The sequence below is a fragment of the Gossypium hirsutum genome, chromosome A11 (assembly GCF_007990345.1).
Source record: "Gossypium hirsutum isolate 1008001.06 chromosome A11, Gossypium_hirsutum_v2.1, whole genome shotgun sequence".
Taxonomy (NCBI): Eukaryota; Viridiplantae; Streptophyta; class Magnoliopsida; order Malvales; family Malvaceae; genus Gossypium; species Gossypium hirsutum.
Window position 1 is genome coordinate 107,368,101 of NC_053434.1, and position 144,179 is coordinate 107,512,279.

General features: G+C 32.3%; 7 protein-coding genes, 4 long non-coding RNA genes, 2 other non-coding genes and 1 pseudogene across 38 annotated transcripts in view; 10 read left to right on the forward strand and 4 right to left on the reverse strand.

The window, feature by feature from the left end:
* Positions 1–6,491: 6,491 nt before the first annotated feature.
* LOC107889462 (uncharacterized) lies at positions 6,492–18,062 on the forward strand. 6 transcript variants are annotated; one of them, XR_005904989.1, is made up of 11 exons: positions 6,492–6,746; positions 6,842–6,910; positions 7,024–7,152; positions 7,531–7,626; positions 8,220–8,281; positions 8,391–8,448; positions 8,582–8,643; positions 8,775–8,935; positions 9,037–9,149; positions 16,095–16,655; positions 17,428–18,062. It is a non-coding gene; the product is annotated as an uncharacterized lncRNA (long non-coding RNA). The 6 variants fall into 6 exon arrangements; XR_005904992.1 differs by lacking the exons at positions 16,095–16,655; positions 17,428–18,062 and adding an exon at positions 9,754–13,596 and having other exon boundaries at positions 6,493–6,910; positions 9,046–9,149; XR_005904991.1 differs by lacking the exon at positions 17,428–18,062 and having other exon boundaries at positions 6,494–6,910; positions 9,046–9,149; positions 16,095–16,151.
* Positions 18,063–18,407: 345 nt separating this feature from the next.
* LOC107889451 (uncharacterized) lies at positions 18,408–25,992 on the reverse strand. Of its 4 annotated transcripts, XR_005904987.1 has the most exons (7): positions 25,444–25,888; positions 23,912–23,981; positions 23,335–23,482; positions 23,158–23,253; positions 22,742–22,851; positions 18,709–19,075; positions 18,408–18,613 (listed from the first exon to the last, which is right to left on the reverse strand). It is a non-coding gene; the product is annotated as an uncharacterized lncRNA (long non-coding RNA). The 4 variants fall into 4 exon arrangements; XR_001681754.2 differs by lacking the exon at positions 22,742–22,851 and having other exon boundaries at positions 25,869–25,992; XR_001681751.2 differs by lacking the exon at positions 22,742–22,851.
* A 414-nt stretch (positions 25,993–26,406) lies between these two features.
* Positions 26,407–29,955, forward strand: LOC107889434 (uncharacterized). The gene is made up of 8 exons (XM_041081645.1): positions 26,407–26,583; positions 26,800–27,040; positions 27,343–27,449; positions 27,872–28,048; positions 28,295–28,876; positions 29,038–29,153; positions 29,294–29,444; positions 29,562–29,955. Exons 3-8 carry the CDS (start codon positions 27,422–27,424, stop codon positions 29,765–29,767), a joined length of 1,260 nt encoding a protein of 419 aa, XP_040937579.1. The 5' UTR covers positions 26,407–26,583; positions 26,800–27,040; positions 27,343–27,421; the 3' UTR covers positions 29,768–29,955.
* A 13,159-nt stretch (positions 29,956–43,114) lies between these two features.
* Positions 43,115–43,984, reverse strand: LOC107956102 (uncharacterized). Its single transcript, XM_016891849.1, has 2 exons — positions 43,600–43,984; positions 43,115–43,446 (listed from the first exon to the last, which is right to left on the reverse strand). The coding sequence occupies exons 1-2, from the start codon at positions 43,982–43,984 to the stop codon at positions 43,115–43,117; spliced, it is 717 nt and encodes a 238-aa protein (XP_016747338.1).
* A 19,707-nt stretch (positions 43,985–63,691) lies between these two features.
* LOC107889421 (casein kinase I homolog 1) lies at positions 63,692–65,405 on the forward strand. Of its 9 annotated transcripts, none has more exons than XR_005904996.1 (6): positions 63,719–63,949; positions 64,043–64,273; positions 64,400–64,451; positions 64,691–64,750; positions 64,857–64,920; positions 65,054–65,405. XR_005904996.1 is itself a non-coding variant. In XM_041081646.1 (5 exons), exons 2-5 carry the CDS (start codon positions 64,150–64,152, stop codon positions 65,088–65,090), a joined length of 285 nt encoding a protein of 94 aa, XP_040937580.1. In that variant the 5' UTR covers positions 63,719–63,949; positions 64,043–64,149; the 3' UTR covers positions 65,091–65,405. The 9 variants fall into 9 exon arrangements, 2 of the variants coding, with proteins under 2 accessions (XP_040937580.1, XP_040937581.1); XR_005904997.1 differs by having other exon boundaries at positions 63,720–63,949; positions 64,048–64,273; XR_005904998.1 differs by lacking the exon at positions 64,400–64,451 and having other exon boundaries at positions 63,692–63,949; positions 64,048–64,356.
* Positions 65,406–76,958: 11,553 nt separating this feature from the next.
* Positions 76,959–78,081, forward strand: LOC107956093 (uncharacterized). Its single transcript, XM_016891841.2, has 3 exons — positions 76,959–77,271; positions 77,354–77,467; positions 77,603–78,081. The coding sequence occupies exons 1-3, from the start codon at positions 76,959–76,961 to the stop codon at positions 78,079–78,081; spliced, it is 906 nt and encodes a 301-aa protein (XP_016747330.2).
* Positions 78,082–84,755: 6,674 nt separating this feature from the next.
* Positions 84,756–84,826, forward strand: TRNAG-GCC (transfer RNA glycine (anticodon GCC)). The gene has a single exon. It is a non-coding gene; the product is annotated as a tRNA-Gly (tRNA).
* An 8-nt stretch (positions 84,827–84,834) lies between these two features.
* Positions 84,835–84,919, forward strand: LOC121210275 (small nucleolar RNA snoR114). Its single transcript, XR_005905395.1, has one exon. It is a non-coding gene; the product is annotated as a small nucleolar RNA snoR114 (small nucleolar RNA).
* A 223-nt stretch (positions 84,920–85,142) lies between these two features.
* Positions 85,143–87,278, forward strand: LOC107943170 (uncharacterized). The gene is made up of 2 exons (XR_005905000.1): positions 85,143–85,672; positions 86,671–87,278. It is a non-coding gene; the product is annotated as an uncharacterized lncRNA (long non-coding RNA).
* A 9,380-nt stretch (positions 87,279–96,658) lies between these two features.
* LOC107889408 (probable WRKY transcription factor 74) lies at positions 96,659–98,825 on the forward strand. The gene is made up of 3 exons (XM_016813818.2): positions 96,659–97,831; positions 97,912–98,037; positions 98,163–98,825. Exons 1-3 carry the CDS (start codon positions 97,125–97,127, stop codon positions 98,308–98,310), a joined length of 981 nt encoding a protein of 326 aa, XP_016669307.2. The 5' UTR covers positions 96,659–97,124; the 3' UTR covers positions 98,311–98,825.
* Positions 98,826–104,549: 5,724 nt separating this feature from the next.
* LOC107889397 (chlorophyll a-b binding protein 8, chloroplastic-like) lies at positions 104,550–105,117 on the reverse strand. Its single transcript, XM_041081648.1, has one exon. It carries the CDS (start codon positions 105,077–105,079, stop codon positions 104,579–104,581), a length of 501 nt encoding a protein of 166 aa, XP_040937582.1. The 5' UTR covers positions 105,080–105,117; the 3' UTR covers positions 104,550–104,578.
* A 15,748-nt stretch (positions 105,118–120,865) lies between these two features.
* Positions 120,866–126,171, forward strand: LOC107889385 (uncharacterized). Of its 9 annotated transcripts, XR_001681734.2 has the most exons (4): positions 121,016–121,311; positions 121,625–121,775; positions 121,907–122,430; positions 125,869–126,171. It is a non-coding gene; the product is annotated as an uncharacterized lncRNA (long non-coding RNA). The 9 variants fall into 9 exon arrangements; XR_001681736.2 differs by having other exon boundaries at positions 120,996–121,775; positions 121,907–121,986; XR_005905003.1 differs by having other exon boundaries at positions 121,013–121,775.
* An 8,094-nt stretch (positions 126,172–134,265) lies between these two features.
* On the forward strand, positions 134,266–135,113 carry LOC107956084 (histone H1-like; annotated as a pseudogene).
* A 7,403-nt stretch (positions 135,114–142,516) lies between these two features.
* Positions 142,517–144,179, reverse strand: part of LOC107889378 (protein WVD2-like 2) — a 3,637-nt gene continuing 1,974 nt past the window's right edge. For both annotated transcript variants that reach the window (XM_016813783.2, XM_041081649.1), the window contains exons 3-7: positions 143,942–144,015; positions 143,654–143,747; positions 143,471–143,542; positions 143,248–143,358; positions 142,517–143,066 (exon numbers count right to left, since the gene is read on the reverse strand). In XM_016813783.2, the coding sequence (XP_016669272.1) occupies positions 142,770–143,066; positions 143,248–143,358; positions 143,471–143,542; positions 143,654–143,747; positions 143,942–144,015 (648 nt within the window). In that variant the 3' untranslated portion in view covers positions 142,517–142,769. The remainder of the gene's footprint in view (positions 143,067–143,247; positions 143,359–143,470; positions 143,543–143,653; positions 143,748–143,941; positions 144,016–144,179) is intronic.

Genomic DNA, 144,179 nt, shown 5'->3' on the forward strand with positions numbered 1-144,179 from the left:
TTTATATGTCATTTTTTATGTCACTCATTTTAAGAGGAACTTAATTTTTGTAGCATGCTAATTTAATAACGATTAGTCCATGACATTCAAGAAAGGGATTGCTATTCACAAAAATCGTTCTTTAATCTATAATGGATGGATGTAAAACAATCTCTTCTTTGTCAAACCAAATAACTACTCGATACTTCAAATAGAAATAGTAAATAACAAGATTAAAACTTCTCACTCTAATGGGGGTACCTATGACACTTAAGACTTGGTCATATTAACCAAGAAATAATCACTAGACTCATGAAAGATGGTATCTTAAGTATACTTAAGGAAGTTAGACTTTCACAATGCGAATTTTGCTTGGAAGGTAAAATGACTAAGAGGTCTTTTAATGCGAAAGGTACAAGGGTTAACCTACCCTTAGAACTTGTGCATACTGATGTATGTGGCCCCATGAGCATCAGTGCCCAAGGAGGTTATGATTATTACGTGACTTTCATCAACGACTATTCTCGATATGGTTATGTGAATCTAATGCACCACAAAAGCGAAACCTTTGATAAATTTTGAGAGTTTCGTGTGCAAGTGGAAAAACAATTAGGTTTATCCATAAAGAATCTTTGATTTGACCGATGTGAGGAATACTTGCCAGTATACTTGCCCGACGAGCTCTTAGGATCCCAGTTGACTGTATCGAGCACTCCACACAGTAGAATGACGTAGATAAGAGAAGGAATAGAACCTTTATTAACATGGTTCGTTCAATTTTAATCTATCCACAACTCCCTACTTTCTTTTAGGGATATGCGATACAGACAACTTGCTATATCATGAATGATGTGCCAACCAAGTCTAGTTGTAAGCCACAATGTGAATTGTGGCATAGAGAGAACCTGCTTTAAATCACTTTAGAATATAGGGTTGTTCGACCTAAGTTCTAGATAAGGATACAAAGAATTTGAATGCACGAAATTGTGCATGTTTGTAGGATATCTGAAAGGAACAGAGGGTGAATTATTCTACAATTTGAAAAATAATACGATTAAAGTTTCTACTCATGCTACTTCCCTTTAGGAAAGCTACATGGCTAACTTTAAGCCTCAAAGTAAAGTGGTACTCGAGGAACTTTTGGGAGTTGTAGAACAATCACCAAGTTCAATTCTCAAGAAACTTGTAAAAAGACCTATAAATAATCAATAACATAGGGGAATCCGTCATAGTCGAAGAGTTTCTAAGAAACCAGACTTCTTTCTATGATGGTAGTATTTATAATACGAAAACCAATCATGAGGATGATAATCAACTAACTTACGAGGAGGCTACGTAGGACATTGATTCCAAGCTTTGGAAATAAGCCATGGATGTTGAAATGGATTCTAGGAAATCTAATATGGTGTGGGAACTTGTAGACTTACCATTGGGATTAAACCTATAGGGTGTAAGTGGATCTAAAAAAAGAAAAGAAATGTAGAAGGTAAAGTGGAAACACATAAAGCTAAACTTGTAGGGAAAGGATACACACAGAAAGAAAGCATTAATTAATATGAGACCTTCCCTCCAATAGTCATGCTTAAGCCCATCTACATACTCTTATCCATTATTGTTGCTATCGATTACGAGATCTGGCAAATGGATGTCAAGATAACATTCTTGAATAACTATCTTGATGAGACCATTTACATGACTCAACCCACTGACTATGTTGTCAAAGGAAATGAGCAGAAAGTTTGCAAACTACTAAGATCCATTTAGGGACTTAAGTAGGCATCCCATTTATAGAATAAAAGATTTGATCAAATAATCAAGACTTATGGGTTTAAGCAAAACGTTGATGAACCTTGTGTTTATAAGCATATAAAGGACAAAAAAGTGGTCTTCCTCGTTTTGTATGTCGATGATATTCTACTTATTGGAAACGATGTAAGAGAAGTTTCATCGGTTAAACTATGGTTAACTCAACAGTTTAGCATGAAGAACTTAGTGAAGCTAGTTATATTCTTGGAATTCGAATCTTTAGGGATCGAAAGAATAAAACGATAGTTCTGTTACAAGCTTAATCCATCAACAAGGTATTGGAATAGTTTGCAATGACCGATGTGAAGCCAAACGCTTAGCCAACTGCAACGGGTTTTCATCTTTCATTGAATGACTATCTTAAGGCAATAGAAGAAAGAAGGCATACGAGTAATGTTCCATATGCTTTGCACACTTCTTAGTCATTTTACCATCCCTATTCAAATTTTCAAATCCGCCTATCTTCAAATTTTATAGTCATTTTTCACCTATCTTACCATTCCTATTCAAATTTTCAAACCTGCTATCTTTAAATTTTACATTCTTTTTCCATCTATCTTACCATCCCTAATCAAATTTTGAAATCCGCCTATCTTCAAATTTCATGGTCGTTTTCCACTTATCTTACCATTCCTATCTTCAAATTTTATAATCGTTTTCCACCTATCTTACCTTTCCTATTCTATATTTCAAAGTCCCACTTTCTCTTTTTTACCATTTTAAAAATAATTTAGTTAAATAAAAAAATCCACAAGTTCCTAAATGGCAATTTGTGGTTGGCACATTAAACAAAAAACAATTTTAGGTTGAACAAAAAATAATAATTTTGATCAATAAAAATTTTTTTGTATTATTTTAGCAAATAATTCTTTTTTATATATTTTTTTAGTCAAAAAGCTTAATTTTCATTATTATTTAAATAAAAAATATTTTATTCAAGAGAATAGCTTATATTAGGATAATCTTAAAATATATAAATTTTAATCCTCAATAATATAATGTTACAACTAGAGGTGCTCATAGACCGGGTCAAACAAATAATTTTCCTTACCATCCCTATTCAAAATTTCAAAGTTTCAAATCAAATTAATTAAAATAAATATGATATTTTTGGAAATTAATTTTTAAGTTAAACAATTGGCCCAATGGGTATTTGAACTTAAAAATTGAACCTGAGATCGAAAATTAGACCCATGAGCTCAAAACCGAGACCGAAACCCAAAAATTGGTCTGGCTATCATCAGCCCTGGACCAAACTGGCAATAGCCAAACTGGGTCGACTACTATGTGGCATGGCATACAAGTGGACTATTTTTTGGATGTCATTTCAGCAAAATTAACAAACATTAACTTTTCATTTATTTTATACTAATTTGACAAACAACACAAGTTTAAAGTACTAAAAAAGATGAAAAATTAAATTGAATGCTAAAATTGTAATGCCCTGAATTTTATTTCTCTGCTTTTGTGAAAATGTGACACAATTGTGTATTTGCTTCAGTGGTTAAGTGTTTTGGGTATGTGTGAGAGGTCTTGGGTTTAAGGCTTACCCTTGGCAAATTTTGTTATTTTTGGAATTAAGCCCTATCCTTGTTCAGTGGGCTTATGTTTAATTATCTATAATTTTATATCAGAATGAGCCTGTTGGTTCAAGTGGTGAGGGTGTTGGTGTGTTGGAGGTCTTGTGTTTGAATCTTTGCATTAGTAAAGGTGTTATTATTTTTGTTCTGTTATCTGATAGAGTTCTGGTTGAGCTAAAATTCTGAGGGAGTTATCAAGAGTGGGGTAATGGAGAGAATTAAGGGATTGTGGGGAATATCCTGGTACTTCTTTTTGTTAAAATTCCTTTTTTCTCTTTCTTCCGAAAATCCCCAAATCTCTCTAGCGTTTAATTTTCTTCTTTCTCTTCCATACTGTTTCACATTAAAGTTTTCGTTTTTCTTCTTCTGTTGCTATCATTTTGCTGACCAATTACTACTTTTACTTTTTGGGTTCTTCAATCGAGTTGGTAAGTTAAGAATTAGTTGTTAACGTTAGATATTAAGTTTTGGGCAATAGTAGAATAACCGATATTAGTGAGTAATTGATGATTCTGTGAACAGCTGTGTAGGTGGAAGTGGTGAATCTGTGGTTTTAGCATTAATTGTTTAACTTTCGTATAGCCGTGTTGCGGTGGTAAGTGTGGAACGTTGCTCAGTTTAGTGGTTAATTTTGGTAAATCGTTTGCTAATAGGACTTTCGGGATTCTATTTTTATGTGCTGGTAGTCTCGAGATTGTTTTTACATAGAAATAGTACCAAGTGTGTACCTGAAATACAAAAATCGAGGTTTTGGAAAAAGCTGAAAATGGCTACTGTCGATGCCACATGGACGTGTGGTTGCCCATGTGGTAGGCCGTGTGTGAGGACACAGCCGTGTGATCGATGAAGGCATGGCCGTGCGTAAGACACGGCCGTGTGGTGGATTGAGTGTGGCCGTATGGGTCATACGGGCTAGGCTAAATTAGACGTGTGAGCCACACAGGCAAGGCCAATCTGGGCGTGTGGGCCAACATGGGCAAGCCATACTGGCATGTGGGTCAACATAGGCAAGCCACATGGGCATGTGGGCCTATTATACTGAGATTTTTCGTAGGGTCACACAGGTCGTCCTAATCGACTGTGGGCCTACCGTAGGGTCGGTAAACGCTATCTAACCCTAAAACCAAGTGATATGTTAGACTAAAATATGTTATGAGCGTGCCTATGTTTGTATATCTGTTATCTTTTTATAAAAGCATGTTAAGTATGATTTATCTGTTAATTCTGTATGTATGTTATGTTATCTGATATTTGGGATGGGATGATATATATTGGAGGAAGTGTTCTGAAAGGCATTTTGTGCCTATTATCTGGCAGCATGACTGCATTATATCTGTTACGTGCCGCATCGGTACAACATGGTGTGTAAGGTTGGGTGGGTGTTTTAAACCCCACATGGTGTGTAGGGATGGTCGAATATGGTGTATAAAGGATAGAGGTAGGATATTTGATTCTGGTTTGCACATCTGTATCTGTAATAGGCTTAAGCCTGAATCTGTATCTGTCTGATTTAGATTTTATGTTGGGTGCATGCTTAATTCTGTTGGGTTACACACTGAGTTTACGAAAACTCACATTTGTTTGTCTGTTCTGTCAGGTAATCCACAGACTTAGGCGGATTGGTGCAGCGGAGGACTCGACGGTGACCACTGGCCTTAAACTGTTTTGTTTTGTTTATGGTTTTATTTAAATTAGTGTTAAGATTTGAGAGGTCGTATTTTCTGGGACTGTATGGACTTTTAACTGATGGTTTTGGTTTTGATGCTCAATTTATGCATGCTTTATCAAAAAGTTTTCTTTTAAAGCAATGGTATATTAAACCATGGTTTTCCAAATCACGAACTGTATTGCTAAAACATCATGATTTTTCATAAGCTTCCGCTCTAAATGATTTTGAGGCAAATGGATTAATGTTTTGATAATAAAAACAGAAACTTAAGAGTTGAATAAACGTTTTTGAATTTGTTAAAAACAAATAAGCGCTAATAAACTGAAATGATTTTATGGTGATGATTTAGTTTACAAAACCCATTTCATGTGATATCACCAGATTCAGTTATAATGTTTAGACCGGGTTTGAGGCGTTACAATTTATTTTTTCTTTTTTGTGAATTTTAAGGACCAAATAAGTTATTATATCTTTTTAATTTACCAAAATTTAAAACAATGAAAATTTTAAAATTTGAAGGCTGAGATAAAATAATGAAAAAAAAAGTAAGAAGTCCCACTTTCTCTCTTTTACCATTTTAAAAATAAATTAATTAAATAAAAAAATTCACAATTTCTTAAATGATGATTTGGTTTTGGTACATTAAAAAAATAATTTTGAGTTAAAAAAATGTAATTTTGATAAATAAAAATTGGTGTATTATTTTAATAAATAATTTTTTTTATACTATTTTAGTCCAAAAGCTTATTTTTTTTTATTTAAATAAAAAATCTTTTATTTAAATGAATAGAGAATATTAGGATAATCTTAAAATATATAAATTTTAATCTTCAATAATATAATGTTATAATTAGAGATACTCATAAACCGGGTTTGGGTTAGGTCTAAATATGTTATTAATATATTTTATACTTACTCAAGCCTGACCTGACTCACAATATTGACCTAAAATTTTGCCCAAACTCATTCATATTTGCAAAAAGACTAACCAAAATTCATTTTAAACCCGCCCATATTATTTTTAAATTTTTTAAAAATATTTATATTATATTATTTTAATATTTAATAATTTTATATATTATTTTAATGTTTACATTAGAGTGGTATTATATACTTAGTATATGTTTATTTTTTATTATGTTCTAAATTATATAATATAAAATATTATAAATTTAAAAACAGGCCCGACCAAGTAGGGCTCAAACCTTGAATGTTCAAGCTTGAGCTTGACATATTTTAAAAGGGCCTAAATTTTTTGCCTAATCTCTATTAAATTTCGGGCAGACCTTCGGGCCTAGAAAACAACCCAACCCATGAACAGGTCTAGTTACAACATCAACTTTTAAAAATATAAAAATTTTATTATATACTCCCCATATTTAATATATGCTCTAATTTAATTAAATTACTTAAACTATTAAATTTTTTGAGAAAATGAAAAACCATACCAAAACATTCAGAGTTTCAAATCTTCAATTCAAATATTCGAAGATCTTCAAATAAAATATTCGAAGTTTCAAATCTTCAATTCAAATTTTATATTCGTTCGAAAAACTCCCCCTTGTTCTTTTCTTCTTGATTTATAGCAGTTTCTAAGCCTCACTCAGTTTCTTTTTTACCCCTAAACCTCTTCAGACTGAGAGAAAGGTTGCCTCTGTATTTCCTGAGAGGAAGGCTGTGAATATGATCACCCCATGCTCATTTCATTCATGGTTCTATGTTGTTTCTTGTTGCTGAACCTTTTTTCTTAGTTTTCCTTCGCATTGATTTTGGATTTGATTCAGTTTGCACCATTTCTTTGCTTCAGCCTTCCCTGGCAGAGGCTAATATGATAAGATTAGCAAAAAGAAAGTGTAGAGTGTAGACTTCTATAGAGGTATGTTTACTTGCCCCATCCTGCGACAGATTGGTTCCCTCTGAGAAATTTAATTTTTATGATATCACTCTTACTTCGTTGTTCATTAGTATTGGTTTATGCGTGTTTAATAGGTGCTCTGTAAGTCATATCCATCTGAGTTTTTCTCTTGTGTTTTCACTACTGTCGTTCTTTGCGGTTTGAAGACAAACCCGATTATTCCTATTTGAAGAGGCTTTTCCGAGACTTGTTTATAAGAGAAGGTTAGTTATCATCATTGTGGTTATGTATTCTGTTACTCTTTCGCACACATACACACATACTCAAACCAGAGGATGTTGTTGAACTTATTTCTCCATGGAATGTCAAGTTCTTTGTTTTCTGTTCATTAGTACTGGTTTATGCGTGTTTAATATTATAAAAACGCAAAATTCATGCTTTGATTTCAATATTATTAAAACAACTATTAAAAAAGTCTCCTTCTCTTACTTTGAGTTTTTTCTTTTCCTTTTCATTATTATTTCTCCATAGAATGTCAAGTTCTCTTACTTTCAGTTAGTAAGTATAACATTCTTTTCATGATGAAGAATCAGTTCAGTTTTTTCATAATATTCTCCCTTTTCAACTTTTTTTTTTTTTAGATTAATAGAGTAGAATATACGCATTCAAGAGGTTTTCTTCACCGTGATATAAAGCCGGGCAACTTCTTGATGGGCCTAGGACGCAACACAAATCAGGTATTTAAAGTTATCGTGTCTTATATTTTTTTGGCAAACATAACATGCACATACATTACTCATTATACTGCTTGCACAGCAACTTCCAAATTTGAATTTCTGGTCACGATAAAAATATTATTTCATTTCTACGTATACGACTTTGTTACACTTGAAAAGTATGAAATATTCTGATATCAATTTTTCATAACTTTTACTACAAGTATATATCATTGACTATTGTCTTGCGAAGAAGTATAGGGATCTTCAAACTCATAAGCACATCCCATATAGGTGATTATCTTTTTGTTGACTTGTTAATACAGAAACTTGAAGATCTCAAGATTGTTTAGTTCTCACTTCTCATTGTATTGCATGACTATCAAGTCAAGATACTAGATAAGAAAGTTACTTCATGGTCTAGCCACGTTTTCCAGCTCAGTTTTTGCTTTACTTATGCAACTTATAATGCCTTGGCATTTTGTACAATTCGAGAAAAATCATATTGCCTACTTTCCTTGTATCAAGTTCCCACTTGGTAAAGATATACCTAATATTTGGTGCAACCAAATACGTTTGTTTGCAAAATGACTGATCAGATTCTTTTGCTGCAGAGAAAACAAAAACCTCACAGGCACTGCTTGTTATGCAAGTGTTAACACTCACCTTGGAATTGGTAAGTTGTTTTATTTTTCGACTCAAATAGTAGCAGTAAATCATATATCATAGATGAAAGTTTGCTTGTTACTTTGTTTTTTTTATACATTCTTTTTTTTTATCGTCAGAGCAAAGAGATGATTTGGAATCCCTTGGTTATGTGCTTATGTATTTCCTGAGAGGAAGGTTGTGTATATAATCACCCCATGCTCATTTCATTCATGGTTCTATATTATTTCTAGTTGCTGAATCTTTGTTCTTTGTTTTCCTTCGCATTGATTTTGAGTTTGATTCAGTTTGCACTATTTCTTTGCTTCAGCCTTCCCTGGCAGGGGCTAAAAGCTAGCAATTAGCGAAAAGAAAGTGTCGACTTCTATAGAGGTATGTTTACTTTCCCCATCCTTCGACAGATTGGTTCCCTTTGAGAAATTTAATTTTTATGATATCACTCATGTTTCGTTGTTCATTAATACTGGTTTAGTTGTTTTTGTCTTATGGGTCACAAATTAAAGCCCGCAATAAATGCACACAGAACTTCTCATGAAGTTCAACTAATTCAATGGGGGATCTTTGCCTGGATCAAAAAGCTACCAGATAACTGTACTGGAGTTCAAGGGTTTTTGGTGTTTCATGCTTGGGTCACTGCTTCTTGAAATGCTTTCAGTGGATTATGGTAAGAAATCAAAATTGGGTTTCACTGTTTACCCTCCCCACAGTTTTCCATATTTGTTGTAGAGCCTTAAAATAGTGTTTGGTCAACCCATTTTCTGTTAGAGCATACAGATGTTGCAGCTCTCCTTGGTAATGAAGCTATCTATGATATTTGTCGAAGATCTCTCGATATTGAGAGGCCTGCTTACACTAACCTCGACAGGCTGGTCTCTCAGGTACAATAAATGATAGTTCTTTTTAATTTGATTGTTTACATAAATGATAGTTCTTTTTAATTTGATTGTTTACATTGTATGTGTCTACTTATAATGTTTGGTAACTATGTTAATTAATTATCTTAATTACATGAACTTGTATTTTTGGTAACCATGTTTTCCACGAAATTTGGAAAACCATTTTTCATTAAACCTTTTTCTTCGTTTATGATAAAAAGTTACTATAATTTTAGGTTTATTATTTCATAAAATATATTCATTAAAAATTCTAGGCAATTGCCATTTTTGTTTCAGTTATATACTAATTAGTTTGCTACCTATTCATTGCATGTGATATGAATATTTTTAATTTAATTTGATATATAACTAATAATTTTGTTTTTTTATTATTATCGTGACCCATGCCTCAAGTCTTTAAATTTGATGAAATATAAGATATTGTTCGACAATCATAGGTTCTTGAACAAAATTGTATTACCAATTGAAGTGGGAAAGTTGGATGTGAATTGGGTTCTTTAGGATAACTTCATTTTATCTAGTGTTCATGACAGCACTGATGAGAAAGTGTAGAAGACTTTGTAGCTAATTTGTTGAATTTTATTAGACTTGTAAAGTTTGTCAGCAAAACAAGGAGAAACACTCGAGTCTTGCAGGCTTGCTGCAATTTCTAAATCAGGTTAAATTGACCTCTTCATTGATAGCTACTCAAATCTCTTGAGAAAATATCTCTTTATTTTTCCTAGTATGCTCATTTTATTACCCTCTCCTATCCTTATAATGTTGTTTCTGTGGCTTAAATTCTCTTTGATTAAATAGTTTGTTTGCATAGTTTGTTTGAATCCATGTTAGTGGCCAAGATATTATTTTTACTAATAATTTTTGGAAAGAACTCTTTCGCATTTGTAGAACAAAGTTAGCCTTTTCCTTTGCCTACCACCCCACATCGATGGTTAAATTAGAGTTAGTCAATTTTACAATTGTGATGTATTTACATTGCTTTGAAATGGGGCAACCTAAGTAGTGGGTTGACTAGGTACTTTGGGTAGAGTTTTGCTATAACACTTTCTTCCATACAGCTTCTACATATCCCCATTTCCAGTAGTTTATGGTCAAACTCCTTTAAGATTGTTCTTGTATGAATTTAGGTATTTTAAAATTGATGTTGTTGACTAATCTTTGATCGCTCGTGATTCACATTGTGAAAGACTAACTTCTTTAAGCATATTTAAGGGACTATCTTTCATGATTCTAGTGATAATATGATTAAGTCTTAAGTGCCATAGGTACCCCTTATTAGAGTGAAAAGTTTTAAACTTCTTATTTACTATTTCTGTTTGAAGCATCGAGTAATTATTTGGTTTGATAAACAAGAAATTTTTTTACATCCATCTATTACAAATTAAAAAATAATTTTTGTGAGTAGCAATCCCTTTCTTGAATGTTATAAAACAACCATTATTAAATAAACATGTTACAGAAATTAAGTTCCTCTTAAAATGAGTTACATAAGACTTTTAATATAATTTTCTTAAAATTATCAAATGTAAAATAACTTCTCCTACTACTTTAGCTCCCGTCTTCAATTCGTAACAAGAGCCTTTTATAATTCAAACTTTTCGTTTCTCTGAACCTCTGTAAAGAAACGCACATATGATAAAATGCTCTTAAAATGAGTTACATAAGACTTTTAATATAATTTTCTTAAAATTATCAAAATGTAAAATAACTTCTCCTACTACTTTAGCTCCCGTCTTCAATTCGTAACAAGAGCCTTTTATCATTCAGACTTCTTGTTTCTCTGAACCTCTGTAAAGAAACGCACATATGGTTAATGACTCTATAATCAATAACTTAGTGCTCAATTGATTCTTCCACTAAGTGAGTTTCAATCACAAAGATTTCCATACATTTGCCCTTTTTGTCTAATTTAACTTATGAATTGTACTAGACCAAATATTGTTTTTATTGTGAATAGTTTAAGTAGATATACTCGAGACTACGGATTGCTTTATTCCAGATATCCTGCTGTTTTAAAAGGATTCTCTGATGCCAGTTGGATATGTTTTTACATTGGGAGGAGTTGTGTCATGAAAATCCTCAAAACAAATGATTATATCAAGATTTACAATAGAATTTGAGTTTGTAGCTTTAGACAAATCTAGTAAAGAGGCTGAATAGCTTCCAAACTTTTCAGAGGATATTCTTGACTGGTCAAAGCCTGTACCCACAATATGCGTATATTGTGATAACCAAGCAACAATATAATGATATAAGTGTCTATTTATGGTTTACTGTTTATTATAAAAAATGTAGTTCTGAGTAAATTAAGTATTATTTGTGGCTAAGTCTGGAATTTTGTGTATGCACCGATTGGCAAAATCTATGGATTGATGGATTCTTCTGTTGAGTATACGCCACCCTAGACGTTTTGGCGAAGACGTCAAATTTGTAGTTTTATAGATTTGTTTATTATTTTTATAAGACTATTTAGTTAGTCCAATAAGAACTAGTTAGAGTGGAACTAAAATACTATAGTTGATAAGACTTAAATTATGATAAGTGCACTTATTCACGAAAATCAAAAGTGTTAAAGGAATAATTTGATCCTTCCACTAAACCTAGTCCCCGTGCTTAAGTATATAAGAATATTACTGTTTTCACCAATAAACTTATGCATTTTATTTATATTCATCTTCTTCCAAAAACCTTACTTATTGGATTTTTGATGAATGAGAGGTTGAAACAAAAGCAAAAAGATGAAAAATGGAGAAAATTTTAGGTAAATTATTTCATTAAAAAATTCAAGCATAGTTTACATGAAAAACCATGCTTAAATAAGCTAAAAATAGTAATAAAATATTACAACTTGGCTTAATTCAGTGACTAGATTTATATAACTTTCTTTTTTATTTGATGGTTTCTATCTAATCACCTGTCAAAATGTTTAATCAAAATTTATCACAGTTTCACTGCAAGTTGGCAACTTGCATAGTGAAGAGCTCGTAGTGTTGGTGAGCTAGCAATCTTGGTAAGTGCGCACATTTGGTGAGCTCGCACATTTTGGTGAGCTTACAGTTCATAGTTCGTAGGTGAGCTCGTAGTTCAGGATGGTCATTTCGCAACTCTTCCTTGACCTCCATGCTTCTAACTCCAATATCATAACGCAATTTTTCAAACTTCATCTTCCCAAAGGGTTTTGTTAGAGTATCAACAGGTTTGCATCTTTGCCTGCTCTTGAGCATGTGCTTCGATGAACTTGCATTTTATGGCCTCGCACTTTTGCAGCACACATTTTATTTAGCTTGTAGTTTACACTTTTCATAACTCGCACATCTATCAACACAAAATTTTGCTGAGTTCACAACTTGTATTTTGGTGAGCTTACAGGCTCACACTTCATCTTGCTACTTGCTTCTACATGATTGGCCAACTTTGAACACTATTTCTTGACCATTTTGCAACAAACACTAATGTTGTTTTCTTGTGAAACTTCTTCAAAAATTGTAGGCTCCCATATTGCTAAGTCACATCTGTGATAAGTTTCAACAACAGATCTGGTACCTTTAATAGGAAGATTATCAAAGCCTTTGTTTGTATCTTTACCTTCAACTTTAGTTATCTTCACAATTGCTTTTGGTTTGCACACTTAACTAAGGAACTTATTGTTCACATATCCCTGTCTTTTGTGCCAACTATATGATTTATCTACTGAACTGGTATAGGCTCTCAAGGCCATAAAATTCCAATCCAGCACAAAGTTTCTATTGTTCATTTAGACAGTCACAACTTCCTGTCCTAATGGATCAAATATATTGCAGTATTTGTGACAGCCCTAATTTGACCCTAGTCGGGAAGTGGTTTCGGGATCACAAAATTGAGTCACAAAAATAATTAAATGTTATATTCTGTGATTATTACATGTGAAAGTGCATGTGTGAAAATTTCATGCTTTGATTTTGTCATTTGTGAGTGAAATTATGAAATAGGACTTATGTGAAAATTTCTGAAAATGCTATAGGCTAATTTGTAGTGGCCAAATAAATAGTAGTACAAAATAGGAGGATTTGCATGTCAAACCTCCCATTTTATGTGTAGTGGCCGGCCAAGGTGATGGGTATTAGATAATATATGTATTTTAGCATTATAATAATTATAATGGATGATGGTCATGATGAACAACATGTGCAAATTTTTCTATTGAAGTTATGGCATAGGTATGGCACAAATTAATATATGCCATTTTGTGTCATAAAATGTTTAGGAATAAAGAATAATAAGAATAAAAAAAGGGAAGTAAAAGAAGGTTTTTGTTCATTCTTGGTTCTTCATAGCCGAAAATTGAGAGAGCAAATAGAGGAGGAAACCCTTGAATATTCGGTCACTAGGAGGAGGAAAATTGAAGTTAAGTTATTGGTACTTTGCTTCTATTTTGATGTTCATGGGTTCTTCTTGATTATACCTTAACTCATGAAGCATATTTTTGATTTTTGGTTGTGTTGTGAGCATTCGGTCATGAATTGAAATGAGGGAAATGGTTGTTGTTTCATGTTCTTTTGATGAATAATGGAAGATAGGTGAAGTTGAGCCAAGCAAATGAGCATGCATGTGCCTTAGATGCTAAGGAGGAAAATCGGCTAACATGTTGTGTGTGAACTTGGATAATATTGAGTAATGTTTGTGCTTTAAAATGATGAAATGGAGTTTATGCTTAAGTGAAATTATAGGTATGTGATGATGGATTTGTGATATGCATGTTTAAATAACATGCATGCAAGGTATGTGTGAAAGAGTGATTTGGTAATAAATCTGCTTGGGACAGCAGCAGTAACGTGATTTTGGAAAATCACCATAAATTGTGAGAGATGAGTTAGAAGCATAATAAATTATTTAATTAAAGCTTAATGAGTCCAGTTTCTTATAAAAGAAACCGTGTAAACAAAAGAATTTCCGATAATGAGATATTTGAAGTGATGTGGGACAGGGTCAGAATGACTTCTAGATCCTCTGTTCTGTTTTTATAAAATCATTATAAATTGTACAAAAATTGTCCTAAGATGAAATTTATATGCTTAGACTCCTTAATGAGTCTAGTTTCAAATGAAATAAACAAGAACATATTTTGAATTCTGTATAATGAGAAATTTGATTCATAGTGAAGAGTGGTCAGATTAGTCAAACAGTGAAACAAGGGAAACTTTAAGAAAAATCTGGTATTGATTGGCCAACCAAAAATTCTGAAAATTTTATGGATAAAAGATTTATGAGTCTACTTTCAGAAAAAAAATAACAACACTTGATTTGGAGTTTTGTAGCTCCAGTTATAAATGATTTAGTGACTGTTGCTCAGGAAGACAGCTTGCAGTGGAATTATGATTATGTTGTAAACATTGACAAAAAAAATTTGTTAATGAGTTGCTTATTGATTTCTTATAAGCTTACTACGATCAGTAGGTGTGAAAGTCGAATGTATATATATATTATATTTTGAAAGTGATGCTTGAATAGTTGAATAATGACTAGTTTAAAATCTTTGAATTTAAGCTCAAGAGCATAGAGGGGCAAATTCGGATAAGGGAAAAGAGAAAGTAATCGAATAGCCGTTGTAATCATTCGGCAACCTTCAAGGTAAGTTCTTAAGTGTTTAAGCTTGATTCCCTTTTTTATGCCTAAGAGTTAAATTAATATGGCAAGGAGAATGTAAATTTTATTTGGTTAATGTGCCGAATATGTAATGATTTAAGGCTATAAGCCGATTATGACTATTATGCTTAAGTTGAATTGGATTTGGAAATTTGATGCACTAAATGAGTGTTACAATGAATAGACTATGCCGTATATGTGCTGGTAGAGATATTACGATTTGTGATTATTAAATATCTAAAGGAAACCATGATGTGTATAAAATTATTATTATTAGTCCTTTGTGGTAGCCGAATATGGCTTGGCACTAAAGTGATTAAATGTGAACTTCGATGAGGTAAACTGTTAAGAGTGTGGTGCTATAAGACTATGGGCTAATACGATAAGTGGATTCGTTCCGTAAAGTAAATTATTCAGGTACGAACAACCTAATTAAGTACATGTAAATTAAATGAATTTGATGATTGGTGTGACTCGAAATGTAAATGATAGTGTTCATATGAAGCTTATATCCGAATGTAGCAAATGACTACTAATGTGATATGTTGAATGAGATGTGTTAATATATGATTAAATATGCATGATATTTGATGTGTATCCGGGCTTAAAGACCCGCAGGCTATATGCTGGAATTATATCCGAGTTAAATCCCGCAGGCTTCGTGCTGGTATTATATCTAGATTAAATCCCGCAGGCCTAGTGCTGGTATTATATCTGAGTTTAAAGTCTCGTAGGCTTCGTGCTGGTGTTATGTTCAGGTTTTATACCTCGCAGGCCAAGTGTTAGTGAATTTGATAAAGTATATGACTACGAGATCCTATGCTAAGATGATAAATTAAACTCGTATTACACATTAAGTGATTTTGGTATGTGATACATATATATATTATATGTGAGATTGATCTAACGGGTGAGAAGCATATGAAAAGATGTTATAAATTCATATGTATATTTGTATATGTGTGCATTCAGTTATTATGTAAAGTTATAAGATAGTTTTCGATATGCCATTTAACTATGAATGTTGAAAGTAAGTGTGGGTAAGAAGTGATACACTAGTGAAATTTGAAAAAATTAAAGTTAATCCGAAAACTTGTAAATACTATGTTTATATGAGTTTGAGTATAAACGGAGTAAAATGATATGTGTTTGTGCATAATCGGCCAAATAGTATTGTACTCAAAAAGTGTTATGTGATTTCAAACATTTGGTTTGTTTTTAAGTTCAACTGTTTAAATTGTTTAAGACTTACTAAGCTTATGAAAGCTTACTTTGAATGTTATGTTTCTCTATTTATTTTTGTAGATCGTTGACTCTTACTATTAGCTCGGGGATCGTCAGCACTTCGTCACACTATCTACTATTATAGTAATCATGTGATTTGGACTTAGCTTATGGCATGTATAGGATAGACTATAAGTAGAATGATATTTTGACTATTATATATAAACCATGCGAATATGGCATCTTATGGAAGTTTACTTTTATAAGTTTTAAATTTGATCTTTGTTTGTGTCTATTAGTTATATAAATAAATGATCTTTTATTTAAGAAAGGGTTCAAAATTTTACCGTTCTGATTCGATTCTTAATTTCTGGTAATGTCTCGTCCTATTCCGGCGACGGTTACGGGATAGGGGTGTTACATTTTTATTGGTATCAGAGCTACGATTTAGTCGATTCTAGGACTAACGTAGCATGTGTGAGTCTAGCTATGCATGCCATAAAGTGATAAAATGATAGTGTGATGATTTCTGATAGTTAAAATGTGTTTTTCGTAATATAATGAATTCTGATCCCGATCAAGCTGTAGCAGATGGTATTGAGAGGATTGAAACATGCTTATGATGTGTCAAAATTGAGAAAGGTATGAATAGAAGTATGATATATATTTAAAGTATTGAAATGCAAAGTAATTTTGCTGAAAATGTTATGAAATAAATATGGAAAAGTATATTAGGATATAGTGATGTATATTGTATGCATGAGAAGTTATATTTTGGTTCAGGATTTTATGTAAATGGGCGAAATATATACATATATATGTCATCTATTAGAGATGGAATTGCTGTGTAATTTATGCTTTGTTAATGCTATATATGATGTTATGTTTTAAATATGTGAATGAGAACTTTGAAGAGAAAATAATGTATTTGGAATGAGCCTACATGTAAATGATATCTATGATATAATGTCAAGGTGTATATGATATGTATATATTGAAATGAAGTAAGTGAATTACAAATATGATATGCTATATGAAATGTACTAAAATGTGAATAAATATGCATGAAACTCGATGATGTGTATTCGGGCCTTCGTGCCTAGCAGGCTTTGTGCCGGTGATGTGTATTTGGGTCTTCGTGCCTAGCAGGCTTAATGCCGGTGAGTCGAGCAAGGTTTAAGTGTTCATTACTATATGAATTCAAAGTTAAATGAAAGAATACGTTTAAAGTGTACATATATGATGTTTTATAGACTTGGTTAAGTCATTTCAATGTGTAATAACGAATGAATATGAGCATTTGAACAATTATGCATGTAGAACTTCCTAATTTTTGGTTGTGTTAGTGTTTCTTGCATGCATGTTTAGATTCAATGGAGTAATGATCTGATAAGTGTAATTATCCATATTTTAGCTCACGCTACTGTTGAAGGATCAAGTGACAAAGCCAAAGGTCCTACTTTATAGACTTTATTGTATTTCTGGTGAGTTCCTTTTACTTTAGAAAATAATAATATGAGCTAAATCATGGAAATGATGTTAAGGAAATATATTCATGGTGTTGCCTTCGATGGAATATACATTGAACTGGTAGATCACGATACATGAAAATGGTTGTGTAACTTTCTGATAAGGCAAAAGTATGTTGCAAACCAAATTGACAAAACACGACAAAGGATACAAGCCAAAGGAATATGTATGAACTGTATGATATGAATCTAATTATGAACAAATTTGTGTAATTATTCATATGTGCGTGTTATATACACCAAATAAAAAGTAAAACGACGTATAGACTATCTAGGTATGGTACTCACCATATGGAAAATTTGTTGAATTGTTTTTAAATCTTTGAAAAAAATCTGCTTGACGCATTATTAACTATTGATATGTTTTTCTGAAGAAGCCAATTCACACTCACCTTCCTCACTTCATTTGTTTATACAATTCTTTGAAGAACCCTTGATTATTGTACAATATCTTATATTTCTTCAAATATAATTATTTGAGGCATAAATCATGATAAACATCAAAATATATCAAATTTATAAAAATAAAATCATATCACATGCATTGCATAGGTTCCAAACTAATTATCATATAATTCAAACACAACATTAAATTACAATTACCTATGTAACACCCAAACCCGCCCTAGACATTATAGTCAAATCTGGTGATGTCATAAGGAATGGGTTTTGAAAATAGTGTTGACTTGATAAGCCATTCAATTTTTATACCACAAGTTCGTTCATGAATATACTAAAAACGTTATTTAATTAATTAGTTTGTCAAAACACTTATTACAACAGAAGTTTCACAAATTTGTTATTTTTAGAAACCCAATTTGTTATTTTTAGAAAGATCTCTTTTTGTGTAAAACCATCGAATTCGTAACACATCTTATCAAATTATGCAGATTATAAAAAATAAAAATCAACAGTTAAAACCCATAAAGTTCAGGGAGTCCCTGAAATTACTAACTCTAAAAAAAACCAAAATCATAAATAAAACAGTAAATTATTAACTTAAAGCAGTTTACGGTTGAGTGGTCACCACTGAGTCTCCGCCGCACCAATCCGCCTAAGTTTGTGAATTACCTGAACAGATTAGACATGTATAGCATTATCATATCAGAACAAAATATCAGACAAGCAGATCTACAATTTTTAGGGTTTAGTTAGCCATTACCGACCCTATAATAGTTCTACAGTCGATCAAAACGACCCGTGCAAAAATATGGCCTATATGCCTGTGTGCTTGTCTGTACAGGCCCACACGTCGAGATTGTCCTTACCTATGTGGCCCACGTAATCTGGCCTAAAATTCATACGCTCGTGTGGCCCCCACAGCCACACTCCGGCCACCATACAACCGTGTCTTGCGCACGGTCATGTCTTCATCAACCAAACGGTCGTGTCTTGCACAAGGCCTACCACACGGATGACCACACACCCGTGTGGCATCAACAGAACAAATTTTTGACTTTTGCCGAAGTTTATTTTTCTGCGTTTCAAGTAAACACTTGGTACCATTTCGATGCCTGCCGAGTTCACCAAAACCTAAAATTGATAAACCCAAGTCCAACATCAGTCATGGTATAATGATTAACTGACACCACCCAAACCAACAACAGTCCAATTCAACGTTCATTTCTTACCCCAATACCCCGAACAACTAACTACGATTCCACAAAGGAAAAGTCTCGATCCTCACGATTTGCTATTGCCAAAAACTCAAAAATCAATTAACGAACAGAAAACAACACCTAAACTAATATTAAAAGAAACTTTTAACTCACAAAACCTTACTACCGTTACTTACCAACTCATACGAAAGCAGAGAATCAGAAACGTTGCAATTGACAGAAAGATGAAGACAAAAAAAAATGATGGAAAGAAAAAAGAGGAAATTGACAGAAATCAGAAGTAAAAAGTTAGAAAAAGGAAAAAGAAGAGGTTTTTTTAGAAAAAAGAAAAGAATCGAGATAACCACTCAGAAAATCTGATATCCTATCCCTAAATTTCCTCCCACTCCCCCTTAATCCACTAATTCACAACCACTACAGAATTTTGGTTCCCTCAAATTCCTGTCAAATACTCGAAGCAAAAATTATCACCCACGCACATGCAGGGATTTGAACACAAGACCTCCAACACACTAATTCTGATATGAATTTACAGATAATTTAATACAAGCCTACTGAACAAATATGAGGCTTGGTTCTAAAAAAAATAACAAAGTTGATAGAAGTGGGACATAAACCCAAGACCTCATACACACACCTAGAACACTTAAAAACTAAAGTAGATACACAGTTGTGTTAGATTTTACAGAAACAGAAATAAATTACTCAAGGCGTTACAGGCTAAAACTTGTAATGAATATATCATTACATATAAAATAATAAACCTAAAAAAAACTTTTATTTATTGTACCTAAGAGACCAACCTGTTGATATCAGTGTAAGCATGCCTCTCAATATTAAAAGACCTTCAACAAATATCGTAACTTCATCAAGAAGAACTGCAACATCAATCTACTCTAACAGAGAATGTACTGTGTGTATATATCACAAACTTTGTTTCATGGCCCGTAATACAAGCACAACCAAACATAAGAACCAAGTTCAAATTCAACATCATAATGCCCTTTGTCATAAGTTGGTTTCCATGTATTGGTAAGCTTGGCATTAATGAGTTATTAAGCCTCATCACGAGTTATCAAGGATTAGTCCACAACATCAACTTTAAAATACCTATAATCAATACAAGAACAATCTTAAAGGAGCATGACCATAAACTATTGGAAGACATCTCTCCTGATTTCATTATGGGCTTTCCCAAGTTACACCGTTTTAACACGATTCTTGTGGCGGTAGACCGTTTACGTAAATATGCTCACTTTATTCCCTTTGCTCATCCTTTTACAACCAAGATAATTGCTGTAAATTTTTGCAAAAAAATTGTTAAACTCTTAGCTTTTCCACATTCAATTGTATCTGACCGAGATGTTATTTTTCTCAACAATTTTTGGCAAGAACTCTTCAAACTAAGCAAAATGAAACTATGGATAAGCAAAAGTTACCACCCTTAAACTGATGGCCAAACAGAAATGGTCAATCAATGTTTAAAGGCCCACATTTGTTGCTTTGCACAAAAATAACCTACTGAATGGAGTAGTTTTTTTGACATGGGTCGAATTCTCTTTTAATATTAGTTTTTACACAACAGTAAATGCTACTCCTTTCAAGATAGTTTATGGTCGTGATCCGCCACCACTTTATCCTTATGTTTTTGGCGAGACTGCAATAGCGAAATTGAAGGAACAACTAATCCAATGGGATGACATACTGAAACTTTTGAAAGGTAACCTGCTCAAAGCTCAATCTTGTATGAAATCTCAAGCTGATTCTAAGCATCAAGACTTTTCTTTCAAGGTTAGAGATTCTATTTTCCTATATCGAAAAAAAATCACTTGCCAAGAAACAGTATGAAAAGTTCTCTACATTTTTTTGGCCCTTATAAAATCTTGCGACGCATTGGTAAGGTGGCGTATAAACTAAGCTTGCCGCCTTCTTCTCAAGTCAATCCTATATTCCACGTATCACTAATTCGACCAACCACAAGCCAACTGTCGTGTTCACCACCTGCTCTTTTGCCCATTTCGACAAATTGGGAAATCATTCTTTCTATTGCCAAAAATTATGACCTAAGGACAAGTTGTCTTACGAGAGGGAAGTATTGATGCAACTCCCTACAAGTATACTCAAGGAGAATATCTAAGACATGTGGAAAAATATGGAAAAAGTCATTTAGCCAGTCAGCTAAAATCATAAAACCACTTTGGTTACACTAATCTGAAAATTAAGAACCACTTTGGCAGTTACAAATTATGTTCCTTTATTTAAGCTTATTAGTTGAGGTCATTACCTAAGGTTATTTAGGAAACTCTTTAGTAAGGGAGGAGTTTTTTTTTTTTTTTGAAAAGTATTATTTGGGTGAATAGTCCATCTCGAATCGAACTAATCTTCTTACAAGTAAATTTTCAATTCTTTAATTTCTATTTTGTCACCTCAGTATTTCTCTTTATTTTCCTATCCCTATCATTTTCATAAGTTAGTTTTCATGTATTGCTAAGCTTGGCATTGATGAGTTATGAAACCTCATCACAAGTTATCAAGGATTAACCCACAACATCAACTTTAAAATACCTAAAATCATACAAGAACAATCTTAAAGGAGCATGACAATAAACTACTGGAATTAAGGATATGTAGAAACTGTATAGAAGAAGGTGTTATAGTAAAACTCTACCTAAAGAACATAGCCAACCCACTACTTAGGTTGCCCCATTGCAAAGCAATGTAAATACATCACGATTGTATCGATGTGGGGTGGTTGGCAAATGAAAAGGCTAACTTTGTTCCACAAATACGAAAAAGTTCCTTCAAAAAATTATTAGTAAAAATAACATCTTGGTCACTAACAAATGGATTCAAACAAACTATTTAATCAAAGAGAATTCAAGCCAAGAGAGGGTAATAAAATGAGCATACTAGGAAAAATAATCAACCACCACAAAAAGATCAACCTGCTCTAACAGAGAATGTGTTGTGTGCATATATCACGAACTTTGTTCCATGGCCCATAATATAAGCACAACCAAACATAGAAACCAAGATCAAATTCAACATCATAATGCCCTTTGCCACAAGTTAGTTTTCATGTATTGCTAAGCTTGGCATTGATGATTTATGAAGCCTCATCACGAGTTATCAAGGATTAGTCCACAACTTTAAAATACCTAAAATCAAACAAGAACAATCTTAAAGGAGTTTGACCATAAACTACTGAAAATGGGGATATGTAGAAGTTGTATGGAAGAAAGTGTTGTAGCAAAACTCTACCTAGTCAACCCACTGCTTAGGTTGCTCCACTGCAAAGCAATGTAAATACAATACAATTGTAAAATTGATTAACTCCAATTTAACCATCGATGTGAGGTGGTAGGCAAAGGAAAAGGCTAACTTTGTTCCATAAATACGAAAGAGTTCTTTCCAAAAATTATTAGTAAAAATAACATTATGGTCACTAACAATAGATTCAAACAAACTATTTAATCAAAGAGAATTCAAGCCACAGAAACAACATTATAAGGATGAATGAGGGTAATAAAATGAGCATACTAGAAAAAATAATCAACCACCACAAAGAGAGATATTTTACCAAGAGATTCGGGCAGCCCATCAATAAAATGAGCATACTAGAAAAAATAATGTTGACTTGATAGTCATGCCTTATGATGAGAACTATACGATCTTGAGATCTTCAAGTTTCTGTATTAACAACTCAACAAAAAGATAATCACCTATAAGGGAGGTGCTTATGAGTTTGAAGATCGCTATACTTCTTCGCAAGACCATAGTCAATGATTTAAAATACTTGTAGTAACAGTAATGAAAAACTGATATCAGAATATTTCATACTTTTCAAGTGTGACAAAGTCCTATAGGTAGAAATGAAATAATATTTTTATCGTGACCAGAAATTCAAATTTGAAAGTTGCTGTGCAAGCAGTAATGAGTAATGTATGTGCATGTTATGTTCACCAAAAAAATATAATACACGACAACTTTAAATACCTGATTTGCCTTGCGTCCTAGGCCCATCAAGAAGTTGCCAGGCTTTATGTCAAGGTGAAGAAAACCTCTTGAATGCATATATTCTACTCTATTAATCTGAAAAAAAAAAAGTTGAAAAGGAGAATATTATGAAAAAACTGAACTGATTCTTCATCATGAAAAGAATGTCATACTTACTAACTGATAGCAAGCATCAACAGCGTCTTTAAAGAAAGTTTCCGGTTGCAGTAGTTGAACAAATCTTCCAAAATAGGTCCAAGAAGGTCAATTACCATAACATTGTAATCTGCCTCAATTCCGAACCACTTAAGGTGTGGTATACCCGCTGTATCAAGGAGAACCTCAACAAGTTATTTAAGGATAAAGATAATTGCTTTCTAAAAATTTATCCAAAAAACCTAGCAACATTATTTCAAGATAAGACATCAACCTGCTAGCTTGACCAGGAAAAAAATGAGTTAGTAATTTGTTCAACAAATTGTTTAAAGACTAAGTTGATAGTGCAATAATCATGTGAAGGAAAGAAGGCCAGCTATTCACTTTCTAAACCAACCACTACCAAGAGCAATCGTAAATTGAATGAAGACTGGTTTATGAAGATATAAATCAAAGAAATCATGGCTTCCACAGAGCTTGCATGTTTTCCTCTCTTTTTTTCCCTTTCACATAATGGCATTAATGGAACTGCAGTGGACAAGGCTACCAGAGAAGATCATAGTCAAGTTAGGAGAGTGAAGCACAAACATAGACTTACTTCCTCCTTGAAGAAGCATATACAATTTTGACTAGTAGTGAAGCTGTGGATGCTTGGTCTTTGCAGATTCCTGCAAAAAGGAAGAGAGAAACAAAGGGTCAAATTAGAAAATAAAATTAGTGTTTTGTGCCCATCACTGTTATAATGATTAGGAATAGGAAATTTTCATTCTCTTCACAATCACACCTAAAAGGACACATTCTAACATGTAAAGATCACCAGAACACTTCATTTCAAAGAGGCCAAAAAAAAATAAACTGCAGATTGGGAACACTTGTCAATTAGTATAAATTTGTGTAGAATTAGAAAACACTTTTTTCACCTTCTTAGAATGGAAATCACCAATAACAAGTTGTCTTCCCCTTTATATGCTTCAATGAAGAACCATATAAAGCTAAAACAAGGCTGGATATATGAAAACATTCTCTTGAAAAAAATAAGCTTTCCTTTTTTTTGGTCTGTCCAAAATTTAATGTATTTAAAGTCCAAAGCAAGGATATAAATACCAAAGCTAGAAGCAGGCCAACAAAAGCACTACCAAAAACACATTCTCAAGAAAAGATCACCATACCAGTTTGACAGCAACTTCCTCTTTAGTTTGCACATTTACCCCTTCAACACAAACCCCCAAAAAGAATAGGAAAAGAAAAGCACAAAGCTGACAAAGAATTAAAGAAACAATACATATTTTCCATCAATAAGAAAAGCGAAGAAAGCCATCACAGGGCTTTGGGGATACCCTACCTAAATAAAGCTCTACAAAAGAGCCACTACCAATCTTTCTTCCAAGCTTGAACTTACCACCAATCACATTATCCATTCTCAAGCCAAACAAAAACAAAATACTATCTTCAAAGCTAAGGGATTTACTAAAATGACAACTCCAAGCCTCCAACAGATCAACAAAAAAAAAGGGGGGGGCTGAGGTTTTGACCAAAAGAAGAAGAAAATGAAATCTTTTGAAGAAAAAAGCTAAAAAATCTAAGGGGAAAATTAGAGATCCATATCCAACTTCATCAACTACACAGTTTGAAATTGATACCAAAATCCCCAAAATTTTGAAACGGAAAACATAATTAAGGAGAAAAACGCAACTACATTGTCGTGAGAGGAAGCCGATGATTCAAATGGCAAATCCAAACGTCAAATTATATAGAATAACGGTTGAAAAATCAGAAATGGCTGGAAATAATAAATAAGATTTTTTTTTGCGGGGATAAAAATAAAAACCAGAAAACAGTAAAGAAATTATTTTCAGGTGTTTAACGATGAAAGTGAAAAGGAAAAGGAAAAGGAAAAACAAAAAGTAAGAGAAGGAGACTTTTTTAATAGTTTTTTTTATAATATTGAAATTAAAGCATGAATTTTGCGTTTTTATAATATTAAACACGCATAAACCAGTACTAATGAACAGAAAACAAAGAACTTGACATTCCAAGGAGAAATAAGTTCAACAACATCCTCTGGTTTGAGTATGTGTGTATGTGTGCGAAAGAGTAACAGAATACATAACCACAATGATGATAACTAACCTTCTCTTATAGACAAGTCTCGAAAAAGCCTCTTCAAATAGGAATAATCAGGTTTATCTTCAAACCGCAAAGAACGATAGTATACGAGAGAAAAACGCAGATGAAATGACTTACAGAGCACCAATTAAACACGCATAAACCAGTACTAATGAACAACGAAGCAAGAGTGATCATAAAAATTAAATTTCTCAGAGAGAACCAATCTGTCGAAGGATGGGGCAAGTAAACATATCTCTATAGAAGTCGACACTTTCTTTTCGCTAATCTTATCATATTAGCCCCTGCCAGGGAAGGCTAAAGCAAAGAAATGGTGTAAACTGGATCAAATTCAAAATCAATGCCAAGGACTAAGAACAAAGATTCAGCAACAAGAAAACAATATAGAACCATGAATGAAATGAGCATGGGGTGATCATATTCACAACCTTCCTCTCAGGAAATACAGAAGCAACCTTTCTCTCAGGCTGAAGAGGTTTAGGGTAAAGAAGAAATCGAGTGGGGCTTAGAAACTGCTATAAATCAAGAAGAAAAAAACAAGGGGGAGTTTTTCTAACGAATATAAAATTTGAATTCAAGATTTGAAACTTCGAATATTTGATTTGAAGATTTGAAACTTTGAATATTTTGGTATGGTTTTTCATTTTCTCAAAATATTTAACACTATGTTTGGTTGGGTGTATTGGCTAATCCAATACACCCCTAATCGGTGGCCCCACCCAATCCCCCCTCATTCCTATGTTTGTTCATAGTATTGCCTAATACAGGCCTATTACGTTACGCCCCTAATTCCCGAAATTCTCTGTTTTGTAATCCCTGCCTCCTCCTCAGATTACATCCGTTTTACATCTCACGCCCTGATTTGCCCTCCCAACTCAAAATCCACCTCCAGCTTCTCCCTCCCAACATCAAACAGCAGCTGCGAGCGAAGTCACCTCCACCCGACTCCACCGTCTCAGGTCTCCGGCCCCATTGTTTCGATAAGTGCTTTTTCACTGTATCTTTCCATCCTCTTGTTCTGGGGTGTTTTTACTGTATTTCCCGTTGTGGGTTGTGATGTTCATGGCTGCTTTCTTTGGGTTTTTTGGCTATGCTCTTCAATGGCTTGTTATCAAACAAATCATTTCCCTGCCTTATTTCCTGGTTAGTTCTCCATCTTTATAGACTCTTTCATGGTATTAGTAACTTTGATAGACTTAAATTGCCTGGTTTCTCTTCTTCCTGGGATTTCTAATCTGTTCTATTTTTTACTGAATTTTGCAGTTTTTTTCCTTCCATTTTCTTTAAATTATTTATTCTATTTTCAGAATTTGCTGCTTTTGTAAGTTTAATTTTTTTTATCTTCGTTTCCATGGGTAGGTTGGGGGGTTAGTGGAATAATTATATACTGAACCTCAATCCATACAAAATCAAACATTAGAACACAATGTAAAGAGATTGTAAAGGAAGAAGCGCCATCGTCCTCCTCCGGTGTCGTTCTTGCGGAAAGCCGTCCTTTTGGTAGCCTGAGAGGCGTTCAATGGCGTATCAATCTTGGGATTCTACCTCCTTCTTCTTCAATTGATGATCTTCGTAGGGTAACTGCTGATTTTCGCAGAAGGTAACCATTTCATCTTTACCTTTTCCTTTTTTTTTAAATCCTAAGAAAAATTTAGCATCAGAGTGTGAATTTTTAAATTACAGCTTCTTTTTTTATTGTACAGATTACCTAAACTTGATTTAATTTTTTTTTCTAATTTTATATCCATTTTGTTCATATTTTTATAAAGCATTTCAGCTAATTCTAGCTTAAATTTTATTTAAAATTGATAACTTTGTGTCTCTCTTAGATTGTTTCAAAGAACATTGTTTTCCTTAATTAAATTACAATTTTTTTTTTGTAAACTAACTTCGTGAATTTAGATATGCTGGTTTGAGAAGGCAACTGTTAGTGGATCCACATGTTCCCAAGGATGGAGCAACCAATTCCCTTGATCTTGTTATGGATAATCCACTTTCACAAAACCCAGGTAATTGTAATGTTTATGCTTTCTTTTTTGCTGTATTGCTTCGATTTTTAGTTCATTATTGATTAAATTAAACAATTTGCATTGTTGATCCATCAGCTTTTGTTTTAACTAGTATTGTTGTTTACTCCTTGTTATGTTATCTTGATTAATGTTGAATTCATATGGACAGTGATTATGGGTCCAATGTCTGTTTCGATTTCATAAAATGGAGAATCTCTTTTCCTGGATTTACACCTTATCATGGTTAGTTGGCTTTTTCGAGCCAGGAATTGTAACTGAACTTTGTCAATGGAAAATTAGATCGCCCTGAATGCTTGGAATATTTCTTCTATGAGCAAATTTACTATGGTTTCGACGTATTTTATGATTTTAGGTGTTTTTTGCTTGATCTATAGTTAAACCATAGTGAATTCTTCATGCAGACAGCACCTGGAGTCAATACTTTCGGAATGCTGAGCTGGAGAAAATGGTTAACCAGGATTTATCACGATTATATCCGGAGCATGAAAGCTACTTCCATACTCCTGGATGCCAGGGTATGTTGAGGCGCATACTATTGCTGTGGTGTCTTCGACACCCGGACTGTGGTTACAGACAAGGTATTTTTCTTAACTATTCTGCATGCATGTGTTATATAATTTCATGCTATCTCGCTGTAAGTTTTGGAAAGCTAAATCAGCAATGCCTTGCAATTCTAAATATTGATTGTGTTTTCACGATTTTGAATCTGAATGCTTTTAGGGTAATTGGAGTTGGTAATTCAAATTTTATTCCATAGTATGGAATGAAAAACTTGAGGCGTCAAGCTGGCACTTTATCTGTTTCCCTTACTTGTTTATTTGTAGGAATGCATGAACTCTTGGCTCCTCTTTTGTATGTTCTTCATGTTGATGTCGAGCGACTGTTGGAAGTGCGGAAGCTATATGAAGACCTCTTCATTGACAAATTCGACGGATTTTCATTTGAAGAAAATGGTGTCGCTTACAATTTTGATTTTAAGAAGTTCGCAGATTCCGTGGAAGATGAGATTGAATCTCAGGGCAATTCAAAGCAAGTTATGAGTCTTTATGAGCTTGATCCTGAGTTACAAGCGGTTGTATTGCTAAGTGATGCTTACGGAGCTGAAGGTGAACTCGGTATTGTCTTGTCTGAGAAATTTATGGAACATGATGCCTACTGTATGTTTGATGCTCTGATGACTGGGGCACATGGTTCAGATGCTTACGGGCTGGGCCTTTTAAATTTATTTTTACTCTTGCTCTTCAAAGCAAAACTTTTGTTGGGTTCTTATAAGCTACATTCTTTACAATCAAAGTTCTTATTCCTTCAACCGTGTCAGGTTGATGATGGAGTTGTGCTACCAGATGAACCTTCTCTTTACTTGACAGCAATTGAGGATACCAAGTACAAAGACGACAAGATCGAATGTGAGTATAACAGACTGCTAAATTGATATAAATCTAGGTATTCATGTTCATATGTATTTGTATAACTTTCAACGAGTTTTTCTATTGTGTTTCATTGCAATTCAACTTTTTGTATTCTTATATATACCCCATCTTTTCTACATGGCATCATCTTGCTACAGTTTGGAATAATGTTTATGGATTTGACATGAGTTGTATAAAAAAGCAAGCTATGATGGAACCTCTTGTTGACACGGTTGACCAGAAACAAATTGTAACAAATTGCCACCTTCTCAAGGTGAGAAAATACACAAGCATATTCCTGTATGTATGTATATCATTGGGTATCTATATATATGAACACTTATTGGAAATTATTTTACAAAATAATGTGTTTGGAGTACAACTGAATTATTTATTTTGGTTTTCTGGTTTCAGACAATGGATATTTCTAAGATGGTTCATGGGGATGCTTCTTTCACTGCACCTTTCAAGCTTATTGCAGAGCGTGATGATTACATCCATGCTTTCGTTGCATATTTTGATGTTTCGTTTACCAAATGCCACAAATTGATGGGTTTCTCTACAGGTTTGTATCTACATCAAAATTCTCCATCCTTTGTCCTTTCCATTTTATCTACGAATAGAAATCAGCAAGCCAGCCTAGAAGAACTTTGCCTTGGCTAATGGCAAATACAAAATGCAGGACCAAGATCGCGAGCTACCCATTGGAAGCAAACAGTCCTATATCTAGAGGATGTGTTAACCATCTGTGAAGGGGAGACAATAATTGGGAGCATGACTGTTGCACCAAACAAGAAGAATCCCCGAGACGTTGATATAATGGTTAAATATTCATTGAGCGGACGACGTTGTGTGGTTTCGAGAGTTCAATTCTATAAGATGCGCTGATTTTGTTGCAGAGTATTTCATCACCACTACTAGCTGTAGGATACCTTGTTTGCATGTTCCTCAAATGTTTCACCAACATTTTTTTAATTCCTTTTCTACTTTCTTTTTTCTCGAAAGGTTTTCCCTGAGAAAGAAAAACACATAAGATGCATGTACTTCATTAACTCAATCCAACTGTTTTCTTCTCATGTATGCTTCATATTGAGTCTTGTGTTTTGTGCTGATGTGAGGGAGCATATATACAAATGACATTGGATGTATGACATAGGACTAAATAGATTTTGAGCTTTGACAAGCTGCTTATAAGCATTGTTTCTTATAGAAGAAACATATTATTGGAGAAAGCTTTTGAATCTCCCAACTATTGGATTTGGGTTTCTTTTTGACAATTTGTTTATTGTGCTTTTGTTTAGATGATGAGAAAGGAAAGTCAAGAATTATATTTACTCGTTAAGTTAAATGAAGATATTTGTAATTTAAAAAAATAAAAATTCAATATAAATTTAAAATAAGAGTTTAACTAAAAAATAAGAGTTAGTGGCAAAAATTAATAAAATTTAAATTTTAGTGGTAAAATTCAATAACATAAAAATTAAGTTACAAATTTACTCATTTTTTAAAAAAATAACAGCAAATATAAATAAAAATAAAGTTCAGTGACAAATTTCAATATTTATCTATAGTATGATGATAAATTATATATTTTTATTAACTTATATTTAATAATAATTATGTTAAATTATATTTTATAGTATTATATATTATGATTTTAGAAAATTCATATAAGAATATTTAATATTAAGAATTTTATTAAATCATATATTTTAATTAAAATATATTTAATATTAATTATTTCAAATTATATTTTATAGTATCATATATTATGATTTGAGTAAATTCATATAAGAATATTGATTATTAAGAATTTTATTATAAATTATATATTTTAATTAAAATATATTTAATAATAATTATGTTAAAATATGATTAAATTATTTATTACTGATAATAATAATCTTATTAAAATTTAAATAACAATAACAATAATCATTTACCAAAACAATTTTATGCTAAGGGTATTCTAGTCATTTTAGTTTTTTCCATTATGCTATTACACATCTATTCCATTCAACCAAACACAAGATTACTATTACGCCTCTATTCCATTACATTCAACCAAACAGTGAATTAGCTATTACACCTCTAATCCAATACACCTCTAATCCTAATACACCTCTAATCAAATACACCTCTAATCCAATACAGCGAACCAAACGCACCCTAATAGTTTAAGTAATTTAATTAAATTAGAGAATATATTAAATTGGGGTGTATATAATAATTTTTTTATATTTTTAAAATTTGATGTTGTAACTAGATTGTTCGTAAGTTGGGTTACCTTCCAGGCCTGAAAGTTTACCCGAAATTTAAGAATTGTTGGAAAAAAAAATTAAGCCTGTTTAAAATATGTCAAAGTCAAGCTTGAACATTTAAGGCTTAAGTTTTGCTCAACTAGGCCTGTTTTTAAATTTATAATACTTTATATTATGTAATTTAAAACATATTAAAAAATAAACATATACTAAATATATAATATCACTCTAATTTAAACATTAAAATAATGTATAAAATTATTAAATATTAAAATAATATAATATAAATATTTTTTTAAAAATTAAACAATAATATAAGCTGGCCTAAAATGGGTTTTGGTTAGTTTTTTTGCAAATCTGAATGAGTTTGATAAAATTTTAAGCATATATTTTGGGTCGGGCTAGGATTGAGCCAGTATAAAATATGTTAATATCATACTTAGACTTAACTCAAACCTAGTCCATAAATACATCTAATTATAACATTATATTATTGAAGATTAAAATTTATATATTTTAAGATTATCCTAATATACTCTATTCATTTAAATAAAATTTTTTAAATAATAATAAAAAATAAACTTTTTGACTAAAATAGTATAAAAAAATTATTTACTAAAATAATACACAATTTTTATTTATCAAAATTACTTTTTTTTTCAACTCAAAATTGTTTTTTTAACGTGCCAACACCAAATCGTCATTTAAGAAATTGTGAATTTTTTATTTAACTAAATTATTTTTAAAATGGAAAAAAAAAAAAAGAAAGAAAGTGGGACTTCTTACAGTTTTTCATTATTTTATCTCACCCTTCAAATTTTAAATTTTTGATTGTTTTAAATTTTGGTAAATTAAAAAGATATAATAACTTATTTGGTCCTTAAACTTTACGAAAAAAATAATTTTAGCATTTAAATTAATTTTTTATCTCTTTTAGCACTTTAAATTTACGTTGTTTGTCAATTTACTCTAAAACAAATAAAAAGTTAATGTTTGTTAATTTTGCTGAAATGACATCCAAAAAACAGTCCACTTGTATGCCATGCCACATAGTAGTCAATTCGGTTTGGATATTGCCAGTTCAGTCTAGGCCTAATGACGGCCCAACCAATTTTTTAGTTTCAGTCTCGGTTTTGAGTTCACGGGGCTAATTTTCGACCTCAGTTTCAATTTTCAAGCTCAATTACCCATTCGGCTAATTGTTTGACTTAAAAATTAATTTTTAAAAATATTATATTTATTTTAATTAATTTGATTTGAAACTTTGAAATTTTGAATAGGGATAGTAAGGAAAATTATTTGTTTGACCCGGCCCATGAGCACCTCTGGTTGGAACATTATATTATTGAGGATTAAAATTTATATATTTTAATATTATCCTAATATAAGCTATTCTCTTGAATAAAATATTTTTATTTAAATAATAATGAAAATTAAAATTTTTGACTAAAATAATATATAAAAAAGAATTATTTACTAAAATAATACACAAACTTTTTTATTGATCAAATTATTTTTTTGTTCAACCCAAAATTATTTTTTTAATATTCCAACACCAAATTGCCATTCAGGAAGTTGTGGATTTTTTATTTAACTAAATTATTTTTAAAATGGTAAAAAATAGAATGTGGGATTTAAAACAGTTTGGGACTAATTTAAAACAATTTGAGTTTTAAATTGAGCATTTGAGGCCCTAAAAATAGTTTGGAACTAATTTAAAACAATTCATAAAATTTGGGAAAAATTTGAAAATTTTGAAAACAGGAGTCACACGGCCGAGCGACATATCATAGACCATTTGATAATCGAACAATGGGACACACGGTTGTGTCCTAGCCCGTGTCTTAAACCGTGTAAATCACTAAGTTAGATCACACGGCCGTGTCGCAGGCCATGTGCCAGACCTTGTAACTCACTAACTTGAAATAATAAGTGACACACAGCCGTGTAGCCAGGCCATATGTGTGCTTCACAATTTGACCCTAAAAACAAGCCATTTTAAGTCCAAAACTTGCCCAACCATTTATTCCATTTATGCATACATTCAATAGACCAAAACACCTCTCAAATACACATAAACTTACCAAATCAATCAACTTAGTTCTTTTAACCAATATGCCATTCAAAGGCGCCTAATTTATGCCAAAACAACTTCATCCAAAACAAGCAATATTGCCACATTTCAAGCACAAAACCTAGTTCATATAACTATCTAATAATATCAATTATAACCATTCACTTTTCGTCATAAACATACAAGAAGGACAATATATTACAAGTACTTAAAAGTGACCAAAGGACTTAAACTTACCTAAGCATTATAAGTCTAACATACAAAATATATACTCCAAGGACATATTCATGCCAAAATGTTCATTAAACTACTCAAAAACTACCATTATATGAAGTCATATACATTCCATTTATAACCTTGGCCAAAATAACTCAAAAACTACCGAAATGATTGCTGGATAGTGTGATAGATCTTCGAAAAGCTTCTAACCGATCGAGCTTTCGATAATCTATGAAACCAAAGAAAATAACTAGTAAGAAACTAGTACTTAATAAGCTCGTATAAACTCAAGCAAGAAATTACAATTCTTAAACTCAATTTATAAATTATGCATAACATCATTACCATGATCATAGACTTAGCAAAATCCTATATAAGCACCATCAAACTCGCAAATTAGTAAGATCATACATGATACATACAAGTTCAACTATATCATAAGTAGATTTCCATGTACCCATCATTCATCATATACTTATTTTGTTACATTCACATCATTTGCATTCATCAAATTTACATTTTCAATAGATTATGATCAAACATCCATTTGTATAAATACCTTGCCATTTACTTTCATTACCCGTTGAACCATCTAGAATTATATTGGATACTCGGGAATGCTCACACATAGTGTGTCTTTTTATATAATTGTAACATTTATTTTTAATAGTGCTCACACGAGCTATGGGTCAGAATGTTAGCTACACGATGCTACTTACACGAGCTGTGGAGAATCCGCAAAAAATGCAGGACCTCATCTATCTGTAGGACATTCAAGACGAGCACCCAAAACATGAAATCCCTAATTACATGTCATTCATATCCTAAGAATTCTTAAGGTTCAAACGAGATTATTTATCCGTCAATTACTCAAAACGTCGATATATTCATATAACCAAGTTAGTTTATATTAACATAATATAACAGATAATCAATCAAATTATCATTAATAATATTATAATTCATACGAACTTACCTCTACAACTATGGTTGCAATAATAGAGTTGAAGTCTAGTTCAAAGCTTAATTTTTCCCTGAATTAAGTCCAATTGTTGTTTATCTTTATCTAAATATATAATTTCATTCAATTAAATACTTCAAATATCTTCAAGTATTCAATTCAATCTCTAATTCATATTAATATAAAATTACAAAATTACCCTAAATATTTTAACTTTTATACAACTTAGTCCTTAAGCCCATAACTTGAGAATTCACCATTTTTATAACCCAAAACATGATAGCTGATTTTTCCTTATACCTATATCAATCCACATTTTTCTCATTTCACTCAAAATTCATGGAATTTACCATTTAAACAATTTAATCCCTAAACCCTAAATTCACTAAAATTCACTTAACAAATCATGTTCATTTAACAATCAAAATTAATAATCTATCAACTAACATCACAACATATCAAATTCATTCATGGCAAGTCCCTCAAACTTTAACAACTTTGCAAATTAACCCTTCGGTTAAATAGATTAAGCTAAAATAAGCTCAAAAACATAAGAATCACTAAAAACGAGTCACAAAATCTTACTATGCAATGCTACTATATTGATCGAACCTTAAAGCCAAGAAATTGTATTTTTCCTTCTTACATTCGACCATGGCCTCAGTGCGAGCTTTCAGTTTTGTGTGCTCCTTAGTGAACATTCTGATTAGTATACCAATAGTGTGAGTATTCACCCATGTTAAGTCTCATTCTGCATGTTCCTTTAAGAACATGAGCTTTTGTGAGCCTCAGTCTGCGTGCTCCTCGAAAGTATGGGCTTTTGTGAGTTTTGTGATAAGTTTCACTCTGCGTGCTATTTAAAAACATGGGTTTTTGTGAGATTTGTGATATGTCTCATTCTGCATGCTCCTTATGAGCTAGGTTGGATATAAATTTTTCAATGGGACATGTCTTCTGTTTGACAAACCAATTGCACAACCTAAGGTTGACTATGTTCATAATTTCTTATATGTGTGAGTTGGTCTCATGGTTATGTTATAAATTATTGACTCGCACGATTTTAATGTGAGTCCCCTTTTAAAGTAAGTTTTCAGAAGAAAAGACTTGTACACGTCACTTTTAAAAATTTTTCACAAAATATGTTTACAGATGTGAACTAAGTCTCGTATTCTTTCCTACGAACCCAACATGCAAAATGTTTTTCAAATTGAAATTTTCTACTGTTTTCAAATATTGTTTTAAGGCATGATCTAATGGTTTCCAATTATTCATTAACTTCTCCTTGAACTCACCCACTCCTCTCTTATTTTTTAGGTAAGTAGATCGCAAATAGCATAGGCGAGGTCGATGATCCTACGAGGCACTTGTTTGATATAGGCAAACTATAAAGATAGGCAATGGGCTTTTGTTATGCTACTTAGAACAATAAATTACATCATTAATTGATTTTCGAATTATTTTCTTAGTATAAAAGTACAATATGCTATGTTATGGAGTTTATTTATGCGAACTTGTTATGGATTTTGACTTCTATTTTATAAGTAATAAATTGATGTTATTCATAAATGTTTATTTTTTATGGGCTTCGAAACCACCAAAAATAATTCCTACAAAAACAGCTCCAAATTGTTGTAAAGAGTGGTAGTAGGGTCGAGTCCATAGGGATTGGATATCATAAAAATCAACTTCTATGTTCACTTATGAATAAAATATTCGTCGCGTCAAACGTTGTGTCAAGAGTCATTCTCACGACTCCAAATGTACCTGCAACAAAAATAAACAATTAAATCAGGGGAGTTTGAGAATGTTTAAGAAGGTAAAATAATCTAATCAACTTAAATAAACGATTGAATACTATTGAAAATAAATGTAAACTGGAAATAAATTCAGACTTGTGTAAATAGATAAAATAAGCCTTAGCCTTAGACTCCGTAAATTTCATATCAAGAATCGATCCTTGAAAATTAATCTTCTCCTCCAAACAATAAGCTGGTTATAGCAGTTAAGAACGTCCTAATCACCAATTCCCCTTCTAGTAGCTGATTCCATTACGACCTGCAAACCAATCCTTACCGATTATTTAACTGAGATACATGTGTTCCCGATTCAAGATTCCGGCAACCTTGCGTTCTGAAGAACCCAACTCGAATTAACGGCCTCAATCGCATGGGTCATTTAAACTCGATCACTTCTTCCTTGATTTGTTCTCGAAAATTCGAATACAGCATGGCTAACTCGAATCTCCAACTGTAAGCAAACACGACTCCAATCCAACGTGCACTTTAACTTGAAATCGAATTTAACTTTAAGGGATGATTGATCTATCTTGATATTTAGAAAAAAATGAATACCAATTGGACGGATTTTTACCACGAATTTGTATCTCATGATTCTCGACCGGGAAGAACACTGACCCAAGGTTAAGATGAAATTTAGTGAAGCATGAAATTATTCGTGCTTTGTATGTTATGAAATGTAGGTTAAGGATAATGGAAGAAATTGGGGAATGGAAAGACTTGAAAGGCAATTAGCCCAATTTATAAAAGCAAGCAAAATGCCAATGAAAATAGCATTAGCTCACATCAATTCCAAAGAAAAAGAAAGAACAATTCTATTCCAAATTGGAGTAGGAATACAAAATTAATGGGTGATTTCCCAAGAACATAAAGCCCCTATTTATATACATAGGGTTTACTAAATTTAGTCTAAACTAATTTAATATAAAATTTAAAATAAAATAATAATAATAAAATAAAATAAGATTTTTCCTGTTTTTGGCTTTTACAAAGTCAAAATATTTGATGCGTCCTTGGCTTCCTCCACCTTTTTGATTTGGGCCCCATTTCAATAATTGTCTTTCAAATTGGCTCTTTTTAGCTTGTTTTTGACTAATTGCATCCCTGATAAGATTAAATCATAAAAGCACTCAATTAGCAGGGTTCAGTTCAAAAATAAACCAAATTGAACACACAAAAAATATGCAAATTAACATGTTTGTCAAATCCCCCTACTTAGTTCATGCTTGTCCTCAAGCATATTGTTCCTTCAAACATTAGAATTCATTCTATAATTTATTAAAAATCGATCCTGTTTTTTGCATCCTTAATCAATGCAAACAACATAGGCAAAAAATAAATGAATGTTCAGAATATATAGTTTGATCAACAAGTGTCATAAAACTGAAATATATAGACTAAACAATTTCATCAAATTGAGTTTGAATCTAATAATTTGCAAGGCATTGTTAATTAACTACGCATTAGTAAAAATTTTTAGACATGGTCAAACCATTTTACGTGAACTAGGATGACAACCAAAGTACCCTATCCCGGTTACTCAGTTCAAACAGTCTTTATTTTTTTTATCAACATTTTTTTTCTTTTGTTTAACTTTTGAAGGCTCGACTAGCGAATGTTTGTAAGTCATCAACTTGTCACTCGAACCTTTTTACATGAGATAAGATGACAACCCAACACCTTACCCGGTTACTAAATTAGGTCACGTTTTCAAAACTTCACTCATAACTTGAGCCTTAAATTTTTTATTTTATTAATTTATTTATGCACAAGCAAATATTTTTCCAAACAATCAATTTATACGAAAAATCTAGCTACATATATCAACCTTAAAACACAAATGTCGACTAATCTATACACTTGAACATTTAAAATAAAAAATTTGCCCAATTGTCTAAATTGACTAAGTATGAGATTAAAGGCTCAATGTCAAATAAACTATCGAATGAATTCAACGTAAGATTGAACACATGTAAAAGAAAAACATGCATCAAAAATTGTGCAAAAATCATGCATATTTACCACTAATTTCAACCCCCCACTTAAACTTTGCTTGTCCTCAATCAAGTGTTAAATGAAATAAAAACAGCAACTCTAATAACAAGTAAAAGAAAAGTTTAGAATACTCCCCATGTGTCTTTTAACGATTTTGTTGGTGTTGGGGGTAACGAATTTGTAGGATGTCAAGGATTGTGGAGACTTGGTTTTCCATTGTTCCAAGTCAAGCTTCGATCTGGCTTCAATGTGCCTCCACAGACAAATGTTACTTCTCTTGCTCCCTAGCATTGATGTGTAGACGTTGGCGAAAAACCATATTTTCGCGAGTAGTCTGTGTACCTGGAGGAACAAAATTACACGAAATAGGGGTACCGACAAGCAATCTCATAGAATCCAAACAATATTTATCTAAGATGTCCATACTATATGCACATGTTAAGGACGAGAAATCAATTTCAGAGGGAAAAAGTCGAGACGCTAAATTCGTAATATATGACCCAAGTATTAGTGGACGGTTACATCGCAAAACTACATGAAAATTTCATGCAAACCAATATCCTAAATTAACCTTAAAACCAAAAGGCATACATTACAAAAAGAACAGTTCAGTTTTAGTTAGAACAGATGACGAATCATTTCTACCTGAAAAACTAAAGGCTAAAAATTGGTGAATATATCTTAAAGCTAGTTCATGCAACAATAAGTCTTTTGTGGTTTTTGGATTATAACACTGATTAGAATGAGTTAAAACACAATAAACATCTTGAGCATCAAAGTTACTTGGTATATCTAACAGAGTAGCATGATATGAATCGGATTAACTATTGTTAGGGTCGATGAAACCCATGGCAATCTTAAATCCAGAAATAGACATCCGAAAGTCCTTACCAGGTAAATGAAAACAGATAAAGCTTTGTGTTTCAACAATCTGTAATGCATTAATATTGAAGCTAAATGTGGTGTAGAATTCATAGATCAACTCATAATATGCATTATAAGAAATATTTGCAAATGAACTCCAACCAATAGCATCAAAATAGCCAATCACAGTATCATGAATATTCAACATATCAAGAGTAGAGATATCGATTCGTTTACAGACCGAGGGCAGAAGTTGTCGGATGTCGTCGTATCTTGCGCGATGCTCCGAAATCAAAAAGTCTAAAAACCCTTGTAATTGCCCTTCGGTAGGAATGGTGTTTACACGGCCTCGTCTATTACGTTGACCGTTTCGTGTTGGTCGAACGTATTCGTTGGGCGAGTCAGGTGGACTTGAGTTTTCAGCAGCGTCAATATTGATGTACGGTGGTGTCATGGTGTCGGTGGTGTCGGTGGCTCCCGTGTCGGCTTCCACGGCTTCAAGTAGATCGTGTTTGGCGTTGAGTGACACATTCGTTCACGGTTGAAGGAGTCTCAACATGGTCATTAGAAGTTCAAGCCTTGCCTGCAAAATATGTCAGTAAATGCAAAGTAGGTTGAGGATCAGTAATCGGCCTTTCGGGAGTAACGGGATTGCTATTCGAATGTTCTGTTTCGACAGGGGTTAGACTTAATCGCCAAGTTCTCATTAGAGGGACCGTTCGTCTAGAAAGAGGTGGAGAAGGCTCAAAGTCGCCGTCGGCTATATCGATGACTAGAGGTGTCAAAAATTGATGTCGACTTCGATTGAGTGAAACCGAAATATTGTCTGCCGTTTGGTTCCAAGTTTGAACCATTGTTTCTGTGTAGACATCATGAATAGTCGAATCTGTTTGCTATGAAGCGGTGGAAAACTACGGTAAGTGTGGTTTGGGCCAATTTTTTAATGGTGATAGTGGGGATCTTGATTTTGGCGTCAGTTAGTGTGGTGGGAGGGTGGTTTGGGTGTTTGTTAATAGAGAAAAAGAAAAAGAAATAGAGGGAAAATAAGGTTTGAGGAGGGGATGAGCGGTGGTGCACAAGTGAAGGGCAACAACGGTGTGACGTAGTGGTGGAGGCTCCGTTCAGCAGCGGCACGTCGGTGGGGAAAGCATCGAACAGTGTGAAGGAAAGGAAAAAAGAAAGAGAAAAGAAAATAGATATGGAGTCTTTGTGCTCATCGACGGCGGCAGACAGCGGTTGAGGACGGAGCGGCGATAGCGAGGCGTAAGGTCAGTGATGGAGGGCTACAACGGCAGCGACGGTGGGTTACAGGAATGGTGTTAGGGTTTTTGTTTTTGATTTGAATAAGAAGAAGATGAAACAAAAATGGGTTGGGAAATTTTGGGGATTTCGGGGTTCTTTTTACTTTTTACTTTTTTTTTCTTCACTTTAAGTCACCTTGGCTGTTTGGCCCATTTCCTCTCTTTTCTCATTTGGGCTTGTTTTGGGTTTTGGATTATAGTATTGGGTATTTGGTATATTATGTGGTTGGGTTGGTATTTGGGTATAGGGTAGGTAGGTTAAATGACATGGTGGATGTTTATTGGACTTGGGTTTTGGGTATTTTGGTATGTGGGCAAGTGGGTTTGGGGTAGATATTTAACGGATAGGTGTTGGATTTGGGTTCTGGGGGTTTTATGAAGGTTAGGGATTTTAAGGTTTTTTTTATTTGTTTATTTGCAGCACGTCGTGCCCACGCCACCATCATTATCCGTTTTTTTGAAAATTCATAACCTTCATTGTGTTCCTGAAAACATCATATTATCTAGATTAAATAGGAATTTATTTACAACCTAAATTTTTCTTAAACTAAAAATTAAATAAATGAAAATAAATTTGGGTTGCCTCCCAAAAAACGTTTTTGTTTAATGTCATTAGCTCGACGACCTGAGAAATTATTTGTCCGGCTCTTCCAAAGTAACTCCTCAACCACGTGGACTTGAAAATTCTCATAGAAAGGCTTTAATCGTTGTCTGTTGACTTTAAAAAATTTTCTGGATTCTTCACTTTTAACCTCGACTGCACCATGTAGAAATACGTGAGTAAAAACAAAAGGCCCTAACAACTTAGTTCGAAGTTTACCAGTAAAAATTCTTAATGTAGGGTCATAAAGTAATATTTTTTGTCCTACCATAAATTGTTTACGGGTTATCTTTGGTCATGATATGCTTTGACCTTATCTTTTTAAATTTGGGCACTATCATACGCTTTTCGTCGAATTTCCTCGAGTTCCTGGATATGTAACTTATGATGCTTACCTGCAGCTTCCAACCCCATGTTACATTGCTTGACCGCCCAAAACGTCTTATTTTTAGCCCAACAGGGAGATGGCACGGTTTACTGGAAATTAGTCGATAATGAGACATACCTATGGTTCCTTTATAAATTGTTTGATACGTCCACAGTGCATCGTTAAGTCGCAAACTCTAATCTTTTCTATCGGACTTAACGGTCTTCTCCAAAATCAACTTGATTTCTCGATTTGACACCTCTACTTGACCGTTTGACTGAGGGTGATAAGCCATAGCAATTCATTGCACTACCCCGTATTTTTTCAAGAGTGTGTCAATTACCTTGTTACAAAAATGTGTGCCCTGATCGCTGATCAAAGCTCGCGGTGTGCCAAACCTGGAAAAAATAATTTTTTTTTAAAAGTCGACTATTATTTTGGTGTCAGACGACAAGTGGCTTTTGCTTCCACCCACTTTGACACATAGTCAACAATAAGTAAAATATAAACGTTACCGAATGATGAGACAAAGAGTCCCATAAAATCAATTCCTTATATATCGAATATTTCACAGACATATACAGGGGTTAGAGGCATTTCATTTTTTCAGCTCAAGTTTGCTACCCTTTGACACTTTTTCGCATATTTTACAAAACAAATATGCGTATCAAAAAATTTGTGGTCAATATAGTCCATATTCAGGTACTTTATGCGCAGTTCGTTTGAGGCCAAAATGTCCACCACATGCATAAGAATAACAAAAAGATAGAATCGATTTTACATCAGTTTCTACAACGCATCGTCGAATTTCCTGATCAGAACAGTATTTCCAAAGGTAGGGGTCGTCCCAAATGTAATATTGCGATTCGTGTTTGATCTTATCTTTTTCATATCATGATAGGTTAGAATAGACTATACCTGTGGCAAGGTAATTCACCATGTTTGCGTACCAAGGAAAAATCGTTTGAGCAGCAAGCAGACTTTCATCCAAAAAATCGTCTTTAAGTGGTGTGACATCCTTTGATATAGGAATTCGGCTCAAATGGTCAGCTACCAAATTTTCACGTCCTTTTTTATCCTTTATTTAGATATTGAACTCTTGCAAAAGTAGTATCCACCTTATAAGTCTCGGTTTTGCTTCCTTCTTCTTGATCAGATATTTAAGAATTGCATGATAAAAAAACCACAATCTTAGTTCCTAATAAATACGAACGAAAATTTCCTAAGGCAAAAACTATAGCTAGAAACTCTTTTTCAGTGGTCAAATAATTGTTTTGGGCAGCATCCAAAGTTTTAGAAGCATCAAGTAGCTTTTGAACCTCTTTTCTCACCACTTCCATCATATGCAGATTGAGACGCATTTGACCTCCCTTTTGGGAATAGCATTATCGACAACCTGAATTTTGTGCATGTAAGTCGAGGGGCTCAACCCCTTAATGTCGGCTATCGTCCATCCAATTACCTCTTTATAGTCCCTAAAAACTCGTACCAAGTTTTCCTCTTCTACCCTCGAGAGTTTACTCAATATTATTACTGGTAAGGTATTTTCTTTTGCCGAGAAAAGCATACTTCAAGTGGCCCAGAAGGGGTTTGAGTTCCAACTCTGGAGCCTATAGAACAAATGGTACAAGCTTAGTCTATGAGAAAGTTAATTCAAGAAATTTACCTGGGTTTCTCTATTATTGTGGTGCCTCCACATGAGCCACTGTTTCGTGAACAGAATCTTCAAAGGTTAGCCACTTCTCCAGTTTTTTAATGGCATCAAAGTCTAGACTCTTGCAAAAAATAGTTCGTAATTAATCCTTTTCATGATATTCTAAATGTAAGTCAGGTAAAAGATTGATTATATCAATATTAGAAACATTAGAAATCATGCTAGAGTAGTTCATGGCCTCATATACATTGAATTTCACCACTTCCCCATCGAACTCCATAGTGAGTATCCCACTTCGTACATCAATTTTTGTTTGTGTGATACTTAAAAATGACCTCCCGAGAAGTATGTCAGATGAATTGACCGAATTGTTATCCTCCATGTCAATAATGTAGAAGTCTGCAGGAAATATTAGCTCGTTTTCCTTTACAAGAATGTCCTCCAATACTCCCTCCGGATGCACCACAGATCTATCTGCAAGTTGAATAATCACACTTGTTTCTTTTAAAGGACCCGCATTAAGTAGTTTATAAATTAACAAAGGCATAACATTAATTGATGCACCTAAGTTACACATTGCTTTTTTAATGCCGACACTACCTATTTTACAAGATATGAAAAACATACTTTGGTCCTTACATTTGGGCGGTATTTTCCTTTGCAGAATGGCGGTGACATTTTCTCTGACGATTGCCTTTTCATTGCCCAGAAGTTTCCTTTTACTCGTGCATAAATCTTTTAGGAATTTTGTGTATTGTAAGATCTGCTTAATCATATCGAGAAGAGGTACGTTGATTTCCACCTTTTGATAGGTGTCAAGAATCTCCTTCTCGTCTCGCTCCTTCTTGCATTGGACAAGTCTTCCAAGAAACAAAGGTGGTACTGCAAATGATTTTTGTGGAGCTGACTCTACTGGACCGTCAATATCAAGTTTTTCCCTATCTTGACTAGAGTCATGGGTGCAACTCGTGTCAGGTATGGGCTCCAAAACCTTCCCACTCCTCAGTGTCATAGCGCTTACATTATGTCGAGGGTTTGGCTTAGTTTTGGATGACAACTTACCTTAGGACTCCAAACGGCTAACCTTGAGCGCAAGTTTGCTCACTTGCTTATCCAACTCCTGCAAATGCATGTCAGTTTTTTGTTGGAATTTCTCAGTACTATTGGCTAGCCTTTCCACTAAGGCTTTGAAGACGACTTTGGGGGTGATAACTATTGATTCTGAGACAGCCTTTGTTGGTATGGTTGACTGAACCGCGGATTCGACCCATAACTGAGATTTGGGTGATCTTTTCACCTCATATTATACGAGTTTGAGTAGGGGTCATACCACCTCTGGGGCAATCCTGGAAAGTTCCCGCAGCATTCGCTTGTTCTATCGAATCCTCATGAAAATCAGACAGGACTCTGTTGCATGGTCTGGCTTAGTGTAAATTCCGCACAACTGTGCTGGGCTCGTTTTATCTGTAAGTAAAGTTTGAACAACGTTAGTCAGCTTATCAATTTTATCTTCTAGAGATAGACAACTTAACCCATGAACCCATCTCGTGGGTTCTGTGGCCGGTCAAAATTGTTGAGAGTTAGCAGCCATGGTCGAAATCAACTCTCTTGCTCTTTGAGGCGTCATATTAACGAGTACCCATCCACTTGTAGCATCTATCATTTTCATTTCCATCGGGAGCAATCCCTCATAAAAATACTACAAGAGTGACTGTTCAGCCAGTCCATGTTGTGGGCAACTTGCACACAACTTTTTGTATCGCTCTCAATAATCGTAGAACTATTCAGCGTCCTTTTGATGGATGCCCACAATGTCTCTCTTTAGTTCAAATGCTCTGGCTGCAGGGAAGAACCTATCAAGAAAGAAACGAGAAATATCAGACCATGTGTTAACAGATCTCGGAGGTAAATAAAATAGCCATCCTCTAGCAGAGTCGGCTAATGAAAAAGGGAAAGCACGAAGTTTGATTTGGTCTTCCGTTACTCCTTGAGGCTTCATGCTTGTGTACACCATATGGAATTCTTTAAGGTAGGTGTGCGGATTTTCATTCTGTAATCCACGGAAAGTGGGTAGTAAATGGATCAAACCCAACTTTAAGTCGAACGGCATTCTTCCTGCCGGATAAGTTATACATAAGGTTTGTTGTTCATCCGGTGCTGCAGCGAGTCGGCGTATCATTTGTTCACCCATCTCGTTTGGTTCGTCAAATAAGAAAAATTCTTCAGTATATGATATAGTTTCGAATCTGGGATTTGGCCGTTTACCACGTCGAATGACTTCTTTCAGCAATTGTCGGGCCAATTTCTCAATTTTTGGTTCAAACTCTAAAGTTCCATGTTCTAATCTGGTCATAAAGAAAACAAACAAAAATTAGAAGAATATCTCCAATCCCGGGCAACGGTGCCAAAATTTGATGGGCGTCGAAACCACCAAAAATAATTCCTACAAAAACAACTCTAAATTGTAGTAAAGAGTGGTAGTAGGGTCGAGTCCACAGGGATTGGATATCGTAATCAACTTCTGTGTTCACTTATAAATAGAATATTCATCGCATCAAACGTCGTGTCAAGAGTCATGCCCACGACTCCAAACGTACCTCCAACAAAAATAAACAATTAAAATGAGGGAGTTTAAGAATGCTTAAGAAGGTAAAATAATCTAATCAACTTAAATAAACGATTGAATACTATTGAAAATAAATGTAAACTGGAAATAAATTCAAACTTGTGTAAACAGATAAAATAAGTCTTAGCCTTAGACTCTGTAAATTTCGTATCAAGTATAGAACCTTGAAAATTAATCTTCTCCTCCAAACGATAAGCTGATTATAGCAGTTAAGAACGTCCTAACCACCAATTCCTCCTCTGGTAGCTGGTTCCAGTACGACCAACAAACCAACCCTTACCGATTATCTAACCGAGATCACGTGTTCCCGATTCAAGATTCTGACAGCCTTGCGTTCTGAAAAACCTAACTCAAATTAACAGCCTCAATCGCGTGGGTCATTTAAACCCGATCACTTCTTCCTTGATTTGTTCTCGAAAATTCGAATACAGCATGGCTAACTCGAATCTCCAACTGTAAGCAAACACGACTCCAACCCAACGTGCACTTTAACTTGAAACCGAATTTAACTTTAAGGGATGATTGGTCTATCTTGATATTTAGAAAAAAATGAATACCGATTGGACGGATTTTTACCACTAATTCGTATCTCATGATTCTCGACCGGGAAGAACACCGACCCAAGGTTAAGATGAAATTTAGTGAAGCATGAAATTATTCGTGCTTTGTATGTTATGAAATGTAGGTTAAGGATAATGGAAGAAATTGGGGAATGGAAAGACTTGAAAGGCAATTAGCCCAATTTATAAAAGCAAGCAAAATGCCAATGAAAATAGCATTGGCTCACATCAATTCTAAAGAAAAAGAAAGAACAATTCTATTCCAAATTGGAGTAGGAATACAAAATTAATAGATGATTTCCTAAGAACATAAAGCCCCTATTTATATACATGGGGTTTACTAAATTTAGCCTAAACTAATTTAATATAAATAAAAAATAAAATAAAATAAAATATTCCTATTTTTGGCTTTTACAAAGTCAAAATATTTTATGTGTCCTTGGCTTCCTCCACCTTTTTTATTTGGGCCCCATTTCAATGATTGTCTTTCAAATTGGACCTTTTTATCTTGTTTTTGACTAATTGCATCCCTGACAAGATTAAATCATAAAAGCACTTAATTAGCAGGGTTCAGTTCAAAAATAAACCAAATTAAACACAAAAAATATGCAAATTAACATGTTTATCAATTTTGTTTGTGATCTATGCACATAAATTACTTGCATACTCTTGTAATAATACATTATTCATATGTGTGTGAACTCATGAATTTATGCGAACCTTGTTTAAACATGATAATCTTTTGCATAATTTTCCTTGTTCATGAAGCATGTTATTTAGTGAAGCTATGATGTATGAGCTATTTAGGTGTTAAGCGAATTGTTAATGTATGCAATCTGTTGAATCCTGCAAACTTATGTTTTTGTGTGAGCCTATATTAATTTGCAAACTTATATTTATGTGTTGGTTTGTGATCTCTTGTGATGATAAGGTATGCGAGCTATGTTTAATTGTGATGCGAAGCTTTTAAATGTGATGCGAACATATAAATATTTCTAAGTGTTTTGAATTACTGTTTTGCCTAGTAGTGAACTCTTGACTTATTTTGCATATGAACCCTTGTGTTGTATGAATGTATAGTCTTCTATTGCTTTGTTGAAGATTAAAACTAAGTTCACGTGCTATGTATAAGTGGTTTGTTTGAGGTTAAATTGGGAGTTAACAGAGAGTCATTTTGGTGGCTAATGTGGCACGCTGAATATGGGTCAGATCTTTCCAACCGAGTTTAGGGTGTTACAGATACCAACTTGTAACACGACATACTCGGATCCTTCTAAAGGATCGATCCTGTAGGAGGATCCAAGTATGTTGTGTCATTACTTAGAAATTATTACCTTAAACTATTTTAGGTGTAAATTTTATAAAACCATAGTTTAGATTATGGCTAATACAGTAAAAGAAGTAAATTACCAACCAATCGGCGGACAAGACGCAATAATATAATACACTTTAAAACCCTTGAAACTTTACTGTAACTGTGATATCCCGAATTAGGGCCTAATCGGAATAATGGTTTCGGGACCACAAAATTCGAGATAGAAATAATTATTTTATGATTATTTTGAGGTCTATGATATGATTGCATGATTGTATGAAAATTTCGTGAAGAAATTCTATGCATAAAGTTCTTAATTTGAAGTTAGAGACTAAATTGAATAAGTTACAAAACTTGCATTCTAGAAGTTTCTAGTATGAAATTGCTTTGAAATATTAATTAAGAGGTCTTAAATAGCAATTTGACCAATTTCTAAGTTTATGGACAAAAATTGGACATGGATGGAATTTTTGAAAGTTTAGTAAGGAAGGGCATTTTGGTCATTTGGATATTAAATGAAATAAAATGGGAAAAATAACACAAAAATGATCATCTTCTCCATAAGTTGCTGCCGAATTTTTCTCTCCACCATAGCTAGGGTTTCAACACTTTTAAGCCTTGATTGTAAGTGATTTCTATCTCTATTTTTAATGTTCTTTACATTTTCGAAATCCTCGTAACTCGGTTTACCTATTTCTACCAATATTTTGAGCTAGGGTTTATATTTAAAAATTTACCCATGGATGATACGTATGAATTATGATGTTTTATGGTGGAATATGAAGTTTGAGATTGTGTTAAACAACTTTTGCTAAGTGATTTTTTGTAAAAACGAGTAAAATTACATAATCGGTAAAAATACTTAATGTTTATAACTACATGTTAGAGTGAGAATTTGATGTTTCCATAGAAGGGAAAAATGATCATCATATCATAAAACATAATAATTTTGGAAAAAAAAATTTAATTTTTGAGCTTTAGGGAAAAAGTGTAAATATGCAAAAGTTTAGGGGTAAAATCGTAATTTTTCCAAAGTTAGAGTTAAGGACTATTTTGATAAATGTGAGTATTAAATCAGCTAAATGTGTTATTTTAGACCAAGAAAGACATGGAATCGACCTTAATCGGGGAAAGGAAAAGATTGTGGACTAAATTGCAAAATTTTTTTATTTTGTACCGAGGTAAGTTCATATGTAAATATTGTAATATAACCGCTATTTTAAATCATTTAATGCTATTTATACGGTATTATGATTGTTACCATGCAATTCAATGTTTTGTGGTCATTGTTGGATAACATGCAAAAATTTTATGAATTATGTGAAAAATGTGAAAGACTACCGAAGTATCGTCATTGGTATTCCAAGGAGAATGGTAAAGGAGTATGAACGAAGAAAGTCCCGTTGAACCTTAGGAATAGATTAGGATATTTGGGCATCCGAACTCGTTGAGTTGAGTCCGAGTTCACTTATGGATGCGAACACCCGAACTCGTTGAGTTGAGTCCGAGTTTGTGAGATGTAACTAGGCATTCGAACTCGTTGAGTTGAGTCCGAGTTCACTTATGGATGCGAAAGCTCGAGCTCATTGAGTTGAGTCTGAGTTCGCTTATGGGCGGGTTACATGGTAGCTTAGCTACATATGTGGCACTTATGTGCAAACTTTCCATGTATCTGAGTTATATTCCGATGTGTTCAACAGGTAAAATTCTAGTGAAATGGAAGAATACTCAAGATGCAAGTGACGTATTGGTAAGTGTTGTGGAATGGGCACTTTGGACAGGTATGTACTTAACTCTCGGGTTGAGACTTGATACGACAACAATAATATGGTAAGATGATGAATGATGTATAGAAATGTGATATATGTTTTGGTGATATTATGCTAATGTTGGTTGGTATAATTGCTTTGTTAAGTTATTTGTTATTTGCATGTGGACTTACTAAGCATCTATGCTTACTCCCTCTTTTTTATTCTTTGTAGTTTTGACAAGTCAATTTGGAGATCGGGACGATCGGAGGCACGCTCACACTATCACTAGACAATCGCGGTATAATGACTTGTAATTTCTAGAAATATGGCATGTATAGCTTTCCAATCATTTTGTGTGAATAATCTTATGATATGGCCTATGGATGGAATGAAAATGTTTGAGAATGATTAGCTATTGGAATGGCTAATCTGGTTTATATAGGATAACATGTATGCTTTATGTCTTAACTAAACCATGAAAATCCTTGAAAAGGTAAAATTGGTCACAAAACAGAATCAGACAGCAGTAGTGACGTGAATTTGAAAAATCACAAAAAATAGTAGAAATAGAATTAAATGATTAATAGTAGAAATAGAATTAAATGATTAATAGTAGAAATAGAATTATGAGTCTATTTTCATATGGAAGAAATGAAACAGGTAAATGAGTTATATTTTGTGAGATATTTAAGTTTTGGTGAAACAGGGTTAGAGCGATCTCTGAATCCCCTATTCCGAATTTAAAAATTCACCATAAATTGTAAAAAAAAAATTAGGAGTTGTACCTTACATTTGTGAAATCCTTATTGAGTCTAGTTTTATGAAAAATAAACAGCATAGTCATTGAAACTCTGTACATGGAGATATCTGATTCGTAATACACAGGGGTCAGAGTAGCCGAACCCTGAAACAGAGGAGAATTTAACTAATAAACTGTACTAATTGGCCTAACCAAAAATTCTAGAAAAAAATTAGTAAGTAGATATATAAGTCTAATTTTAGGGAAAATTTATAGAATCGAATTTTGAGTTTTATAACTCGAGATATGGATTTTTTAGCGACTGTGACGCAGTTAGCCAGCTTGTCTGGAAATTCTAAAATAAATTGTTTGAGCTGTTTAATTAATGAATTAAGTCTGTTAACACCTCGTGCTCGACTCCAACGACGGTCTCGAGTACGGGGGCATTACAGTAACTTCATTAAAAATGTAGTTTATCAATCATAAGTCTTATATACGAATTCTTTTTCAAAAATAAACATCTGGACATCATCCCCTCATGTCATGTATAGTATAAAATAATAGAAGTCTCACAACAGTTGGGGTCCTTTGGCGTAGTCAAACGGAATTTACTTTTCTTCACAAGCAAGCTTGAAAAGGTAAGGTAACTAAGTAAGTTCAAAAAAACTTAGTGAGTTTCAGAAGAAAACATATCAATAGTTAATAATACGTCAAGCAATTTTTTTCAAAAATTCAAAAACAATTAAACAAATTCGCCAGATGGTAAGTACCATACCCAAACAGTCTATACACTAATTTACTTTTTATTTGGCATATATAATACGCACATATGACCATAGAGACAAACCTTCTTCATGTCAACCACATATCTAAATTCTTAGTCAGATTCATATCATACATTCCATACATATTTCTTTGGTTTGTATCCTTTTGTCGTGTTTTGCCAATCTGGTTTGCAATATACTTTTGCCCTATTAGAGGCTACACAACCATTTTCATGTATCGCAATATACTAGTTCAATGTACATTCCATCAAAGACAATACCATCAATATACTTCCTTAACATCATTTCCATGATTCAGTCAATATCATTATTGTCAAAAGTAGAAGGTAATGGCTTAAGTATGAAGAATGGTTTTTACACTTTAACACAAACCTTACATACTTAGATCGGCAAATCTGAACAACCATTTTTCATATACGCACATTTCACTTTTTTAGAGTATAAGTACTTACCTTACACGAATTATAAAATAAGAGTACTATACACATGAAAGTAAGAAGAAACTCACCAGAAATACAGTAAAGTCTACAAAGCAGGATCTTTGGCTTTGTCACTTGGTCTTGCAATGGCAGGTTGAGCTAAAATGTGGATAATTACACTTATCAGATCATTACTCTATTGAATCCAAACATGTATGCAAGAAATACTAACACAACCCAAAATTAGGGTTCATCAGTACTTACCAGAGAGCTAACACAAAGGTGGGAGTTGGTTGAATATAGCGAATCCAAACTCAGTAAGGTTTCTAGAAGAAGATGAATGGAAAGAAAACACAAAAGTTTATTGGTGAAGACACTGATATCTTTATATACTTAAGCACAGAGACAATGTTTGGTGGAAGGATTAGATTATTCCACAGCACTCTTGATTTTCGTGAATAAGTGCACTTATTATAATTTAAGTTTTATCAATTATAGTATCTGAGTTCCACTCAAACCGGTTCTCACTTAACTAACTAAATAATCTTATAAAGATAATAAACAAATCTATAAAACTACAGATTTGACGTTTTCGCCAAAACATTTGGGGTGGCGTATACTCAATAGAAGAATTCGCCAAACCACAGATTTTTCCAACCGGTGCATACACAGAATCTAATACTTAACCATAACTAATACTTTACTTACTCAAAACTACACTTAGTACAATAAACAGTAACCATACATAAAGACTTTGTCGGGAGGTTGTTATAGATTATCACAAGAAACCTGTGTTTTCTACTATTGAAGGGGATGATGAGCTAGATAACTCAATGATGAGACTGTTAGATCGTGCATTCTATCAAAGCCAAGTGGTTTAAAGAGAATGAGAAGAACTTAGTGAAGTGTTTTTTACGTTATGGTCTGCATAGGATGCGAGACTATTTAGAGCAATTTAAGTTGTCCGCAATCAATAAAGAATATGTAGCGGAGCTAAAGGGCGAGGCTTTAAATTTTGGGTTAATCATACTTAATGTGAAAGCGAAAATGGATTGCAAGTAGAAATAGTTGATGTATGTGGACATCAATATCGTAGGACAAGGAAATAGTGGTCTTTGTTGATACAAGGGTATTGAACTTGTTCATATTGGAGAAATCTGTGGGTAAACTTGATCTCTCGGTTAGCAAATCTATTAAGAAAATTAAGTCGGTAAATTCCAATGAGATCTCAATTGTGGGAGTAACACAAGGAGTTGAGTTATAGATATTATAATATAAGGGCAATGGAGACTGCGAGGTAATTTACATGGATAATTACGATTTCATGCTTAGCTTGAATTTTCTTGACAAGATTAATGCTTTGTTTATTCCTTTTATTGTTCACATTTGTATTCTGGAATCAAATTACGTCGACAATCTAGCTAGCCTAGGATGTTAATGACGAAAATAACATTGACTTGATAGATGAGAAGCCTATTGAGAATAGAGAAAAATGAGGTGTTGAGGTTGTGAAGAGTAAAAATAGCGAGAAGAAGAAAGAAATAAGTTTTGGAGGCTATTGAAAATGAGCCTGTAAGGGCATTAGGGCTTTATATTCATCACAATGTTAAAACTTGTTGTTGGAAAAAATCCAGTTTGAAAACGACTTTCTTGCACAGTGAAAAAATAAAATTTTGAAAATTGACCTAGTTTGTGATATTTATAACAATAACCCTAGATCGAATTTGCACCTGTGTTTTTGAATAGATAGATCCTTGTTGTTCCCTGCTTTCAATCAAATGATCTTCTTTTCTATTCTCGTACCACAAATTGGTTCGAGTGTGGGCTCGAACAAATCAAATCAAATACAAAACCAAAAATAATTTTTTTTATCTTTTAGGGTGAAAACAAAAATATTTTCTCAAATAAAAACCGACAGAATCATTATTTTGGAAAAATATATTTATTTCTTATTGAATAAAAGTTTTTATTTTTTGGTAAAATCTGAAAGTTGTGTTAATAGCCCTAACGGTACCGTCTATTTATAGGGAGAGAAGGCATAATCCTAGTTGAAATAGAATAATACAAATAATTCAAATAATATTAATTTTATAGAAAAAATCTCCAACTCCTTATCATTTAAGGAGAGGGGTGGCAACCCTAGATAAGAATATTAGGGTTTGTCGTCTCATGCATATCATAAAAGGGAACCTGTATTAGGTGTAATTATATGTGCTTCTGAGACTTTAACCCAACACTTTATAATTTATTTCAACTCAGTTCATTTTTTTTCTATTTCCAAGTTAATATTTATTTACTTGTTTAATTAATTTAAATTAATTTCTTAATTAAATAATTTTCACAATCCAATTCTAATTCTATTAAAACCATTGCAATTTTACCATTAAGAATCTATGAGAAAATATATTTAATTTTCTACATTTAACGAATTTTACAATAACCAATTAATTTAAATCTATTTTCAAACTTTAATTAATTAATTAATAATTCAAAAAACCATAAATTAATTTTAAGGTCATTTCCTACTTAGCGAGAAAATCATATTCTATTTCGAATGTAACTTATTTCTCTAACGTTATTATTTTCATCTATTTCTATTCATTTGATTCATAATACAATTCATTTCTGGTCTTAACGTGCTAGTTGGGGGGACCAATTGGACATGTGCAATTATGACTTAAATGATTTATAATTAAATTTTAGTTTTTCGCCTATTAATTATAAACTAATTTAGTCATGAAGTCATTCCACTATAGTATCATGACTAAGCTCTCATAATGACATACCGTTATGAAAGCTACTCGATCTGTACTCGTCCAATTATCTTATCATTAGTGTGTTATTCTCAAAGGATATCCTTAATCTCTTTAAGATAATATTCGTTCTCCTAATATGATCTTATTTTATCTCACGGTAATCATTACATCTTTTCTTTATTGAAAGTTAATTACTATCACAACTTCTTAATTAAATTGTGATTTGGTGTCTGACACATTAAAAAAAATTGGGCATCCTTAATCTCTTTAGGATAATATTCAAGGGAATAAATTATATTAGGATAATCTTAAAATATATGGTTTTTAGGCATCAATAATATAATGTCACATGATCAACTTTTACATAAAAATATTTAAATGTAAAAGTCTTATTATACACTTGTCCATATTTAATAATTTTTCTAATTTAATTTAACTGTAATTAAATTACTTAACAAATTAAAAATTTTAATAAATAAATAAATAAACATATTTTTTTATAATTTTAAATTATTTTATTTTATTTTAGTTAATTTTCTTTTATTTCTTCGCTTTCAAATTGTGTTTTATTTTTATGCAGTCAATTTTTTTAATTCTTTTAATTTCTTGGCAAGAATCTTTTCTTTTTCTTTTTAATTTTAATATAATTTATATATTTCCATTTTTTAATTTTTAATCAAAATTCAGAATTGGATAAAACCACCTAGAGGTGAGCATGGGCCGGGTCGGGTTCGACTAAAAGTTAGGCCCATTTGCTAGGCCCGGCCCAGCCCTGCCCGAAAAATGAGTCTAAATTTTTGCCCAAGCCCAATCCAAATAAAAATGCTAAAACCTAGGCCTGACTCGCCCGCCCATGTTAATTTTTATATTATTTTTTACATAATTTTAAAATATATAGATATATCAAAAATACTAAAAACATCAAAATAAATATTTCCTAACAAATTAAAAATAAATTTTAAAAAATGTGTATCCTTAAATAACACTAAGATAGATACAACTTAACAAGTAAATGTCTCTAAAATAATAACAAAATTAACAAATGTCTTTAAAATAATAACAAAATTAACAATAAATTAAGTTTTATACAATATCAAAACAATAATAATAAAATAATAGCAACATAATAGTAAAATGGTAGCAAAATAGGGAGAAAATAACAAGAAAATAATATTAAAAAAATTAGATTTTTTGTCCTTTAGTGAATTCGGGCCAGGCCGGACCAAAAATGTCTTACCCGAGGCCTGGTCTATTTTTTAAACGGGCCTTATTTTTTTATCCAAGCCCTTTTTTTTGGGCCTATATTTTTGCCCAAACCCTCCCACATTTCCAACGGGCCTTCGGGCTGGGCCGAGTGGCTCGACCCATGCTCAGCTCTAAAACCACTGATGGTGATTATATTTTTTCAAATTTCAAGTTTTTACTAGATTTTTTTTCTAGATTTTTAATGGTTGATTTTAGTTTTTTTTCCAATTTTGTTTATGATATTTTATTTTATTTTTTTGTTTTTTTAAAAGGTAAATTCATTAATTTATTTAATGAATAGAACCATACAATTCAGAGAGAAAATAATAGGAAACACTCGTCGTAGATGGTGAATGACAAGCTCTATCAATACGAAAAATATTTTAGCCTCAGCATCAATAGAAAATTATGATACGTTGACAATTGGCTTTGTCACAAGTCAAGCATGACATATCCGGAGTGGTTGCAAGCACTTAATATGATAAAGAAATCAACCGCGAACGGTCCAAAGCGACGAGTAAAAATCGATAAAAAATCAAGCATTTACCAAATTAGAGAGGACGACAACAAAATCATTCCTAAAACCACTTGTAAAACTAAGATTACATGCATAAGTAAGACTAAAAAACGTGCTACAAAAATAGACAAAAACTTTTAAAACTGAAAATTTATTAAACAATGGAAAAACAAACAAAAAAATAAAACTTAAGACAACACGGGTCCAAATTGACACGTGAAATCATTTATTATTTTGAAATACTCTCAAAACAGAAACAAATTAAGAAGATGATAAAGAGCCACTCACTTTCCAAGAAAAACTACTGGTGGCCGATAGAGTTTTAGCGAATGATAGGCACCGTCATCTATCCATTACAACTTGTGAAGATAACAAAGATACTCACAAAATAGAACTGCAAACTGAAAAAAAAGAAGACATGTATGGTGAATGAGAAGAATAAAGAAATAAAGGGATGATGGGAGAGGAAAAAGACAGGCAATAGCTAGCCCGGAGGCTAACATTGCCGATGAGCAAAATAAAATATATGAAGCTTGTTTTTTTAATTTTTTAATTATTGATTTAAGAATTTTCAAAATTTATTTATTTTTATTATGTTTTTTTTGCATATAATTTTAACATTTCCTCCCAAAATTTTAATTATTTTAATTAAATTCAAATTAAATTAGAGATAATATTACTTAATTGTGTAGAGAATAATGATTATATATCTTTAAATACCTATGATTTGATATTATTTTATTAATACTTAAAAATTTTATATTTTAGAAATATTTTAATATTTTAATATAAAAAATTCGTTTATTAAAAATTTGAAAAGTGATTTAAGAAAATATGTTAATATAATCCCTATCCAAAATTTCAATTTTCAAATTTTCAATCTCGCTAACCGTTACTCTTTATCTCCTTTTTATTTAAAATTTATAACCGTTGCTTTTTGAATCCTTTTTTTAGCTTGTTTAAAAATATTTTCATTATATTTTTTCAGTAAATTAAAAATTAAATATTTTAAGCATTTAGAAACATGAATTGACGAATTCATTGGTTCATAATGTAATATAATCATAGAATATTACATTGTTATAAAATAAAGAGAGATGAGGATAATAAAGAATAAAAAAAATATGAAAGCAATAAAGAATGTACTTTATTGATTAAAAAGGATGGTTACAATGCTTCATTAGAACCTCTATTTATAGGCATAAGAAGGATAAAAGAAGTAAAGATCTAATTCTAATAATCATTAGAATTTAAAATATACTAAAACTTTATCTTGATCATGATGGACATTCACTTAATAAGATATTCATAACACTCCCCCATGGATGTCCATTGGTAGATAATGTGCCTCATTAAAACCTTATTAGGAAAAACCCTGTGGGATAAAAACCTAACGAGGGAAAAATAGTACACAATTTATAATACGCATAATATGTTGCCTCATTAAAAACCTTACCAGGAAAATCCAATAGGACAAAACCTCGGTTAAGGGAAAAATAATACAACGCATATTTACTCCTCCTCATGAAAACATCACATACTTTCTCATATTCTATGTATTCAATCTTAAATACTAGTTTTTCAAATGACTATTTAAATGTATTTGCTAAACATTTATATTACCATTCTTTTAAAAGTCATGAGTGAGGGAAATTTGGGAAAATATATTTTGATCTCTTTAGGAGATTCAACAATAATCATAACAAACTTTAATCATGATTCTTATATAAAAACACAAATCGGTATTTTGGATCATTTTATAGTTCTCCTTCAACTACTCAAATTTACCACACATGTTTAAATTATTTCAATTCATATAAATGAATAATTTACCGAGAATTTCAATATTCTTCTAGCATTCTAAATCATTCAAGGATTTTAATATAAACTTTACTATATAGTGATTTATAAAGGTTGTAACAACAACGATTAGACACAAGTTAAATCTTTTATGAATTGTCAATTTAATAATATATCTAAAGGTTATTGCATTCACCACAAAAGAATATTATATCTTTTCATAATCAATACCAATACTTAGCGAAAAACTTTATATTTTTATTCCGCTTTTGCAAAACTACTTCATTTGCATCCTCATTGGCTTTATACCTTTAGATATTTAGATTACTGGTCCAAAAACTCCACGAATTTAATTGTACTTGAGTTGCGTCTTTCTATTTTGATCAATTTATTCCATATCTATATTTCTCAATAGATTTGTTCAGGATCCTCATTTTATTTCATTATTTCAATAATAATATTGCATGCAAAATCATTGTCAACCAGTTTTATTATTCAGTTCCACATTTTCTCGAATTGACATAACTTATCGAGATATCTTATTTTCATTATTTTAAAATTCAGTTTCAGGTAATTGAATCTCTTCTAGAGTTTTACTTATTAGTTATGTCTTAGGCCTCTTCTGGAGAACCTGCCTCCATTGTATGACCATCTAGAATAATTTTCATCATTGGAACCAATTAATCTATTATTTATTCTAACTGATTGTCCTACTGGGACTTTGACTCAAATTAAAATATTAAATGGTATATAACACTTGGTTATTCTCATAGGTTGTAAATACATCTAACAGTTAACTTGTAATGAGTTATCCTTATTGAACTTCTGGTTCAATTACTCTCCCCCTAACTCATTACAAGTTATTGTTTCTCTCTCCCTAATGTTGGGAAAACTGACAACTCATGTCACAATTAAATCTCAAATTAATTGCTCAAAAATATTATAAGGAGACTTATATAAATATACATTCCCAATCTCTTTTTATGACCTGTGCGTTGTGGGGGAGCAGTTGGAACATATACTGCACATCCAAAAATTGTAAGATGGAAATATTTGGCTCTTGACCAAAAATCAATTGTAATGGGGAGTATTTATAATTTATTGGCTTGATGCGTACAACATGTAAATCAATACAAGCATGAATCTCATGCTGAAATAGAAAGTTTTGTTCTCATAAGTAATGACTTAGCTATTTGTTGGAGGCATTTGATAAACAACTCAGCTAAATCATTTTGTGTGTGAATATGAGCTATAGGATGTTCAATTTTTATCCCAATTGACAAGCAATAGTTGTTTTAATTGCATAATTTAAAATTAATCATTTAAACAAGCAATCTCGCAAACGACAGGTTTCGAGTTGATAACGCATGTGATTATTTTGTAGATGCATCTACCAAAATCATATAATATCAAAACTATCCACATGGTGGATGAATGGGCCCAAATTTTTTTTAGTAATGCAAGACATTAAATCTAAACTTTAGCTAGTGAATTTCTAATAATCAATTTTCATTGAGAATAAGCAAAAAATAAGAATTTTTTAAATTAAAGAATATTCTGGTTCTTTAATTCTTTAATGAATGTCCATATGAATTCTCAATTAATTTTGGCATCCTATACGATCCAGGATGGTCTAACTGGTCACACCAAGTAGTAAACGCATTTGTATTAGTAAACTTTTGGTTTACTTTAACACGTGTTTCAATTGTACTAAATTGTAACAAATTGATAATTTTATTATCATTCCTTTTAATTTGTATCCACATATAAGTACTATTGCGACATTTACTACTGAAAATGTCTAAATCAATGTGAAGTATATAATGCCACCAAGTCAATAAATATAATTTTCAAATAATTATATGCAGTATTCACTTAAGGGAATATGCCAAAATCTTCAAATGCCAAAAAATCTATTAATAGCAAACTTTGAGAGTGAATCTTATTTTCCATGTATGTAACAGGTACCTAACCAATGACTTTTCATACATAAGTTTTCTCTCTTGTAAGTTCTCATCAGTAATATTTTACTACGTAATTTTAATTGAGAACTTATTCTGAATACTGTAGAGTTATACTTACAGTTTTTTAAAAAAACTTGCAACTTTAGGTGCATCCAACCATAATAAGCTTTAGATAAAATTATCATATTCTATTGCTCATGAGTAGATCTTTTACAATCAAATATTTTGCTTTCAACCTTTTAATAGGGTTGATAACAAAAGAAGATCACAAAGATTATCACTATCAATTCAATTTAATAACAAGAGTAATCAATAACTCAATCCTCCCTTTTTCATCCTTTCAAAATAGATATTTATAGCAATAGTGATTCATATGAAATATAATATTTTCCTCATTCAAAATCTCAATATAAGATCCTTTATAAATATCTCTTAAGACCAATGGATTAACCATCACAAGATATTAATATATTAGCTCTTCTAGAGCTTTCGACTAATTTTGTACTATCAAATATTGAAATAATATTTATTTGTTTTAGTACCAAATAAGATAAATACTTTCTATCTATAATGATAGAATTTATTATTACATTCTCATATCCTTCCTCAAAGAATACTAACAAAAACAAAATATTATATGTGGCCAATAATATTTCATATCACATTGATAACATAAGTTATCTTTACCCTTTGAAGAGTTATCTTGAGAACTCTTATTGTTCTCTCATTTATTACTATGTTCCCACTTTTAGTAGTCCATGAGTATATCTTTTATTTTCTTTATGTTTACATTCACTTCAAGGAATGCAACAAATATAGTAGGACGAACTTATAAATATCCCAATAGATTCTTTATTTCATAATTACCATCGTAAACATGCGTAAAATTTCAAATCAAAATCGATCTATTCATGATTATTTTCCAACTATAATAAACATAATATAATAAATAAAACATAGTAAAATATATCTGAAGATCTTTAACATCATTGTCATCACCATGATCTATTATGAGATTGAATCTTTCAACATCGTTACCATGGATGAGAAGTAGTGATTATAAACCTCTTCTCGATTTCATATAGGTAACAGTATCAAATCTTTCACCATCCTTAAGAACAAAAAGTAAAATAAGTTAATCAAAATAATGATAACGTATAATGAAAGAAGAATGAAAAATAATAGTCAGATGTGAAAATTAAATAAAATAAACTTCCTGCAAAAACTTTGCATCTTGTCATCAAAGATATTGAAAATCATGAAGGATAAATTTGATCGTTGATAAAAGGAACTATCACTTTGAATAAGATCGTGCTGAACATGTTATAAAATAAAAAGAGATAGGGAGAATAAAGAATAAAGAAAATATGAAAACAATAGAGAATGTACTTTATTGATCAAAAGGGATGGTTACAGTGCTTCATTAGAGTCTCTATTTATAGGCATAAGAAGTATAAAAGAAGTAAAGATCTAATTCTAATAACTATTAGAATTTAAAGTATACCAAAACTTTATCTTGATCATGATGGACATCCACTTAATAAGATATTCATAACAGAAATGAGAATCGTTGATTTTTTTAATTTAAGAAATTTATTAATAAAAGATGAAGATTTTTGCAGATCAAGATCATTTTCCTCTTGAATTTCTCTTCTTGAAAGCTTAATTATAAATCGATAAACAAAACAATTTACTCACAAATATGCACCAAAATTCAGTTCCCCATCATTAAATATAAACAAGTCTTCCTATATATAAACATAATGGCATGTTAAGATACAGTCGATGTGAATATCTAATTCTTTGTATAAATCTTCTCGACATCAAATTCTTTGAAGATCAAATCTCTCATTTATGAGAATTTTAATCACATTGAATGTATTGATACAATCTTTATTCGACTTGATTATTACATGACATGTCTTCAGTAATAAGCTACTAAAAGTCGTCAAAGATAAACATTTAAAAACTCCAAATGGTTTAAAATCCCTAATTTTTTCTTTCTCCATGTCGTATTTGCCCAGCAATTGTGTCAGCCTTTGAGCTGGTTATTGCACGCCTTTTTCTCCTTTCCACCATCCCTTTCTTTCTTTTTTTCTTCTCATTCACTCCATATGTCTTTTTCATTTTCAGTTTGTAGATTTATTTTATGGATATCTTTATAGTTTCACAAATTGTGATGGACAAATGGCATGCCTATCGTTCGTTAAAACTCTACCGGCCACCAATAAATTTTCTTGGAAAGTGGGTGGCTCTTCACCAGCTTCTTAATATGTTTCTATTTTGAGAGTATTTTAGAATAATAAATAATTTGATGAGTCGATTTGGACCTGTGTTATTTTAAGTTTTATTTTTTTTGTTTGTTTTTCCATTGTTTAAGAGTTTTCAATTTTAGAAGTTTTTGTCAGATCTCATAGCACCTTTTTTTAGTCTTGATTATATATGTAATCTTAGTTTTACAAGTAATTTTAGGTAATTATCAGATTACCTATTAATAAAAAAAATAGTGAGCATTGAAATCAAATATTTGAAAATTATCTAATATTTTTTATTTGGTAAATAAAAATTTTAATAAAATATTAATGATACAATTAATAAAAAAATTTGGTAAATATTAATGTGTGTAAAATATGTTTTACCTTGTTTTAAATTTTTTAATTTACCAAAATTTAAAGAAAACCATGATAATCTTTATGTATTTGATTTTGATATTAACTTTTTTTTGACATAATGATTTATTTGTCTCTCCAGTTTTATAAAAAAAATTATTTTAAACCTTAATTTAAAATTTCACCTCTTTTAGTATTTTATTTTGTATTATTTGTAAAATTACTCAAAAAATGAATGGAAAAATTATTGTTTTTGAACTTTGTTGAAGTGGAAAATGTGTGGATGCCATGTCAACAATTAATGTCATTTTAGCAAAATTAACAAACATTAACTTTTCATTTATTTTTCATTAAAAAATTATAAAAATATTTTTTATTTTTTAAAATTAATTGCTGACATGGCATATATGTGGATGCCATTTCAGCAAAATTAACAAACATTAATTTTTCATTTATTTTGGAGTAATTTGACAAACAACAAGTTTAAAGTGCTAAAAAAGATGAAAAATTAAATTGAATGCTAAAATGATTTTTTTATAAAGTTTAAAAACCAAATAAGTGATTATATCTTTTTAATTTACTAAAATTTAAAACAATGACAATTTTAAAATTTTAAGGGTGAGATAAAATAATGAAAAAAAGAGTAAAATGCCCCACTTTCTCTTTTTAACTATTTTAAAAATAATTTAGTTAAATAAAAAATTTACAAATTCCTAAATGGAAATTTGGTGTTGGCACATTAAAAAACCAAATTTAGGTTAAAAAATATAATTCTAATCAATAAAAAGGTTGGTGTAGTATTTTAGTAAATAATTTTTTATATTATTTTAATCAAAAAGCTTATTTTTTATTATTAATTAAATAAAAAAAATTTATTTAAGAGAATAATTTATATTAGGATAATTTTAAAATATATAAATTTTAATCCTCAATAATATAATGTTACAATTAGAGGTACTCATGGGCTGGGTCGAGTTAGGTTCAGTCGGGTTTAAGTATAATATTAATATACTTTATGCTTGTCCAAGCTTGACCCAGAATATAAGCTTAAAATTTTGTCTAAACTTGCCTATATTTGTAAAAAATTAAATCAAGCTCATTTTAGGCCCACCCATATTATTTTTAATTTTTAAAAAATATTTATATTATATTATTTTAATATTTTAGATATTTTTTATTTATTGAATTTTTTTATATAACATTTTTTTAATGTTTACATTATAATATTATTATATATTTAGTATATGTTTATTTTTAACGTGTTCTAAATTATATAATATAAAATATTATAAACTTAAAAATAGGTCGGGTCGAGTTCGAGCCTTGAACGTCAAGCTCGAACTTGACCCATATTTTAAATGGCCCTAATTTTTTTTACCCAAGCCCATATTTTAGGCCAAATATTTTTATCTATATTCTCCTAAATTTCAGACATTCGGGCCTGGTCGAATAGCTCAACCCATGAACTTAAGCTAATATTAACTTTAAAAATGTAAAAATTTTATTATACAACCCATATTTAATATCTTCTCTAATTTAATTTAATTTTAATTAAATTACATAAGCTATTAATTTTTTTTGAGGAAATGAAAAATCATACCATCTTAATCCACTAGGCCATCATACCATCCCTATTCAAAATTGAAAACTTTTAAATTTTTAAACCCGCATATCTAGTCGTTTCCCACCCAATTTCTTAGAAAAAGAACTCCCCCTTGTTCTTTTCTTCTTGATTTATAGCAGTTTCTAAGCCCCACCCAGTTTCTTCTTTACCCCCTAAACCTCTTCAGCAATTTCCCTTTGTTAACCAAAATGAGACTGCATTTCAGTTCACATTGGTCAAGCTGGTAACGCTTGTTGGGAGCTCTACTGTCTTGAACATGATATTCAGGTCTTTTTGTGCTCTTTTTACCATATAAACTCAATATTTTCTTCTTTTTCTTCGCTGGGTATGTAATCTTCTTTCTTTATTTTTGGGTGACAGAACAGTCGGAGGTGGAGACCATGCTTTCAACACCTTTTTCAGTGAAACCGGCGCCGGGAAACATCCCCTTCGTTCTAAATTTTTGGATCTTGAACCGACCGTAGTTGATGAAGTTAGAAGCGGGTCTTATCGTCAATTATTCCAACCTGAACACTTTATTAGTGCCAAAGAAGATGCTGCAAATAACTTTGCCAGAGGCCACTTCACAAGTAACCAATAAGTGTTCGAAAAGTTGGGTCTTTTTCTTCTAAATTAACCATTTTGGTGTTTCGTTCTTGGATTATTGCTTCTTGAAAGGCTTTCAGTGGATTATGGTAAGAACTAAAAACTGGGTTTCACTGTTTACCCTTCCCACAGGTTTCCACATCTTTTGTAGAGCCTTACAAGCGTTCATGACAAAACCCATAAGGTAGTGCAGAAGACTTTAAAGTTTGCCAGCAAAACAAGGAGAAACACTTGAGTCCCCCATTTATGTTTCCATCTATATAATACCCTTTACAAAAAGCTCACTCAGTTTCTTCTTTACCCCCTAAACCTCTTCAGCAATTTCCCCTTGTTAACCAAATGAGAGTGCATTTCAATTCACATTGAAGCTGGTATCCAAATATGTTTGTTTGCGAAACGACTGATCGGATTCTTTTGCTGCAGAGAAAACAAAAACCTCAGTCACTGCTCGTTATGCAAGTGTTGACACACACCTTGGAATTGGTAAGTTGTGTTATTTTGCGACTCAACTAGTAGCAGAAAATCATATATCACAGATGAAATTTTACTTGTTACTTTTTCTTAATACATTCTTCTATTTTAACGGCAGAGCAAAACGGTAGAGATGATTTGGAATCCCTTGGTTATGTGCTTCTGTATTTCCTGAGAGGAAGGTTCTGTATATGATCACCCCATGCTCATTTCATTCATGGTTTTATATTGTTTCTTGTTGCTGAATCTTTTTTCTTAGTTTCCCTTCGCATTGATTTTGAATTTGATTCAGTTTGCACAATTTCTTTGCTTCAGCCTTCCCTGGCACGGGCTAAAAGCTGGCAGGAAATAATATGTTTACTTGCCCCGTCCATCGATTGAGAAATTTAATTTTTATGATATCGCTCATGCTTCGTTGTTTAATAGGTGCTCTGTAAGTGATATCCATCTGAATTTGTCTTGTATTTTAACTACTGTCGATCTTTGCGGTTTGAAGAGGCTTTTCCGAGACTTGTTTGTAAGTGAAAATACGAGATTTCATTTTTTTAGCTTTTTTCTTGAAAAGATTTCATTTTTCTACTTCTTTTGATGATTCGTCATCATAAACCTTAATCATGTGCTCGGGGATTTGTCCCATTCATAAAAATAGAACACATTTTATAGCTAACAGTTATTTTTCGAAGAGTACTCACAGTGAGAGGATTGTTCAATTGCTATCAGTGGTGTTCCCAGTCTGCAGTTTATGTTTTTCGGCCTCTTTGAAATGAAGTATAATGGTGAACTTTACATGTTCGAACGTGTCATTTTAGGTGTGATTGTGAAGAAAATGAAAATTTCCTATTCCTAATCATTATAACCGTAATGGGCACAAAATCATACTTTTTGTTTTTCACTAACAATCTATCATGCTAATCATTTGTAGCATTATCTGTTTTAATCTTAAATCATAAATTGATATTTAAATTGTATAATTTTTTTATATTTTAGTATCTAAATTTTTTTTTCAAAAGTGGTATTTCAATTTTTTCTTTCTCAAATTGGTAACTCCATTAGTCAAACTATTAAATCTATTTTTTTTAAAAAAAAGGTTTAACCCATAAATTAGTACCTAATCTATATCATTTTTTTTCAAGTTGGTGCCTAAATTTTTTTGTCACAAGTGATACCTAAACTATTGTCCCTACTCATTTTACACCAAAATGTAATATCAGTTAAAAAATTCCAGCTAATAATAGACTCTCATGTCATATAAACTTTTAAAAATAATTATTTTATTTTATTTTATTTTATTTTATTTTATTTTATTTTATCTTAATTTTCTCTCTCTTTATTTTTTCCCTTTTTTTTCTTAATTCTTCCTTTATAATATATAGCAATGTTAGGTATACTTGAAATTCATCCTCCCAAGATAAAGATGTTGGCAATTAATTCTATTTTCAAACTTCACTGCATGTTTACTCAACTTGACGGGATAAAAAAAGTTCTTTCATTGATTAAAACCAATGTTTTTAGAATTAGATCAGATTGGTTAATCAGACTAGTTCGGTTGGGAATTGATTAAGAGTTGAACCGATTGACTTGCAAATCGATACAAATCAATACAAGTCAGGTGAATTCATCTTATATATTTTAAATATTTTTTATTTTTTAAATTTTTAAATTTTTTTAATAATTTATTTGATCGAACTAAATAAACTAATTAAATTGAAAACTTGCAGTCTAATTTGTTCAATCATTGGTCTAGTTCTGAAATCTTTAATTGACTAACGGTTGAATTAACAGAGGTACTAACTTGAGAAAAAAAATAGTTTAGGTACTACTTAAGAAAAAAAATAATGAAGTACCAAAATGAGAAGAAAAAAAGAAGAAGGCATAGATTAGTTACCAAGTTGTAGGTTAAGTTTTTCTTTTTTATATATATAAAATAGATTTAACAGTTTAACTAACTTTCAAATACCAATTTGAAAAAAAAAAGTACCAATATAAAAAAATATAATGTAAATACCAATTGATAAATTATTTTGCTGTCAATATTATTTTGATTTAATAAACTATATTATATAATACCTATTAATTATCGAATAATTATTCGATTATGATGAATCAAACATGCTGATTTCCTTTTCCAAATCTTCCAATCACTCGATCTCTACTTTCTCCGACTTTATCTTTACATTATTTTATTTTATTCATTGATTTTTATTTTATTTTTTATTTTTGGTAATGCTAATGTTTACATCCATATTTAAAAAATTTAAATTAATTTCAGAAGGAATTTTAGAAACTTGAGCTTCTAAGTTCAAGTCTGAGCAGCTAATACAATAAATACTTAATAGTTATGATTGTAATTATTTGTAATTGTAATTTTAAAAAATAAATTAAATTATTTGATTTTACTTGATATATAAAAATATATATATTTGTTATAAAATAAAAAGAGATGGAGAAAATAAAGAATAAAGAAAATATGAAAGCAATAGAGAATGTAATTTATTAATCAAAAGGGGAAATTATAATGCTTCATCAGAGTGTCTATTTATAGGCATAAAAAGTATAATAGAAATAGATATCTAATTCTAATAACTATTAAAATTTAAAGTACATTAAAACTTTATCTTAATCATGACGGGCATCCACTTAATAAGATATTCATAACACTCCCCCTTAGATGGCCATTGATAGATAATGTGTCCCGTTAAAACCTTATTAGAAAAAATCATGTGGGATAAAAACCTAATTAAGGAAAAAGAGTACACAATCTATAATATGCATAATATGTTGCCTCACTAAAAACTTTACCAAGAAAACCCAATGGGACAAAACCTCGATTAAGGGAAAAAAATTGCAACGCATATAAACATCACATGTTTTCTCACATTCTATGTATTCAATTTGAATACTAGTTTTTCAAATGACTATTTGAATGTATTTTATAAGCATTTATATTACCATTGTTTTAAAAGTCATGAGTGAAGGAAATTTGGAAAAATATATTTTGATCTCTTCAGAAGATTCAACAATAATCATAACAAACTTTAATCATTATTTTTTATAAAAACACAAATAGGTATTTTAGATCATTTTATAATCCTCCTTTAATTACTATTCACTAAGTCAAATTTACCACATATGTTCAAATTATTTCAATTTATATAAATGAACAATTTCTCGAGAATTTCAATATGCTTCTAGCATCCTAAATCCTTTAAGAATTTTAATATAAACTTTACTATATAATGATTTATAAAAGGTTATAACAATAACCATTAGACACAAGTTAAATCTTTTATGAATTGTCAATTTAATAATATATTTAAAGGTTATTACATTCATCACAAAAGTATATTATATCTTTTCATAATCAATGCCAGGACTTAGCGGAAAACTTCATTTTTTTATTCTGCTTTTGCAAAACTACTTCAATTGCACCCTCACTGGCTTTATGCTTTTAGATATTTGGACTACTGGTCCAAAAATTTCACAAATTTAATTGTATTTGAGTTGCATCTTTCTATTTTGATCAATTTATTCCATATCTATATTTCTCAATAGATTTATTCAATATCCTCATTTTATTTCACTATTTCAATAATAATATTACATGCAAAATCATTATCGACCATTTTTATTATTTAGTTCCACATTTTCTCAAATTGACATAACTTGTCAAGATATCTTATTTTCATTATTTTAAAATTCAGTTTCAAGTAATTGAATCTATTCTGGAGTTGTACTTATTAATTATGTCTTAAGTCTCTTCTAGAGCACCCGCCTCCACTATATGACCATTTAGAAGAATTTTCATCTTTGGAACCGATCAATCTATTATTTATTCTAATTTATTGTCCTACTGGGACTTTGATTCAAATTAAAATATTAACTTGGTTATTCTCATAAATTTTGTAAATACATCTGATAGTTAACTTGTAATGAGTTATCATTGTTGAACTTCTGGTTCAAATTACTCTCCTCTAACTCATTACAAGATATTATTTCTCTCCCCCTAATGTATGTAAAACTATCAAATCAAAATTGTAATCACAAACCACGTCATAATTGAATCTCAAATACATTCAAAACATCTAATAATATATATTCCCAACTTTCTTTAAGAATTCACTTATCTTTGTGCGTTATGGTGGAGCAATTAATACATACATGCACATAAAATTTGAAAGATGAGAAATATTTAGCTCTTGATCAAAAACCAATTGTAATGGAGAGTATTTATATCTTATTGGCTTGATGCGTACAACACATAAATCAACATATCTCATGTTAAAATAAAAAGTTTAGTTCTCATAAGTAATGGTTTAGGCATTAATTAGAGGTGTTTAATCAATAATTTCTCTAAACCATTATGCGCAAACTTTTACAGAAGTTTTTCAAACTCAATCAATAAAAGATTGAGATATAAACTCATCAGTGTTAGCAAGATGAATTATCTTTATTGCATTATCTGAAATTAATTATTTAAACAAGTAATCTTGCAAACGACTGGTTGCAAGTTGATAATATATACGTGATTATTTTGTAGATGCATCTACCAAAATCATATAAAACTATCGACATGATGGATGAATGGGCCCATATTCATTTCAGAAATGCAAGACATTAAATCTCAACTTTAGTTAGTGAGTTTCTAAGAACCAAATTTTATTGAGAACAAGCAACAAATGAAGATTCTTTAAATTAAAGAATCTTCTGGTTCTTTAATGGATGTCTATATGAATTCTCAATTAATTTTCGCATCATATACGATTTAGGATGGTCTAACTAGTCACGCCAAGTAGTAAACACATTTGTATTAGTAAACTTTTGGTTTACTTCAACGTGTTTCAATTGTGCTAAATTGTAACAGATTGATAATTTTATTATTATTCCTTCTAATTTGTATCCACATATAAGTACTATTGTGACATTTACTACTGGAAATGTCTAAATTAATGTAAAGTCTATAATGCCACTAAGTCAATAAATATAATTTCCAAATAATTATATGCAGTATTCGCTTCAAGAAATATGCCCAAAAATCTATTAATAGCAAACCTTGAGAGTGGAACTTATTTTCCAGGTGTACAACAGGTACATAACCAATGACTTTTCACACATAAGTTTTCTCTCTTGCAAGTTCTCATCAGCAATACTTTACCAGGTAATTTTAATTGAGAACTTATTCTGAATATTGTAGAGTTATACTCACAGTGTTTAAAAAAAAACTTGCAACTTTAGGTGCATCAAACCATAATAAGTTTTAGATAGAATTATCAAATTCTATTGCTCATGAGTAGATCTTTTGCAGTCAAATATTTTACTTTCAACCCTTTAATAGGGATGATGACAAAAGAATATCACAAAGATTATAAATTAGCAACTCAATCTCTTTATTTATTCATATGAAATATAATATTTTCCTCATTCACAATCTTAATATGAGATCCATTATAAATATCTTTTAAAACCAATAGATTAACCATCACAAGATATTAATATATTAGCTCTTCTAGAGCTTTTGACTAATGTTACACCCCAAAATTTATGTTTTTGTTTTTGTGAATTTATGACACACAACTGTGTATCTGCTTCAGTTGCTAAATGTTTAGGGTGTGTGTGAGAGGTCCCAAGTTTAAGCCTTAGCTTGGGAAAATTTTGGTATTATTCTAAATAAAGCCTTAACCTTGCTCAATAGGCTTATGTTTAATTTTTGATAAGATGGAGTGTTTGTTTGCATGAGGTCTTGAGTTTGATTCCTGGCTTTGGCTTTATTTTTGCACGATTATGGGGAGGAGTTTGAGTGACGATAGAATTCTGAATAGTGGGGATTTGGTGGAGAGATTTAAAGGGGGAAAAGATTAGGGGGATATTAGAATATCCCATTTGGTTTATTTTTTTTGCAAAATTCGGATTCTCATCCCTCTCTACCAAAATTCTCATCCCCATTTCCTCTATTATTTGTTATTTATTTTCGTTGGTTTCCAAATTTCTTTCGGTTGTCCTGCGTCGTTATCGCATGTTTGGTAAGAGTGCTATTAATGTTTTGGTTCTGAGACTGTAGAATCTTTATTTAATGAGTTTAGTTCATGTTTAGGAGGAGGCTGAGATGCTAGAAGTCACATTCTTCAACCTGAATCGGGATTGAGTTTGGTTGTTATCGGTAAGCAGTTTTTTCGTTTATAGGATTTTCAGTTTCAATCTGGTTTTACTGCGTATCAAGTGTTAACCTGGTATTTATCAGTCAATAATAGGTTCTGGAGTGCTCGGGGTTGTCTTAGCTTCAAATTGATACCAGGTGTGTACCCGAAAACACAGAAAATGAGAATCGACGAAAGTCAAAAAATAAAACTGTTGATGCCACACGGGCGTATGATCACCCGTGTGGTAGGCCGTGTGGTAGTACACAGATGTGTGATCGACGAGCCAGGTCATGCTCGCTAGACATGGGTGCAACGGGCGCATGACACTACCGTATGATGGTAGACGAGGCCGTGTGCGAGACACGGGCTCGAATTATTGGGTCGTGTGGGCCACACAGGTGTGTGAAATTTTGGGCCAAGTCGTGTGTAAGGCCAATTTGGGCTGTGTAGATCACACGGGCGTGTGGGCCCACACGGGTAGACCACATGAGTGTGTGAGCCTATTTTTCTAGAAAACTCTATAAGGTTGCACGGCTTGCCCAAGTTGACTGTGACCTGTCATAGGGTCGGTAAGCAAGCATTACTTAGACCCCTCATTGAGTATTCTAACTGTCTAATTTCTGTATCGAGCATGAACTGCGATATCTGAACTGAATGTATGATCTGATAAATTGCATATTAGCATGTCATTTTTGTATGTTGCATTGCATCGGGGTTGGGATGATGTTATATGGAAGAAGTATTCTGAAAGGCTTTTAAGTCCGTTATCTGGCAGCTCAGCTACAATTATCTGATTATGTGCCGCATTTCGGTACAGTTTGGTGTGTAGGGATGGGTGGGTCAATTTTATCCCCACATGGTGTGTAGGGTTGGACGAAGATTGTGTGTAGAGGCTGGTGGGTAGGATTCTGATATTCTATTTGCATATTGTATCTGAAATGGGCTAAGGCCCTGAGTTGTATCTGATTCTGTATCCGATGGGCTAAGGCTCTAACAGATTCTGTAAAGGGCTCCGGCCCCAGACTGTTTATGACACCTTGTGTGTATTTTGTATGTGTGATCTCTATGGGGGTTACACACTGAGTTTACGAAAACTCATCCTTTTCTGTTTAATCTGTGTAGGTAATTCTCAGACTTGACGGATCAGTGCAGCGGAAGGCTCAACGGTGACCACCACTACAAAATTGCTTATTTACGATTTTTGAGGTTACATTGCTTACTTTTGTTGATATTTTATGTATGATGGACTTTGGGATTGTTTGGTTTTAATTTGGGATTTTAAACTGTTGATTATTGATTTATAAACTGCAACGCAACAAAATACAGTTTTCCTAAAATTAAACTAAGGTTTTTCGTAAATGAAATGATTTTTCAAAAAAAGAATTATTATTTGGGTTTCAAAAGCTTCCGCATAAAAGAAATGTTTTAAATCAAGTCAATTAGAACACGGTTTCCTGAACTAACTAAAAGTTAATAATTGAAACGATTTGAAGGTTAACGCGTTTTCAGATCTCTCTCATGTGACATCGCAAAATTCGGCCATAACATCCATGCTGGGTTTGGGGTGTTACATTCATTAGTATCAGAGCCAGATTGCAAAACTCGGCTGTGAATTTTGGTTTTAAAGATTGATTTTAAAGAAATGATTTGTAAATAATCTGAAATATTTTTGGAATAAGTATGTGGTACACTGAGTCTCCGGCGCCGATCCTGTAAGTTTTCTACACCTCTGGTTAAAATTGTCTGAAAATATGAGTAGAATATACTGAAACTATTTTAGGTAGTATATTACATTGAAAACACTCTAGGTAGTGTAAACTAAAAATTATAGTGAAACTACTAATCGCGATAACCGACTTTGAATATTCTGATACTGTACTACATAAAATATCTGTTAATAAATATTGGAACTGTAACTAATGCATAAAACTGCTAATACAGATAAAATCTAAAATTTACGATGAGCACACGTGGTACTCGTGGACGGGGCACTAGAGGACGTGGTAGGGGCCTTAGAGGGGTCGACCTGAGTCCTTAGCATCTGATGCTATTTTGACTCTAGATACTAGCGAGACGTTGGTGTCGCCTGTTACAGAAACCGGGTCAAGGTATAGCAGCCCGGTTTAGACCCAAATCGGAACAGTGGTTTTGGGACCAAAAATCAGATTCAAAAAAATATTTTAATATTATTCTCTATGCTTAAAGTATGTGAATTGATATGTGTGAAATTTTCGTATGAAAATTTTATCGTTTGAGTGTCGATTTGTGAAAAAGGGCTTAATCGCGTAAAATGTAAAAGTGGCCTTCTATTTATTAAAGTGCTATATTGCTACGACTTTTATTATGTGGGGCCTTATGTTGTAATTTGACGATTGAAAATATGCATGGACGATAATGGGCTTATATTATAAGTTTTATCATTAAAATCATTAAGGTTAGTTTTGTAATTAGTTAAAAATGTTATTATAATAAATCATAACATAAAAAGAAAATAAAAATACATGCAAATGCTCATATTTTGACCGAAAGTTGAGATATAAAAAAAAAGGTTTAAAGCTTTCAAACATTCTTCCATGGTCTAAGCTTGATTCAAGGTTCATTTTTGCTCTGTTTTTGATAATTTTTATGTTTTTGAGATCATTGTTTTGAGTACTAGTAAACCCATGCTTGAATTTTTGAATTTGATGATGATTTTTTGTTTTTCCATTGTTGAAAGCTTGATGATTTTTGTGTTTGATGATGAAAAATAAATACGTGTTAATAGATTTTCATGTTTAATTAAATGATTTTTGATAAAAATGAGTATTAAGAACTAAATTGAGAAATTTGTAAATTGAGGGGTCAAAATGTGAAATAAATGAAAGAAATGGGCTGTTAGGGACCTTAGTGAAATTCGACCAAGCATGGATGTGATCAAATTTTGAATATTTTTGTGTTTTGTGAAATAGGGATTAAATTGCGAAAAATATAAAATGTTAGGGGTAAATATTAGCTCATTTATGTGTTTTTGGATAAATTTGATTGAATATGAGATTAAATAAGTTAAATTTTTATTGAATTAGATCAAGAAATGAGGAAATTGGATTTGGATCGGGGAAAGTAAAAAATTGTCGAATAGTCGTTTCGATCCGTTCGTGTTAGTACGAGGTAAGTTCATAAGTAAATAAATATTGTTAAATTTGATTGTATATGTATTATATATGCCGAATTGAATTATAATAAATATATGTGTATATCCCGAAATAAATTAAACATTAGAGAATTAGTTACGAGCTTGAACCGACCGAATTACGATGTCTGAAATCTCTGTACTAACCATAGGAATAGTTAGGATACATATGTCATGACATAGGATTTTGATATGTGTTATCGTGTAAGAGCACGTCTAAGACGTTGGCATCGATTTGAGATTTACGTGTAAGACCATGTCTAGGACATTGGCATCGTATATCATTTCGTGTAAGACCCTGTCTGGGACAATGGCATCGATATTTGATTACATGTAAGACCACGTCTGGGACATTGGCATTGTACGAGCTTTGAGCTATCTGAGTATCCTTATTGATTTCGAACGGTTCAACGGGCATTCTAAGAAATGAATAACTATGTGAAAGTATATCTGATTCAGGTACGTATGTTTTGTTTATGAAATTCAGAAATGAAAGGTGAGTACGTATCTAATGATTATATGTGAAATACATGATAATGAATGATGAATGTATGTAAATAAATTATGAGTAAGTGAAATAGATGTAATGTATGAGAATAAGATGTGCTTTTGTGCAAGTGAATATGAACAAATGAGCTAGATGAATCAAGTATGTATGAGATTTATATGTTCATTGAAAAATGAGGTAAATGAGGTTACTTAATGTAATCATATGAATTTATGAGTATGATGAATGTATATGTGGTTAAGATTTGTTAAATTCGGCCTAGTTAAATTGAATTATATATATCATTGAGTTGATTTATTTACTTATGGCTTACTAAGCTTTTAAAGCTTACTCTGTGTGTTTTTCCTATGTTTATAGAGTTTCGGAGACTTGCTAGGGTTGGAAGTCGTAGGAGACCTCATCACACTATCCAGTTTTTGCTTCGGTAAATAAATGCTTTGAGATTTGATTATATGGCATGTATACGCTAGTTTTGATATATTTGGTTTTGAAATTTGTGTATATATATAGCCATGCGAAAATGGCTTGATCATGAGGCTAATGTTGGTGTATATATATATTCGGTCATGTTATAAACTTAAATTGGAAGGTATATTTCATGGTAAATATGTTGTGATGATAATTATATGATTCGGCATTGAGAAATGGTAAGTAGGATGTTTATTCAGCTTATTAGTTAGCTCATTTTAGAAGCATGAGAAGTGGTATAATTTGGATTGGTAATATAGTAAAATGATGATTATATTTTGGTTATGTTTGATGGTCATTTGAGTAACTATAAGTGACATAATGTTTTAATGTTAAGATATGAGATAGTATGTTTAGTTTAAAATTTGAGTGATGGAAATGTTATTACTTATTGAGGTTAAATTTGATAATCGAATGGTTATCTATTTGAATTGTTAAACATATGAAATATGAATACATATGCCTATGACATGTTTTCTTGTAGTTTGGTTTTAAATAAAAATCAAATTGTTGGTTCAATAAGTGATTAGAAAATGTGATATATATGTGGTAGTAAATTCGGCTTTGGTATGTGGTTCATGTGTGTGGTTGAATATAACATGGTTAAATATGTTATTTAGCTTGCGAATCAGGTACAGTATGACTTAACATTTGTGTTCAAAAATAGTTAAATTTGATTTGGTATAATGCATATAGGGTAATGGTGTTTAAAATGCTATGATTAGTAATTGTAATTAGAAATGGCTTTTGGCTTTTGGGTGTTATGCGCATGATATGATAAATTTAAAAGTATAGTTGGTTATGTTATAAAGTTATCTAATGTTTTATGTGCAAATGAATATTTAAGCCGTGAGGTATGGCTAAATTGATTTAACAAGTACATGTATAATGTTTATTAGATGTTATGTTTTCTGTTTAGCTAATGATATGGGTTGAAACAACTTAGTATGCATTTGTACTTAGGTTTATAAAATGGCATGATCGTTAATTTGTTATGAAATAGATGTATACAAATGGATGTTTTGATATATGCTCGGTATATGAAATGAAATATGTTTGATTATGACTTGAGTAATCAAATGTTATGGAAATGATAGCCATATGGTTCAAATTTTTTAATTATGAAATATGTTCAATTTGGTTTTGATATTTGATAGCTTGGTTCGAAATTTTTATATAGGCAAATGGAATTGAAATGGTTAAATATAGAAACATAGTTCATATAAGAGAATGTTCGATAAAACATGAGTTGTGTGGTTGGCTACGTCTTTTAAATATACAAATTTGATTTTATGAATAAGAAGTTGGTTTATTAATTTAATTTAGAAAAATTTTATAAAGCAGAATACATTATTGTGTGCATGAAGTGTAAAGAATGTCAATTCTGAACTATGTTTTGATATGTCCGATAATGCCTCTTAACCCTAGTCCGGCGATAGATACAGGTTAGGGGTGTTACACACGGACTCATGATCGTGCAGCTGGGGATGATGCATGTCCCAAGCAATGCTACAAATTTTGGAGAGGGTCGTTGGGCCCAACACTAGATCTAGGGGCTGAGGGTCGGTTACAAAATGACTCCGGTCCAATGTGGTTGAGTTATTTAGGGGTGTCGTTGGAGTCGCCCCTAATGTGGCCTAGTATTGGATGGAAGCCACGGAGAGAATTATGGATGACCTGGATTTTACTGCCGAGTAAAAGCTTAAGAGGGCTGTTTCTCTGCTTTGCGACGAAGCATACCAGTAGTGATTAACGGTTAATGAGGGCACTCAGCCCGACCGATTGACCTGGGATTATTTTAAGACTACGTTCCAGGGTAAGTATGTGGGGGCCAACTACATTGATGCCAGGAGGCGTGAGTTCCTTAATCTCACCTAGGGAGACAGTTCAGTGGCCGAGTATGAAGCTGAGTTCTTGAGGTTGAGCCGTTATGCGCGAGGCATGGTGGCGACTGAGTATGAGTGCTGTGTCCGATTTGAGGATGGTCTCAAGGACAGTTTGCGAGTTCTGATAGCTCCGCAGAAGGAGCGTGATTTCTCTGTTCTAGTTGAGAAGGCGAAGATCGCCGATGAGGCTAAGCGTGCTGAGCGCCAAAACCAAGAGAAAGAAAAGAATAAGAGGGAATTGGAGCCCTCGAGTTCTGTGATGAGGCCTCAAAAAAAGTTAAACCTGATGGGCCAGTTAGAGTTGGGGCCCCTGTTGAACCTACTGGGGTGGCGTTGTGTGGGCATTGTGGTAGACGCCATCCGGGCGAGTGTTGGAGGACTACTGGTGCGTGATTGAGATGCGAGTTGACTGAGCACTGTGTTCGAGATTATCCATTAAAAACTGATCAGATGCAAGCTCCAGTTACTGGAATTGCACAGCCGCGAAGGTAGTTCAGCAGCCACCTAGGGGATGTGGTCAGGCTAGGGATGGTAACAGCATGAGCCGAAGACAGATAGCACCAGGTAGAGGTGCTGGACCGACTGAGACGAGGTAGCCTGCTTTGGTTTATGCTGCTCGTCGCCGTAAGGACAGAGATGCTCTGAACGTCATTACAGGTACGTTCTTAATTTTTAATGTACCTTATTTGGCACTGATAGACATAGGCTCTAGCCATTCATATGTAGCTAGTACTGTGTCTGAAATCTTGGGCATTCCGGTTGAGAGTACTTCTAGCGAGGTAACTGTTGTGAGTCCGCTGGGACAGTCTATTAGAGTGAGTAAACTGTTTAGAAGCATTCCGCTAGAGGTTCAAGGGATAGTATTTCTGGCTGATTTAATGGAGCTTTCGTTTGGGGAGTTCGATTTGATTTTAAGAATGGATTGGTTGGTTAAACACCGAGTAAGTCTAGACTGTACGACTAAGAGGGTTGTTCTGAGAACCGAGGAGGACGTCGAGGTAGTTGTGATTGGGGAATTTCGGGATTTTCTAACTAATGTGATTTCTGCGTTGGTGGCAGAAAAGTTGGTCCAGAAAGAATATGAAGCTTATCTAGCTTATGTGAGTATTTCGGATTCTAGGGACTTTTCAGTTAAAGAAATCAGAACAGTGAGGGATTTTCTAGAAGTGTTTCCTTAAGAGTTACCGGGGTTACCTCCGAGCGGTAAGGTGGAGTTTAGGATTGAGTTGTTTCCTAGCACAGCTCTGGTGTCTATCTCCCCTTACCGAATGGCACCGAAAGAGCTGACGGAACTTAAGGCTCAGATTCAGGAATTGTTAGACCTTGGGTTCATTCGTCCCAGTGTGTCTCCGTGGGGAGTATCTGTTCTATTTGTAAAGAAGAAAGATGGAACAATAAAGATGTGCATCAATTATTGACAGCTGAAAAAGCTAACGATTAAGAATAACTACCCACTTCCGAGGATAGACGAATTATTCGACCAGTTTAGAGGGGCTTATGTTTTTTCTAGGATTGATCTGAGTTCGGGATATCATTAATTGAGAGTAAAGGAGGCTGATGTGCATATGATGACATTTAGGACTTAATATAGACATTAAAAGTCCCTAGTTATGCCCTTTGGGTTGACTAATGCACTAGTTATACTTATGGATTTGATGAACCGAGTATTTCAGCCCTATCTGGATCAGTTTGTGGTGGTGTTCATCGACGACTTCTTGGTATATTCTAAGACAGAGGATCAGCACGATGAGCATCTTAGAGTGGTTCTATAGATTCTTCGTGAGAAACAGTTGTATGCGAAGTTCAGCAAGTGTGAATTCTAGCTTTTAGAAGTAACATTTCTAGGACATGTAGTCTCTGCTGAGGGGATATGAGTCGATCCTCGTAAGATTGAGGCGGTGTTGGATTGGAAACAGCCAAAGAATGTATCTGAAATTCGTCGCTTTCTAGGGCCGGCAGGATATTATCAACGATTCGCAGAAGGGTTCTTCTTGATCGCAGCTCCGTTGACTAAGCTTCTGCGTAAGGGAGTTCCTTTCATTTAGACCGATGTGCAGCACTTGAACTTTGATAAACTTAAGACAGATTTAACTTAGGCTCCTGTTCTGATACAGCTTGAGCCTGGTAAAGACTTTGTGTTTACAGTGATGCGTCGCATATGTGTCTGAGTTGTGTTCTGATGCAAGATGGAAAGGTAGTTGCTTATGTGTCTCGCCAGATCAAGACTCATGAGACTAATTATCTGACGTATGATCTGGAGTTGGCAGCAGTAGTCTTCGTTTTGAAAATTTAGAGGCATTATCTGTATGGTGAGAAGTGTACTATTTACGCTGATCATAAGAGCCTCAAATATCCCCTCACCTAGATGGAGTTAAATCTTAGGAAGCGTAGATGGGTTGAACTACTTAAGGATTATGATTGCACCATCGAGTACCATCTTGGTAAGGCCAATATGGTGGCTAATGCGTTAAGCCGTAGGGCTATGACTGATCTGAGAGCAATATTCACTCGACTTAGTCTCTTCGATGATGGAAGCCTGTTGGAAAAACTTCAGGTTAGACTGACATGGATTGATCAGATCAGAGATAAACAGATGGAGGATAAGTCTTTAGAGTTTTGTTTCCGTCAGGCTGAGAGTAGTGTTACTACGGATTTTGAGATTAATAAGGATACGGTATTGTGTTTCCGTGATCGGATTTGTCTACCGAATGATGGAGACTTGAGACAGTCGATTCGGAGAGAAGCGCATAGTAGCCTTTATGCTATGCATCCCGGCGAGAACAAGATTTACTGAGATCTGCGAGAGTTGTACTGGTGGCTAGGGTTGAAGCGTAAAGTTATTGACTTTGTTACTTACTGTTTGACTTGTCAACAAGTTAAGGCTGAGCATCAGTTACCCTTAGGTTTGCTGCAACCGGTAAAGATACAGTTATTGAAATGGGAGTGAATAATGATGGACTTCGCTAGTGGGTTGCCTCTAACACCCACTAAGAAGGATTCTATCTGGATCATCGTGGATTATTGACCAAATCTGCTCACTTCATCCCAGTTAGGACAGACTTCTCTATACAGAATTTGGCTAAACTCTACATCTCTAAAATAGTGAGGCTACATGGGGTACCTATCTTGATTATCTCTGATAGGGATCCTCGTTTCACGTCGCGATTTTGGAAGAAGCTTCATGATGCTCTGGGTTCGAGGTTAGACTTTAGTACTGATTTTCATCCTTAAACAGATGGTCAGTCAGAAATGGTAATTCAAGTATTGGAGGACATATTGAAGAGTTGTGTGATAGACTTTCGAGGTAGTTGGGAGGAGTACTTGCTATTAGTAGATTTCACTTACAATAACAGCTACCAGTCTAGTATACAGATGGCACCTTACGAGGCACTGTATGGTCGTAAGTGTCGCACTCCCTTATGCTAGACTGAGTTGGGTGAGTGACGTATTCTTGGTCCAGAGATGGTTTCTGAGACTGAGGACAAGGTCCGTTTGATTCGAGATCGGCTGAAAGCAGCTTCTGATAGGCATAAGTCTTATGTGGATCTGAAACGTCAAGAGATAGAGTTTTCTGTAGGGGATTTAGTTTTTCTCAAAGTCTCACCATAGAAAAAGGTTTTGTGGTTCGGTCGCAAAGGTAAGCTAAGCCTTAGGTTTATTGGGTCATAACGTATTCTGAAACGAGTGGGACCAGTCGTTTTTCAGTTAGAGCTACCTCCGGAGTTAGACCGCATCCATGATGTGTTTCACGTCTCGATGTTGAGGCGCTACCGCTCTGATCCCACACATATTGCTCTTGTAAAGGAGATTGAGGTTCGACCAGATCTGACCTTTAAGGAAGAGTCAGTTCAGATTCTGGATCGCAATGTTAAGGTTTTGAGGAGGAAATTCATTCCTTTAGTAAAGGTGCTATGGCAGAATCATAGCACTGAGGAGGCTACGTGGGAGCCTGAGGATACAATGCACTAGCAGTATCCTCATCTGTTCTGATCAGGTAAATTTTGATGCCAAAATTTTCTTTTAGGGGGCAGAGTTGTAACGCCCCAAAATTTATGTTTTTGTTTTTATGAATTTATGACACATAACTGTGTATCTGCTTCAGTGGTTAAGTGTTCTTGGTATGTGTGAGAGGTTTCAAATTCAAGCCTTAGCTTGGGTAAATTTTTGTATTTTTCTGAATAAAGCCTTAACCTTGCTCAATAGGCTTATGTTTAATTTTTAATAAGATTATATCAGAATGGGCCTTCTGGTCTGGTGGTTAGGTGGAGTGCTTGTTTGCATGAGGTCTTGAGTTCAATTCTTGGTTTTGGCTTTATTTTTGCACGATTATGGGGAGAAGTTTGAGTGGCGATAGAATTCTGAGTAGTGGGGATTTGGTGGAGAGAATTAAAGGGGAAAAGATTATGAGGGATATCAGAATATCCCATTTGTTTTTTTTTTTTTGCAAAATTCAGATTTCCATCTCCCTCTCTACCGAAATTCTCATCCCCATTTCCCCTATTCTTTGTTCGTTATTTTTGTTAGGTTCCAAATTGCCTTCGGTTGTCCTGCGTCGTTATTGCGCGTTTGGTAAGTGTGTTATTAACGTTTTGGTTCTGGGACAGTAGAATTTTTATTTAATGAGTTTAGTCCGTGTTTAAGAGGTGGCTGAGAGGCTAGAAGTCACATTCTTCGACCTGAATCGGGACTGAGTTCGGTTGTTATCGGTAAGCGGTTTTTGCGTTTATAAGATTTTCGTTTCAATCTTGTTTTACTGTGTATCAAGTGTTAATCTGATATTTATCGGTCAATAATAGGTTCTGGAGTGCTCGGGGTTGTCTTAGATTCAAATCAATACCAGGTGTGTACTCGAAGACATAGAAAACGAGAATCGATGAAAGCCAAAAAATGAAACTGTCAACGCCGCACGAGTGTGTGGTTGCCCGTATTGTAGGCCGTGTGGTAATACACGGGCGTGCGATCGATGAGCCAAGCTGTGCGCACAAGACACAAGCGTATGACATGGCCGTGTAATGGCAGGCAAAGCCGTGTGCGAGATACGGACTCGACCTATTGGGTCGTGTGGGCTACACGGACATGTGGAATTTTGGGCCAGGTTGTGTAATCCATACGGCCAAGACCAATTTGAGCCCTGTGGGCCACACGGACGTGCGGACCCACATAGGCAGACCACATGGGTTTGTGAGCCCATTTTTTTGGAAAACTCTGTAAAGTTGCACGGGTCGCCCAAGTCGACTGTGACCTGTCATAGGGTCGATAAGCATTACTTAGACCCCTCATTGAGTATTTTGACTGCCTGATTTCTGTAACGAGCATGAACTGCAATATCTGAACTGAATGTATGATCTGATAAATTTCGTATTAACATGTCATTTTTGTATGTTGCATTGCATCGGGATGGAGATGATGTTATATGGAGGAAGTATTCTGAAAGGCTTTTAAGCCCGTTATCTGGTAGCTCAGCTGCAATTACCTGATTATGTGTCACATTTCGGTACAGTTTAGTGTGTAGGGACGGGTGGGTCGGTCTTATCTCCACATGGTGTGTAGGGTTGGACGGAGATGGTGTGTAAAGGCTGGTGGGTAGGATTCTGATATTCTGTCTGCATATTGTATCTGACATGGGCTAAGGCCCTAAGTTGAATCTGATTCTGTATTCGATGGGCTAAGGCCCTAACTGATTCTGAAAGGGCTCCTGCCCCAGACTGTTTATTTATGACACCTGATGTGTATTCTGTATGTGTGATCTCTGTGGGGATTACACACTGAGTTTGCGAAAACTCACTTTTTTTTGTTTAATCTATGTAGGTAATCCCCAGACTTGACGGATCGGTGCAGCGGAGGGCTCAACGGTGACCACCACTACCAAACTACTTATTTTCAGTTTTTGTGGTTACATCGCTTACTGTTGTTGATATTTTATATATGATGGACTTTGGGATTGTTTGGTTTTAATTTGGGATTTTGAACTATTAATTATGGATTTATAAACTACAACGCAACAAAATACAGTTTTCCTAAAATTAAACTAAGGTTTTTCGTAAATGAAACGGTTTTTCAAAAAAAAAATATTATTTGGGTTTCAAAAGCTTCCGTATAAAAGAAACGTTTTAAATCAAATCAATTAGAACACGGTTTCCTAAACTAAGTAAAAGTTAATAATTTGAACGATTTGAAGGTTAACGCATTTTCAAATCACTCTCATGTAACATCGCCAAATTTGGCCATAACGTCTAGGCCGTGTTTGGGGTATTACAACTAATTTTATACTATCAAATATTAAAATAATATTTGTTTGTTTTAGTACAAAATTAGATAAATACTTTCTATATATAATGATAGAATTTATTACTACATTCTTGTATTCTTCCTCAAAAAATATTAACAGAAACAAAATATTTGGGCATATGCCACATATGTGGCCAATAATCTTTCATATCACATTGATAACATACGTTATCTTTACCCTTTGATGAGTTATCTTGAGAACTCTAATTGTTCTCTTATTTATTACTATGTTCCCACTTTTAGTGGTTCATGATTATATATTTAGTTTTTTTTATGTTGACATTCCTTTCGAGGAATGCAACAAATCTAGTAGGACGGACTTATAAACATCTCAATAGATTCTTTATTTCATAATCATCATCGCAAACATGCGTGGATTTTAAATCATAAACTATCTATTAATGTTGTCATGATTAGTCTCCAATTATAATAAATATGATATAATAAATAAAATATAGTAAAATATACCTGAAGGTCTTTAACATAATCGTCACCACCATGATCCATTATTGGATTGAATCTTTCAACATCTTGAAGATGAAGTTGTAAAGGTGAAATTTTCAAATGAAAGAGGAATTGGATTGAGGGGACGACTTCGAGAGATTTTAAAAGAAAAAAAATAGAGAATCATCTTTCTGATAATGTATTATAAAATAAAGAGAGACGGAGGGAATAAATAATAAAGAAAATATGAAAGCAATAGAGAATGTAATTTATTGATCAAAAGGGATAATTATAATGCTTCATCAGAGTCTCTATTTATAGGCATAAATAGTATAATAGAAATAGAGATCTAATTCTAATAACTATTAGAATTTAAAGTACATTAAAACTTTATATTAATCATGATGGACATCCACTTAATAAGATATTCATAATAATAAGGATTTATTTAGCTTTTTAATTTTATAAAAAAAAATCATTTTAATCCTGCATTTAATTTTTCACTTTTTTAACCTTTGAACTTACAATTTTTTATTAAATCACCCCGAAATATATAAAAAAGATAACAAACGTTAACTTTGCTAATGTAGACATACACATGAATGTCATACCAACAATTAATTTTTATTATTTTTAAAAAATCATATTTTTTATTTTTTATAAAATTTTTAAATAATTTTTTATATTTTATTTTTAAAAAAATTTAATTAATTGTTGATATGACATATATGTGGCAGTCCAACCATATGTCTATATCAGTAAAGTTAATATTTGTTAAATTTCATCCATTTAAAAGTGATTTGATAAAAAAATTGTAAGTTTAAGAGTTAAAAAATAAGAATATAAATAAAAAGCTAAAATAAATTATTTTATAAAATTAAAAGACTAAAAAAATTATTATGCAAAAAAAAAAAAAAAGACTCAACAAGTAACAGTGAATGGACCATTCGATATATAAATAATAATATATATTAATATTTAAGGTGAAATCTTACACAGCCTTTTCCCTTCCCTTCTAACAATCGGCAAGAAAATAATTAAATGGATCAATTCAGATGGTAGAAAAGATGAATAGTATTTGATCTTCTACTAAAAATAACTGAAAGAAAAAGCTCAACAAGCACGAGTGGTCTAGTGGTAGAATAGTACCCTGCCACGGTACAGACCCGGGTTCGATTCCCGGCTGGTGCAAACAGTTGGAGCGATGAAGAGAGTTGCGCTCGTGTTGGTTAGGGTCCATCACTCTTATCTGATCCAACGATTAGAATTCGCAAACCTGAGCTTCTTTTTTTCCCGTTTTAAACGGGTTGTTTTCATATTTAATATGTATCAATCGCTAACCTTGGTTTTTTTCTTTTTCTTTTTTTTTTTCAGAAATAACCAAATAAATTAATTATTTACAAAAATAACACACTTGCAAAATTATGTATTAAAATAATATATTTTGAACAGTAAATTTACAGTGTGTTTGGTTCAGTGTAATAGGTAATCCATTACGCTCCGATTACGCGCCTATTACATTACCGACCCATTCCGGCGTTTGGTTCGCTGTAATAGGTATTACGCGCGTATTACAATCGCGACCTAATCCCCAAATTCCCTGATTTTCTATTCCCTTCCCAAATCGAGGATTACCCATTACGTCCGGCTTCCCTTCCCAACTCTCTATTTTACCCTCCTTCCCCACCCGACCCTCTCCTTTTTCTGTCCTCATCATTTCTCCTCGTCTGCCTTTACCGATTTTCTCTTTCGATCATTTTTTCCCTTTCATTTGTTGCAGCACGTTTGAAAGCCACTGCTTCATTTTTTTCTCTCGGTCTCGGCTTAAGGTATGAATCTTGAACTTTTCATTTTAGTTTTCTGTCTTTGCCTTGGATTGTGGCTGCTTTGCATGCTGATTTGTCTGTCTTTTCATTTCTTCATTTTTTCTATCGGTCTCTGTTTTCGCCGGCTTCACTGTCTCAGATCTTCAGTTCAACTAATAGGCAGAGTCTCTTTTTGAACTGATTGCTTCACTTCATCGTCCCCAAATTTCAGGTGGTATTTCCATTATACGGATGTGTATATATATTATTTTCATTTGGATGCTTTTGATTGACATGCAAACGGGTCAATGTAATTAGGTGATTTTCGGTACTCACGAAACTGTTTGATTTTTTAAAACTGTGATAAATAAATAAATAAAAAGGTTGTTGAATGTTGTGTTTGACTGGCCTTTTATGCGTAATCTTATAAGCTATACATTTGGTGAGTGGTTGATCTGTTTGATAGAGTGATTTAACTTGGATATCTGTGCTTCGTTTTACTGGGGAGAGTTTATTGAATAGAATTTCTCATAATATATCGATTTTAAGTAGTAGGGGAACTTTTAGGTATTTAAAGCGGGTGAAATTGTAGATTTGGGTATTTTCGTTTTATGAAAAGTTGTTGTGGCTAAAAGCCTTACCAAACTTTGTTTCCAATGATTTCAAGTTGATTGTGAGCAATACTGCCTTGTGGTTTCTTTTGATGTTTGCGCATGCCAGGCTGCATTTTGATAACCCAATGAAAGTTTAACTCAACTCACCTCTCATTTCATAGGATATTATGTTTGAAAATGAAATGCCGCAATTTCATGAGTTTATGGAATTGATCTCATATGCATACCTGGAATAGTTTTTTTTTTTATTTCCTTTCATTTCTTTCTGCTCTTATGCAAAACAAATGGGAGTTTGCTTTATAGCATGTTATTTGATTCAAGGACAAATATTATATAACAAGATATGTTATCTGGTTTGCCAGACTAAAGAAATGCTCCACATGGACACAATGAAAAGACTTCCAGTTCTGTAATATCTGGACTACAAACTAGCAGATTGTGAAAAAACTAAATGCATTTTACTTCTGCAGTTTTTCCTGAAAATTGCTTTCATCTATCTAACCTAATATTTGTGCTCTGCGTATTTGCATTTTGTTTGTTTTGCGGTTTCTATACAAGAAATCTGTTTTTCTTTTTTGATATTTGTACTCACAGATATTCTTCCTTGAATTCCTAGATTTGGATCTTGCAAATTAGAGATAATTCGCAAGAGGAACTATGAGTTGCTTTGGCTGTTGTGAAGAGGATGGCATCTTGTGACAAAATTTGCAAAGTTCTGGATATTTATGAGGAGAGGCTGTCAAAGAACAAGTACTTGGCTGGTGATTTCTTCAGCCTTGTTGACCTGAGCCACCTGCCATTTACTCAGTACTTGGTGGGTCAAATGGGAAAGGAATACATGACAACCAGCAGGAAGCATGTGAGTGCTTGGTGGGATGATATTAGCAACAGACCGTCCTAGCAGAAGGTTCTCCAGCTCTATGCTCCTCATTTCTAAGAATTGAAAATGATGCAATCTGGGGGTGGGGTCTTTTTAATGATGTCTGCTTTGTTGTTTAGCAGTTTGGTTTGGTTTGGGGTCTGGTCTTTGACTGCTTTAAGAGGCCAACTAGTTATCCTGTGTTAGTTATACTTACAATAAAATGTTGGTAGGGGTAGGGGGTTACAATTATCGTTTTGTTTGCCTATGTTTGATATTATGAATAAAGATGAAGAAATCATGGAGATATCAAAGAGAACCAAGTGCACAATTGAATGTGCTTCAAAGGCAAATTTTTTCTTTTATTTTCTATGGTTTTATTACTTATTGATTTTCTTTTTGTTGGTTTAAATCTTCGAAATAATTGTCCAAAAGGTTTTGGTAGTGTTGGCATTGGCATCAATAAAAGTTTGAGCTTACTATGAGTATAATTTGAACCCAAATGTGGTAGTGTTGGCATTGGCATTAATAAAAATTTGAGCTTACTATGAGTATAATTTGAGCTCAAATCACATTTGTGGTCACCCAAATCATATTTGAGGTGATAAATACTTTATCCATCAAGTTAATACAGGGTTCAAGTTAATTATGGTGTTTATTTATTGTTAATAATTTATACAAACTTATGATTATAAGTAGTGTAAAAAAGGTAAATTATTTACTATGATATCAAACAAGTGAAGTGGCTTATTATAAGTTAATTATGTTTATGCAGAATATAATTCTCAAGTTATATTATGATTTTAGTAAATTCATATAAGAATATTTATTATTAAGAATTTTATGAAATTATATATCATTATTAAATTATATTTAATATTAATTATTTTAAATTTTATATATTCATATAAGAATATTTATTATCAATAATTTTATGAAATTATATATTATTACTAAATTATATTTAATAATAATTATATTAAATTATACAAATTCATATAAGAAAATTTATTAGTAATAATTATTTTAAATTTTATTAAATCATATATTTTAATTAAAATATAGTTAATAATAATTATTTCAAATTATATTATATAGTATCATATATTATGATTTTAAGTAAATTCATATAAGAATATTGATTATTAAGAATTTTATTAAATCATATATTTTAATTAAAATATATTTAATAATAATTATTTCAAATTATATTTTATAGTATCATATATTATGATTTTAGTAAATTCATATAAGAATATTGATTATTAAGAATTTTATTAAATCATATATTTTAATTAAAATATATTTAATAATAATTATGTTAAATTATATTTTATAGTATCATATATTATGATTTGAGTAAATTCATATAAGAATATTGATTATTAAGAATTTTATTAAATTATATAATTTTATTAAAATTATTTAATAATAATTATGTTAAAATATGATTAAATTATTTATTATTGATATTAATAATCTTATTAAAATTTAATAACAATAACAATAATCATTTACCAAAACAAATTTATGCTAATTATTAAGAATTTTATTAAATTATATATTTTAATTAAAATATATTTAATAATAATTATGTTTAAATATGATTAAATGATTTATTATTGATAATAATAATCTTATTAAAATTTAAATAACAATAACAATAATCATTTACCAAAACAAATTTCTGCTAAGGGTATTCTAGCCATTTTAGTTTTTTCATTATGCTATTACACCTCTATTACACTCAACCAAACACAGGATTACTATTACGCCTCTATTCCATTACATTCAACCAAACAGTTGATTTGCTATTACACAGCTTTTCCATTACACCTCTATTCCATTACACCTCTAATCCAATACAGCGAACCAAACGTGCTCTTAGGTGTCGCTGTTGTCATTGAAGGCACCACTCTTTATAATGGGCCAATCATTGGCTAGTTTTTTAAAAAATAATTTTTTTAGTGTCATCGTTGCCATTAGTAGCACCAAGCTAGAGTGTGATTATATAAAATATTTAGAGACCTGATGAAGCAATTACACTTTTTAGATTGGATAAAAAATGGATGTCGCTATAATTGCTGGTTGCCCCCAATTAAATGCTTTTAAATTTTTGATCAAATTACTTAAGTATATCCCTAAAAAATTTTCCTCAAGTTTTAAATTTGAGTAATTTGAATAAAAATTTTATTTAATTTTTTAAAACTTTATTATTTTTAAAAAAAATGAATTCTTATATTTTTTTAAAGGCTATTTAAATTATATGGCGGCACCCATTTTTCATCCAATCTAAAAAGGGGAATTATTTTATCAGGTCCCTAAATGTTTTATTTAATCACACTTCAGTTCAGTGCTGCCAATGGTAACGGCGACATCCAAAATTTTTTTTAAATCAGCCAATGATTACCCCATTATGACAGATGGTACCGCCAATGACAACGACAACATCAAAATTTATTGTACAAAATGAGTCATTTTCGTACATAATTTTATAGGTGAGTTATTTTCATAAATAATTAATTTATTTAGGTTATTTGTGAAAAATATCCCTAATCTTGGCGATTTCAAGTCTTATCGAGTTCAATTCATTGAACTAATCAAACAATATTCGTTATTGCTTGCACGCCCTCTTTTCAAAAATTAATCATCAAGACAAACCCCAAAGTCAAAGTTGCGTGCATGCCTATGTTGGTATTTCTTTACTTGTATATGAGGGATTTTAATGTTATTTATTAAAATGTTTTTGGAAATTTTAATTTTTAAAATACAATGTTTTACGGGTATTTTGATATTTACAAGTGTTGAGTTCAGATTTCATTTTTAAATTTTTCGTTGAAATTAGGGTAATTATTATGATATTATTATTGAACCTCAACTGTGGTATTGGTTAAGTTCATGCTATAATATTTGAAAATTAAACGGTAACATTTTAATTTTAATTTAAAGTGATTGTAGATAAACCTAAATGCTAAACTCGACATTTATAAGTGTCAAGTTGTGAACATAATTTTTTTAAAGGATAATGTAATCTAATTAAATTTTAACAATGATATATATTAAAGTCAACACTAATGGGAGTCAAGTTTCACTTAAAAGCTTTAACAAAACTATGATTTTAAAACCTATAAATAAGCGGTTAAATTTTTTTAGTTTCCACAACAAACCAAAATAAATAATCTTCAACGTTTTACCCTAAACATTACATAGCTAAGTACCTCCAAACTACAATTTCCAGTCATACTGTAATGGCTACCAAATTATTAAGATTTGAAGGACATGTTGCTTAAGATGCAATGATGTTGGAGTATTTTATTGTGACTTGGCTTTACGACAATATGATATAGGTCCGCATGATGCGAGAATCATTCCCTAGTTAATAGATATCGGTTTCTATATCACGCAAGCCAAATTGGGAGAGCCACTTGCATTCTATCATTTCTATTTGCCTTGATTGAACGATGGAGATGATAGGATCTAAAGCGCTAAGTGTAGTGTATTTTTCATTTTGTAATTGTAATTGATTTAAATAAAATTCCATTACTCATTAGTATTATTTGTAATTATCCTCAACGATTTTCGCCCATAAAGCAAACTATAAGCAAATATTGTCTCATTGATTATCTAATATATAATTAATATTAAGTTACATTTTGTGGTCCGATTATAATGTAAGAAGACAACTTACATTAGTAGATAATCTAAATAGTCCATAGTCTAATCAAAATTGAGGCAAATCAATTGAAAGGCTATTATATCATCTATCAAGTTCAATTGAGCAGATATATTATCTTGGGTATCAAAACGAATAACTTCCAGAGCACAAATGAACAAACAATAATTGTGTTTTCTTTTATCAATAAATTAATACCCTAAAAACAATAAAAGAAAGGCTAATTTGTCCTAGCAATTTTTTTTTACTTTAGAAAGTAGCTCTCCTATTAATTATGAAAGAAATCACTTTCTAAAACTTGTGGAAACAACTTCTAAAGAAATGTTACATTCACTCCGACTAATTAAACACATTGAAAAGTGATAATTCCATCGTACCAAACCATGTCTTAAAAGATTCACATTTTAAATTTTTTTTAAATATGTAATGTCTATCGTGGGAACCTCAATGCAAGGATGTAGTTAAAAGAAGCTTGGAGAGAGTAAGAGTCGATGGATTCCCGACTTACCAACTTTTTTCCAAGCTAAAAGTCACTAAGGATAGACTAAAGGAACGAAACAAGGTAAGCTTTGAAAATAGTGGTGGACCCACTAAGAGACCTACGGAGCCATAGACTTCTTTAAAATAGTAAATTTTTAATTTATAATTTATAAAATTTTAAATTAGTAATAGTAAAATTGTATTTTGACCTTTTAAAATAATAAAAATTTTATTTAATCTTTTAAAAATTATAAAAATATAGACTATTAAAATAATAAAATTGCAAATATATAATTTAATTTCGGCCCTCCCAAAATTTTCGAGCTCCATCACTACTTGAAAACATACATAAAAAGAAAAACGAGTTAATATAGCAGTTGGGAAATGTTATAGCAATTGGAAAAAAAAAGTTAAATATTATGGATCTCAAATCTATTGAAGAGGAAAGATTTATAAGATCAGAGTTGGAGAAGGCTTTGGAGGAAGAGCATATTCTATGGCTTCAAAAATCAAGGAAAAACTGGATCACTAAAAGAGAAAGGAATACCGGGTATTTTTAATTTTATAGCAGACAAAAGAAGAATTAGGAATACGATACATACAGTTATGGATGAAGATGGTAAGCTATGTGAAAGTCAAGAAGATATCAATCTTCACAACGGATACTCAGATTAGTCAATCAGCATTTCAAATTGGCACCACATTACATCATCTAATAATCAGAAGAAAGTATACTGACACGCATAGTGCATCATCGGATAAATTGAAGAATGTATACTGGTATACATAGTGCATCACTGAACAAGCCGAAGCAATTATATTAGCACGCATAGTGCATCATCGGATAAACAGAAACAATCATATTAGAACATAAGTGCATCATCGAATATACCAAAGCAATTATACTGGTACGTAAGTGCATCATCGACTAAATCAAAGTATAAACCTATACATTTAATAGATTAACCAATTTCCAATTTCGTCACATAATTCAATTCATATCTCAACATTCTCAATTCAACATCAATTCATCATATAATATAACATAATGGAGTTCAATTTCATACCAATTTCCTATATCAATTAATTCATACAACTTTTTATTCTATTCAATTTAGTTCATGTCTCGATATTCAATTTTAACCGGAGCATTCCAACTTAATAAGCATTAATAACTTATTTTAATATTATATAATGCAATACATCATGAATATGCAGTAACTAGATTGGTCTCAGATCATAGAGATACAAACCAAAAACTTGCGTCACTTGTCGTCAGCTCTCGCATTTTCTTTCTTTTTTGACGATCTTGCGTTGTCTTTAGCTATGATTAATAGTTCAATAATAACACAGTATAAAATTTTCAGCCAAATCAAAATTAAATACTAAATCTCACACATTTTACAAATTATTCAATTTAGTCCCTAAAAGCGGAACAAACATAAATTTTAATTTAGACTCTTAGATTAAAACCGATTTCACAATTACTCATTAGAGACCTCCTATTTGTTATTTCTACTATTAATTTTACGTTTTATTCAAATTTTTTTTCTTATGAACAAAACTAACAATTAAATTTTACAATCCAGTCCTTTTTCACATCTAAGCTTAAAATATATCAATTTAACACCAATTTCTTCAAGAAATAAAAAATGGAAACTTTCAAAAACTTTAACAGTTTTGCAAATTAGTACATGAACTAACTAAATGACTTAATTGTAATAACTGAAAGTTGAATCCTTGAAGCTTCATATTTCTTTCATGGAAATCGGTTTGAAGGGTGAAGAAGAAGAGAACTCTTTCTTCCCACCGAACATGGTTTTTATACCATGATTTATAATTTTTTTATTTAATTAACCTTAATTATTAAGTTAATAATCACATTTTAATTCTTTAATCCACCAACATCCACTAATATATATTAGAAATCAATTTAATTTTCATTTTAGACCTTTGGGTAATTGTAATTTAAGTTTTTAGGTCATTGACTTATAGTTATAAGACTTTTATAATTTAGTCCTTATACCTAAATTAAATAATTAATAGATAAAATTAAAGGACTAAACTTTAAGATTCTATTGGATCAACTCCGTACAAATTTTAATTTAATATTTACAAACCCAATTTATAAAAATGGGGTTCCAAAATTATCTTTTTTGACATCTGTGATTTTTTAGTCATTATATTACCTATTTATTTTATGCTTTCCTTAACGATTAGTAAATATACAGAGTCTCAAAGTGAAAAGGAGTACTCTTTGCAAATGATATTTTTTTCAGAGTTAATAGTAGAGGTGTGCATGGGTCGAGCTGCCCGACCCGGCTTGAAGGCCCACCCGAAAAATGAAAGGGTTCGGGTAAAAATATAGGCCTGAAATATGGATTTGGACAAAAAAAAGAAGCCCGTTTAGAAAAGAGACCGGGCCTCGGGTAAAACTTTTTTGGCCCGGGCACGGCTCAGCCTGGCCCGAATTATATACTAAATATATATTTTTTTATTTTTAATTATATTTACATTTTATTTTTAATTTTAATATAACTACTTTTTATTATATTTTCAATTTGTGTATTGTTTTAAAAATTGTTTGTTTTACTTTTTATTTGTTTCTTGTTTTAATATTTGTTTTAATATTTTTAAATGTATTTGATTTATTATATTTTAAATTTTTTATTTAATGAAATAAACTAAAAAAATTTTAATATGGACCGAGCCGAACCCGAGTCTAAAATTTTGTTTGGACCCAGCCCGAATCCGACCCGACCCATGCACACCTCTAGATAATAGGAATCATGCCATTTACTTAAAAACATACTAGATGAATCTTGCTCCTTTTTAAGATTGAGTATAAATTACAACAAATCAGAACCCCCGATAAAAAAAAAATTGGCACCCAAATTTGTAACCCAACCGGAGTCAAAACTTTTTTCGTGGAAAGCCAAGCTACTCAGCCAAGGAGGTAAACGGACTCTAATCAAATCTTAAATAGAAAGCTTACCTATTTACCAATTCTCTTCTTCTTCTTTTTTTTAAGCCCTAAAAAACATTTGCAATAAGATGGATCGGGTAATACAAGAATTTTGGTGGGGAGAAGAAGAGAACACAAGGAAATTTCACTATTTAAACTTGGACCATCTTTACCTAAGCAAGAATTCAAGGGGCCTTAGTATAAAAAAGGATGCAAAACTTCAACAAAGCCCTGCTGGCCAAACCAAAATAGCATGGAGAACAACAAACAATCAAAGTTGGCTCTTAAAAGAAACTTGGTCAAGAAATACGGTGCAACTAAAAACTTACTCGAAAGACAGGAACAATGGGAAGATTCTTAGAAGTGGAAAATCATATTGAAGAGGAAAGAGGTTATCAGGAATAACATCACATGGCACAATGTTAACAAATGGAAAGAAATGAATCAGACAGAGACAAGGAATAATTAGAAATGAGATATCTAACATGGATATGCAAAGATGGTGGGATATAAAGATCGTTTCCGAAGGACCTACGAAGCTAAGATGGAAACATACTCACAATGGATATTTTTTAGTCAAACTGCTTATTTTCGAGAACTAACTAATCTACAGGCAAGGAATTCAAACATGCCTAGTTCAACAATCCCGAAGATATGGCAACTTGTATGGAAACTAAAATTACCATACAAGGTAATTATGTTTCTCTGGAAGATTCTAAATGAAGTTCCACCGTGCAAAACTGTGATTCAAAACAGGATCGATCCATGAATACAAAATGTTCTTTTCAAAATATGGTTTCTGCACAAGTAACCATAGCATAACTTCATGGCTATAACCCAAAATGATTATTTTTCTTGATGGGTGATCTGATTACTTTACAATCACCTGGTGTAAATTTTGGATTCATAGAAATAAAGTCCTATAAGGAGTCAATCCCAATCCAATTGAGTGATTAAGGAGGCAAAAGGAGTATATAAAACAAGTTCTCACAATGGGATACTTTTAGATCGGGATACAAGGATACAGATATAAGGTGAAAAAGATCCACATTTACCTATCCTTATCTGATTTACCTTGGTTGGTGCAGAAGAAAGGAGACAATCGCATGGACAATTCTTATTTAAGGAGGAGACAAGCATACAAGGTGAACATGAAGATGGAGTGACAAGAGAGCTATTGTTGCTGAGATTTGCACTTGCAATGATTTTGCAAAAGTGCATCAATTCATACATACTTTTGCAATGATTTTGCAAAAGTGCATCAATTCATACGTACTTTAATACAGTGATTAGTTTTGTTAGGGACTTTAATATTGCTGTTTTCTTTTTGATTTCTTAGTATTTGTCTGTTAGGACATAGGTATGATGTATTGCATTTGACAAATATGAAATAGTGGGATCCGAATTTGATATGACCCAACCCTTATCAATGCATATAAGTCAACAAATTTGATGACTTCCAAACAAGATAATGTTTGTCATGTGAACCTGGGAGTTTGTTCACTGAATATGTTATTATTTATGGTGTTAGATATTTTGTACATATATTCAAATTTTCATTACTTTATGAAGTTTGCTTTTAACTTAAAAAAATGGGTTTATCATCCTCTTTTTGTCTTTGCTTAGTGGGATATCATTAGAGGGTGTCTAGGTTTCCAACTAAATGAAATTTAATTGGTGAAAATTATGATGTCAATCCATAAAAATTATTTGATAAATATATCAACTTTTTGAGGAAATGATGGTGGGGTAGATGTCTGTCAATGTCATTCCTATCCCTATGCTTCAAATTTTAAAGATATTATTAGTAAAAATATGTTTCACTCTAAATGGATATATAATATATATATGTTAAAATTTAAATGAAATTTTAACTTTTTTCAAAACATATGAAATTTTATAATTTTATTTCTACAGCTAAACATTTACCCTACATAAATATATATTATGTTGAAGCCATCATCCTTTTAAGCCAAAACCATGTACATATGTTAATAAATGAAATCATGCTTTTAGCTTTCATAATGAGATTATAATCATTCAGGTTAATACCTTCGTAATACAGTTAATTTATTCAAATTCCAATCCTATAAATTTCAAATTAACCCAAATTCAATAATAAAATAAAATAAAAATTCCTAATAAATCCAACAAAAGCAAAGACAAAGAGAATCTCTGTCAGTCAACTAGGTCTTCATAATGATCCCACATTACGCACTACCAGACAATAATACCTGCCTAGTCAACATTCTTTATACACGTGTCATTTTAATATTGCTTGCCCTCTCCACTCCAGGACCGCATTTTTCACTCCCCACATTTCCTTTATTTTTTCTATTTTTTTACACAAAATCTCTTTTTCTTTACTAACACGATTAATTTTTGTATAATATCACTGCAAAATCAAAAGAAATGCCTTTTTTTTCTCAATTTCTGAAAAAATAACATATTTATTTTGGATTTTATTAATAAAAATAAAATATGAGGGGAAAAAAAAGCATTTATTGGGACCCAAATGAGGATCTTCGACAGAGACTTGAGTTCTTTTTACTTTATGTTTTGCCTCTGAACATCCACAGAAACACTTGGGTTTTTTTTTGTTTTGTTTTTTTCTGCAAATTTTTCATTTTTTTTAGTTAAAGAAAAAAGAGGAGCTTTGTTTTCTTTAGGGGCGATTTTAACAAGTCTCTTAAACAAAGTAAAAGTCCCCTTTCACGCCTTTCAATTAATGGGATAAAATCTAGGACTTTCTCTTTCTATATGTTCAAATTTTATCAAGGTTAATTTGAGCTTTTTTTTTCTCAAGTTTTTGTTTGTTTGTTTGTTTTTATTTCATACCCAGTTTTTTTTTATCCCTCTTTTTTGTCAATGAAAACGGCCAATATTTCGTATGTGTTGTTTTTAATTTCAATCTTGTTTACTTTTGCTTCAAAAGTTTTCAGTTTTGAGAAATGCCCAATTTCCAAGGCTTGGTCTTGGTTCACCTTTTGGTGTTTAATCATTTAAAATCTGACATCATTTGAAACATATGAAACGTTTTGCTACTTTGGTTTTTAAGGTGTTTTTAGGAATCTGGGTTTGATTTGTTTTTTGATGTTTTTAAGTATGGAGAAGGTTGAAGAAGCAAACAAGGCAGCTATTGAGAGTTGTAATAGAGTTCTTAGTCTTTTGTCTTTACCAAAGGATCAACTTCAGTACAGCAACTTAATGATGAAAACTAGTGAAGCTGTGTTTAAGTTCAAAAAAGTTGTGTCTCTTCTCAACAATGATTTGAGTCATTCAAGGGTAAGAAAATCCAAGATGTTTAGATCAAGTTCGCCTCAAAATATTTTCCTAGAAAGTCCCAATTGTAGAACAATTTTATCTCCAAAACCTCTTCAAGTATACCCTTCTAACCTGTTCCAAAAACCACCCCTTGAAGTTAAACCATCACAAGATTTCAGCTTTGTTCATCTTCAGCAGCAGCAGCAACAGATGCAGCAAAGGCTGCAATTTCAACAACAACAACAACAAATGAAATATCATGCAGATATGGTGTTTGGTAAGAGTAACAGTGGTATAAACCTTAAATTTGATGGATCTAGTTGCACACCAACCATGTCATCAGCTGGATCATTTGTGTCATCTTTGAGCCTGGATGGTAGTGTTGCAAACTTGGATGGGAATTCCTTCCATTTAATTGGCATGCCACACCATTTTGGTCATATCTCTCAACATTCAAGAAAGAGGTGTTCAGGTAAAGGACAAGATGGTAGTATGAAATGCGGTACCTCTGGTAAATGCCATTGTTCAAAGAGGAGGTCAGTTTTCTTATCTCAAAAATTCCATGTGTTAATTGGTTCACGCTAATTACTTATCATATCTGTGTGTTGTTTTATAGGAAACTCAGGATCAAAAGGTCTATTAAAGTGCCTGCTATTAGTAACAAAGTTGCTGATATTCCTCCTGATGAATATTCATGGAGGAAATATGGCCAAAAGCCAATTAAAGGTTCTCCACACCCTAGGTAACCCTCCCAATCCCTTGATGCAATGCCAACTAGTTTCAGCTATGTTATCTACTAATGATCCGTAGCATGTTGAGCACAATTGCTATGATTATGGTGTTAAGGGAGAAGCTTTTATGATGCAGGGGATACTATAAGTGTAGCAGTGTGAGAGGGTGCCCAGCAAGGAAGCATGTTGAGAGATGTTTGGAAGACCCTTCGATGTTGATCGTCACGTACGAAGGCGAGCATAACCATTCAAGGTTACTCTCAACACACCCTGCGCATACATGAAAATGCCTTCTTTCATCTTCAAAAAAACCAAACCTTCCTGTTGTTAAAATCCGTAAAAACAAAAGCCGGTTTGCTTCTTAAATGTGAAATAGATAGCTATTGTACATTGTTGATCCGTTGCATCGACAATGGAGCCGTATTTGAGAATCTGTATTGGCCCTTAGTGAAAACACCGTCCATACTATGAGTAGGGGAAGTGGGGTTAGTGTGCATCAACATACCTAATATGGGGTTTCAAACTAAATTTAAGCTGGTAGATTAACATTGTTCTTATATATATATATATAAAGAGAGAGAGAGAGAATAGGAATTGTGAACTTTTTTGAACTTTGAATTTGTGTAACCCTATGTTTCATCTTAATGTTTTTGGATTTGTAAGGTTGATTGTATGTATGATTTGTGGTGACATTGTAGAAGGAAAACTACAAAGGTTATCCAAAATCATGTAACATGAAATTCAGCAGTGCCAAAAGAACTATGCTGCTATGAATTGATTTCCTAATTTTCTTAAGTTATATACATGTGTGTACGAGAGACCGAACGCAGACACTTGCGACAAGTTAATATTCAACTGAAATATTAATGAACCGAAAAGAAATGAGAATCGAAATCGAAAAAACCAATTAAAAGTCAATTGAAGTAGAATGTTTATAAGTTACTGTTGATTCCAAATTTTAATAGTTTTATCTTTTCATAATCGGTGAACTTGCGAACAAGATAAAAAAAATAATTACAATAATGCTCCTCTATGGTCCAACATCATTTTTCTATTCTCATCTGTTGGCAATCATTCTCTCTCTATCTTTGCCATATTTCTCAAAACATAACCTTCTCAGCATCTTGTTCCACACCATAATGCCTTTCTCTAACTCTACTGATTCTCAGCTCCCAATCATTAAGCCTTCTTGGAATTGCCCTATGAGGTAGGTGTTGGTAATGCAAAGGGTTGTTGTTAGTAGACATATCATACGTTGGTTAACTACAAGCTATCAAGAGCGTTTTTATATAGTTTTACTTCTTACTTTCATTGAATAATAATCTTTTTTATTCTAAACGATGGATTCGACATTTGCAATATATAAAAATTAATCGGTTTGAAAATGCTATAAAAAATGAAATGTCACAATATTTTTTTTATACATGTCAAAGTGATAGAAAAGAAAAAAAATATATTTTACGGATCCACCTAGTTTAGCAACTTTTGGGGAAATGATACAAATATATATATTTTTTCACACCAGAAAAAATGTTTTCTAATGAATTGTATATTGATTGGACTTTTATCAATGAACTAAAAAGAAGAAATTTTAGTAAGGAGTTTATAAAAAGAGTCGAATGTTTAGATAAGGACTTGTTTCTCTAATAATGACATTAAAATAGAATACTTGCCTAAACTATATGATTCTTTCTTGCATGGACCCTACCGCGGAAGAATAAAAAACGGAGTTCTCCTTTAAGCATAAATCAAACTTATAAAATAAAATAAAAAACACAGATCCGTTTTGGATAAATAAAATTCATGCTTTATTTCTTACTACTGATTATCACGAATTTGAACGGACACTAGATACACTCAATATAAAATTATTAGCACTAGAAAAAGAATTCTCTTTATTGACATTGATAGAAGATGAACAAGGAAATATCGATTCTAAGGATCAAGTCAGAATTTTGAATTCTTTTTTCAATATAGTTATAACTAATCCCAACAATCAAACAATTAGAAAACAAAATCTATTGGAATAAAATGAATAAGTAAAGAAGTTCCTCGATGGTCATACAAATTAATCGACGATTCAGAACAACAAAATGGAGAAAACGAGGAATATGTAACAGCAGAGCATGAAATTTGTTCAAGAAAATCTAAGCACGTAGTGATTTTTACTAATAACTAGGCAAACGCCATACTTATACTAATACTAAGGATGCTAATGATCTTGATCAAACAAACGAAGTGGCTTTAATACGTTATTCGCAACAATCGGATTTTCGGTGCGACATAATAAAAGGTTCCATGCGTGCCCAAAGACATAAAACAATTACTTGGGAGCTGTTTCAAGCAAATGTACATTCCCCCTATCACATGCACATGTTGCTATTAGTTGTCTGTTTTGGTTCGTGTTAACATGTGTCTTTGATATGTATAGCATGTATATTTTTTTGGATAAAAGTTTTATTATTTTTCTAGAAAATAATATCTTTAAACAATTTTACTTTTTCCAGTTTTATTGTTCTGAAAAATTTGGAACTGACATATTTTTGGTTGTTGGGCGCGAAAATAGAAAAATTTACTTTAACTTCCATTAATAATTTGCTGGTACATCAGATGGATGTAAAAACAACTTAAATCACTACAGGAAAATAGGGCTTTAGCGGCGTTTTTAGCGGCGTTTTTTGATAAAACGCCGCAAAAATTGTAAAACACATAGCAATAGCGGCGTTTTACCAAAAACGCCACTAAAAACAGAGCAATAGGGGCGTTTTAGTAAAAATGCCGCAAAAAACAGAGCATTAGCAGCGCTTTTATAAAAACGCCGCTAAAAACCAGAGCATTAGCGCGCTTTTGTAAAAACGCCGCTAAAAGTCATATAACCCCTAAACCCAAAAAAATCATAAACACTAATCTTTAACCCCTAAAACAATAATTATTAAAATTTATGGTTATACAATATATTAAATATTTTCTTATATAATCGTAAAAGAGATAGTATTGAATTTAAAATATCGAATTAATTATCATTATAGTTTATGGTTTATGGTTTAAGATATATGGTTTAGGGTTTAAGGTTTATGAGTTAACTATAGTTTAAGATATATGGTTTAAGGTTTAAGGTTTAGGAGTTAACTAGTATTTGAAGGTTTATGATGAATTATGGGTTTAGGGATTATGATTTAGGGTTTAGGGGTTAGGGTTAGAGTTTAAGGTGTAAGGGTTTGGGGTTAATGGTTAAGGGTTTAGAGTTTAGGGTTTAGGGTTTAGTGGCATTTTTATCAAGCGCCGCTAAGAGTATAATTTATTTTTGATTGTGTATTTAAATTCTTAAAAGAAAATAATGACACGTAGAATAATTTTAAAAGTAAAAACATAGGAAAATATTTATTAAAAATGAAATAAATTAAAATATTATTATTTAAAATAATTTAAAAGTTTTTTGGTATATGACTAATTGTTTTTATATTTATATATTAAATTTTTTCTTATATAATTGTAAAATAGATAGTATTAATTTTAAAATATTAAATTAATTATCATTATAGTTTAGGGTTTATGGTTTAGGGTATATAGTTTAGGGTTTAAGGTGTAGGAATTACTAATTTAAGGGTTACAATTATGTAGTACTTTAATGTATTGATTTAGGGGTTTAACAGTTAGAGTTTAAGATTTAAGTGTTAGGGGTTTAGGGTTTATGAGTTTAGGGTTAGAGTTTAATTAGACATGTGTATTGTGATATTTAGGGTATCAATTAGTTTAGAGTTTAAGGTTTTAAGGCCAGATAGGGGGTTAGAGGTTTAGGCCGATTTTGATTAATTGTCATTTTTTAATTTATATATTAAACGATTTCTTATATAATTGTATATATAATATTTATCTTAATATATTAAAATTATATATGATTATAGTTTAAATTATTAAAATTATAAACTTTATATATATATATATTAAAAGGTTTAGGATTTAAGCTGGTTTACTTGAAATTTGTTAAATTAATGATGAAATTTTTTATACAATCAATTGATGCTTTTTAAAACATATATATGGATATAGGTATTATATCTACTTAATAACATTATAAACACATAGAAACCATAGAAATTAAAATATAAGGATTAAATATTAAGCATATTTAAAAGATAAAAACTGAAAATTATCTACTTCCGTAAAATGTAAAAAAAAAAGAAAAAAAGATTAGTATGTACGTACCATATATCAGGAAGAGATATAAATCTTTTAAACTTTTATTCATAATATTAGGATTAAATTATAACTAATTATCATCATATTAACATTTATCATCATTAGTATTAATAATTAAAATCATTAATTAATCTAAACAGTTAATTGAACGAAGAATTCAATTCAAATTAATTCCTCTACACTTAATTTATATAAGTGAAATTTAAACTTAAAATTTCAAAGTTATCATACAATATAGATATATTATTAACTATTGACTATCATAAGTAAATTATTATGGCTACCAAATTATAACAAATAAAAAAGAAGAATAAAAATTAAGAGATTAGTGGCGTTTTTTAAAAAAACGCCGCAAAAAACAGTATAGTTGAAAGAAAACGGCGTCGTTTTAGATTGATAGAGTACTAGTGGCGTTTTTAAAAACGCCGCAACAGAAGTAAAGTGTACTGGAAGCGTCGTCGTTTTAGTTCAATATATAGGGGATTTGCGGCGTTTTTATAGAAAACGCCACAAAATACAGATTAGTTTAACGAAAACGGCGCCGTTTTAGTATATACGGGTATTAGTGGCGCTTTCAGAAACGTCGCAAAATAATTCAAGTTTATAGTACACGTCGTCGTTTTAGTTGAGTATATAGGGATTAGCGGCATTTTTTAAATAAACGCCGCAAAAAACATTAGTGCTTAACAGGAACGGCGTCGTTTTCTTCAAAGATTAGTGGCGCTCACCTGGAAACGCCGTAAAAGATTGTTTTTAGCGGCGCTTTTAATAAGCGCCGCAAACAGTGAATTTTTTTTTCAAAACGGCGTCGTTTTCATTTCAGATGTTATGTCCTTCTTTCATGCCCGATAGTCTCAGCCTTCTCCCCCAAAACACCAAAATAGATTTCCCTTAATCCCTTAATTTCCCCCAAATCCCTAGGCATCTCGTCGATCGACCACCTACTCATCGTTGTTCGCCGTCATCTCTTCTGCGTCCCTTCGCCGTCGTCTCTTCTGCGTCCCTTCGCCGTCGCTCTCCGCTTCCGCAATTCGTCAGTAAATTTCAGTACCCATTTGCTGCAACTCTAGCTTCTCATTTTCGTAGACAGGTTATACTTTTTAACTTAGTTTGTTTTTCCTGCTCATGATAAATGTTATTTGTATTTACTATTTGGTGCATACGAAATTTGCAGACTGAACTTCAGGACGAAATCAGAAGATGTCCTCACATGAATTTCGGTTACATTTAAGCAGTCGATCTGCATACCATTAGCACTGACATTTGTTACATCTTTAAGCACTGCCCTTCTTTTAGGCTGAAGGCCAACAGTGGCAGCCACACAAGTCCTGTTCTCATCCGATGATGCACGTTTGGAGTTCATACGAAGAACACATTTTTGGTCCTGCTTGAAGGATGGTTTTGAAGAGCACATTCCTTCTGCTCCCCTCTGTGCTTTAGCCCATGCTCGAGTAATTCTTCCTGTAGGCTCTTCAATACTTTCAATAGGTTCATTTTCTTTACTCATACTTGTTTGCCTTCTAGAAGAGCAATGCATGATTTTCAGTTTGAAATTTTCTTCATTGAACCTGCATTCCTAACACCGAATCGTTGTAACATGATGAAAATAATACACATTAAACTACAATTTTCTAGAAAAAGAAGACAAATTTTATGACTTCAATCAATTCTCAAACAACATAAGCTCTGCGATACTATGAAAATTTTATTGACTCTAGAAACTTTAGCCTCATGCATACTAGAATTAAGTTTTTCATTATATGAAGAATCAATGGAGTCATGCGAGGTCACCCTTTTCCATTTTCAAATATTGGAATCTGAGACCTTCGGAGTCCAAAACCAAAGACTCAATTCTCAAGTTCCAACAGAGAAAATGGGTATTCGGGAAGTTTGGCACGGGATTTTTAAGTTATAACATCTCTGCAATGCTTCAGCACTAGCAGTATCAATAAGAAAGATTGAATCACCCTAGAACTCTAAATTAGAAATTGCTTTACTATTTAAAAGTTCACTTTCTTTCAACGTGTGGTTTAAAAAAAGAAACTGAATTTTGTTTTTAATTTTCATTCTCATGATACCAATTGATAACAAGTTTACTGAAATGCATCAATGATATTCCATGGATGAGGCATTGAGCTTAGTATCTATGTTGTCATGGTGATTCTGACATTGTATTTGGTTTATATGCAGTGACATGGTGATTCTGTCATTAGTTAAATTCTTCATTCATTTCTCTTTGCTTGCAAATTACAGGAAGGTTGCATGTAATTTAGAACCCTTGTTGATGATACCATTTGTTTAAAATAAAATTATAACTTATAGGTTCCATGGAACAAATATAGGCACTTTCATCTAAATGAACTTGAGGTTAGTCAAGACATTGTTATTGAAAGGGTCAGCCAAGTGATCCAACAGGTTCTGGTATGGTCCTACACCTGTCACGAGCCCTTGTATGAAGTAACCCAAGATTGCCAACATTGCCAATCTCCCATTCTTCACTTCTTTCAGCTTCAAATCCTTCAATGACTTCTCATCTTTCCCAAAACCAAGTGGGTTAAACAGTGGTCCTCCAGGGTATGCCGGCTCACCAGACCCTTCAAGGTACTTCCCGAACCCCAAGAAATATTGTTTCCCCATCGAACCTGGTTTGGCCCAGTCTTGGAACCTTCTGTGCTCTGCAAATCCCATGAGTGCCATATCGAACACAAACAAAGTGTAAGGGTCTGCCCAATAGTTGTATGTCCCTGCTGGTGGGATCACACCAGTTCTAAACCAAGGGAGGGCTTTTTCTGCTGGGATAAGACCGGCCTTCCCAAGTATTTCAGGGGCAATCGCACCTACTGCACCCAACATAGCATAACGCCCGTTGATGATCTCATCGTAGGCTAGCCATTTTTGCTTCTAGAAACTGAATCATGCATTTTTGCTTCTAGGATTAGCAATCTAGTATGAATAAGTATTGGTAAATGCATTAAATAAACTACGATTATTATACTGTGGTAAATGCATGGATCCATCGAAGGGCCTACGATTTAATACATTTCCAATTTAAAGTGTGTGGTGGTTATTTGTTCAAGTGATTATATTATATGTTTCGCAATTTCATTATTGCTTTTGTCTCCAGAATGGACCTCTTTGGCCCAATAAACTCCTGTGATTTCAAAAACGACCACATAGGGCCTACCTTGTGAAATCCGAAATTACTAGTTTACCATTTATGAAATGGTTTAATTTTATCTTGTCCCTGTATTCTTTCAAGTTTAGTCCTTCAAATATTTTTTTTTACAGAAATTAAACCCTTTTACTTATTCAATTCCTTTTTTTTTACTTATTATATATATATAAAATAAAATATAAAGGTTGAATAAAATGTAGATTTTATGTGAAAGGTTGTCTCATTGGTCAAGAATTGCATAATTAGTTATATATATAAGAGAAAAATATTATTCATGTAATGCCTGTGTAATGCCTTCTTATGTTTGCTCTGACATTTCATTTTTCATGAAGTACCAATGTGCGGCACTTGTGTTTAACATGTATCCAGACAGTGCTCTGGGGATGATGATCGTCCAAATATATGGAAAAACTTAGAATAAATTTAACATACTTGTGTCAGACATATATCCATACTGTCACACCTGAGTCCAAGTAAAATAGATGCATTCTGATTTCATTATTTGCATTTCAGGTACATCAGCTGGTGTAGGATTTGCTATCCCGTCGTCCACTGTGCTCAAGATTGTACCTCAGCTGATCAAATTTGGCAAAGTAAGTTTCATTAAGTAAATTCTTGGTCTCTTCTTTTTTCTGATCTGTGCTAATCCCGTTTCAGCTCACCTCAATAAAATCTTTTTTGAAAATGTGTTAATTATATGAATAAGTGAATATTTTAATATTTATAGGAATAAATATTAAATTTATACATAAATATTGATCAAACTTATAATTAGATACATAAATTTTCATTTGGTGTTATTATATAAATGAAACTTAAATTGCGGTTTATATGTATGTATAAAACTTTGATTTCTTTCAATTGTACATGTTTAAAAGAAATAAATACATACATTTTTTTTGTTATATTGAATTAATATAATTGTGTGAATGTAATATAATTGAATAATTATATAATGTGTTAAGTTTGAGCATTGTATAAGTTAGTAATGTTTTATATGGAGGACAAATTTGGAAATATCTGCTAAGGTAGGTTTCTCTCCATAATTGGTATGATTTATACTGTTGTTTGTTTTATGTTATAATTTGCGGAGTATTGAATAATTATATAATTGATGGTGATCATTGTGGAGCCTTAGTCTATAAAATATTACTTTATTATAGTAACTACATTTATAAGCAATTAAAACAATAGCTGACCTTCTCTCCAACATTATTTTAAATATTTTAAAGATTCAAAGTATATAGGCTGGAAACCTGACGGGTTGCCTTATATCGAGCTGTAAGATATAATGGATCCTCCCTAGGTGTAACAACGCCACGTATGATGAATCTGAAAAAATTTTGGTTTGACTTGAAAAAAGTTCTATCGAGTTCATTTACTATTGAATATTTATTACCATGTAGCTTGCTTGTCCATTAAAATTACAACAATAGCTGACCTTCTATCCAACCTTTTTTTAAATATTTTAAAGATTCAAAGTATATAGGCTGGAAACCTGACGGGTTGCCTTATATCGAGCTGTAAGATATAATGGATCCTCCCTAAGTGTAACAACGCCACGTATGATGAATCTTAAAAAATTACTATATTCAAATTACTATTTTTTTATATTAATAATGTTTGATTTTAATATTTAATAATTTTAAATGTCTTTAAAAGTTATAACTAATTTTTATCAAAATAGTATTAATATTGATCATTACTTCAATAAATTACATATCTTACATAACTCATATAACTTACGTAATTTACATAACAACTTACATAATTTACATAACTCACATAACGTACATAACAACTTACATAACTTAACTAATACATGTAGTGTAATCTAATAATTTCTTTAAAAGCATATAGTTTAAAGTTCATATTTCATAACTTACATAATCTACATCACTTACATAAAACATAAAAATATATCATATCAAGACTTACATAATAAACAGCTTACCTATGTAATTTATTGTCAACTTTAGAATTCAAGAACTACGAAATGGATAGGAGTTGGATGAAATTGTCAAGGGTAAGCAACGCCTATCGAAATGGAGTACAAACTTTTCTGAATTTTGCATTTCAATATGCAAGCCAAGAGAATATGATTCTTTGCCCGTGTAAGAAGTGTGGCAACATCAATTGGCATACTCGTGAAGTTGTCTACGAACATCTAATTGTTGATGGCTTTATTTGAGGGTATAAAAAATAGATTTTCCATGGAGGGTGTACATCTAGTGGAACTTCTTCAACGATTAATCCAACTTATCCTGATACTGATTACCATTAGTATGTTAGACAAGATGACATGGAAGGTATGTTGCGGGATGCATTTAATATGCATAGTCATGGTGAGCAATCGTTTCCACCTGACTTTATTGCATCCGATGATTGTAATATTGGTGGAAATGTTTTTGGCGAAACGGGAACAAGTGCACCTTATGAGGACCCAAATGAAGAAGCGGCGAAGTTCTACAATTTACTTAATGAAATGAACGAAGAACTTTACGAGGGATCAAAATATTCAAAATTGTCCTTCTGCATTCGTTTATTTCACTTAAAATGTTTGGGAGGGTGGACTGGAAATTCTTTTACAATGCTGCTACAGTTTCTGAGAGAGATGTTTCCTTTTGCAAAAATCCCCGAATCTTGTCAAGATATGAAGTGACTAATAAAAGATTTGGGCCTTGGGTACGATAAAATTCATAGTTGCCCAAATGACTACATGTTGTACTGGGGTGATCAGAAGAACCAACAGTGTTGTAATATTTGCGGCAAGTCTCGTTGGATGAATGGGAATACAGAAGATGTGAATGCGGATGAAGGTGGGGCACAGTTAAGAAAGAAGCCAGTCAAGGTTTTGCGATACTTTCCCCTAATACCAAGATTTCAAAGGCTTTTCATGTCGTCAAAGACGGTCGAATCTATGAGGTGGCATAATGATCAACGGACCGATGATGGATTATTAAGACATCCTGCGGATTCTTTAGCTTGGAAATCATTTGACTTGAAATTTTCAAGCTTTGCAAGCGATCCTCGAAATGTGAGGCTTGGGCTAGCAGCTGACGGCTTTAATCCATTTAAAATCATAAGTACTTCGTACAGTACTTGGCCTGTGGTGCTTGTTCCTTACAATTTGCCTCCATGGATTTGCATGAAGCAATCTTTGTATATTTTATCAATGATTATTCCTGGAGAGAAAGGTCCCGGAAATGATATTGACATCTATTTGCAGCCACTTATTGAAGAGTTAAAACAATTATGGTCGGGTGTTAAGACATATGATGTATTAAGAAAAGAGAACTTTTATTTACGTGCAGCTTTATTGTGGACAATTAATGATTTCCAGGCTTATGCTAATTTATCGGGTTGGAGTACTAAAGGACGTTATGCTTGTCCTTGTTGTGCTGCGCAAACTTGTTCGAAGTGGTTGTACAATGGGAAAAAGTTCTCTTACATGGGCCATCGTCGGTGGTTAGATGGAAATCATAAATTTAGATTTCAGAGGACTCTATTTGACGGTACTGAAAAGTACAAAGGAGCTCCTCAGCAGACCGTTGGATCTGAAATCTTGTTTATGTTAAAAGATATCAACTTTAGTTATGGGAAGATGAATCAACCACCTAACACGAAATCAAAGAGAATATCGAGGGATGAATCTAATGATGAATCTGACGAAGAGGATGATCCTAATGAGGCAGACTTGTGGAAAAAAGAAGTATTTTTTTGAGTTACCTTATTGGGAGCATAATATTTTACGTCACAATCTTGATGTCATGCATATTGAGAAGAATGTCTATGAGAACATAATTGGGACAATTTTGAATGTCGATGGAAAATCAAAAGACAATCTTCAGAGTCGACTTGATTTAGTTGACATGAGAATTCGGCGTGATCTTCATCCTCAGGTACTTCCGAATGGGAAATATCGGTTGCCGCATTCTATTTTTTCAATGTCAAAGGAAGAGAAAGAGGTGTTTTGTATGGTGTTGAAGGATATAAAGGTCCCAGATGCGTATGCGTCAAATATATCTCGATGTGTGAATCTTAAAGATCGAAGATTATATTCATTAAAATCACATGATTACCACATCTTGATGCAAGATTTACTCCCAGTTGCTTTACGGTGTTGCATGTCAAAAAATGTGACGTCCTGTATAATTGAACTATCCAATATAATGAAAGCTATTTGTGGCAAAGTTTTGGATGTTGAAGAACTTAAGAAAGTACAGGATCGAGCTGCTTTGACTTTATGCAATTTGGAGAAGATCTTTCCACCTTCCTTCTTCACTATTATGGTGCACTTGGTAATCCATCTCCCTCACGAAGCAATACTTGGTGGACTGGTTTTTTATCGATGGATGTATCCAATAGAAAGGTGCTAATTTATTTGTCAAGTATTTATTTATTCACGTCTATACATTTAGCTACAACTTTTGATAAATATTGTATATCGTGTTTAGGTTCCTAAGCAAATTGAAATCTTATTGTCGCAATAAGCATTATCCAGAAGGATCAATTGCTGAAGGCTACTTGGCAGAGGAGTGCATGACATTCTGTTCTAGATATTTAGAAGATGTTGAAACACGATTGAATAGAACAAATAGAAATGCTGGGCTCAATGATCATAACTTGGCCGAAACTTATTTATTCCAAAGTTATGGAGAACCAATCGGCAAAGTTGAAATTGCAGAATTAGATGATATATCGTGGATACAAGCACATCGATATGTACTTTTTCACCATGATTTAGTTGAACCGTTACGCAAGTAAGTTCTAAAATTTCCTCACATATTTGTCGTTTTGATTTGTTTATCTTCTAACCAAATACACTTGTTTTTAACATAGTGAGTACAAACAAATTTTGAGATCTCGTGCACGCTCTCGAAGATTGCAACATCGAGAGATTAATAAGTTATTCACAGAATCTTTTCATGAATGGTTAAGTCAAACGGTATGTAACTAAAGTTAATAAGTTACATATAATCCCAAAATTTAGTTAATTATTCAATTTACTTTCAATTCAATAGGTTTGGAGTGGAAAGGACGTCCATGACGAAGTTAAATGGCTTTCCTAAGGTCCGAACAGAATAATAAAAAGATATAGTGCTTTCCTCATCAATGGATACAGATTTCATACAAAGTATCGTGAGAGAATGAGGAGAACTCAAAATTGTGGAGTTGTTGTTAATTCTTCAATTACGAGTTATGCTAGTGCTAGGGACAGTAATCCGGTTGAGGGTAATGTGGAGTATTACGGACTTATTACCGACATTATTGAGTTGGATTACTATGGCAGATGGAAAGTTGTCTTATTTCGGTGTGATTGGGCTGATGTTAATACTGCTCGAGGAATTAAAGAAGATCAATTTGGTTTTACAATGTTGAATTTCTCTCGCTTGATTCACACTGGACAACAATTGATGGACGAGCCATATGTATTTTCCTTTCAAGTGAAACAAGTTTTTTATTCGAAAAATCCAACTGATGAGGGTTGGTATGTTGTACTCCGGAACACCCCTAGAGACTTGTTTGAAATGGGTAATAGAAGTAGAGATGACATCGTCGAAAGATCAGAAACATTACCTTTTCCAGAACAAAACTTAGATGAAAATATCCCTAGTACTAATACACAACATCAATGGGTTCGACATGATGTGGATGAAGATATTTACGAATAATGATGTAGTAAGATTTTACAATTTTTTAATTATATGTAATATTATAATTTTAATCTTTGTAATGTTATATAATTTAACTATTTTATATGTACTACTATTGTTGTAATTTGTTACTAAAACTTTAATTATTTTATGTGTATTGCAGGAAAAATGCGTAGAAGAAGAGTACGAGATTTAAGTATTGTCCATAATACTCCAAATTCGGAAGAAAGAAATAGTGAACAGCAGACAGTTGTTGGATCTTCGAATGTGCCGGAGACACTTGATGAGCCTGAAGAGTTTCAAAGTAATATTATGTTCATTTTACATGTGTTGACTTTTATTATTGAATTATTTGTCAATTTTAATATAATAATAGTATATCATTTTTCAGCAGAAAGTGGTGGGACACGCAGAGTTCGAGGACGTACGCTACTTAGAGATTTATACGACTTAGATCCTGTCGAGCGTGTTAAAGTAAGTAGAAATACTCATGGTCAGCCTGTTGGACCTGAAGCTCGACTTTTAGCAGGCTATTTGGGCATTTTAGCACGAAATGCAAATATGTTGCCCATCAACTACGAATCATGGCATCACATGCCTGATAGCAACAAAAACCAGGCTCTTGCTAATATTAAGGTAACAAAATGTGAATGCAATTTATAATACTTTGGTTTAAGTTTCATTTATATTTACATTCTAAACTTATGTTTTTTTTAGGAGAGATTTGCTTTAGAAGTCTCCGATGATTATATCAAGAAGGCATTAGGTAAAAGATGGAGAGACAATAAAAGCACTTTAAAGAAACAATATTTTAAGAAAGACATAAGCCTCGAGGAAAAACTGAGAAATGTTCCGCCAGGAATGCTGAGGTATCAATGGGAAGATGCGGTTAGATTTTGGAATTCAAAGAAAGGAGAGGTATTGCGTATTTCCAAACTCTTATATATAGTGTTTACTATATACGTAATAATAATTTTATTATGTAGGACCGTGAGCGAGTTGGAACAAGCAGCAGGCAAAAACAAAAATTCACGCACACGGCAGGGTCGAGAAGTTTTACTTCTGTAGCTGAGGCCAAAGTATTATGAATTTATTAATTCTTTCAAATATTAATAACTTTCTATTATTAAATAATATTCTTACTACTATATTGTAGGAAGTCAAATCCGGACAAAAAGTTGGACGCCTTCAGCTTTTTGAGATTACGCATAGGAAGAAAGATGGATCTCCTATGACATCCGAAGCTGGAGAAATTATGGTATATTCATTTAATAATATTTGATTTATTCTAAATATTTATAATCTTTAATTATAATTGTTTAATTCAATTCATCATTAGTAGTTTTAAAAAATGTTAAGTTATGTTGCATTTCTTTTTATTATATATTTCGTTTCTAACTCTTTAATTGATTTTTTAGGAGAAACTAAAGGAGAAGAAGGCGGAATATGAAGCGATTGCTTCGAGTGATAGTTCTGTTAATCTTGAGAACATTGATAACAGAATTATCACTGAAGTTTTGGGTCCTGAAAGGTACGGTCGGGTTCGATTTCAAGGATCTGGTGTTACCCCGACCCAATATTTTGGATCCGGCTCCCAGCAATACATGCCTTCCGGAAGTCAAGCTCAAGCTGAAGTTCAGAGGTTAAGAGACCAGATAGCTCAGATGCAAGCGAACACGGTTGAGCAAATTGCCGAGGTTCAACGAAAATATGAAGAACTCCAGCAACAACTTAGAATGGAGGCAGCAGAGAGGGAGGCAGCGGCAGCAGCGAGAGAGGCAGAGGAACGAGCGATGGTAGCAGAACAGAGCAAAAAGTACGATGACCTCCAGCTACAGCTTCAGCAGATGATGCATATGTTTCAACAATCGCAAAAGCCGCCGTCTTAGACATTATTTTTCTTATTGTAAGAATGTTTTTAAGTTTTGTCACATTTAACATTATTGTAAAAATATTTTAAATTATACTTTATTTATTAATTATATCATATATCTTTAGTTAAATTTGAAGTATCATTTAGAATTAATGTTTTTGGTTGTATTTTTTATGTTAAATTTGCTGTTTTTGGCTGTATTTTATATTATATTTGTTGTATTTGGTTGGATTTTAATGCAGGAAGGGCTGGATATTGGTGAAAAAAAATATTACAAATCTGCCAAAATTAGCGGCGTTTGTAAAAAAAAGCACCGCTAAAAGCCTTAATCTTTAGCGGCGCTTTTCCCACAAACGCCGCTAAAAGCCTTGACCTTTAGCGGTGCTTTTCCCACAAACGCCGCTAAAAGTCTTGACCTTTAGCGGCGCTTTCCCCAAAAAATGCTGCTAAAAGCCTTGACCTTTAGCGGCGCTTTCCCCAAAAACGCCGCTAAAAGCCTTGACCTTTAGCGGCGCTTTTCCCACAAACGCCGCTAAAAGCCTTGACCTTTAGCGGCGTTTTTTCCCAATAAACGCTACAAACTTTTGTGGCGTTACCTATAGCAGCTTTTTTTGCGGCGTTTTAGAAAGTGCCGCTAAAAGTTTTAGTGGCGCCTAAAAGCGCCGCTAAAAATCTATTTTCCTGTAGTGAATGGTGATTTGGATGAGGAAATCTATATGGAGCAATCTCTAAAATTTGTGGCACCTAGTATGGAAGGTAAAGTTTACAGGCTTAAAAAATCTCTATACGATCTCAAACAAACTCCAAAACAATGGTATGAGAAATTTCATAAGACTATTCTCAATTTCAGTTTTATAGTTATAGTGCAGAAACATGTATGCATTCTAAAATGTTTGGTTCTGATTGTGTCATCATAAGTATATATATAGATGACATATTAATTTTTAGTTCTAATATAAAAGTCATTAACAAAACCAAGAAATTCTTATCTATTAGATTCAGAATGACTGATTTGGGAGAGGTAAATGTAATCTTAGGTGTTAAGGTTACAAAATCAGAAAAAGAATTTCCATTAAACCAATTTCACTATATAGAAAAAGTGTTAAAAAAGTTTAATAGTTTTGATGTAATCTCTGTGAGAACTACTTATGATTTTAGCATACATCTATTAAAGAATAGAGGAAATAATGTTTCTCAATTAGAGTTGCTAAGATTATTAGTAGTCTTATATTCTTGATGAACTACACTCGATCGGACATTGCTTATGCAGTTAGTAGATTAAGTAGATATACCCATAATCCAAGCAATGAGCGTTGGAATGCTTTAAAGCATTTGCTTAAATATCTTAAAGGTACTATAACTTGAGAGTTAGAATTTTTTAGGTACCCTGCAGTCCTTGAAGGATATTGTGATGCAAACTGGGTAATTGGTAATGATGAGACAAGTGGGCATATCTTTACTTTGGGTGGAGCAATCATTTCGTAGAAGTTTGCTAAACAGACCTATATTGCTCGCTCCACGATGGAGTCAGAGTTTATAACTCTTGACTTAGCTAGCAAAAGGCCGAGTGGCTTAGGAATCTACTTGCAGAGATTACTTTATAGGAAAAACCAGTTTACAATGGTAAGAAAAGACATTCGAATAAGACATGAATCTGTGAGACATTTAATAAAGAATGGAGTACTCGCTTTGGAATACGTGGGGTTTGAAAGGAATCTAGCTGACCCACTAACCAAATGGTTAAGTAGGAAAATGGTTCTTGATTCGTTGAGAAGGATGGGTCTTAAGCCTAGTGGTTGAGGAATCTATGGTAGATACCGAACTTAGGGCTAATTTAGCATTGCTTTTGAGAAGTACTTTTAAAAAGTGCTGTGGAAAAATAATTTTGAGAAGTACTTTTGAAAAGTTGGTTTAAAATTTAAGTGTTTAGTATTGCTGTCAAAAAGTGCTTTTGAGAAATAAAATGTCTATTTTAGACATAGTGTTATAAAATAATAAATATGCATTTAAATAATGTTCAAATTAGTTAATATTATGATATCTTAGTAATAATATAAAAAAATAATTTATTATAATTTGTTGTTAATATTTTAATATATGAAATATAAATTTTAAATATTTTAAAAAATTAATATTAATTATTCATAAAATTTAATTTGAATATATAAACTATATTTTAAATAATAAAATATAACCAATAAAAATTTAAAAATATAATATTATATATAAAATAAATTTTAATAGGAAAATAATTACATACAAAATATAAATATTAAATAAAAATATATTATAAGGGTTAAAACTGTTATTTAGTCCAAAAGCACTTTTGTCAATAGCAAAAGCTAAAAAAAACTTATTTTACTTTTAAGTTCAAAAGCAGTTTTCAAAAGCACTTCTAACTCCAAAAGTTGTTTGTTTAGCGTTGCTTCTTGCTTGAAAAGTGCTTTTGACCCCAAAAGCACTTTTGAAAAACAATGCTAAACAAAACCTTAGTTTTTAAGTTCAATATGGTCAAATAAAACCATGGAAAGACTCATATTATACATTTTACCTATCCTTATGTCGAATGATGTACATGTGTAAGGATGAAGTTTTACTTTTAATGAATTCATAGCCTAAATTTTGGGTGGTCCTATTGAGATGGACTTGATAAATTTACCGAACTTAAATTTGAAAGGATGACCTTAATGAAAGCTTTTAATGATTTCATAGCCCTGATTCGGGTGGTCTATGTTGAGATAGACTTGATGAAATCACCTACGTAAGTGTGAAGGACTAGCCAACTTCTATGAGAAACTTTTTGGGTAGTTTTTTAGAGCACTTACAAGTGTCCCAAGGTACATTGGCTAAAACTTGTTGAGTTATTGGGGAACATCAATTGGATCTGAGATTAGTTGTGTGTCATGAGTTAACTCCTATTTTAACAAGTTCAAGATTCGTTCACTTGTTAAAGAGAAGAATCACTTATTTCACTATGTACTAGTTCAAATCCAAAAGATACTAGTGCTTAAGCAACTAATTTAATTGTTGCTCTTCTTACATTTTAACTAAAAAAAACTCTACTTTTTCTCGTGTTTACAAAAACTCCAAATTACTTTGAATTAGTGGGGGATTGTTGGTAATGCAAAAGCTTGTTGCTAGTGGGTATATCCCATATTGGTTAAGTACAAGCTAACAAACGAGTTCTTATATAGCTTTACTTCTTGCTCTCATAGAGTAATTAGGCCTATGGCCTATCACATGCGCGCCGCTACTGCCCACCCATTCGTGTTAGGATTAACACGTACCACTTATATATCTTTTTGGATAAAATTTTTATTATTTTTCCAGAAAATAATATCTTTAAACAAATTTATTTTTTCCAATTTTATTGTTCCGAAAAATTTGGAACTGATATATTTTTTGTTGTTGGACGCAAAAATAGTGGGACAATTTTAAAATTGTTCCTACGTCTTTTATTCTTTTGCCCCTGCCTATTTACCGTTTTGCCTTTTCGTTTCTAGTATAAATAGAGAGCTGATTTCCTCTTTTTTCGCACTGAACAGAAAACACAATGCTCTCTAAAAAAACACTTTCCTCTTCTTCCTTTCTTTTCGATTTCCTTATAAATTTTGTCGATTTTCCCCTAAATCACTTTAAAGAAAAGTTTTATCTAGGAGTTTGGGTTTTAAGCGAGGATCGACTATGACCCTTCCAAACTTTCCTGAGAATTTATCCTATTGTGGTTTCCCTGAGAAGAGCAACACCAATCGAGTTTCATCTTCCTTATTCGGGTGTACAAATATTGAAGCACTATGTTAACCTTGGGGGACGACGTCTACTATACGATTACACCGATCAGGGTGGATTCGTTTCTAAGGCAGTGGGTTTACCACAGCACAATAAATTTCTTTTTTCTTAATTCGTTATTTATTTTCCAGTCAATGATAACAAATTTGTTTTACAGTAGCTTATTTTCCAATAGTAGACCTAGATTATTAATAGGTAAGTTAGCAATTTCTGCAACCCATATATTCATCATCCTCATGTTCAAAACCTACCGGAATGATGACTGATGTAGAGCAATTGATAGAAAGATTATGAGCAAGTTAAAAATTGGTTTAAATATGCCTAAGATCTTTGCTCTTTTTCGAAATTTAAAATTTAATCTCTATATTTTAATTTTAAGACATTAAATCTTTGTATTTTTTAGACTTGAAAATGTTGATCCAATTACTAACTTTGTTTACTTCCCATTAAAATTTTCATGGTACAAAGGATATCCTGCACATGCTTAGGGACTGCCCAATTGCAAAGGAAGTTTAGAAACAAGTTGTCCAATTCAGCCAGTATAACAGGTTCTTCTCTGGATCTATAAATGATTGGTTTACTTCTAATCTTGGTTGTCATGTGAAGGTACTTGGTAGAGGGGTTACGTGGTCTTGCATGTATGGTCTTTTTTATTGGAGAACCAGGAAAAACTGGAATTTGTTTATATTCCAAGGCTTAACTTGGATGAGTAATGAAATTGTCAAGGTTTCATTTAATTGGGCAAAGCAGTATGAGTTAAGCCTTTTGGGAGTCCTGTGCACTAGCCATCTTACTAATTCACATGTTGCCTTAGAAGGAACATGGGTGAATTTATCCACTGACGGAACAATGGCAAGAGATAATGGGAATGCTTCGAAAAGTGGTATGCTGCGAGACCAGTATGGGAATTGGATCTTGGGATTTAGACATTATTTGAAAAGATGAACAGCTTTTGAGGCTGAATTATGGGGCATTTTAGATGGCCTTCTTATTTTACTTAACAAAAGTTTCACAAGGGCCATTATTCAAACATATAACCTGGAAGTGGTTAGAGTTTTATAAAATAATGTGATGGCGGATTCAAAAATCATTATGCTTAGGAGGATAACGGATTATGAGAGCTAAAGGACAATAGCAGATAAGATATATTCCTAGAAAATGTAATCTAGTTACCGATTGTCTAACAAAGTTAAGTTTAACATGGGGATCAAATCTACAAATTTTTAATATTGCACCGATTGAGGTCTCATAGTTCCTTCAATAGGACAAAACTAATGATTTTTTTCGCTCAATTTAATTTGATTTAACTTTCTTTCAATTTATTACAAAAAAAAAACCATAAAAGAAAGAAAAGAAGGTTCTGCTCTCTTCAAGAATAACGCATATTCGCATACTCTACCCCAAAGAAAAGAAGGTTCTGCTCTATTCAAAAATAACGCATATTCGCATATTCCACCCCAAATCATGTAGATATGTATTCTCCCCAACCTCAAGCAATACGTGGGTTAATCTCTTGCAAATACTGAACTGAAGATACAGAAATCAAACGGTTTTGGCTGGATTTTCGAAGTATACCTCAATATTCTTCAAAGGGTTTTGGTTTATATTTTTTTGAAAATTTAAAATTTCATTTCTATATTTTAATTTTGAGACATTGAATTTCTTGACTTTTTTTATTTAAAAATCTTATTGTTGTTAAAGTTAACATTGTTAAAGATAAAATAACTTTTTTTATGCCTCAACATTTATATTTTTCATCAATTTGGTCCTTACCCTTTAAAACTACATAATTTTTTAAAATTAATTTTTTTCATATTTTAACTAAAGAGAATAAAAAAATTATCAATTTTTTAAAATAAAAATTTAAAACTTTTTAAAATATAAAAAAATGAAAAAAATAAAAACACTTTAAAATTCAAAAAATTTAAAAATATAAACAAAAGTTCTAAAATTCAATCTTATCTAAACTAGATCGACTCGGACTGGGACTTGGTCTGGTAAGAGGTGAAAAACTGGTTGACTTGTAAACCGATATGGCCTAGTTGAATTGATTTTGAACTAGTCTGATCAATTGGTTCTTAGAGAGACCAGTCCGACCGATTATTTTTAGAGCAGTTTAATCAGTTTGTATTGGTTTGCAGGTCAACTAGTTTTTTACCTCTCATTGGACCGGTATTCTAGTTGATTCTCGATCCAATTGGTCGGTCCAATCCAATTTAAATAACATTGAATTTTAGAAAAAAAATTTATATTTTTAAAATTTATTTTTATTTTTTGAATTTTAATTTTTAATTTTTTTAATTGTAATATTTTATTTTTATTTAAAATATAAAAAATAAGGATCCGTTTTTCGCTGAAAATGGCTTCCGAAAAATGACTTACTTTTTTTCGCAAAAGCTAATATTTTCTGGTATTTGGATGAATCTGTGTAAAATATTTTATGTTGTTTGACAATTTTCCTGAAAATATTTCATAAAAGTTGTTTTCAATTAAACAAACATACATTTGATATTTTCTTATATTTTCATTGTATAGTTAAGTTTATTTTATATCTATAAATTTATATTTTACATTATTATTTGTAAAACAAACACGACATAAATATATTTGTTATAAAATATATATAATGCAATTTCCTTTTAACAATCAAAATTTATTTTATAATAAGAAAATATTTTGTAATAATCAATGTCATATATAAAATTAATAATAAATAATGCTTAATTAAAACTTAATTTAAATTACATATATTACATATATGAGAGTAACTATTGACACACTATAGTTGTAAGGAATAAAGGAAGCTAACAAATAATCATATTTATATAATTAAAATATGTCATAAGTCCTTATACTCTTCGTAAATTTAAATTTTAATCCATGTACTTTTATTTTTGGGTTAGTTCTACTTTTTAAATATCAAAATTCAGGTTCAACTCTTAGCATTATTAAAAATATTTTGTTAAATTCATGTTCATTATAACATCATTTTTTAGTTAACAGAATACAGAGTATTTTTTATTTAAAAATGTAAAATCAACAAAATTGACAAAAAAATTAACAATGTTAACAATTAGATTTGATTTTCAAATCTAATAAATAGAGGGACTAAATTCTTGAAAATAAAAGTACAGGTAGTATATAGATTTATGGCATTTTTTAATCTTTATACTACAAAACATCTATTATTAATATATTTATAATTGTAATAAATATTTTTATTAAAATATTAATATTGAATATTTTTCAATAATATATGAAGAATATTATTTAAAGCTATTTTTAATTAATTATTAAATTAAGATCTAAATATTAAATAATTTATTAATAATTTATATTAATAATTTATTATATGATTAGATATAGATAATTAAATATTTATGTTTAATAATATTGAAAATTATAATGTTTTATATTAATAATTTATTAGTTTTTAATATTTTTAAAAATAAAATTTATTATTAATATAATAATATTAAGCTTGACTTAAGTTAATTTTTATATAAAAGTAAAATCACTCGTAAAGGAGCTTTGTTATGGAAAATGACCTACTTTTCAAGATGGTAAGTTATTTTACAGAAAAAAGTATCTATTTTCGATTGACTTGTAAGTCATTTTCCGCTGACCAAATTGTTTTCCATGAAACAAACATAGAATAATGCAGAAAATATTTTCCAGAAGCCATTTTCAGTGAAATAAACGAAGCCTAATTTTTAAAATTTTCATGTGCTTTTAAAAGGTAATGACTAAATTGATAAAAAAATTTATAAAGTTGAGGGCTAAGAAAGTTATTTTACCTTTGACATCGTTAACTTTAACAAAAAAATTAGAAAGAGAGACCAAAATTTTTAAATAAAAAAAAGTATAATAATTTAATATCTCAAAATTAAAGTATAGAGACTAAATTTTAAATTTTAAATTTTTATAGGGACTTTTTAACTAATATTAATTCTTGTGGAAATACAAATACATTAACAGAAAAGCCATGTGGAAATATAAATATAGAAAAGATAAACAAGTTAGTGATTCAAATTTTAAACCTTAAAAAATCAATTGTGGTAATCTAAATTAACAGTAGAATCAATTTTTTTGGCTCTACGAACATGATCATGTCATTGATGAATGGGAGATGCGACATTCAACAACCTTGATACTAGTGATTTTTATTGACCCTAAAACCTACTTTCCCTTTAGTTGTAGTTTTTTTTTTTCAACTAATAATTGACTGGATTTTTTTAAATAAAACAAAATTAAATAACAAACGGTCCAAAAAGAAAGAAAACAAAATCAAAGAAATTGGCCCAAAAACTTAAAATTGCCCAAGGAGGAAACACCCTAAAACTTAGTTCAGAATAATCTAGAATAACACAAAATTCACCGAAAGTTACCCAATCAGAAATCACTGATTCCCATTCTGTCTATCAGCCATCATTTCTCTCTTTATGACGGTTTCAGTTCTCAAGGAAAGCTTTATCACAAAAAACCTATTCATCTACTTTATTGAGGATTTCCTTCCTTATTTCCTCTTCTCCAGCCGTTCTCAATCCGGTTCTCACACCCTATCGGCATATCTAGGGACGCTTTTAACTAGGTACACCTCCTCCTCCTTTTTCAATGATTCTGTTGCTAGTATATCTGCTAAAACATTTGCTGATCTCGGAGTATATACAAACACTAAATTTCTAGATCTAGCTTTGCTAATATCGGAGTATATACAAACACTAAATTTCTAGATCTAGCTACTATCTGTTGAATATCATGTATGAATACTCCTACCTATGATTTGTCTTGACTTTTTGCCTTGTATTTTTTTATTATTGATAATGAGTCACCTTCGATAACGATCTCCTGCCACTGCATTTTGATTCCTATTTGGACTGCTTTTCGACATGCGAGCGCTTCAGCAGCGAAGGTCGATGCCACCTCTTGATGAATTTCTGAACAAGATAAGAGGACAGTTACTTCATTGGTTCTGGCCACAATCCTCGAAGCTGATTGGAAATGACGCCCATCGTATGCTCCATCAAAATTGACTTTTACGGACTCACCAGATGGGTAGCTCCATTTTCTAAACCCCTTTAAAACAATAGGAATTCTTTTTTTAACGCCATTTAATTCGGTAATATAATTATTGAAAAAACTTGTTATTTCCTGACCAGTGCTATTTTTCTTATCATGCATTCTAGCATTCCTTTCTCCCCAAATGGCCCATAGTGCACAGCAAAAAAGTCGGCATTGAAAAGGGGGATATTGAACAAAAACCCAAGTAAGCCACTATAAAAAATCCATATTAGAATCCATTACAATAGTTGGGATTGATAATGCTGTTCAAACTTCCACTGAAATAAGGCATTCATGAAAGAGGTGATAAATTGTTTCTGCTCCTTCTCTACATCAGGGGTAAGTTGTAATGTCAACTAGCTTCCTGTGCTGCATGTTAACCCATGCAGGAAAATAATTCTATTATATTCTCCAGATTGTAATCTTGATTTTAGTAGGGAGATTTTGGAGCCAAAGTTTTTTGTAGAAATTCCTGTAGTCGGTTTGTAAAGTATAAGCTCTAGAGTTTTCACCAGAATTTTGCAATAGCTTATAGGCACTACGGACCGAGTACTCTCTCGAAGATTTATCGCTCCATACAAGAAAGTCATCGTGGGGTTCTTTTGCCAATGGGATATGGAGGATCTTTCCAACATCTTCCTCCGAAAACGTATTGACAATCAACTCCTATTTCCATATTCTTTCATTACTATCAATTAACTCAAAAACTTTAGAATCTCGCATATTATAAACAAACAAAGATAATCTAAGATTTTTTGCCTCTGTAATCTAAGCATTGTTATTAACTGAAAATTCATACCCGTAACAGTCCACCAACAAAGTCCTTTCGCCAAAATACCCTTCGTCGCCCAGATACTTTTCCATATATAAGAACTTGTATTTCCTAATCGCGAATTTAGAAAATCATCATTCGAAAAATACTTTGCTTTCAACATTCACGCAACTAGAGAGTTTGGGTTATTTATAATCCTCCACCCCTGATTCGCTAGTAATGAGATGTTAAACTGAGTCATAATTCTAAAACCCATTCCCCTATCTTCTTTTGAACGACACATATGCTTCCACTGGCACCAATATATTTCTTTTTTCCCATGGCCTTTTTGCCACCAAAATTTAGCGAAAATGTTTTCTAATTTCCCACATAAAGATTTCGGTAGAACAAAGCATGACATAGCTTAAGTTGGTATTGCCTGGAGTATTGATTTAATGAAGACTTCCTTACCCCCTTGTGATAGTAGCCTTGTACTCCATCCTTCAATTCATAAATAAGCCCTATCTTTGAGATTTTGAAAGGACTCTTTCTTCTGTCTTCCCACCGCATTAGAGAGTCCTAAGTATTTTTCCAGATTTATTGAGCTTCTTACACCAAATAATGTCGAGATTTATTATTTTTTCCCCTCTGTTGTGTTTGAGCTATAGAAGATCGTTGATTTATTAAAATTCACATATTGGCCTGAACATCGTTCGTATTCCTTCATAATTTCTTTTAATACAATGCCCCTCTATTTTTTGCTTCACCGAACAGAAAATAATCATCTGTGAAAAGTGTGATATCTCTAGTCCCCTCCTGCTAGCTTTTGCTCCTTTTAACAAACCCTCTCTCATTGTCAGTCTCATCAAAGATGAAAATCCCTCACTACATATCAGAAAAAGGAAAGGACTAAGTGGATCACCTTGTCGAAACCCTCTAGTAGGTTGAAAAATGTTTCCCGTTCTCCCATTAATGTTTACTGTATAAGAAACTGTGGATATACATTTTATAATTAGTGCCACCTATTCCCTTAAAAAGCCCATCCGTAGTATTACTTCCTTTAGAAAATCCCATTCAATTCTTTCGTAAGCTTTTCTCATATCTAGCTTCACTGCCATATATCATTTTTTTTCCCGATACGCTTCTAACGAAAAGTATATAGAATTTCATAGGCTAAAATTACATTGTCAAAAATTAATCTTCTTGGGACGAAAGTGGGATAAGCATAATATCTGTTAGATTAAGAGAGTCAAAATCCTTACCATAATTCAAAATTCCCAAACAGAAAATTTTGACATATTTACCTACAATGTGACAGAATCTTTGAAAAAACAATGCCAGAAAACTGTCAGAGCCTGGTGCTTTAGTAGGCCCCATTCCTTTCAAAGCTGAATGAACCTCTTCTGCCATATAAGCTGATAATAAATCTGTATTGATATCAGAGGAGATATTGACTTCAATACATGTTAATAGGTGGGATAAATCCCCAATTCCATTAAACGAAAATAACTTCTGAACAAATAAAGTAGCAGCCTCGTTGATCTTTGTTTCGTCAGTAATTTCTCCTCCTTCATCTAATTCCAACCTAGATATTATGTTTATCCGTATACGAACTAGGGCATACTAGTAAAAAAATGTAGATTTTTTATCCCCTAATTAGAGCCAATTGACTCGTGCCCTTTGTTCCTAATACATTTCATCTTTATCAATCTCCATATTAAGTTGAATATTGGTATTAATAAGCTTTGCCATCGTATCTTCATCCCTCTCTTTTGCCGTTAGATTTTCAAGCTCTTTTGTGAGCTTTCTCTTTAATCCCTCTCGACATTTTTAATAGTGCTTGCCTATCTCTTCAATCTAAACTGCAACCTTTCAAGTTTTTCAATTAGCGTACCTGTTGATGACTCCCAAGATCCTTGATTTCTTGTTTGATAGACTCCTCCATGGTCCACCACACCTCAAATTTAAACCTTGGGACCCCATAAAAATATTTTCACTATTTGTATTTAGAAGGAGTGGACAATGGTTCGATATTGAATGAGTTAAGTGTTGAATGCTACCCTTTGGAAAAAGAGGCATCCATTTTTCATTTTTAACTCCCCTATCAAGTCTCTCATTAATGTTTGTTTCCGGTAGATTCCCCATTTTCTATCATTAATGTTTGTTTCCGGTAGATTCCCCCTTTTCTATGTAAACCAAACCCCCGAATACCTTATATCCATTAATTGGCATTCCTCTAAAGCATCACAAAAGGCCTCTATTCTTCTCTCCTCCCTTGGTATACTTCTACGTTTTTTCAAAGGAATACATGATTTCATTAAAATCACCACTTACCACCAAGGATGATTTTGTTATTAACCTAGTTTCCTTGACAAATTCCACGAAATATTCTTGTTGTTTACATAAGGTGAACCATAAAATCCTGTAAATCTTCATTCTTCATTGACATTTTCCTCTTTAATCATCACATCAATATAGCTTTTTGAGAAACTTCTTAAGCTAACCGTAATATCCCCTTTTCATGCCAAACATAGCCCACCTCGAGAACCCTTTGCTTCTACGTCAATCCAATTCATAAAACCACATTTCTTTCTGACCTTTTTTATACGTTTCTCATAAATTTTTATCCCTATTAAGAAGACCATTTGGGGGTTATGCAGCTTCAGCAAATACCGCAGCCTCCGTACTGCCAGTGGACTCCCCAGTCCACGGATATTCCAACATATAGTTTTCATTGCGTCCAGTTGACTTGCCCTTTGGCAGCCACCGATCTATAAAAGTTGGGAACACAAATTTGTTTTGAGTTTTCTGCCGGCACAACTAAGGAAACTTCGATTTGTATGTCATTTCCTTCACGTTTCATTCTTTTTACTCCGTCTTCACAAGGATTTCCTATACATCATTCTTCAGTTTCTAATTCTGCAGATTTCCTCTTCCTTATTATGCTATCTTCATTACTTTGACCCATCAAGACCACTGGACCAATTCTTTTCCAGCTTGTCTTCTTGACTAGATTTGATTTATCTTCCAACATATTATTTCTTTCAATTACCCTTTCATTTTTTTTCATTGCAGACCCTTCTTCCTATTTTTTCTCCATCTCCTCCAATCATGTTGATTTTAGTTTATCTTGTAAACTCCAAACCATAGCAGTCCCATCTTCTGGTTGTTTAATAAACTTAAGTAGCGTCTCCCTAACCCCTATATAAAAGCATTGAGGCATCATCTTTTTTTAGAGGGCATTAAATTTCATACTCTCCTTCCCAATTAATTTTAATTCAGCTCTTAATGCTAAAAAGTATAGTGGATCATCTCTAATTTTGTTTTTTTCTGCAGGAGTTAGCCCAAGACAGTCTTTGAAACCATGCCCATTCTTCCACATCCAAAGTAGAAAATCAGTAGCTTCTTATATTTAAAGAAGATCCACGATTTCTGTTGATTATCAATTGAGACAAAAAAAATACCTCTACGGAGAGGTTTCTGCACATCCAATTTGATTCTAAGGTGACACAAATCTCCATTTATTTCAAATTTAATTACTCCTCCAAAAGTAACCCCAATGGCATGCAATAAATCTTTTTTGTCGAATTCTGGTAAACACGGTCCGATCTTAATCCAAAATGGGGAAGAATTAAGTCAGATCTAACTTCTTTCCATCGGTTTAACCAACCGATCAAATAGCACAAGATTTTTCTGAAATAGCTATGGTCGCCCTTCCATAACTGTCTCTAGATCTTTTTCAGTATCAAACACAATTAAGAAAAGATTTTGCCTTGCCAGTTGAATCTCAATTTTTTTCCTCATCTTCTAGATGATTTTCATCGGTACCCTAAAACTATCCGGATTGTAGGATTTTTCTGTTCATATTGTACAAAGTGGAGTTGGGGTCATGTTTGGTACTACCATCAAACACTTAACCGATAATTGGATTAATTTTTTTGCCAAAAGGAAGATCCCATCGCCTCCTACCCTATCATCACCACCGTTTTCCTCCATCCCAAGCTGCAATAGTTACTGCTTTCGCTAAGATTCTAAGCAAAACACTCTTGACTGATTTAGAGATAGATTTTCTTATGTTGTATTCCCCTTTAGTTGTAGTTTAGATAATGAGAAGATTGATAATAAAGTATTTGAATGTTGAACATAACCTTCTTAACACCCTTAATGGTTTCGTTCTTCAATCATGATTATAATTTGAAAATTTCTTAAAGAAAAAAAAATGGATACATGGTGCTATTTGAATTTAATGAGTGTTATTATTTTTTTTTCTAAATTAAAAAATTAAACTTGAATCAACTTAGAACTATGGTTCCTCTGAAGTACCACGCTCCATACTCAAATCATGGGCCAAATTCGTCATGTGATCCGGATATTTATTACCTTCACTTAAAATATGTTGAATTTCAAGACCCAACCTTTGTTGACCAAATCTAAGTAATCTTTAATCAATGTGTCCATTGTATGACAATTCTCATGAGGTCTCCTTAACAATCAATCGTACTACTCCTAAAGTTTTTACAAGGTATAGACCCACATACCACCTAAAGTTTAGCACGAACCCTATTAGTCACACCTAGAGTTGTCCATGGGCCGGGCCAAGCCAAGTAAAAAATTTAGGCCCGTTTTCTAGGTTCAACCCGAAAAATAGGCCTAAAATTTTACCCAAGCCTGACTCGAATAAAAAGTTTAAAACCTAAGCCTAGCCTTACCTACCCATATTAATTTTTTTATATAAAAATAAATTTAAAAAATATAATACATCAAATACATTTAAAACATTAAAATAAATGTTTCCCAGCAAATGGAAAAAAATTAAAAATTACTTAAATAACACTAAGATAAGTGCAACTTAACAAGCAAATACCTCTAAAATAGTACAAAAATTAATAATAAACCAAAAGTTATACAATAATTGAACAATAACAACAAAATAGTAGCAATATAATAGCGAAATGATAGCAAAACAATGAAAAAATAGTAAAAAAAGTATAAAAAACTGTAGCAATTTTTTTTTTTGCAAATTAGGGTTAGGTCGAGCCAGACCCGGGCCAAAAAAAGCTTACCCAAGGCCTGGCCCGTGTCACACCTAGCTACCTTTAAACTTAGAAACTAGGAATCTTTAAGGGTTAAATTGAAAGACATCAAAAGCTGGCGGTCTCTACTGAAAAATCAGGAAAAGATAATAACCGAAATTGGATAGGGTTGAGAACCAAATCTAGTCCAGTTGGATTAGAACTAGCATGTCCCTTAGTTCGGGACAAAATAATTATAGATGAATGGTTGTGATAAGGTGGAAGGTCGTGCATGAGGGTTTATATATATAGTTGGGGAATAACTTCCTAGGGGGATTCAACTCCATCCTATTTCATTCTCCTTTCTTCTTCATCTTCTTCCTAGGTTGCTTTAAATAAGAGATGGTTAATGAATGCTCTACATGGAGCGATAATTATGAGGTTTAAATAGGAAAAATAGAAATTCCAATAAGGAGGTAAGGCCCTAAATCCTTCAGTATATGTAAGACTTAGAAAACAAAATTAAGAGTTTTCAAAACTATTTTAAGGGTTCTGCATGTTTCTAGAAAATTGAAGTTTAAAGTGAAAACACTAGGTTTAACATAGGATTTGATTGTCATTTTAGCTATTAGGAGAATGAAAGTTTTGGCATTAGGGAAAGCTAAGCGGACAAGGCAAATAAGCATTAGGTGAGTATCTACACTTTGTCCTCTGATTGCTATATGCAATTATCAGAAATTACCATGTTAATGTTGATAGTAAACATAGATGATTGTTGAATGAATATCTGGCATAGTGCATTGCTTAATGATGTTCTGCATGGTATGTATGGTTAAAGCATGCATAATATGAAAGGGGGTGATAACTATAGGTCAGGCAAAGTTAAGAACGAGAAAAAGGTATGAATTTGATAGATACCGACATACAGTCTTATTGAGTGCAAACCTTGATATGTGAAGCTCCAAGCCTTGCGGAGGGAACACTGCGGTGTTCGAGCATCAATCTGTAGGATAGTGAAATAGAGAAATTGATGAAAATAAATGGGATGAGTAAATAAAAAAGATCTTGGCTGGGTCATGGGACCAATCAGAGGCTATACATCTGAGATGAGTATAACCATAGCTGAAAGATGTTATGGGCATCATGGTAAATGGGATTAAGGTCATGGCTTAAATACGCTATGGCATCATTTGATAGTCCACTGGAACCTTAAACGTGGGAAACATATAAGGTATAAGACCATATTTAGACTATGGCAACCTAGGTAGTCCATCGGGATAATGAACACAGGGTTATATTGAGTAAGACCATAGTTGAAAGATGTTATGACATCAAAGGATGATTTAACAGTATAATGAGTAAGACCATAGCTGAAAGATGCTATGACATCATAGATAGTTCGATGAGACATTAAACATAAGATAGTCCGACGGGATTTTAAAAGTGGGAGAGTCTGCCGGGATGACAAACACGAGTGAAAAATCAAGATAGTAATTGTGGGAAATCCCACCACTAAGGAAAAAGGGTTGAAAGAAAAAGGTAAGAAATGTTAAACGATAGCTAGCCAACAGACCATTGGGAAAATAGTTAAATATGGAAAAAAGAAAAGTAGGAAGAGAAATAGTTTGCTAAAACAATAATCATGGAAGCTGGAAAAGCTTTAAGAAGGGTAAACCGATGAGAATCAAACGTGTGAATTGTTGAGTCAACAGTGTGTAGTGTATAAGAAAATGAAAGAGAAAGTTATAGGGGATCGTATATATAGATCCGCCACTAAGAACCGCTATAGGGTGTTCAGAGAGACCCTATAAGGTAGTAAAGTGAGATAAGGAAAACGAGTTTGGTCTACAAGAAAGTTGGTTAGAATCCATTGACAAAGAAGCATATACGGGATGATAGAAGTGTATGTCAAGACTATTCCTCTTAAAGAGGAAACCATTGAGGAATTATCAATCAAATGGCGAGTTATACGATGATATAGTATGAAAGAGAAATTGTGAACTCAAATGGTCACACAACGATATTCGGTTGAGTACTAAATCCATAATGGCTTGTAGTAAAATGGCGTGCTACGCTTAAGGGTAAGGTAAAGCTACTAAAGCAGATTACAAAAAAGTAATCCAATCACTAATTAAATTAAGTAGGATTTAGTCCGCCTGAGTGGAATGGGACCTTGTTAGTTATGCCAATGAATGGAAGGTGAATAAGTCATACAAGATTATGATAATGAAAAAGTCTACCATGGACTAAATTGATATGGAAATATAGCCAAAAGGAAAATACCCATAGGCTATTAGTAGGGTAGATTATTGATTACCTTTTAAAAACATAGTGGAAAGAAGATTTCCCTCTCAAAAAAAAGAGAGAAGGAATACAGGTAAAGGCTGATCGAAGGCCGGTAAGATGGCCGAAAGTCAATCACTCAATGATCTATCAACTAGTGGATAAGACTAGGAATAGGAAAAATCCACTATGATGAGTTTAAAATAAGTTACCCGCACAAGTAGAGAGTTATATATTTTTAGTTTCTTTAAATTTAAACCCCTGAAAGACGGGGTTAAATTTCAAGTAATACAGGAACTCAGTAAGTTCATCTAAACTTATCAAAAAGTGGTATGTGTTTCGTAGGAAATACGAAATTAAGGACTCGAGGAAGGGACTAAGCCAGATCGTGTGGAATCAATAATTCATTGTAGGATTAAGTCATGCACATAAGAAGGGGGCACATTTAGGGACTTTGTCAAGGGGACGATTATGTTGTATTTATTTAGAATCCTTAAAGTCCATAGTTGGGATAGCAAACTTATTTGGAAATTTTTATCTCTGATGTAAGTTTACTTTTGTAATAAGTAATATGATTTTTTTTAACTTAGTGAAATCGTAGTATGAATGATAACCCGATTCAGTTGTGACACCCGCACTCGGATTCAATGATTGGGTCGGGTAGGGGTGTTATAGCCTGTTTAGAAAAATAGGCCTTATTTTTTTGTTCAAATCCATTTTTTAGGCCTATATTTTTTCCCAAATCCTCTCACTTTTCGGGCGAACTTTCAGGCCGGGTCGAGTGGCCCAGCTCATGGACAAGTCTAATCACCCCTATATTTAACATAAAATCCTCAATCCAATCACTATTTTCATTTCACAAGAGACCACCAATAGAAGCCATTCGAGAGCCAAGCTTAACTGTTCCATCTATATTCAAGAGACAAACCCCAACAAGGGGTTTGTTCCACTGAACCTATTGCGACCCTCAAGCAATCCTTAATGCAGCAAGGCCCGTAGCTTTACTGATATTTGTCGCAAAGGGTAAAAGTACCAAGAAACCCCTGTACTCAGAGACAGATTGCATTTCGACCCTTCTACTAAAAAAGTAGGCAAATTAACTTTTATACATTTTGAAACGTGCAAATTAGCCTCTCTGTTAAAAATTTTCTATTAAATAATGATGTGGAACATGCTAAAAAGAATTTGTTAACATCTAATTGACATGGTTCTGATTATATCTATTTTTAACAATCTCATTATAAGTTTTGATTATATCAGTTTTTCTCACACAATTCCTAAAATTGCCCATAGCCCCTCCCAAACCCATAATGTAATACCCCTTAATTTTAAACCATTATCGAAACAGGGTTACGAGGCATTACTAGACAAATCGGACAATTTATGGATAATTCTTAATAAATAAATAAATAATAAGCATATTATAGTATAATTATAGTCATTCATTTTTTTTAATAAAAATTCAATATAACCCCTTTAGAAATATCTAACCTTCCCTGTAATTTTCAAACAACCAATCCAAAACCAATCCAAACAAATCAATTCTTGAATTTATACATCTCTAATAATAATAAAATTAATAATATAAAGTTCTAACATTTTTATGTTTTTAACAATCTAACATAAGATGTCTAATTGATCCATTTAAATTATCATTTAACAAAATTGCCCAAAGCTATGACATAGACTGTGTTTAAGACATAAATAATTGTATGGAACAACTATTACCATCATTTATTAGTAATACTTCTCTAACAAAATAAAAACATATTACGACCTAGGTACATGCCATTTTCAAAAGAGAAAAATACATCACCACGTATTTGAGTTCGGGATCGGATTGGATGCTGAGTCATTAATCACTTTTGTACCTAACCTGCGCACAGAAACAAACCGTATGCTAAGTATGCACTCAGTGGTATTTCTATAAACCATCACTTAAATAATTATAAAATATGTATATGACACTACTTAAATTCAATAACTATTCAAATATTCACATTTTAATTCAGTGCTCTATTTTATTACAAGCTCAGTATTAGTCATTATTTTTCAATAACAATTATTTGTTTATTGTTATTCAATAACAATCAGTTATTCAGTATCAAACAATCAATAACAATCAATTATTCAGTCCAGTAATACAGTCGTCTTGATATTCAGTGCAATAGTTTACACCTATTAACATAGCTCGGACTTTAGACGGATACACGGATCCAACCAACACACCAGTACGGCACTAGTAGCTCATCGGCTTTGCCGAAGTAAACAGTAGTAGTACGGTACTTAGTACCTCATCGGATTAAACCGAAGCAACAGTAACAGTACGACACACAAGGTGCCTCATCGACTCGAAGTCGAAGTAACAATACGACACTTATGGTGCCTCATCGACTCAAGGTCGAAGTATCCCTGAACACTTCCAATCATATGGCATGCCAATTATATCTGACTCAGTCCGATACAGTTAATAGGGTATTCAATTCATTTCCCAATTCGCAGTAATTAATTATTTCAATATCCATTTCACAATGATCACAAATTTACATACATTCAATTCATTATCAAAACACTAATACTTACCTTAATACCTTTCCATACGCATCAAATTAAAAAAACAACAATTTAAATGTTAAGTTTGGTTTATAGAAATACAAACTGTAATTCTCGGATTACTCTTCGTCAACCTTCTCTTTTCCTTTCTTTGCGGATGTCTCAAGTTCTTTATTAGCTACGAAAATAAAAATAATTTATATTATTAATACAACACTAATTTATATTGAATAATTAAATTTCTATTCAATTTCTATCTTAATTTCAATTTAGTCCTAACTAAATTCATTTATTTTTCCATCTCAATTCATATCTCCTTTCTACTCAAATTTCAACTAAACTTAAACTTAACTATCTAATTTTCATCATAAATATCTAATTTCAAAATTCTTGCAATTTAGTCCCTATCATACAAAATTTAAAACTTATTCTACAATTTAATCTATCTCCCACTTCTAGTTAGAAATTCTATTAATTCAATCATCAATTCACACTTTACTCAATAAAATTTAATGTCTAAAAATCTAATATCTTTGAAAATTTCAACACATACTTAATAATATTTTGTTCTAGGTTCATAAAAACTCAAAAATTACAAGAAAATGACTTAATTTAACTTACCAATTTAAAATCGAACTTTAAAAACCCTAAATTTCTTCTTTTCTTTTCTCTTTTTCTTTTCTTTCTGTTTCGTCCCCTGTTTTGTTTCTATTTTATTTCTTTTGTTTCTTTCTTTCATTACTTAATAATAATAATAATAATAATAATAAAATAAAACATAAATATCTTTGTTATATAATAATATAATAATATATATTAACTTAAAAATATGAAATCTCAGATTTTTTTTAAACATAAACAGCCTCAATTTCATGATTTTAGTTTAATTACCTTTTTAGTCCTTTTTACTTTTTTTAATCTACAAATAATCTTTTACGTTTTATTCACTTTAATCTTTTTTACTAGTTACTCTAAATTAAGCTAAATTCACTTAATTAAAACCTAATTATACACATTCCTAAACTCATAAATATTTCTATTAATTATTTACAAACCCATTTCACTAAGACGGAGGCCCAATAATGTTCTTTTCCGATACCCGTGAATTTTGGGTCATTACATATAAATAGGAGGATAATGAGCTTTAGCGCACGCGAACTCACATCCTCCTGCATTAGCAACAATACCCATGTCAATCGAGCTAAGACTCAATAGACGGTTAATATGAATTGTTTGTTTAAAATAATTTTATTAATTTAATTTTAATACCATAAATTATCGCTTTAACTCATATAAAAATCGTTCAACTTAGGTTATCTTACTATCATAGTTTTGAATCCATTTATTATCGGAGTTTTGAAATTGTTAAACCACATAACCACAATACAATCCTAAAATTACATATGATTCAAAAATCCCAATTTATTAAGCAAAATTCTTTAAAAATATGTTAGAATTTCATCACAGAAAAACCCTAATTTGACCGCTTCTCTCTCAATTTTCTTAATTAAGTTTCCCAATTAAACACTCATTGGATCCTAACCTAGAAACTGAATCGATTACCATAAAAGCATATAAAGAAAATACAATCCCCAACTATCATTTTCAACCTTGAACCTCAAAGACTACTTTCCTTTTGCCCTTCACGATCTGCACCTTACCCAAATTCCTTATCTCAACCGTTAATAATATTCCAATCTAATGGCCAAAATTTAAACTTTTGAATGGCAAATTTGATCTGTGTCATTTCCTTTTCCACCAATAAGCTTTCTCCATTTCCTTTATAAATTTCCCTCCTTTATTATTAATAATAAAATCAACATAATCCAAATGAAGAAAAAGAAATTTAAATATTTTACACCTCGTAAAATTTATTTGTTGAATCATGGCCACCGCTACCGCCTCCGCCGCAACTTCTATCGCGAAGAAGAAAACCGCTAGTGTTAAGAAGCCGAGACATGCTTCTTTACATCCTCCTTTTCTTGAGGTATTTTCTCCCTCTAGGAACCCTAGGTGTAATCTGATTTTTGATTGGCTTTTAATCTGATTTTTGTTCATGATTGATTTCTGCAAATGATATATGATGCGATCATTTCGTTGAAATAGAGAACAGGATCGAGCCAATATGCCATCACAAAATTCATTAAAGAAAAGCATTAGCAGTTGCCCTCGAATTTTCGGAAGATTTTACTCGTTCAGGTGAAGAAATTTGTTGCTTCAAGGAAGCTTGTTAAAGTCAAAAGTTCCTACAAGCTCCCTCTGGCCTCTTTCGTTGTTAAAAAGCCTGCCAACGCGAAGCCCAAAACTATTTCTGCTGCAATTAAACCAAAGCCTGTGGTAGTCAAAGCCCCGGCAAAACCAAAAGCAAAATTAAAAGTCGCAACGCCTGTGAAGGCAAAGGCCAAAGCTGCGGTGAAACCTAAGCCTAAAATTAAAGCAGTGACTAAGCCAACTAAGGTGACGAAGATGGTTAAAACGAGTTCAACGGGGAAGAAAGTAAAGGCTCCAGCAAAGAAGAAATCGGTGGTGGCAAAAAAGCCGAAGAGTGTGAAATTGTCGGCTAAGAAAGCAGCTAAGAAGGCAACGAAATGAGGGGAAAGGAATTGGCGGTTTTGTTTTGCAAAGTAGGTGTAAATTTGATGATGAAGTAGAGGTAGTTCTCGGATTGTAATATTATATATAACTATGTAATTTTTTCTTGTAAAACAAGTTGTGGGTAATTTTATTTTTAAAGTTCTCTCTTTTTTTTATTTAATTAATAATTTAGGTTGTGATTTGGTTGTTTGATGAAAATTAGTTGTTGATATTAATTATTCTTTTAATATCAAATTTGGAATTGCCCAAAACATTGAGATACTCCCTTTCTTTTAAATTTTTTTTTTTGGGTTTTCTGGGTTTATCCATTTCAATTTCATTTGTGTCTGGATGTTAGGGGAAACGATGAATTCCCGTATCAAGAGTTAACCATTAAAGGCAGAACCCATATCCACTTCTCTTGAACCTATTGTATTCTGCTTATTTTAATAAATAATTTCTGATATTAACTATTTTGATGATTCTTTTTCCATTTTGTATCTATGAAAAACTACCAGAAAATAGCTATAAATTTTAAGGTTGACTTCAGTTGCACAATATTATTCATTTTGTATCTATGAAAAACTACCAGAAAATAGCTATAAATTTTAAGGTTGACTTCAGTTGCACAATATTATTTTTGGATAATTCAGATTTGAGAAAAAATAAGTTAAAGTTCAAGTGATTTTATCATGTTAGATTTGAGGAAAATATAAAGCAAGATTTTTTATAATAGTTTTATTTGTCTATTATAATAATAATAAAAAAGTCGAAGTTAACATGTTTATCTCCAACTTTGTGCTATATTTATGTTATTTTGACCCACACATTAATTGATCCGGAGGAGAGTACGGGGGTTATCAGTACTTCGAACGTCTATTTCTTATGGAGTATGGAGACACGTCACTCGATTAATGTCGCTTACTTTGTGGCTCATTGTTGTCGCCTCTAATCCGATTGACACAAGAAGGGCCAATCTGTATGGGTCCTTACGTGGCTCGTTTGATGAGGTACTTCGAGCTTCTCGACATTCCAGAGCAAATTTCATCGTTCACTTTGGTGGCACAAATGGTCCCATAAGGGTTATTGATTATGAGCCACATGCGAATGATTCAAAGTCAGCATGGAACAGGTCTACACTGGTATACACTGTTTCATATAGATCCTCAGGATAAGCATAAAGAGCTTCCAGACGATGACCCACCTCGACATGCGAACCCAACTTGATCCTCTCCTCCGTGCCACTCCACTACTGCACATTCAGTCACGTTTGAGGACATCTTTCACATATAGTAGTAGCAATCCTAGTGGATTGACCACCTTGAGTGGTAGCATTTAAAGCACTTTGGCCAGCTTCAGTGACTACAGGATCACATCGAGGCCTATATACAGCGAATATGCCAACATTTTCATTTTTTTTTACTCGATCCTTTTGTTGTATCTGTGCCTCTCGATCTTGGCTTCCCACATTATGCCAATCAATGACTTTCAAACTCTTTGTACTTTTACTTATATTGTTATTTGTTTTTATTTTATTTTTCGAATTTATATGTTTTATTTTAATTTATTATGCACTTTATTGTTATGACTTTTTTGGCTATTTTTATATTTTGTTATCTCTTTATCTTATTTTGTTTTCTTTATCTTTTTATTAGTGTTCTGGGAACTATATAATTAATTTAGGATCTTCTACGATTCTGAATTTTACTATTTTGATGAAATCATCCAAATTAAGGCAGTTTCAGTTCTCTTTCTCCCTTTCAATATTCTGCTTCTTCCAATATCCAAATTTAGTGTCTTCTGTTTCCTCCCTAAATTGTTGTTGTGTTTAAGTAATTTCTCAAACCTAATGTTAAAGTCAATTTTTTTTTTAATTTGGAGTTTTATTGAATCTATTTAGGATTAATTTATAGACTTTTGTGCATTGTTTTATTTATACTTGAAGACACGAGAGAGTTAAGCATGATAAGTTATTTTTCGAAGCTATTATTTTAGGTTGTCCCCCTAAACTGAAGCATTATATTGAAATTTTAAATTTACAAATTTGACATCAAAACCATAATATTTTTGTGAGCTTTTGAGCCTATAGAGCATTTATTATTTCGTGCTCATTTTATTTTTTGTTGTGAGCATGTCAACTTGATATATTATTCTAGAACTTACTTCGATTATGCATGTCGATGACCACATTATTGATTTGATTTACTAAGATGATAGAGACAATTAAGATTTAACCCGCTTAACCTTTAAACAGCTTACTCGTTGAATTAACCCCTAGTAAACCTCTAGTAAACCCCGTTGATCCTAACACCTTTTTTTTACTTAACAACTGTTCCTGTTAACCCAAAAACCCCTATTAATGTTGTAAATCACCCTTTTTATTGACTCCCTTTTTTTTTTAAGATTCGATTTGGTTAGTTGTTTGACTATACTTTATCTTTTTGTATTGTTGAATTTTACTTTGTTCTTAAAATAAAAGTTGAAAAAATGAATGAAATTTTTTTTATTGAGCTTGAATCGTTAGTCTCATATTTTGTGTAAAAGCTCATATCCACTTTTTATTTCTTGTTGATGTAAATTCTTCTAATTGAACGACTAATTTTTTTGTGGTTTGGTAACTTATTAACTTGATTCTCGATTGTAACAAACTTTTATGACATTTTCCTTACCCTTAACCTAAGCCCCATTACAACCTTGTAAAAACCTCTTGATTGGTGTGTCATCTCATTCTATAGCGGTGGAGATTTGATTTTCAAGCAACCTTATGGTATAGCATTTCTTGTTTGACTGTTGAGTGCACATTACTTCAATCTTAAACACCTTGAGTGCTTGAATGAATCTTCGTAAGGGAGTTACTTGTTGAGTTTGAATTTCAAGTAATTATTGAAATAGGGGAGATGCCTAATGTTTTTAAGCCTTAAAGATTTTTGCTTATATTGCTGGTGTTCTTTAGTGTCATTTTATTTTAAATTTCCAATGCACGGTTATCTATATATTATCTTAGACATTGTCAGTGAAAATAATAAATTAAGGAAAATTAACTTGAATGTGGGTTGAGAATTTTGCTTGAAGGCAAGCAAATACTTAAGTGTGGAGATATTTGATAAATGTTAAAAGTAACATGTTTTAACCTCATTTTTAATGTGTTTTTGGGTGATTTTTCGATGTTAATTGTGAAATTTATGCTCCTAATCTTTAAATTCATGTTTTAATGCTTGATAGAGCACTTGGGAGCAAAAGGAGCAAAAAACAAGTGAAAACCAGAGCATCAGAGCAAGCTACAAGACCCACACAGGCTGAACCATTCCACACGGGGCCAGGTAGGCCATGTCGATTTCATGGGATTACACACCGAATTGCAGAAAACCGTGACTTTTAGGTTTTTTAGGCAGTTTAAAACCTATATATGACAAAACTAAGAAGATAGGAGATGGTCGTCATAGAATACTCACAAAAATAAATCGAAAAACACCATTGAAGCCGACTCTAAAGTATATTTCCATCAAGATTGAAGATTCCCAGCTGATTTCTTAGGAAGTTTGTTAGCTCGATAATTCAACTCGAAATCACCAAGAATAGGGTGAATTGGCCTCTTAAAAATTTGTGGTTGCTAAGAAAATAATAGAGATAATAAACTCTTCAATTTATAGTGGTTAGACCTTAATTGCCTACTTCACTACCTTAGTTTTCCGCAATGATGGGCGTCGAAACCACCAAAATAATTCCTATAAAAATAACTATAAATAGTAGTAAAGCGTGGTAGTAGGGTCGAGTCCACAGGGATTGGTATTATAATCAAGTTTCGTGTTTAACTTGTGATCAGAATTTCTGTCGGGTCGATAGTCTTGGCAATAGTCATGCCTACGACTCTAAACGAACCTGCTAAAAAATAAACAAATATCAAGGGAGTTTTGAAATGTTTAGAAATCAAATAATTGAAACAGCATAAATAAATAATTAAATAAATTGGAAATTAAATTCGGATATTGTAATCAGAGATAATAAACCTTAACCTCAGACTCAATGGATTCTGGATTTAGAATCGATCCTCAAAAATTAATTTTCTCCTCTAAACAATAAGCTGGTTATAGCAGTTAAGAACGTCCTAACCGCCAATTCTTCCTTCGTAGCTGGTCCCGGTATGACCTGCAAACCAACCTTTACCGATTATCTAACCTAGATACATGCTTTCCCGATTCAAGATTTCAGCAGCCTTACACTCTGAAGAACCCAACTCAGATTAACGACCTCAACAGCGTGGGTCGTTTAAACCCGATCACTTCTCCCTTGATTTGTTCTCGAAGATCTGAACACAACACGACTGACTTGTTTCCCCAACTGTCTGCTAACACGGCTCCAACTCAACGCACTTTTTGACTTAAAATCGAGTTAATTATAAGGGATGAGTTGTCAATCCCGATACTTAGGAAAAATGTGAATACCAATAGGAAAGATTTTTAGTACATATACGTATCTCACTATTCTTGACCGGAAAGAATATTAGCTTAAAGCTAAGATAGAATTTAGTGAAGCATGAATTTATGCATGCTTTGGTTGGCTATGGAGTAGATTTGAATGAAAGTGGTGGGAATTGGGAAAGGAAGGGCCTTAGAAAGCAATTAAACAACTTTTACAAAGAACAAATAAATGAAAATGGAATTGCAATGGCTATTCACGCAAGAATTTGGAAAAGAAATAAAATAATTCTTATTTAATCCAAATGAAATCAAGTGTCAACTGTATCTTCCAAGCTATGTTAAAGTCCTATTTATATATATTACTTACTAAATTTGGTTTAACCACCCAGTACATAATTAAAATTTAATAAAAAATAAAATTAGATTTTTTTTCTAGTTTTGGCTTTTGCAAAGTCCAAAAAATTTGATGAGTCCTTGACTATCTCCATGTTTTTTATTCGGCCCCACTTTATTGACTGTGCTGCAAATTGATCCTTTTCTACTCGTTTTTAAGTCATAGCATCTCAATTGCATTCCTGACAAGATTAAAACATAAAATCACTAATTTAGTAGGGATCAATTCAAGAATTAACTAATTTAAACACAAAAAAATCATGCAAATTTAACATGTTATCACACAACTAATGATTTTCCCAAATTTATTAATTTGATAACCTGTAAGGATAAGATTTAACCTTACAAACTTCCTTAAGGTTTTACCCCAAACCTTAAGACACAAATTAATCCTTATAATCCTTATAAGATCAATGTGTTTGCAAATTAAGCTCAATTACAACGAAGAACACTTGAGCTAATAGAATAGCAATGAAGCTCACAAGTATATGAAAGAAAAGTATGAAAATGTTGGCACAAAAGTTGTTTGATTGATCTTTAAGCTTGAATATTCTCTCTTATTGTTGTAGGATATTTGGAAGCTGTTATTTATACCCCTAATTGATTTTCAATCATTGTGGTTGTTGAATATATGAACAGAGCCGTAGGTGATGTGAAAACCAGTGCATTTAATTCACCTGCAACAGCGAGTATCAATACCAGATAAAATGGTATCGATCATTTTTGCACTAAATGCAAAATTCAGTGAGCATTGGAGCTTAAATATTGATACTAGACAAATTTTATCGATCCATATGAAAGGTACCGATACCGAATCAATACTTAGCTGAATTTGTGAAAAACAAAATGTCAATTTGGTATCATTTTTCAAAGGGGTATCGACATTTTGAAAACAATCAATAGTTTTGGCCTAGAGCTATACTCACTTGTTTTAAAAATAGTTTGACTAGTTGAAATAATTCATACTTGATTAAAATCATTTTAACTTGATTTTAAGGTTGATTCAAAAAAAACTTTAATAGTTTTAAAGTAAGAATTGAAAATTTTATCTCTTAGACTTCATTTGAGAAATCATTTTGTCAAATTTGTTCAACTTTAATGTAGCTTCTTGTTCTCAATTATGTGTATTTAATTCTTTATTTAATATTTCTAGATTATTGATTCATGTTTGATATGCTTAAATCGATGGTTGAGTAGACACTGTTTAAGATTAAATCTTACGTAATTAAGTGGAGTTGCATGCGATCCTAGAAATAGGATTATATAAATCTACTAGATTAGAGTCAAATCTAATAAGGGAGTCCATAGCACGAGTTAATACGATAATTGGAGTTTTAATTAGAAAGAAATTTCAATTAATCAACCTAGATTCAGTTGCTCTTATGCTCGAAATATATATTTGCATAATTTAGAGATTTTTACAGGTCAAGTTACTAAGTAAATGAATTGCGTAATTTAAATTGATAGTGACAAATGAAATCTAAGTGAATTATTTCCTGAGTATTGTTTCGCTTCTTGGTTGTTAATAAATTATTTTCATGATTTGTTCTTTGTCTTATTCATTAGTTAATTAATTTAGTTAATTTTAGTTTTAATCAATCATTCGGATTATTCAATTAAATAATAGAAAAATGGTAATTACTAGTACTTTTAGTTTTCGTTAGAATGATATCTATACTCATCATAATTATAATTTTACTTGATAGGTACACTTGTCTTAATTAATTGATTATAATTTTTTTATCATCTTAATAAAATGATAATCCATAAATCAACAATGGAAAGAAAAGAAAAAGATCAAATTACTTCGTTATTGAAAAAAAAAATCTTTTCTTTTTCATTTTTCCGCACATCTCTTGTCCGCGATGGCCCCCTTCAGTATACAGTAAGGCCCATAGGCTACGCCTGTATCACCTAACATCCTCCATTGTATATAATATATATTATATAAAATATATATTATTAAAATTTTATGTTATTTTATTTATAATATATATACTTATATATACACGTATGTATATATAACGGAAAAGAAAAGAATGAATACCACATCAAATTATATAGAAATGTTGAATATAATTATTCATAAACTTTTTTAAAAGAAATTTTCAAAGAACAAATAGGTATCTCTTGATATTTTATATATAAACACAATAATCGCGAATGAATATTTCTTTCTTTTTGAGTATCTCTCTAGATTCATTCTGATTTGTTAGAATAATTCAAGTGGAGCCACATTGTTTAGCATGAAATAAAAGCATTGTATCCTGGGAAAAATAAATTATTGTTAAAATTGTTTCTGCCTGTATAAATCTATAAATTTTTACTATTTTTGAATCCACCCAATATTTTATACAAGCTGACGCAGCTCAACTCTCACCTATCATCTCATCCCTTAGATTACGTTCTTTCCGCAACTTCCAGCAAATGGCCATCAAGGCATGTCCATGTCACAACCTTACCAGTGACAGAGCAAAATTTGAGAGAATTGAAGATACAAGAAGAAAGAAAAGTTGTGATTTCGTTTTATAATTTCCTGTCTGTCATCCATAGTCATGACAAGATTAATGCTGAGGAAGCTTAAATGTTATCTACAACTATGGGAAACATCGCAATGAATGCGGGTTCAATGCAACACTGGAAGCTCGTGCTTTGGAGAAAACATTAGAAAGGGCTCTCACAACTTATGAAGAATGCAGTCCATCATTATCATAGATCATAGATGACAACATGGAACTTGGTAGGTCCAAATTAGAATCAATCTCTCTTTCATATATCACAAGATTATATATGTAACCATATAACTTACAGAACATATACATTTCACGTTACCACAAACCACTTTCAAATATAGTGAAAAACAAATTAAATTACAAAAGGAGAAAGGAACACAAGTCATTTCTGCTGACAAGAAAACACGCTAATTCCTTTCAGGACATTCATATTGAACTAGGGAAATCCAAGCCCATCTTCCCTGTTTATGAGTTAGTGAATGACCACATGTTCATGATTGAACCGAGATGTTAGCATTACTATGCTGCTCCGTGAGTTTAGCCGGCGAGGATTTCGTCACATCTTTTACCTGCTTTGCTCTATTTTTCAACTTGCCACCTCTCTCTCCACTCACCTGACCCTTGTTTTTCTCCTCGTTTACAGTAGTGGACCGTTCCCTAAGGTTACCAAAGCTGTGGTGGTGAGCCCGGCAGCAACTTTTTGCCTTTTCATCCTCGGTTGAGTGGACTACGTCACTACAACTCTTTCTCCGGGTAAGATTTGGTGACTTTGGCCGAGTCAATGGCAGCTGAAATGAAATAAAAGCAACAAGGAAATTGTTTCATCCCACATATCATGCAAGTAAAACCCAAATTATTGATATCCTGAATGAAGATGAAGGTCCATTCCATTCTATGTTTTTCATTTTTGTCCAGTCTAACTACTTCAAAGACTCTAGTGAAACAAGGAGAAAAGATTCAACAGAATACCTTCTTCAGTTCAACCTTTGGTGGAGGTCCTTCGTAGTAGAAACTAGGTACCGGGTTTGCTTTGACAAACAGGCCCTTTCGAAGCTGCTTAATGGCCGCCTCTTGCTCTTCCTGCAACAAAGCAAGGAGGGTGGATTTTGTTAAGTATCAAAATGTATAAGTCCAAGCAGACTGACTCTAGTATAACTATAAATAGGAGATATTTCAAACAACATGTATGTACCCTGAGCCTGGCCTCATACTGGCTTCTCTCGGCCTCCAGAGCTTGGTGTTTTTCCTCCAACTTTTGGTGAAACTAGATTGAAAGAAGTTATAAATATTAGGATTAGGATTAACTTGGAATGAAATGGGGAGAAAAAAGCATCATATAGAAATCAAATATCAACTGTTTGAACAAAGAATGTACCTCCCTCCGTTTCTCAGCTCGTTCAGCACTTCTAAAAGTTGGAGCAGTCCCAATAGTTACCCTCGATCTAGCAGTTCGTACAGATGCAGCAGTACTAGACACAGTTAAGGAAAATTCAACTAAAACAATAAATATCAATTCCACTACAACTTACCTTCCAGCCAAAGAGTGAAAAAAATAAAATAAAGGAGAGTTTCCATGGGAAAGTCCCTCAACAATTTATTAAAATGATAACTGCAAATAACAAGATCATAGCATCATGTCTTCTTAACACCAAATATAGGATACGAGGAAGCGACAGACCAATTATCTTCTTCATCAGTATGCTTTCTTGATATCAAAGGAGTCTTTGGAGAGTTCGTCTGAAAGAAAAGGAAAAACTGACAAGTTCAGTACCATGCGCATAGCAAAAAAATATTACTTATTTTATGTCCATACTTGAAGTGAATGTCATTCTCCTACCGGTCAAGCCTCTTACATAGAACAGTACTTAACCGAGTTGTCTTAACCCAACCATGATCAGGTT

What these genes read in the sequence shown, in the direction of transcription:
- LOC107889434 (XM_041081645.1), top strand. Translation starts at nt 27,422, where the DNA reads ATGGATAATCCACTTTCACAAAACCCAG. An exon ending in GGACTGTGGTTACAGACAAG is followed by an intron (nt 28,049 to 28,294) that starts GTATTTTTCTTA and finishes GTTTATTTGTAG; the next exon opens with GAATGCATGAACTCTTGGCT. An exon ending in ATTGATGGGTTTCTCTACAG is followed by an intron (nt 29,445 to 29,561) that starts GTTTGTATCTAC and finishes TACAAAATGCAG; the next exon opens with GACCAAGATCGCGAGCTACC.
- LOC107956102 (XM_016891849.1), bottom strand. Translation starts at nt 43,984, where the DNA reads ATGACACTGAGGAGTGGGAAGGTTTTGGAGCCCATACCTGACACGAGT. An exon ending in GCCCAAATGTAAGGACCAAA is followed by an intron (nt 43,447 to 43,599) that starts GTATGTTTTTCA and finishes TTCAACTTGCAG; the next exon opens with ATAGATCTGTGGTGCATCCG.
- LOC107889421 (XM_041081646.1), top strand. Translation starts at nt 64,150, where the DNA reads ATGAAGTTAGAAGCGGGTCTTATCGTCAATTATTCCAACCTGAACACT. An exon ending in AACCAATAAGTGTTCGAAAA is followed by an intron (nt 64,274 to 64,690) that starts GTTGGGTCTTTT and finishes CTTTTGCTGCAG; the next exon opens with AGAAAACAAAAACCTCAGTC. An exon ending in TGACACACACCTTGGAATTG is followed by an intron (nt 64,751 to 64,856) that starts GTAAGTTGTGTT and finishes TTTTAACGGCAG; the next exon opens with AGCAAAACGGTAGAGATGAT.
- LOC107956093 (XM_016891841.2), top strand. Translation starts at nt 76,959, where the DNA reads ATGGTGGCGACTGAGTATGAGTGCTGTGTCCGATTTGAGGATGGTCTC. An exon ending in GGTAGACGCCATCCGGGCGA is followed by an intron (nt 77,272 to 77,353) that starts GTGTTGGAGGAC and finishes AAAACTGATCAG; the next exon opens with ATGCAAGCTCCAGTTACTGG. An exon ending in CCGAAGACAGATAGCACCAG is followed by an intron (nt 77,468 to 77,602) that starts GTAGAGGTGCTG and finishes TGGCACTGATAG; the next exon opens with ACATAGGCTCTAGCCATTCA.
- LOC107889408 (XM_016813818.2), top strand. Translation starts at nt 97,125, where the DNA reads ATGTTTTTAAGTATGGAGAAGGTTGAAGAAGCAAACAAGGCAGCTATT. An exon ending in TGCCATTGTTCAAAGAGGAG is followed by an intron (nt 97,832 to 97,911) that starts GTCAGTTTTCTT and finishes GTTGTTTTATAG; the next exon opens with GAAACTCAGGATCAAAAGGT. An exon ending in AAAGGTTCTCCACACCCTAG is followed by an intron (nt 98,038 to 98,162) that starts GTAACCCTCCCA and finishes TTTATGATGCAG; the next exon opens with GGGATACTATAAGTGTAGCA.
- LOC107889397 (XM_041081648.1), bottom strand. Translation starts at nt 105,079, where the DNA reads ATGTTGGGTGCAGTAGGTGCGATTGCCCCTGAAATACTTGGGAAGGCC.